At 38.0% G+C, this 138,682-nt stretch overlaps 2 protein-coding genes across 2 annotated transcripts in view; both read left to right on the top strand.

The window, feature by feature from the left end:
• The first annotated feature begins 17,450 nt into the window (after nt 1-17,450).
• Nucleotides 17,451-110,022, top strand: LOC102417625 (leucine-rich repeat-containing protein 9). The gene is made up of 33 exons (XM_023759926.1): nt 17,451-17,563; nt 24,699-24,779; nt 25,044-25,262; nt 26,427-26,567; nt 27,085-27,148; nt 27,715-27,785; nt 32,310-32,492; nt 35,629-35,784; nt 38,465-38,661; nt 39,824-39,955; nt 43,703-43,879; nt 44,201-44,318; nt 49,670-49,802; nt 51,797-51,919; nt 52,575-52,690; nt 56,514-56,726; nt 61,250-61,369; nt 65,018-65,209; nt 66,482-66,607; nt 70,216-70,350; nt 71,374-71,551; nt 74,162-74,382; nt 75,701-75,823; nt 79,751-79,881; nt 81,849-81,957; nt 82,614-82,753; nt 88,167-88,303; nt 91,754-91,971; nt 95,614-95,682; nt 101,149-101,289; nt 106,199-106,340; nt 108,930-109,098; nt 109,965-110,022. Exons 2-33 carry the CDS (start codon nt 24,732-24,734, stop codon nt 110,020-110,022), a joined length of 4,500 nt encoding a protein of 1,499 aa, XP_023615694.1. The 5' UTR covers nt 17,451-17,563; nt 24,699-24,731.
• A 25,580-nt stretch (nt 110,023-135,602) lies between these two features.
• The window catches only part of PCNX4 (pecanex homolog 4), a 27,460-nt gene continuing 24,380 nt past the window's right edge, over nt 135,603-138,682 (top strand). Inside the window, exon 1 of the mRNA XM_006096048.3 lies at nt 135,603-135,795. The gene's annotated coding sequence lies outside the window, so the exon portion shown is untranslated. The remainder of the gene's footprint in view (nt 135,796-138,682) is intronic.

Raw genomic sequence — 138,682 nt, 5'->3', positions numbered from 1 at the left:
ACACACACACTCTAGAGGCCCGGTACACAAAAATTTGTGCACTTGGTGGGGGGGGGGGTCCCTCAGCCCAGCCTGTGCCCTCTCGCAGTCTGGGACCCCTCCAGGGATGACCACCTGCTGGCTTAGGCTCGCTCCCTGGGCGATTGGGCCTAAGCTGGCAGTCAGACATCCCTCTGGCAGCCTGGGAGCCCTCGGGGGATGTCCACTTGCCAGCAGGAAGCAGGCCTAAGCTGAAGTTGGACATCCTTAGCGCTGCTGAGGAGGCAGGAGAGGCTCCCACCACCACCGCTGTACTGGCAGCCATCAGCCTGATGGCTGAGCAGAGCTCCCACTGTGGGAGTGCACTGACCACCAGGGGGCAGCTCCTGCATTGAGCGTCTGCCCCCTGGTGGTCAGTGTGTGTCATAGTGACCAGTCATTCCCAGTCGTTCTGCTGTTAGGGTCAATATGCATATTACCCTTTTAATATATAGGATAGAGGCCTGGTGCATGGGTGGGGGCCAGCTGGTTTGCCCTGAAGGATGTCCCGGATCAGGGTGGGGGTCCCCGCTGGGGTGCCTGGCCAGCCTGCGTGAGGGGCTGAGGGCCGTTTTCAGGCTGGCCAAGCCCTCCAGTGGGGACCCTCACCCCATGAGGGTGTGGCCAACCTGGGTGAGGGGCTGATGGCTGTTTGCAGGCTGGCCACAGCCCCTTCAGGGTGGGGGATCTTGCTGGGGTACCTGGCCAGTCTGGGTGAGGGGCTGATGGCTGTTTGCAGGCTGGCCAAGCCCCCCAGGCCCCCAAGCTCCCAGTGGAGACTGGCTGGAAGCAGATATCTGGGATTTATTTATCTTTTATAATTGAAACTTTGTTGCCTTGAGCGGAGGCCACAGGCAGCCAGGGCAGGCGGGAAGCTTGGCTTCCTCCATCGCCAGGGCAACCAAGCCTCCTGCTTGCTCCAGCTCCGTGGCCGCCATCTTGGTTGGGTTAATTTGCATATAGTTGCTCTTATTGGCTGGTGGGTGTGGCTTGGGGCATAGCAGAGGTGTGGCCAATTTGCATGTTTCTCTTTTATTATATTATATTATATATATATAAATTTTACCTCAACAAAGCTATAAAAAATGTATTCCCTCCAACGACAATCATCAAAAAATTCTTGATTATCATGAATCATCGTGATTTTTTAAATCTTCCTATAGGAAAATGAGCCTGTTTTAAGAATCCTTTAAGATGAAAAACTATTTCACTGACATCTTTCCATGGAGCTTAGTCCTGTCATGTGATCAGGGGGCACTTGTGAGACTTCTCACATCTATTTTTAGAATGCCCTAAAGTGTTAGAAATACCAGATGGAAATTTCTCATAGTTTCATTATTAATAACATGCCAAGAACCCAGAAAACTCTAATGATGTAATATTTAAGTGGTTATTGATGGTTCTGAAACTTGGAAAATTGGTATGATAAGGCAGTTAGTTACATACAAAATAATATGGAGAATGCTATTTCGTTTCTCTGAGAAACATTAATGAAAGTCATCATTTAAGAACTGGAATAACTATGAAAGCCTCTTAGTTGATAAAGAGTTTTGGGATATGCCTAAGTTGATAAGGAGTGTTGGGATATGATAATATGTATTTTCCATATTTCATCAGATAATAATCAATACTCTAATTGAGAATGTGTGGAAGAAATAGGCAGTTAAATAAATCTAGATTTTACTTGTTAAAGGAAACTAACATTTTCCATTTTAAAATAAAATTTCCATTTCCATTTCCAATTTAATTAAAATTCCATTTTGATGATGACTCCATTTTGCTCTGCTGAAAAAGGTGTGCACACTGTCTGGGTTTAAGCAATTTTCATAGCTATCTTTACTTAGCGGATTCCACTTCCAGATGTATACAAATAATTATCCATCTGGGAAAAGAAATTTTCAGGTTTATGCTATGGTTTGAAATTACCAATGTTTATTTGTAAGTGTTATTTATTTTACATTTGCACTCCTGTGAATTGACAAAGCTTGACTAACTTGAAAATGACTGGGCATAAGACACAGTTAACGATGGAATGCCAGGGCTTGCATAGTTACTCTAAGTCAGCGATTGTCAACTTTTTTCATCTCATGGCACACATGAACTAATTACTAAAATTCTGTGGCACACCAAAAAATATATTTTTAGCCAATAGGTATAAATTTGATTCATTCACACAGGGCAGCTGTTGTTACTTTTTTAAATTGACAATCTAAGAGTTCAGTGCCCCTGACTAAATAGTCAAGTATTGCATTTTTAAAAATTCTTACAGCACACCAGTATGCCACAGGAGTGCTTAAGAATCGCTGCTCTATGTTATGAATCGCTTTAAAATGTTTTTGAAACAAATAGGGTTGGCACTTGGGAAGGATAGCAAGAAGAGTTGAGATGAAAGAACTGTCAGGTTTTCTCTTATCTATTGCTTTTTTGAAAAGAAGTTATGTTCATTGTTTCAAAAGAAGGAATCTGGTATGGTATATTTATTTAACATTAGTGTCTTAACTTAGACCAAACCTTATATCATGGGGCCACGGATGTGGGGACATGCAGGAAGAGCACCACAAGCAACAAACTTCAACCAAGATGAAATCCTTCCTGGCCTCAATATTAAGGCTACCTAATAGCTCTGTGCCTCCGTTTCCTCAACTATAACCTGGATATTTTAATAGTCCCTTTGGCATTGGGTTTGGGAGCATTCTAAGTGTATTGACAAACGTAAAGAATATTATTAAGATACTAGAGGCCCGATGCATGAAATTCGTGCAAGAGGAGGCCTTCCTTTCCCCGGCTGCCAACACCAGCTTCCCTCTGGCACCTGGGAAGGACTCCCCTCACAGCCCTGGCTTGGTCCAGAAGGACATCCAGTCTAATTAGCATATTATGCTTTTATTATTATAGATAATAGCACATGCCAAATTATTTCCAGAAAATGGTTTATAATAGTAAAAGCTGTCTGGGTATTTATATTTGTGAAGATCGAAGAGTCAAGAGTAAACACTTCAGGCATTTAAAGCAAATTAGATAAGGAAGGATCCCCTTGTATTCAGTTACCATTGGTCTGTTCCTAGTAGTAGTTCCTATATTCTGAAAGACAAACCTTATTGATAGATAAACATACTTGAAAGGTTCTTCTAAGTAAGATAGTTGTTTGACTGAAGGTGTGACTCACTCTGAAGCAAGCAACAAATGAGGCATGCGGCCTGCCGGCCTTGAGTTTGACATGCTTGCTCTGAAGCCTCAAATTTCTCTGGTCATTGTGAGTGGGGTTGGTTCAGGGCTTAATTTGTCTATATGGCATGCAGCTCATTTTGCAACATGTTGTTCACTCTTCTACAGAGTATAGATGCTCTTGAATTTGATATGGAAAAGTTCTCCATTTCCTACTGCAGTGAAAGAATGTTTAAATTGAAACTAATTTATACAAGCTATAGGCCAGTGCACAAGACAGCTGTGTTTTCTCCAGGGGGCCACTGCAGCACTCACAGATGTCACAACACATTGGAACACACCAGACTCCTCCTGTCCCCGGGGAGTGGCTGCTGTTACTGCATCTGCCACCCGAGGAGATAAAGCCTCTAATGCCCTCTATAGGGGTTGGAAGAAGAGAATTGATTGCTTTTCATTGAACCCAGATTTGTTTTCTTAATTTGTACATTTGAGTAAAACTGCAAAGATTTTTTTAATTCTTTGGGCAAGTATATGAATTAGGAGGTCTGTAACTTAAATTCTCTGTGCTTTGAATTCACAAAGATATTCTGAGCTTGAGAAGCAAACCCAAATAGACATGATAGACATTGATTGCCTTTGAATAGTGCTTTGCAAGTTTACAAACAGATTTCATGTAATACACACACACACACACACACACACACACAATTTCCCAAATTTTGGTGAGATATGGTATCTCACAGTAATTCTAATATCTCACAGCAATTCTAATTTTTTATTTAGTTGAAGATCAGTGAACTAGGAATTTTTTCATGTGCTTCTTGGTAATTTGTATTTTGTTAAATAACAGCTGTAACTGAGATATAATTTGCATACAATTTAAAGTATACAATTCAATGGTTTTAAGTAGAGGTTGTGTAACCATCATCACAATTTTAAAACATTTTCATCACTCCAAATGGAAGCCTCATACCCCTTGTCAGTCACTCCCCACTCTCACAACCCCAAATCCAGTCCCAGGCAATCACTAATCTATAAAAGAAATTTGCCTATTCGGGACACTTCATATATATGGAGTCATACATTATGTGTCTTTTGTGTCTGGCTTCTTTCCCTTAGCATAATGTGTTCAAGGTTCATCCATGTCATAGAATTTATCAGCACTCTATGCTTTTTTACGTGTGAATAATACTCCATTGTATGGATATCACAATTTGTTTATCCATTTATCAGTTTATAGACATTTGGGTTGTTTCCACTTTTTGGCTATTATAAATAACTAGAGGCCTGGTGCACAAATTTGTGCACAGGTGGGGGCTGGGCTTACCAGGGGGAAGAGATGGTGGGAGGTTGGCTGGCCAGCCCCACCCCTGATCGGAGTAGGGGAGCTGATTGGGTCTGGGGCCAGCAGGGGGGATAGGGTCGTGGGAGGTTGGCTGGCTGGCCCCGCCCCCACAGTGCATGTCATAGCAACCGGTCATTCCAGTCATTCCAGTCGTTCCAGTTGTTCCAGTCGTTTAGGGTTTATATATATAGATGTTGGTATAGGTGTTTGTGTGTAAGTTTGTGTACATTTTTTCTTTCATCTTGGATTTATACCTAGGATTAGAATTGCTGGCTTATATGGAAACTCTGTGTTTAATTGTTTGAGGAATTGTCAGTCTGTTTTCCGAATTAACTGCCTCATTTTTTTTTTTTTTGCTAAAAGTATTACAAAGGGTATTACATAAGTGTCCTTTTTTTCCCCCCCGCCCTTGACAAACCCCTGCCCTCCCTTACCCCCCAGTGTCTTATGTCGCATTAGTTATGCTTATATGGATGCATACAAGTCCTTCGGTTGATCTCTTACTCCCTCCCTCCTGTCCCCAACCCTCCTGGCCTTCCACTGCAGTTTGACAATCAGTTTGAGGCAGCTCTGCCTCTGTATCTATTATTGTTCAAAAGTTTGTAATGGTCTTTATTATCCATGAATGAGTGAGATCATGTGGTATTTTTCCTTCATTGACTGGCTTGTTTCACTTAGCATAATGCTCTCCAGTTCCATCCATGCTGTTGCAAATGGTAAGAGTTCCTTCTTTTTTACAGCAGCATAGTATTCCATCGTGTAGATGTACCACAGTTTTCTAATCCATTCATCTACTGATGGGCACTTAGGCTGTTTCCAGATCTTAGCTATGGTGAATTGTGCTGCTATGAACATCTGGGTGCATATATCCTTTCTGATTGGTGTTTCTGGTTTCTTGGGATATATTCCTAGAAGTGGGATCACAGGGTCAAATGGGAGTTCCATTTCCAATTTTTTGAGGAACCTCCATACTGCCTTCCATAGTGGCTGCACCAGTCTGCATTCCCACCAGCAGTGCACAAGTGTTCCTTTTTCTCCACATCCTCTCCAGCACTTGTCGTTTGTTGATTTGTTGATGATGGCCATTCTGACAGGTGTGAGATGGTACCTCATTGTTGTTTTGATTTGCATCTCTCGGATGATTAGTGACTTTGAGCATGTTTTCATATGTCTCTTGGCTTTCTGAATGTCCTCTTTTGAAAGGTGTCTATTTAGATCCTTTGCCATTATTTATCTTCTTTTTGTTAAGTTGTATGAGTTCCCTATAAATTTTGGAGATTAGGCCCTTATCAGATATGACGTTGGCAAATATGTTTTCCCATGAAGTGGGTTTTCTTGTTGTTTTGTTGATGGTTTCTTTTGATGTGCAGAAGCTTTTTATTTTGATGTAGTCCCATTTGTTCATTTTCTCTTTAGTTTCAACTGCCCTAGGAGCTGTATCAGTGAAGAAATTGCTTTGGCATATGTCTGAGATTTTGTTGCCTTTGTATTCTTCTAGAATTTTTATGGTTTCCTGTCGTACATTTAAGTCCTTTATCCATTTTGAGTTTATTCTTGTGTATGGTGTAAGTTGGTGGTCTAGTTTCATTTTCTTGCATATATCTGTCCAGTTTTCCCAACACCATTTATTGAAGAGACTATCTTGGCTCCATTGTATGTTCATGCCTCCTTTGCCAAAAATTAATTGAGCATATTGGTTCGGGCTAATTTCTGGACTCTCTATTCTATTCCACTGATCTATATGTCTGTTCTTGTGCCAGTACCAGGCAGTTTTGAGAACAGTGGCTTTGTAATACAGCTTGATATCTGGCATTGAAATCCCACCTACTTTGTTCTTTCTCAGGATCGCTGCAGCTATTCGGGGTCTTTTTTTATCCCAGATGAATTTTTGGAGAGTTCGTTCTAGATCTTTGAAGAAGGCCATTGGTATTTTAATGGGAAGTGCGTTGAATTTATAGATTGCTTTGTGTAGTATGGACATTTTAATGATGTTGATTCTACCAATCCAAGAACATGGTATGTTCTTCCATCTCTTTATGTCTTCCTCTATCTCTTTTTTCAATGTCCTGTAGTTTTCTGAGTAGAGGTCTTTTACCTCTTTAGTTAAGTTTATTCCTAGGTATCTTAATTTTTTTGGTGCGATGGTAAATGGGATTGTTTTTATAATCTCTCTTTCTGAAAGTTCACTATTGGTGTATAGAAATGCCTCGGATTTCTTGGGGTTAATTTTGTATCCTGCTACATTGCCAAATTCATGTATTAAGTCTAGTAGTTTTTTGATGGAGTCTCTAGGGTTTTGTATGTATAATATCATGTCGTCTGCAAATAAGGACAGTTTTACTTCCTCTTTTCCAATTTGGATGCCTTTTATTTCTTCTTCTTGTCTAATTGCAATGGCTAATACTTCCAGGACTATGTTGAACAGGAGTGGTGAGAGTGGGCATCCCTGTCTTGTTCCTGTTCTTAGGGGAAATGGTGTTAGTTTTTGTCCATTGAGTATGATGTTGGCTGTGGGCCTGTCATATATGGCTTTTATTATGTTGAGGTATGATCCTTCCATTCCCACCTTGCTGAGAGTTTAATTGTTTGAGGAATTGTCAGTCTGTTTTCCGAATTAACTGCCTCATTTAAAAAGCCCACCAGTAGTGTATAATGGTTTCAATTTCTCCACATCCTTGCCAACAGTTGTTGTTATGTGTGTGTTTTTTTGTTACAGCCATGTTAGTGGGTGTGAAGTAGTATCACATTGTGGTTTTGATTTGTGTTTCCCTGATAGCTAATGATGTTGGGCATCTTTTCATGTGCTTATTGGCCGTGTGTGTGTGTGTGTGTGTGTGTGTGTGTGTGTGTGTCATCTTTGGAGAAAAGTCTATTGAGATCCTATGCCCATTTTAAAATTTGGGCTATTTTTTTTATTTAGTTGTAAAAGTTCTTTATATATTCTGGATACAAGCTCTTTATTAGACACACGATTTGCAAAATTTCCCCCATTCTGTGGATTGTCTTTTCACTTACTTAATGGTGTCCTTTGCTAGCACAGAAAGGTCCAATTCATCTATTTTATCTTTTGGTACTTGTGGTGTTGGTGTTGTATCTAAAAAATTATTGCCTAATCCAAGATCAAAAGATTTACAGCTGTGCTTTCTCTTAAGAGTTTTATGTCTTATATATAGGTCTTTGGTCAATTTTGAGTTAATTTGTATATATTCTGTAGGTAATTTGTCTTTATTATTTTGTGAATTGCCTTTTGTGTCCAGTTCTATACTTTTCCAGTCAAATCTTTTTTCTCAAACATTTTTAAATGCTCTTTGCATTGTATTTTTGTTATTTACGCTTCACATTTTATTTTTCAGAGATGAGTAACCAAGGCTCTTAAAAAATCTTCAAAGACTTCTTTAAAATCACATGGCTAATGCAACTGTTACTAAAGCCTAAGTCTGACTTTAAACCTCATGCTCTTCACCTTAAAAGTCCTGACACAGTGCAATCACATTCTCAGTTTGTGTTCAGTATGTCATTAACAAGAGCCCAGCTCAGCAGAGCTCAAGGTAAACTACAAAGGTAGTCAAGTTTAGTGCTCGTAGACTACACTCAAAATATTCAGAATTTAAAGCAAAACCCCAGCTTCAAGACCAAGGCCAGGAAAGGTACTGATACCCTGTGAAGTCAGAACCCTGGACAGCTCAGTAGGCGCTTCAGCAAAAAATAGTGTTTTCTTCCAACAGGACTGAAACCACTATTAGTGGCTGACTCATGCTTCTGGGGGTTAGTTCCAATTTAAAGGGCTCTGGCCTTATTCATATGACCCTAATGTCTCCTGGAGAAAAGTGTCATATCATCTTCCAAGAATCTGTCATCTTTATGAAGTGGCAAGGCCTAATCTTCAGGTCTGACAAATATGTGAGGAAAATTCTAGGTCCCGGAGTCTTTGGGGGGGCGATGTGTGTATGTCTGTGTGTAGGAGGTGGGGGTTTTGGGGGAGTGGCGGGTGTTAGGCTGGTCTAAAGAGAAACTGTTTTCTGTCTCTCCTTTTTTGGATTTCTTTATCCATAAATCTGCCTTTCCATCAAATTTGGGGACTAGGCAGGAACTCCACTGTAAGTGGGGATCTGAAACAGTACTTGGTAGAAGCTTAAGTCTACCTGAGAGTGCCTAGGAGAGTTGAGGGAAATACTCACATGAAAGGACTGAGAGGCAGGCCATATTTATAATTCCATGTACACCATAATATGAGTTTGGGCATTGGTGTCACAGGGCAGATAGAACCACACAAATTCTGTGGCTTGCATGCACTTATGAACTGTCCTGAGTCACTGGTCATCTATTCCATTGCAGCCCTATTTGGTCTAAGGCCATGATCAATAAGGATAAGACTATCACGACTGGGAAATAATCTAAGATAAAGTTGCAAACAAAAGTCTTTAGCATGAAGATAATCCAGGATACCTGCACAAAGTCAATAAAGAGAAAGAAACACTTTGGGTCCATTTCATTTCCCTTGAAAAATAATCAATTAAAAAAATCAATCTTTGTCTCCTTGAAATGGGCATAACACCCTAGAACATCAGTCAAAGGATGCTTTCTGTTTTAATGGCAAGAGGCCAACTATCTTATGTATAGAAACAATTGCTCTGCAGAATGTCTAGATGATCCTCTGGAAAAATGTTACTCTTCCACAGAATCATGGCTTCTTGTGCAGCTTAATTGTGAAGATGTTAGGAAGATCCTGTCAAATATTGTTTCTACTCTAGCCTGTCACTAGTATTAGAAGTTCAACATTTTGACTTTATAAATTTGGCAGGTCAGTACTTTTGTAAATGGCAGCATCTCCAAATAAAGAACTCGGCATTCATAGAAGTATCATACCTCATAGTGAATTATCAGACAGCTTTACTAAGCTGAGCTTACATTCTGGTAAGGGGAGAAGACCAGGGCCAGCACTCCACATTGGCCTGGGAGGACAGCCACTGGAATGCAATGATAGGCCCTTGACCTCAGAGGGAGATGCTCAACTTCCCCAAGGCTAAATACATTTCAGCAAACCATGAACAAGCTCAAGAACCTTGCAGATTGTATTATAATAGAAGTTATCCCTAAGATTGTAAAAATATTTCTTTTCTTTGAGCTTTTTTATCTTTTCGGAATTCTCTAGGGAAAAAAGAAGTTATATAAAAAGTCTCTAAGGTCATCAGCATCTTTTATTTAGTTAGTTTTCGCACCTTTTAGATACTAATAAGTTTTGCTTGTAAATTATACATGTAAGGTTATTTTAAGCATCAAGGATCAATTCATAACAGGAGCACTACAGGCTGCCAGTAAATGGGAGGAAGACAAGGATTATGGATTTGACTGCATCAAGAAAAGCTCATGTATACCTTTTAATGAGCAATGCCACTCTAATGCCTAACTTCAAATTCTGCTACCTGAAAAATAAAACAAAAAAACAAACAGCAGTGCTGGGCAGACCAGCTGGGCCCCCTGCCAGGAGCACTGCTGTGAGAGAGCGTTGTGAGGACTAATACGGGTTGACTAGGAGTTATTTTGATCCTGTAAAAATAAACTTCTTCCTTTTCACTAATTTACATGCACATTTTATGTAGCATATAGTAGATACTTAATATATAACAGCTAAATAAATGAATGAAGTGTGAGGATTTTCACTAGAAGAAGACACATTGAGGATCCTTTAAGCAAAGTCATCTCTTCTACACCAGCCCTGAGAGATCAAGCCAGAGTCTCCACCAGGCTCCTCCAGATCCTGTGATATCCTGGGTCCTGGATTTGACCCATATTTTCTTTCTGGAGATAGAGTGGCTTAGACTTCAGCTTTCAATCCCTTCTTGTCCTGGTTTCTCCCTCAGATGTGGCTTCACCTCTGGTGACTTGGCCTCCTGTAGTGTCACTTCAGCCCCTTTTCACCTTGCAATTCTCCACCCACTTCCCAGATAAACCTGAGCCACTAGCTCTCCTCCCCTTGGCGTCCTGCTCTCTACAGCTGTCACCCGTGGGATAGAGGCTTTTGTGCAGCTGTGGCACCTGCAGGCTCTGAAGTTAACCTCTTGCTCTTGTCAATCCCTGCCTACTATGCCCATTTAACCCCCAATATGCATAGAGGGGTACCACTTGGGAATACCAAGGCCATGTGGAAGGTCATAACATCCCTAAATATTGTAAAGCACAGATGCCTTGAAGTCTGAAATATTTCAGCACAGAGGCCATGAAGTTTGGACACCTCATAAACCACCTCTTCAGAGGGTTAGAGATTAAAATCTCCAATGATGATAAACACAGTCTCTTGCTCAGCTGCTATGGGGAATCCACAGCTTAACTGGGGTGAGTTTTGAGGGATGCTTAGAGGTAGTGGTTGGGTATGGAAGCTTCAGTGTCAATAACAGAGCTATAACTTAGTCTTGGCCCGGATTGCTCATTTAATTTAGCTAACTCAGTTTGGAATGGAATGAAGCCACTCTAGATAATGAGTTTAAGGGAGTTCTGAATAGTCAGTCTATTTGGGCCATCTAAGTGGAAAGAGCTGTGGTTCCCTGCAGATTATATGCCTAAAGATTTGAGCTGATTCAGTGCCCCTTAAGTACTAGCTCAGGTATTTGCATAATTATTCTCAAACTTGGTGGCTTCCTTGAGGACCATCTTAAACTGATATACTTAGGCTAACCTGACTCCAACTTTCTCTTGCACTTTGCATTTGGGCAGGGAGGCCACTATGCCATTTATAAGCCCCAAGTTGAGAGAGGGAGTGGGGGAAAAATCAGTTCCTGTGTAATGAGGCCCCTCCCAAAGGATTAATTGCATCACAGAGCAACCTCAGCACCTGCATCTATCCCCCTACAGTTTTCCAACAAGTCTGACCAACCTAAGAAGTTTCAGGAACTATAAAATTGGGCTGATAACTAGGGACCACATCTATGTCTGCCTAATATTGCCCCCCATGTTACCATATTGAAACTATTCCATAAAGCTCCATGCTCATTGCATTCTATGTGGCATCCCCAGGAGCCGAACATTGCAGCAGCCCTCATTGCCCCACTGGAATAGAAACCACTGGCGGTCAATGTTGAGAATTAGCTACTCATGAGAACTATTCAGTATCACTAAAGGTCTGTAACCCTGAGTGTATTATAAAAGCCACTTTTTACTACAGGTTTCACAAGTTGTGGTCTGCCTCAGAGCTGACATTTTGTTCTCCTAGCAGGGCCTGTTATTTTCCTGGATTCTGTCCAGAAACCAACAGACAAGAAAAGCATTCCTGAGATAAGCTAGAGGTATCAAAATTTCCAGTACACTTGTAGTACCACTGAAGCTACCCTCCTGGCTCTAGGAGCCCCAGTTGTGATGGTGTATGTTCACCCCTCCCAGAATACAATGATGCAAGCCCTCTGAGACTTTCTTCCAACCAGTCTGTTACAGTGCCCCAACTGAGGCAACCTATCTTTTGGAACATGTTGAATTGGAGTACAATCATATTCTGGCTGACTGTCACACAACTCCAGGTACCTGGTCTATTCACTCATAAAATCCTAAATTGTTGCTAGCAATATGAGCTCTCTGCTGAGCTGAATCAATCCAAATATGAGACAGTAAAGGTCAATTCTCTGGAATTATCTCCCCTCATTACATTCAATGATGTGCATGATTGGGGCAGGCCACCAAGCTCCAACAGTCTCTAGTATTTTGGGGGTTTGTGGAATACTGTGAGATGGATTGATAATATCTATATATTATTCCTTCCATATTTCTCCATCCTGACTGCCAAGCTTACCAAAATGCTTAAGGAAAATAAGCCAAGCGCCATAAAAGACCTAAAAGGCATTTAAGATCACAAAGATGATCCATCCTGCATCTATTCTAGTACACCCAGACTATTAGGGTCTTTCCTCCCCCAAGCGTATGTTCTAAACACACCACAGAGGAATTTTTTCTCAAAGTCTGGGCTAGAGACCAGCTACATCAGAATCACTTGGCATTCTAGCTTCACATGCTTGTTCCCGGGCCCTACCCCAGATCTAATGAGCCAGATCCACTGGAAATAGGCTCAGTCATATGTAATTTAAATAAGCACCTTAAGCTATTCTTACATCTGCTAAAATTTGAAAATTATAACAGTAGCAGCATCCTTCCTAACTCAGCCCTGACTCGGCATTTTTACAAATCTATTCCATAAGTTTACCATTCTCCGTCCCTTGCCCCTTCCAACAACCCAGCCAAAGTTATATGCTATAAGAGAGGAAGTTCTTGATCACCACTGAAGCAACATAAAGCTTGAGGGCATTATTTGGAAGAGGGCCATGTTTTCAATAATAACAAAAACCGGCTATTGCAAGATGAAGCCAAAGGTCCATTCTTTGGTTCTAAGTCCCTCCTGGTGCCAAGGTCAGAGTAGGCTAGGCCAAGTAGAGACAGCAATGAGCAGCTAGCCATAGGCAAGGTAGTAGGTAGGTTAGGGAGAAGTGTTTATACCTAAGAACCCAGAAAGAATGGTGGAGCTGGGAGCATTTAATACTAGAAGGTAGCTGGTTGGTTATTTGCAGCAAAGCATAATGCTAGAAGAGCTAAGACAGACGGGGTTCGGAGATACAGAAGACAGTTAGGGCAAAAAGAGGGCATTGACAGCACCCAGCCGAAGAATTCAAGGAACAGGCTAATCTAGTAAAGGCCGTATTAACAGACACATCAAGACAATGTACAAAGACACGTTCAAAGATAAATGAGTAAATCAAGGTTTAGAAGCTACATTAGATTTGTGGTTGGAGTGGGGGTAGAACTGGAGAAAAAATTGGAGATAAAAATAAAACAAGGACCTTAAATGGACAGATGATGATAATGTGTTGTGGCTGAGGAATACAATCACCTTTCTGAGCCTGCAGTATAAGTAAAAGACACAAAGAAAAGGAGAGAAAGAGGAAAGAATTCTCCACACAAAGAACTGGTCAGCTCTTTAGCAAAGTAAGACTATCACCTCCGCTTAAATTTAGGCCATGGCCAGGTAGCTCAGTTGGTTAGAGCGTCATCCTGACATGCCAAGGTTTCGGGTTCCATCCTCCGGTCAGGGCACATACAAGCATAAACCAATGAATGCATAAATAAGTGGAACACACAAAACGATGTTCCCTCTCACAAAAAACATTTTTTTTTAAATTCACTGTCCCTCAATTCTCTCCTTAGAGCTAAATGCAAATATAAATGGGCCAGAAAAATGAGGAGGTTTTATTGTCTGAGAGTTAGTGCCTCTTACAGTTCCATTCTGGCTGCCTTTTAAGAAAAGCTACTAATTATCTATCAACAAATCATGGACAAAGATTATTTAACTTTCTTAGATAGACCCTTCAGAAATAGCATTCTGTTGGTCTAATTAAAACTTTAACTAGGCCCATGTGGCTCAGTGGTTGGGTGTCGACCATGAACCAGGAGGACAACGGTTCGATGTCCGGGTTTCAGGCTCCATCCCCAGCAGGGGGTGCGCAGGAGGGAGCTGATCAATGATTCTCTATCATCATTGATGTTTCTATCCCTTCCTCTCCTTTCCTCTCTCTAAAATCAATAAAAACATTTTTAAAAACTTTACTTCAGAACAATTCCTAACTTTAATTGAATGATATATATTCAGTGCCAGACAATAATAAGAGGCCCTCTGCTGATGACTTTAGAAGTGCCACATAATTATCTCTTCCGCTGTCAAAGTAAACCCTAGGTTGTGCTGCATTCATTCTTTGTGTGATGTATCAAATTCAAATGTGTGACATAGAATTTTCACAGATAATTAATAAAATCATTAACTGGAAAGTATTCATTTGCATAAGGATCTAATGTTAACAGTAATAGAAAAATTAAATTAGCATTTGAAGTCTCCAGACTTTCGGTTCTCTGGAATTAAATTTAAAGGCGTTCCAAAGCCAAATTGTAATCTGAAAGTCTCCAGAGTTCTCTAGCAATAAGCATAGAGCTTCGGGGGAAATAAACTTAACTATCAATTTAAAAGGTTTTAATTAACAAATTATTATGCAACTCAAGATTTTCTTATTTAGGTTTGTAAAGTCACCTCTATTTTGTTTAAACAATCCTCTTTAAATCAGGCGGCGACCATTAATTTGTTACATTCAGTGGAAATAGACCTTCCCAATTGTTTTCAGATTCGAGCTACCTTTACCCATAAATAAAGAAATTACATTTATATGTTTGTCCTTTGTCTAGGAGTACAAAGCAAGAGATGAGTGAAACAAAGTCTTATTTCACTTACAATGTTTATTTAGTTTGATTTTTAGTGGTTTCAACTTCCATTGTTTCTTGAACAGACACATAAAACTATATCATAAACTTTAAAGTGAGAAAAGGAGACTCTTTTTGTATTCCTCCTATGGCTTTTAACTGTAATCAGCTTTTGCTCCAAATACTATCTGGAATATGTTAATGACATTCTTCCTTTAAGAATTACTCAGGACAAAGGCTTTAGTTTGGCAAATCAATAGTGGTTACAGAAACTCTAACTTAATTGTTGGCTGGTCAAATCCTGAGCTTAACCTAGAAATAACATTCTTAAAGTTGTTTATATAATACTAGAGGCCCAGTGCAGTGCGGTCCCTTGGACTGGCCTGCGGGGCTCCAGCCAAAACTGGCTCTTCGACATCCCCTGAGGGGTGCCTGATTGCGAGAGACCCAACCGGTGCACAATCAGGGCCGGGGAGGGACCCAAGGAGGGCTCCAGGGTGTGTCCAGCCTGTCTCACCCAGTCCCAGCCCTCCAACAAGCTAACCTACCAGTTGGAGCATCTTCCCCCTGGTGGTCAGTGCATGTCATAGCGACCGGTCAAACAGTTGGAGGGACAATTAGCATTATATATATATTTATATATTTATATATTTATATTGCTGTGTGTTAGCTCTCTCCCAGTCTTGTACTGGGTAGGAAAGTCACAACAGATTTCTAATACTATACTATGACAATCACTATACTTTTATCCAAAAGACCTGCATCCCCTCCCAAAGAAAAGCTCAATGCACATAATTCAACTACTTGATTTCTGAGCCAACTTTTTAATCTAAAAGGTTAGTGCTCTAAACTGTTATTATCTAGTCTTTATATGCTAAAGTAAAAATTTGTCCAGATAGGTCATCTTGTTCAACTAGATTTTCAGAGAAGATAATATTAAAAGTACAGTTATGTATCAAATTTCTTTGGTATTTGTTTTAAGCCCATAAAAAAACAACAAGTATTTTAATTAATTTGTTTTTAATTAATCAATTAATAACATGAAAACTAAAAGTTCTGTGAAATAAAAAATATAGAGGAGCCAGTGTTGTTCAGTGGTTAGAGTGTCGACCTATGCACTTAGGGTGAAGGGTTCAATTCCCTGTCAAGGTAATGTACCTTGAGTTGCAGGTTCAACCCCCACCTCGGGGCATATGTGGGAGGCAACTGGTGTGTCTTTCTCACATCACTGTTGCTCTCTCTCTCCTCACTGTCTCCCTTCCACTCTCTAAAAATCCCATGTAAACAATATTTTTGGTGAGGATTAACAAACAAACAAAAATGTAGAGGAAAAACTTACCTTTTTCTATATGTTTATGTATGTTTACAACAGTCAATATTAATTGAACCATGACAAATATATTGAATCATTGGTAGTTGTTAGATTAATGGAAATATTTTTAAAATCTTCACGCCTATGTTTTTCTTGAGAATACAGTTTAAAACTATAATCTATTGAATGAGGTGGCCACCTGGTGATGGAAACGAGCACTACAGGCACTGTTTTGTACGAACTTAATGTCACATTCTACACAAACCTACTGAACCACAAAAAATATGGTAGCGCTGTCCAACAGAAACATAATGTAAGTCACACATGTAATTTAAAATTTTCTAATCACCGCTTTTAAAAAGTAGAGAGAAATAGGAATTTTCATAATACATTTTTATTTAACCCAATATAGAAAAATATTATTTCTACATGTAAACAATACAAAAAATAGTTTATTTTTTTCATAGTAGGTCTTCAAAATGGGATGTGCATTTGACAGCACATCTCAATTCGGACCAGCCACATTTCAGGTATTCAAAAGTCACACGTGGCGATGGCTAGTGGCTACCTCGCTGGACAGAGCAGATCTGGAGAAGGAAAGGAGAGCTGCCATTTGCTTTTAACGAAGTTCATTCATTCCTCAGCCCCTCTCCTCTGCCCACTCTTTTAAAAGTTCCTCCTTTTCCCTCTTTCAATTTTACTTTATTTTGTAAATATTTTTTGCCTCCTGAACATTTTAGAATACTTAAACGACCCTCGAAAGCATGTCCGAAAACAAGAATTCAGGAAGACACTTGGAGGGCCCATTTCTCAGGGTACGAAACGGGGCTGGGAGGCGTCTGCCCGCGCTGCCCTTCCATTGGGCTGCAGGGCGCTCGGCGGCTTTGTGCAGCGCTCAGCTGCTTTCAGGGAAGGCAGCGGTCGCGGGCTGCAAAAGGGAGGCCACGCCGCTGGGGATCAGGGACTGTCACGTCGGGCATCCTTGTGACATCACAGCGCCGTGTTTTAGGGATTCCAGCCCACCGAGCCTGCGGGTTTCCAGGCCCCGAGGTTCAAGGATTTTCAATGAGAACGAGCAGGGACTCGAGGAGGCAACGACTAGGTCTTCGCAGCGATGCTCACAACCCACGGCTTCCAGTCCCGCCCTCTGACCCAGCGACAGCAAGTGAACAGACCCGCGGGCCGCAAGCACCCCGCCAGTTTCCAAGCAGCACCAGCCCGGTCTTCCGGGTGGACCCCGACTTCTGCTGATTGGTTGGAGGGTGCCGCCACGTGATCCAGAAACGGTCCGCCACTGCTTTCCCCACCCTCCCACGCCCTCCCCACCCAGTCGCCGCCCCGAGGCTGAGCGCGTTTCCTGGGCAACCGCTAGGGTTGAGTGACCACAGCAGGCCAGGGCCTGGAGAGGGTGCCGTGCCTGCTGCTGCAAGACAAGGATTGAGAGGTTGGAGGGGACTCGTCTGTCTCGATTGCCTCGGAATCCATCTTCTCTCTGGGATTTGGTGAGTGTCTGTCACCTGGTGGCCTTTGGGCGCACGTTACCGTAGTCTGACCCTTGGAGTTTCGGCTCCCCTCTTGTCTGTCTCCAGCCACATTCGGAGTAAGACAGGGGAGAAGCGACATTGAAGTCAAAGGATCTGGGAATGGTGCGATAGAGATAATAATGAGACAGTGTCGTGGCTTCATCCGAGGCCATCAGTGACCAGAGCAAAGTTTACTGGAAAGATGAGAAGGAAAGGGCGGGTGGCCCAGAGCCACCTGTACAGCCCTTACTGCGCCGGTGGAGGTGCTGGGCAGGAGAAACCAACTTGATACGGCTCCCCTCCAGCCACAAGGGCCTTTGGCCCATCAGTGATAATGGATGGATTTTGACCACTTTATACCCAAGGGAGGAAACAATATGATCACACAGGGTTTCTAGTTTGTAGAAAAGGAATTTGATCCTCTCAGAATGACACTCTACCCGACTCTCACGGCAGACAGATACATGGTCCTTTACATTCTGATTGGTCATGTACAGCAAGTATTTAATTTATACCATAAAGGACCCTGTGGTATGACAATTAATTCAAACCATTCAACAAACTTTTAGCAAACACCATGTGTGTGCCCGGCACTGTGATAAGTTCATGGTCTCTGCCTTCAATGAACATGTAACCTTGTAGGGAGGAAAGACCTGCAAGCATCACAATACAGTGAGGCAGGTTCCATATATGGGGCATATATGCATGCAGGCCTTAAATGGAGTCACAAGGAAGAGAGTGATTACAATACCACCAGACCGAAAGTCTTCACAGAGAAAATTCTCAATTTAAACCTTTAAGGATGTATAGAGTATACCATGAAGTCAAGGGAAAAGACATTTTAGGTTAGGAAAACAGCATATGCCAAAGTATAAAAATATCCCAGCCTGTTCAGAGAAATATAGTTATGGCCAAAGCCTGAGGTGGTCTAGGGCAGTGGTCGGCAAACTCATTAGTCAACAGAGCCAAATATCAACAGTACAACGATTGAAATTTCTTTTGAGAGCCAAATTTTTTAAACTTAAACTATATAGGTAGGTACATTCAACTTTAAATTCATGGTTTTCGTCTTCCGTTTTTCTTTGCTTCTTCTTTGTAGCCATCTCAAACAGGGCACCTAAAAAAATGTTTCATTTTATAATAATAAAGCCACCAACACAAAAGAATTACAATTCTTAAATTGATAACAATACCTGTAGGATTTGCAGCTGGTTGGAAAAATACAGGTAACTTTATGCTTCGAGTAGGTACTTTTGTCACCCGCGCGATTTGCGGACACGGCTAGCACTAACCACTGCACAATGAGACTGCTGACTGACTGGCTCACTCAACTTGTGCATGAATGGCACGCAGCCCACCTGCGCTGCGTCTCCCCTCGCCTGACCGACCGACCGACACCCCCCACTTCTTCTAACTCCACTTCTTTAAAATAGACTCGCCCAGGCTGAAAACCGACTTCTGTGCATGGGCCACAAAGTTTCAATCACATTGTACGTGCGCGCCCGCATGTGGTATTTTGTGGAAGAGCCACATTCAAGGGGCCAAAGAGCCACATGTGGCTCGCGAGCCGCGGTTTGCCTACCACTGGTCTAGGGAGTTTGTGACTGATGAGCTTGAGAGGTAGGCAGGAGTCGGAGCACAGAGACCATGAATACCTTCCAAGGGGACTAGTCACTAGTGTGAACAAATTTACCTTTCAGGAAGCTGGCTGTCACAGTAGAGGATGGATTGGAGGGAAGTGGGATGATAGGGAGGGCATCCAATTAAGGTGAAACGATGAGGGCCTGAACTAAGGAAGAGGCAATTGGAATGGAGAGGAGAAAAAAACCCGATAGACAATTTAAGAGGTATATGCAGAAGGATTTTCATGTGTGAGTGAATGTGGGGAAAATGGAAAAGGGTGGTTGAGGGTAAGTCCCAGGTTTCTGGCTTGGATGAGTAGAAGGATGGTGTTATTTACTAAGAGAAGGCACACATTGGGAGAAGCAGGCTGGCTGGAAAAGATAGTGAGCTCAGTTTGAGCATACTGAATTCGAGATGTGTGTGACACATTCAGTTGGCCTTTTCCGCGTGGGTAGTTGGATTTGTTGCACAGGGAAGAGGGAGATACAGATTAGTAATTTTTCACCAAGAAGGAAACAATTGCTCAGAAAAGTAGGTTTGAAGTAACAAGTAGAGAGAAGTCGAGGAGAAAAAGTCACACCAAAGAGGACGACTTAAAGAAGAGAGTCATCAGAATTGTCAAATGCCATGTCAAAGTCAAGTTGAAAGCTGAAACATGCCCAATGTCTTTGGCAATTAGATTATTGTTGTTCTTGGTAAAAGAAACTATAAGGCCTAAGGTGTCCCCAATCAGATTGCATTGAGCTAAGACAGGGGTGGGCAAACTTTTTGACTCGAGGGCCACAATGGGTTCTTAAACTGGACCGGAGGGCCGGAACAAAAGCATGGATGGAGTGTTTGTATGAACTAATATAAATTCAAAGTAAACATCATTACATAAAAGGGTACGGTCTTTTTTTTTTTTTTTTAGTTTTATTCATTTCAAATGGCCGGACCCGTCCCGCGGGCCGTAGTTTGCCCACGGCTGAGCTAAGAACTAACAGAGATAATGGAGTATTGCCAATGACTAGAAGTTTTTCTGTGAAGGTATCTAAAACCAGCTAGTCTTAGAATACAGGCAGGAGGATTTTTTAAAAGTTAGTAACCACCTAACATTCATATATTGAAGAGAAAAGAGACGCTAGAAAAGAAAAGATGAGAACACATGAGTAAGAGGAAATGCTGACAGAGCAATATTCTGAAAGAGACGTAAGAGGATGGGATCAGTACACAAGAAGAGAGATTAATTTTGGACAAAAAAAGGAATACTTTTACTAAGACAGGAATCAGAAAGAGAAAGAAATACATGTTTAGGAGGAGATGGAATTTAGAATGCGTGTTATGATGGCATCGCTGTTCCCTGGGACAAGATTATCTCCTGGAAAAGAGAATTTGAGAAGAGTGGTGGAAGTTTAGAATAGTCCCTAAGTCATGAGTCCCAGATCTGTAGCTCTAGTCCTTCTCTCCTTAGGAAAGGAAGCTGAAGAGGAAAATATAAAATATCTATTGCTGAAGTCAGAGGCATGCATTTGTAGTAACTTAAACTCCACACTGCTTATGTAAAATCTTCCGGCAGCATTCCTGAGCAGAAGAGAGAGGTGATGGAATAAGTCAGAGATTTGAGATTTGAAGGGTGACAGCTGTAGAAGCTCCTAGTGGTTCCAGATTCCCTGGAGGGGCTAGAGAAGACCTGTGGGCCCTTAGATCAGCAGGTCCTGAAAAGCGCTTTCCCAAAGTGCAGGAGAGTGAGTACAAGCTGGCCAACAGGACACATGTCTTGATGGAATCAGAAGCTTTAGCTGGAAGCCTTGAGCCTCCTTGTGACTAGAAAAAGTACACAAAACTTATAAGTACCAGAAAGCTCCAGGGTTCTCATAACTCATGTTTAATTATGAAAATTATAGAATTTGGCATTTTAAAATTATTATTTTTTGCCAATTAACTATGATTTACAATATTTTTTCCTAAATGAGAGCATTGATGAAGGGAAAACAAGGTGAATGCCAGGTTAAGTTAGTATCCCAAATATGTATATTTTTCTCTATCAAGAAAACATAGTCTTCTTAAATGGAGAGCTATACCTTGTTCTCAAGAAAGACTAAATATTGTAAAGATGGAAGTTCTTCCTAAATTTAATTTTTACAATGGAGTCTCAAAACCCCACATGACTTTTTAAAAACTAAATACAAAATAATCATAAATTTATTTGGAAAAGTAAATATTAAAGAATAGCCAGGATTTTTTCAAAACAGAATATGATATGGGAATTCACAATATAAACCATAGTGCTTAAAACAGGATAATACGATAGAAATAGAGCTGAAAGAGAGCGCAGATTTAGACTCAAGTACATGTGATAATTTAGTGAATAACAAAGGGAACAGTTAATGTCTTCAGTTAATGTCTTCTGAAAAAGCTCTCTTGGACACAGACTAGATAACTTGTATCACCATTTGGTGACTGTGGGGTCCTGAGGGCGGGCTTTGTCCCTTGTGTGGTGGTGGAAAGGCAGGCTTTCTTTTGGTGTTCACAGACATTAAACCAAAATGTAGGGGTTTCTCTTCTGATGAGAAGAGGTGCTACAAGGCCTCCCTTACTTGGTGTGCCATCTGAATAAGCCTATGGAGGGAAGACTATAGCCTGCATCTATGGCTTGGACTCTGATGGAATATCTAAATTATTTCAGGTTGTTCCTTGCTAAGCGCTCCCTTGCCTGGCCACTCCTGCAGCCTATGCTGTAATAACTTGGAATTGTCCAAGAAGTGTGTGATTCCATTATTGAAAGGATGCCAAGAATGGGGTATGAGACAATTGCCAATGGAAAGCAGGGAAAGAAAGATCAGTATAATTAACACCATTCTTCCATCACTCTTCTCAAGTTCTCTATGATTCAATATAGATCCATCATCTATTTATCATCCCAACTACTACCACCCTACTCCAACCACCATCCTCTCTGAACTATCCCTTAACAGGTCTCCTTGCTTCTGCCCTTGACCCCTACAAGTCTGTTTTTAACAGAGTAGCTAGAGTGATCTTTTTCAAAACATAAGACAGCTCATGTTACTCTTTTACTCAAAATCCTCATATAGTTTTCCATCTCATAATAAAATCCAAAATTCTTACAAGATAGCACATGACCTGGCCCTGCAATACCTTTCTGACCTGGCCTCCTACCATCTCCATTTCCCTGGCTGTGCTCCAGCCACATCATTTTCCTTGCTATTTGGCAAACATGCCAAGTACACTCTCACTCCTTTTTTTTTTTTTTGCATTTGCTCTTCCCTCTGCATGGATGCATTTCCCAAGGGTTTTCTCAGAGCTCACACTCTCTGATTTCCTTGAGCTCTTTGCCCAGATACTAACTCACCAGAGAAGTGTTCTCTTCCCTCCCACCCCATCATTCTCTGACTAGGTAGGTGTTAGGCCCTCAGTACATCAGTTAATGGGTGAGTGAATGAACGAGCAGAAAATCTAGTGTATTAGGATTTTTTTCTTTGGGATGTTAGCTGGGTTCCCTCCCCTCCTTGACTCAGCATGGTGGAACTATGTCTCCAGTTTACAAAGCCAGAGTACAAATACAGATTGTGTGCAGGACTGTGATACAGATACCAAAATCCTTTGCTTTGGTCCCTTTGGGTGGCCACAGCCATCCTTTTCCCAATCACTGCTGCTGAGTTTGGTGAGTTTTTTTAGGTTAGTTTTGTGAAGCTTTCTTTAGTACCTCAAATTTTGGGCTGGTTTGTGCTGATGAGCTTTTCTCTCAATTTGATGCCATTTGCTTCATTTTCATTGAAAAGTCCTTTTCCAACATTTTTGGCAATCAATGCACTTTCCTAGCACTACTGCACATTTCTTTCTTATTTTCATATTTCCCTAATTATTCCAGTGGGATTTGGGGGCGAGAAGTTAGGTAACTAAATGGATGCTAGCAACCTTTTTTTTTGCCTTAGATTTTTAATTTATGTATATGCCTGTAGCTTCTACCATTGTCCTCTTTGTTTACTCCATTCCAGCCACTCTGGTCTCCTCACTGTTTCTTGACTGTACCTCGCACACACTCACTTTAGGTCCTTGGGTCTTCCCTCATGTATCTTCATGGCTCACTTCCTACATTACTTTGTGTAAATGAATAAAAATGAGCATATAAATGCTTTTTAAATAAACATTTAAGTAAAATTTCATTGATGTATAACATCTATCTTAGGAATCTAATTTTATTTTTCTCAAAGTGAACATATATCCCTTTAACCAGCACCCAGATCAAGAAACATATCTTCATTCGCACTACAGAGCCCTTTTATGCTGCCTCCTAGTCAGTCACCCCTGAAAGGTAACTATCATCCGGACTTCTGATACCAGAGATTAGTTGTTTTCAAATATTATTGAATGGAATCATGCAGTATATATTCATTGTGTAACTTCCTTTGCTCAGCATTGTGTTTGTGAGAGTCATCTACATTGGAAGAAACAATCGTTTCTTCCTCATTCCACTTGTAGGTATACACCCAGTAGAAATGTGTACCTGTATGACAGAAATGTTCAGAGAAGCACTATTTAGCTCCAACTGGAAACAGTTCAAATGTCTACCAACAGTAGGGTGAATAAATAAATGGTCATATATTCATGTTACACATTACTAAACATGCTATTTAAAAAGTGGATTTTTTTATTTTCTATTTTTTAGATCTAACCCCATCCAATCTGGCATGCCTATTATAACTACATCAGCTTTCACCTGCATCAAAGATAACTCATGTTAATAACTTAGTATGTATCTTTCCATATGTTCTCCTTACATAATCATACATACACATGCCTACACATAAATATACACACATACACATGTATGTGTTGGGGAGTTATTCTAAAAAGATGGGATCACAATATACACCATTTCTGCATCTTGTTTTATCATGTCATAATATTAAAACCAAACTATTTTTTAAATAGTTTATATCTGGAATAACATAATGAAAATATTAAAAATAATGAAAAACTGGTTTAAATTGTATTAAATCTATTTAGTTATTAATTAATTCATACCATCTAAAATGAAGAAGTTGGCTAATTCATTTTAATCAACGTTTATTAACATGCCAGATATGTCGCTATACCCATGGATTCTTTTCTTTGCTCTGTAAGTACACTTAGGAAACTAAAAGACAGGGTAAGGGTGTAGATTTTCTTCAAGTATTTTCTTCAAGTGGTAAATTAGGCTCATACTATAGAAGAAAATTATACTTGTTTTATATGAATCCAGAAGGTAAAATGGCAACAAATAGCAAGAAGTTATGAAGAGACAGTTAAATTCAAAATAAAAAATAACTTTCTAACAGAAACTTTATAGATGCAATGGACTGTGTTGGGGCCCAGGCAGATGCTTGGTAATGTACTGTGTGAAGATTTGAAGCCACAGGTAGGCAGTTGCAACTAAGTAGGTTTAAGAGCCCTTTTAATGTGGAATGACATCACTCTAGTGTTTATTTTAATTTTTTATTTTCCTTAACAGATAATATATTGTCACCATTATTTTTAATGGAAGATGATTGAATGTGAAAATCTAAACCAAGAAGAAATAATTAAAGAACTGGTGAGTGAGGGTCAAATTTATTTCCAACCACATCTGCAAGAATATCAAATAGAATACTTTACACTACTTCCTGGAGTTTACCTAGAGATTTCTTCTACAGCGTGACCTTTGGAATCAGAGAGAAATTATACATATGGTACAACATTCCTTCTTGTGAGAATAAAACATGGCATCAGTGCAATGGACAGTTTATAATTTTTAATGACAAAAACACATTTTTATTATTTTAAATAGGTAATAACCCAGTTTCTTTTTTGAAAACAGTGTTTATGCAATGGTTTATCTTATGAGATGGTTGTACAAGAAGGATCAGATACTTCAAAACTGGAGATGTTTTTCTCAGGGTATCCCTGTATAGTCGGATTATCATTATTTCCTAATTTAACAAGTCTCACAATCGTTGCTCAAGATATAAAAGAAATTTCAGGATTAGAGACTTGTTTACAACTCAAAGAACTTTGGATTGCTGAATGCTATCTAGAGGTAAGTCTAAACATATCACTTTACATGAAATATTTTATACTGAATTCTGCGGCTTTGGAAAAATAATTCATTGAAATATGTACTTGAGACATGGATCAAAACAGATGAGTGAGGGGGAAAAAGAGACCATACATGATGAATTGCAATAATACCCTTTATCCAGTAAAAGAAAACAAAACACAAAACAGATAAATGGGCAAAAGATAGAAATAGATTTATACATGGGAAAAACTAGAAATAAAGAATTAAAACATAGACATATCTACTTTTTAGTAACCAAATCAGACCAAATAATACCCAGTATTGCTTAGGAATTAAATCAGTTCACTTAGATACTATTGGTAGTGTGAAAATTATAACATTTATATCGAAAAGCAATATTGCGAAATGTGTGAAGAGCCAAACAAAGGTACATATTATTTGACTCAGAAATCCCTATTCTAAGATTTTGTCCAAGAGAAGTAATTCAGCAGCAGAAAACAACTGTATTCATGAAGTTATTTATTGCAGTATTATTTATAATAGCTAAAATTTTAAAATATAAATATGCCACATATAGGGTTACTTTAAAGAAAATGATTAGAAACTTCCTGAAATATTTTGTAATTATTAAATATTTTCATATTTGAAAATTATTAAATATTTGACAATTATGGAAACATTTTAGATAGTCTTAAGTTTAACAAAACACTAATCTGTAGAGATATTATTATTATAACCATATAAAATTAGGTGCAGAGTTGATTTAAATAAAAAGAGAATATAAAATTGAAAATAGTTGTACATGGATGCAGAAGTTATATGTTTTTCCTTTAAAAAACTTAGTTAGCCCTGGCCGGTATGGCTCAGTTGGTTGGAGCATTGTCCTGTACACCAAAATGTCATGGGTTCAATTCCCAGTCAGGGCACATACCTAGGTTGTGGGTTCAATCGGGGTGTGTTGGGGAGGCAACCAATTTATGTTTTTCTCTCCCTCCCTCTAAAAAAAATCAATGAACAAGTCCTTGGGTGAGGATTTAAAAAATTTAGTTAATTTTGCTGGATATTTATTTTACAATAAAATTTGACTTTTAAAAGAAAATGTACTTGATATCTACTTTATTATAAGGATTATGGCAAAATATAAGCTAACACTACTCAGTCTGCTCTTTTTTTTTTAAACAGAAAATTGAAGGTCTTCGAGAATGTAAAAATTTAGAAAAACTGTATTTATATTATAATAAAATTTCTAAAATAGAAAGTTTAGAGAAATTATTGAAACTGGAGGTTCTTTGGCTGAACCACAATACAATTAAGAATATTGAGGTAAGATAATTTCACTGTATATGTAAAGTTAATTACTACTATAGAGTTTAAACCAGAATGTCCAAGATCTTATTATGCTTAAGAGCCAAAATACTTATGATTAGTTTAATTATTGTTGTTAAGAAGAACTAACAAAGAGAACTTCATCTACATTATTTTCTTTACTCCTCCCACAAAGCCTGAGAGGTAAAGTGTTATTTCCTCTTTGGAGGTTTTTTTAAAAAAAGAGATTTAAAGAAGTTTTATATATTACTTGCCTAAGATTATAAGCACACTTTGTATGATGTGCTCTTTTTCCCTATTCCCCTTTCTCTTCCTCATTTCCTCTCCATTTCCCTGTTCCCTCCTCCAATAACTCTCTCCAGGTGCCAGAGAAACAAAGATGGCTTCATTGAGGCTCCCACTTACTTCTGTGCTCAATGCTCAGAACACCCGGAGAACTACCAGATTGATCAGATGGTTTATAAGTATAGATTTTAATGATTTCTCCTAAATTATATACTGTCTAAATTTTTAGGGCTTGCAAACTTTGAAGAACTTAAATGATCTCAACCTTGCTGGAAATCTAATAAGCAGTATTGGTATGTACTGTTTCATTTGGAATGTAAGGTAATCTATATATATAAAAGCCTAACCGGTAGCTATGATGAGCACTGACCACCAGGGGGCAGATGCTCAACGCAGGAGCTGCCGAGCCGCGATGACTTGGCAGCTGCGGTTCTCGGGTGATGCACCCGGAACCAGAGAGGAGGGAGCCCGATTCCAGGGTGCGTCACCCAAGAACCACCCTCTCGCAATCCAGGACCCCTCAGGGGATGTCAGAGAGCCGGTTTCGGCCCGATCCCTGCAGGCCAAGCCGAGGGATCCCACTGGTGCATGAATCCATGCACCAGGCCTCTAGTGCTACAATAATATTTTATCAGTATAAAAAGTACATTTCTTTCTTTTAGAACTTTTTGCATGATATCTTTACAAAGCATTTCTGAATCTATGATTCTAAATCAGAGGTTAATAATTATAGTGTTGTTTATCTTATTGACCTGCAAGAAATGATGCCCATATACAATTCAGAAATATGACAGGATATGAATAGGAGGTAAAACAAGAAATTTAATTTTTCTTTCATCTTGTTTTTTTTAAATTAAAGGTCGATGTCTTGATCCCAATGAACAACTGGAAAAATTAAACCTTTCTGGTAATCAAATATGTTCTTTCAAGGTATGTTTCAGTGGAATGAATTTTTATTTACCAACCTGGGTCATGAACCATCTTATTGCAGAAAATGGACTAAATAGCCATCCCCCTTTTAAGAAATAACTTGATCATGTTGGACTATCCAGTGCTCCTGAGAATTTTAGAGTTAGTTGACTAAATTGACCATAATGATCTGACACTATTAAAACCAAACAAATAACTACTTGGCTTTTAAGGTACTAATTTCTCTTAGTTTCCCCCTGGTCTTTCTAGCTATAGCTCTTCTGGTTACTCATCCTTTCATAACATCTAAAAAATGAACTGCCCCAGGTCAGTCCCAGGGTCTTTTCTTATTTCTGTCTGCATTCACTCTGTAAATAATCTCATCATGTCTAAGACTTTAAATACCTTTTATCCACTAATGCCTCCTAGTTTGGCATCTCTACTTTCCCTAACAACTCCCCAAACTACAGATATCACCTGTGCTGACTCAAACTGATTTCCCCTCCACCGAACCTTCTTCTTCTGCAGCTTTCTCTGCCTCTCTAAAGAGATCTTCATTCTTCTAGTAACATAAGCCAAAAACTAGTACTTACCGTCCTTTTGACCCCCCTATTCCTTCAACTCCATTCAATCCATCAGCAAATTCTGTTCGCTCCACCTTCAGAATATGTCCAGAGTCTGACCATTTTTTTTTTACCACCTGCATCACTACTGACCTAGTTTAAGACACCATCATCCCTAACATTCATTATTGGGAAGGAAAAAAAAGCCTCCAACAGGTCTCCCTGTGTTAACCCTTTTGCTATGATGTCTGTTCTCCACACAGCAGTCCATTCCTTTAAAAACATGTCAGATCAAATCACTCTTCTGCTCAAAACCCTCCCCTGACTTCTCTCATCTCTTTCAGAGTAAAAGCCATTAATCAGTGGTTACACTGGCCCACAAGACACTAAATAACCTAGTCCCCCAACTGTCTCTCTGACCACTCTCCCCTTTGCTTACTCCTCTCCAGCCATTCTGATCTCCTCACTGTTCCTTGCACATACTCACCTTAGGGCCTTAGCACTTGCTGGGATAGTCTTCCCCATATATTTTCATTGCTCATTTCCTCATTTCTTCCAGGACTTTGGTCAAACATCATATTCTTCATGATGTCTTTCCTGCACAATTTAGATAAAATAGCAACAGCCCCTACTCTACTGCCCTGCCCATCCTGAAGCACTCCCATATCTCTTTCCCTGTTTTATTTTTTTGTCTTGGCGCTGATCCACATCCCTTACTAGAATACAAGCTTCATGAATGCAGAAACTTCACCTGTTTTGTTCACTGCTATCTTCGCAAGCCTAAAACAGTACTTGACATGTAATATATCTTAACAAACATTTGTCAAGCACTCAAATGAAAGAGAAAAAAAAACATAAAAAGATTTCATGCTTATGGCACATAATGTGGGTGGGAACATGACATTCATAATTTTGACAGTGTCAGATTGAAGGTGCATATTCCAACACTTCCCCTATACAATACTGAAGAAAGATGAGCAAATTTACTATAGAAATAGTTTTGAATTGATCAGTATTGAAATGGACATTTTTTTACTCAGAGAAGAATATAAGACACCAAAAAGCTATGGACTGAGGCAGAATGTTATAAGCACCTTAAAAAGAAATTTAAGCACAATTTTATTTTCTTGGTCAAAATCAAGAGGGAATATTTGATGTGGTCACACCTTGAAGGGTTGACAGGATTTTGACAGGCGTTGTGGTCAGATCTTCCAGGCAGTGGCAGGTAGGCATTCTAAGATGGGAGAACAATATGCACAAAGGCATGGAGGTCAGCAATCAAAGGGTATATTTGATCAGAGGAAGCTATGAAAGAGAAATCCAGAATGCCGTGGGAGGTAATGTTTAAGCTATCAAAACTAGGAGTTACCTAAGGAATGCGCATTCTGTACAAATTTGTGAAAATGGCCTAAGTGGTGGAAAGAGATATAGCAAATTCAAAAAACTAAAAATGCTGTGTGGCTGGAACAGAGTGAGGGAGAGAATCATGAGTTGAGGCTGAAGAAGATGAGGCAGAATGCTGGGAGGATAAGGGATTGCCCTGCCGAGAAGCCAGATGGAGGGTTACCTTACACTGGCTAGCCGTGGAGGCCTCATGTGGCCAAAAGCATGGGCTTCCCAGGTGGAAAGATCTGTCAGTTCTGGCCCTGCCACAAACCAGACGCAGTGGTAACATGAAGTTTAAGTGAAATGATAATGTAAAGATCTCAATAGTAAACACTCAATAGATATGCTATTTTATTATTACTATCACTTTATGTTAACCTATTCTCTTTCAATCTGGGGAGAAAATAGGGTTATCGTGAAAATTTGTTGTATGGCATAATATTAAAAAGGCTCCCTATAATAATGATGGCTATTTATTATAAAAGCATTGAACATGATTCACAGCAACTTTTGCTAGTCTCAGCTTAAGAATATTCTTGAAACACTGTTATCTTGAGTTTTTATCTCTAATCTTTCCGTTCACCCTAAAAAGATACTATCCTGGTAATGATGGAATAACTTCTGTGCCACTTTCCATCCACACCAGGTGGCGCAACACTGATTTTCAGTGATGAAATGACTTCAATGTCATCTGCCTTTTGAGTGTGGTGGGGTGGGGGGGGGGGGGGGGGGATTCCTGTGTAAGACTTCAGAGTTCACAGTCTCCTAGCCCAGACTGATGGTCAAATGCAATATAGCCACCCATAAATTAAAGAGGGTCTTTACTTACAAGAACGCTCTGAGATTTGCCTCCCTTGTTCCTGCAGAATTACACCAAATAACTATTTGCACAGCTCTGACCAGAAAGTGCCCTTTCAGAGCAGCTCTGCTTAGCGCCACTCCTGTCATGGACCCAGCTCCTGCCTGTAGAGTCAAATTCTCACTTGTCCAGAGAGAGTTTGGAGACACATTGGCTCCCTAACCCTGTTACTTTCTCCTCTCACAGCCTGACTTCCCTGCTTGCTTCCCTGTTCCATTTGTGCTTTATCTTCAGAACTAATGTATCCTGGTTCTTGCTTTAGATGTCCCTTAACTCTGATTCTGACGCTCCTATGTAGCATTGCATCCCTTTAAGTCCAATCCCACCATAGCACCCTCCTACCCCAGGAACCACCCTAGTAATGCTATTGTTGAGGAAACTATGAGGATATCTTGGAGGGTGGAAGAAAGTAATAATCATTCAATTCAATTCACATGTTTATTTAGTGCCTACTGTGTTCGAAATGCTGAGTGCTGGGGGTGTAAAGTTAAACAGGTCACAAACCCTGCCCTCAAACAGTTTATCTCAGGAATTGCCAGACTTTTTCTATAAAAGGCCAGGTAGGACATATTTTAGGCTTTGTAGGTCATATGGCCTCTGTAACGTGTTCTTTTTAATTATTTTTCCACAACACTTTAAAAATGTAATCACCGTTCTTAGGGCCAAAGTCCATATAGACCCTTGGCTTATAGAGTTATGGATGAACAAGCAATTGGCAGTAGGGCGTGATAAATTCTATAACAAAGGTAAGCCAGTGGCTAAGAGTTCATAGGAGGAGCATCTACCCCAAGCTTGGGGTGATGAAACAGGGATCCTAGAGAAGAGGAATTTTAGGTTGAGTCTTGACAGATTAAGAGGTTAAATTGGGGCGAAGTCCAATCCACTCAAAAGCAACAGTTTGAGTGAGAGTCTAAAGATAAGGTAGGGTCTGGTACATTATGAAATTTCTAGTTTTTCAGTACGTGGCTAAAGCATAAAATGTCAGGGTTTAAATTGAAAGAAAGAAGACTGAAGGGTGAAGCAAGGGCCAGATGCCAAATAAAGGCAGGTGGAAAGATGGCTGAAACTTTAGGATAAAAGATGTTAAGGAGAAACAGTCTGGAAGTGCATTATCAACCCCTCTGCCTCCATACGTTGTGAGAAAAATGAGGCCTCAGGAGAAAGCTAGGTTTCAGATGTCCTTAATAGGTAGAAAAGGCATTTACAGAAAAAAAAAATTAACAACTAAAAATCAGGAATTTAATGGTGACTGTAATAGAGCCAGGTCCCCTAGCCTTTGATGAGAAGAGCAGATCTGCAGGCCAAGGAAATGGCGAGCTGTGTGCCGAGGTGGTAAGTGTGGGGAATGCTGGTGGAGGGAGTAGGAGGCCTACAGCCACAAGGGGGCGGTGTTACAAAGGAGCTGCGCACAGAGGAACCGTCTTACTGAATAAATGTGCTGAAGTGACTGGCTCCGGGTGAAATACACGATTTAGTAAATATTCTTTGGCCTTTTTTAGAAAGTACAATTTACACGCATAGTTACATGGAGTCTGCTATTTAATTATCGATGATCTACATATATTTAGCGTGGTTTTCATTAGACAAGAACATTTTATCCATCTAAATCACTTTAGCATATTTAAGCAGATAATTAGAATGCATTACATTACAGTGTAGTGACCTTGAGTGTTCAGAAGCCTCCTTTAGAAATGGACAGTTGCAATTAATTAAACATTATTACCGCTGCTGTTTTAGGACCTTACCAACTTAACCAGGCTTCGTCGCTTAAAGGATTTATGTCTGAATGATCCTCAATATAAAACCAACCCGGTTTGTCTGCTGTGTAATTATTCCACACATGTACTGTACCACTTGCCTTGCCTTCAAAGACTTGACACATATGATGTGTCAGCAAAGCCGATCAAGGAACTGGCAGATGTAAGTGCATCCCTAATGGGGTATCTGTGACTTAAGTTGAATTAACTGCTTCTTTCTGGCTGTGTCCACATATGGCGGGTAGTATTATCTTGTCAGTTCTTGTCACCAATTCTACTTTTGCCCCGGTGAGCTGGCTTTTTCACACAAATATAGACCATTAATAAAATCAGTGTTAAGATCTCAATTTTGATGACAGTACTGAAAGGTGAAATAATAATAAACATTTTAATTTATACAAAAATAAAAGGTAATCTGAAAAATTATCATCACTGTTAAGAATAATTGCACGAGTGCTATATATACACAAACATTAATAAAGCCTAAATAAAGTAGAAATGAATCAAGTAACTTCCTCTCATTTGAAATTTTATGTATAAAAATGAGAAAGTATCCATGGTGGATGGTAGTATGCTAGGATAGGTCAATTTTAATCTAATTAAAGATGATTTGGGGAACCACCTACACTGCCAAAATCTTGACGATCTCTGAAATCTTGAAGAGAAACTATTCCAGGGCTGCCGCTGATGGTGAACCTCCCAGTAGAGGGTCTACTTTGATGTGCTTCTAAAGCAGTGGTTCTCAACTTTCTGGCCCTTTAAATACAGTTCCTCATGTTGTGACCCAACCATAAAATTATTTTCGTTGCTACTTCATAACTGTAATGTTGCTACTGTTATGAATCGTAATGTAAATATCTGATATGCAGGATGGTCTTAGGCGACCCCTGTGAAAGGGTCGTTCGACCACCAAAGGGGTCGCGACCCAAGGTTGAGAACCACTGTTCTCAAGGGTCTGTAATTTCAGAATAGAGTGATTAGGGAGTCACCATGTTTATTAATAGTCTTTCCACATTATATTTCTACCTCTCCCTGCCACATTTGTTCATCCAATTAACCATCCAATACATAGTTTTGGGGTATGTAGAATGTGCCAACCATGTGGATGCCCTCACAGATGCCCCTCCCATTATTTCCTGTGGCTCATCCATCATCTCAAATAGATAATGTTTTTATTCTTTTATCGTAACTTCTTTCTCTTCTCTTGCTAGTCTGTGAATTTATTCTAAAATTTCATTCTTTTTTCCCCCCCAAACTGGGATTACCATCCTTCCCATCCCCATCCGAGAAATAAATTGTCTTACAATATTAAGCAAAGGGCTAGAGTTCTTGTCTATTAGCAGATGTTTGGAATCATTGAAGGGCCAAGGAGGAATGCCTTCTCTAACAATGTTAAGTCTAAAATAACAGCAAAACTTTGCAGTGAAAACCATGTTTTGACATCAGGCTATAGTTTGACATCAGGCTGTTACTACAAAGGTGAGCAGGGTGAATATTATTGATGATATTACTTGGCTGGTTCATTCATCTAACAAATTGCATTCCAGGCACAATTTAAGGCACTAGAGACATACAGTGACCTAAGCAGGCAAAATCCCTGCTTTCTTGGAGCTCTACTGAGAGCAAACGGATAATAAGCAACTAAATAAGGAAACAAGTAGTATATCAGATGGTGACAAACGCTATGGAGAAAATAAACAAGGGTGAAGAAAACAGGACTGTTGGTAGGGGCAGCGGACAGGGTGTTGACTATCTTATATAGAATTGTTGGGGAAGGATGTGCAGCTAAGGTGACATTTGAGCAGAGATTGGAAGGAAGGAAGAAAGCAAGCTGTTCAGGGATCAGCAAATGTAAAGACCTTGATGCAGAAGCATGCCTCATATTTAAAGAACAACAGAGGCTAGTGTGGCTGGAGAAAGTGAGGATGAGAGAAGTAAGAGATAAAGACAGGAGTGGTGGGGAGCAGATCACAGGAGGCTAGAATGTTGTAAGGACTTTGGCTTTTACAATGAGTGAGGTGGGGGCCACTGGAAAATTTTAAGCAGAGGGATGACGAGATGACATGTTTTAAAGGGACCCTTTTGGATAATGGATTAACAATACAGAATTAGAGGGGAAAATGTGAAAGCAGAGAGACCAGTGAAATTCCAACAACGTGGATGAGAGATGTTGATGGTTTGACACAGGGTTTTAGTAGAGGTGGTGGTGAAAAGTAGTCAGATTTTGGTAGTAGTTAAAAGGTAGAACTCATCTGGATTTGCTGATAGATTGGATGTGAAGTTCAGAGGAAAGTAGTACAGAATAAGTCCAAGTTATTGGCCCAAACAACTGAGAGAGGGGAGGAAATTGCTATTTCATGAAACAAGGAAGAGTATGGGAGGAGTAGGTTTAGAAGGAAGAATTATGGTTTAATTTTAAGCTTATAAATTTTGAATAACCATTTGTACATCCAAGGAGTATATCCAATAAATAGCTGGATATATGAGTCTTCTCTTTTATAGAATTGCCTGCATTGGATTAGATTGATAATTTAGTAATTTTCTCACTCTAAATAAAATGAGTTCACTTCAGCGGTTCTCAACCTGTGGGTCGCGACCCCTTTGGGGGTTGAACGACCCTTTCACAGGGGTCGCCTAAGACCATCGGAAAACACTTATATAATTACATATTGTTTTTGTGATTAATCACTATGCTTTAATTATGTTCAATTTGTAACAATGAAATTGGGGGTCACCACAACATGAGGAACTGTATTAAAGGGTCACGGCATTAGGAAGGTTGAGAACCACTGACTTAGAGCATCCTTTTATAGATTTGGAAAAAAAAAAAACACAACCCTACATGAAATTCTATTCTTAGCCATGCTTTTAAAAATGAATTAATATTACATTTGCTTTTAATTATTTTTAATTTCCTTACTTTCTCCATAAGTTAATCAGATAGGAAAAATGTAGTTATATATTTGCTTTAGTAAATGATACTATCTTTAGATAAATGATACTATTTTATAAATTAAATTCTATCTCTTTATGTTGTTATCTTGGAAGTAAATGTGAATATGCCTCACATTTAAAATATCATCCACAAGGAAAATCTTTGGAATTTTATATTTTGCTTATCAAGTTTAAATATAGGGCTCTGTGTAGTCATTATCATTTCAACATCATCATTATTAGTAACTGAACATGCAGATCTTTCAAATTGTTATTTAGAACATATTGCACTCATAATATACTGCTAATAATTACCTATAATGTGTTTTATTTCAGTTAATCTTTTCCTTTTTTCTCACTTTTAGACCACAGCTATGAAAAAGATAATGTATTACAATATGCGCATAAAAACTGTTCAGAGGCATCTTCACGAAGACCTTGAAAAACTGACTGATCGAAAATGTAAATTACAGAAGTTGCCAGAAGAACGAATAAAACTATTCAGCTTTGTGAAAAAAAATGTAAGATATACTGCTGTAAAATTTCAGTGGCCACATCTGAAAGGAAACTGGTGGATAAGATAGCATTATATTTTCATTTTATGTATATATACACATATAATGTTATTTTAATTAATATTGAACTTCAAGTCAAGCTTATTCCCCAAAATGTATTCATTCCAGGTGTTTTATTAAGCTTCATTCTGTGCTTATAAATATATAGTTCAAAAAAGGTATAGGCTTAATATATAAAAATTTAAAAATTTTAGTATATAAGAATTTTAAAGTAATGAATTCAATATGATTCAGAGTTATAGAGATATGTTAGACTTATTTTAGCCTCAGTTTTATTAAATACCAGTAGTTTACACTCAAAATTCATTTTCTTGTCTAAAAGGATGAAATATCCCTTTACTAATATTCAAGCCATACTTTAGTAGTTATATTGTGTGTACCTTTTTTATTTAGAATAAATTAGGTTTCCTTTACTAAAAGTAGATCTTGAAAAATTAAGGATTATTTCCTCAAAACAGAACTTTGCATATAAAAGAACTATATATTCTTTAAGTATGAGAAAATAATGGGTTATTCAACAAATGGTGTTACAAAACTAGTTGAACTACTTGGAGTGGGGAAGTTGGACCCTTAATTCACATTTTACCAAAGTAAATAACAATGGGAAAAATATTTAAATGTTACTATGAAAAAATTTAAGAATATATAGATGTAACTATCTCAGCCTACCAAATAAAAGAAACACTAGAAATCTCAAAGGAACAGAATATAGATTTGTTTGAAAAAGAAGGTAAAATACCTTTGTACTAAAAAGCATAATTAATGAAAATAAACAACAAATGACAATCTGAAAAAATTGTTTTCAATAAACATGTTAGACAACATGATATCCTTAGTATAAATGTACCCATAAATAAAATAAGAAAAAAGTAAATAGAAAAATTGATCAAAGTACATCAATCTATATATATAAAAGGCTAATATGCTAAGTGTCCAACCGTCTGACCGGTCACTATGACGCGCACTGACCACCAGGGGGCAGACGCTCAACGCAGAAGCTGCCGAGCTGCAGTGACTTGGCAGTGGTGGTTCTTGGGTGATGCACCTGAAACCAGACAGGAGGGAGCCCAATTTCTCGCAGGGCCATGCAATTCCACCTTCATCCATGGGTTATGTTGTTGCTGGGGCACTGTCAGCCCTGAATCTGGTTTACTGCACACTTGCATTTGCATTCCACACTCTGTAAGACAGCAACTTTGCAGAGTGCACCCTTGCACTCTGGGACCCCTCAGGGGATATTGGAGAGCCGGTTTTGGCCCAATCCCCATAGGCCAGGCCAAGGGACCCACCTGCCGGAGGGACCCCAGCTCACTCCACAGACAGCGGGGAGGGACCGTGGGAGATTGGCTCCAGAGTGTGTCCTGCCCATCTTGCCCAGTCCCACCCCACCGGCCACCTTCTAACTAATTTCTTTTGAATGTGCATGAATCCGTGCACTGGGTCACTAGTTATCTAATAATATGATAATATGCCATCATGTAATGACCAATTAGGAGGGACCTGAGGCTGCTTGGCGCCTAACTGGGGAGGGGTAGCTCAGGTTGCGCCCCCCTGCCCCAGTGCTGGCCCAGGAGACCTCAGGCTGCACCCCCCGCCCCAGCGCCGGGCCGGAGAACCTTATGCCTGGTTCTGGGTCTTGCCCAATAGGGGTGGGGCTGGCCAGGTCTGGGTCTCCTGCAATTTTGAAGCCTGTGTGGGAGGGCGGGGACTGGGTCTTGCCCAATAGGGGTGGGGCTGGCCAGGTCTGGGTCTCCTGCAATTTTGAAGCCTGTGTGGGAGGGCGGGGACTTGACTCTGGGTCCCGCGGCGCACCCCAGACTCTGACAGGAGGGAGATTTTCATATACATTTTACTAATTTTCTTTGATCTCTGACACTTTTATTATAGAGAAAGGGCAAATAGCAATATTAAAATATTTTCTCTAATTAATTCCCTTTTAATGTGCACAATTTTGTGCACCAGGCCAGTAGTCATTTTATAAAAGAAGAAATTAAAAATGACTAATAAACATTTGAAAGAACCTCAGCCAATTATTAATCTCTGAATGTGAATTAAGATAATGAGCAACCATTTTCACCTGTAAAATAGTCAAAGTATAACACGTGATAGTACTCAGCCTGGTGAAGATGGGTGTGAGACTATTACACCACTGATGGAAGTATAATTGGGTCAGATATATTAACAGCCTAAAAATGCTCAGAGCCTTTGACCCAGTAAATCTACTTTTAACACTCTATTCTGAAGATTTGGATATAGATCTTTATATAAAGCTATTCATTGCTGCACCATTAACAACAACAACAATAACAACAAAAATCCTGGAAATCACTTAAATGTTTAACAAGAGAGTAAGTGTTGAAAATGGACAATATTTTCAAACCAATTTCTTTGATTTCCTAAACCTAACCCTAACCCTAACCTTAATCCTAATATTTAAGGTTGTCTTTCACTTAGCTGAAAGAAATTGGCTGACTGAATTTATACCAAAGTTATAATCACATGCTGGCCATGTTTTATGAAGTTTGGTCTATTTATTATCTAGATTTCTACTTTGTTCATTTAAATTAACTACATATTTAATAGAGTCCACTAAAAAATTTGCTATCTGGTACATTGATTTCAACAGTTGGAACGGGAACTGGCTGAACTCAAGGGATCTGGCAAAGGGCAAATTGAAAGACCTAATAACAATCAAGTAACTGAGCTTGAAATATTAAAGAACTCTGAAACTGTCTCAGAAGAGCCAAGCCTTCAGCAGAAGATAGAGACCAAACTAAATGCCTTGAATGAAAGAGTAAAATTCTGGAACAAAAAACTAGATGAGTATGTTTAATAAATTATCTAGTTGTTCAAATTTAAAACATGAGAGAATATAATGTTCTGGGCCATCAGTTGAACTCAGTGTCCCCTTCAGGAGTGGAAAGAATAATAGTATTAAGTAAAACATGGAATGTGTTTCCTAGTAGAGATTGGCATCATTGGTTCAAAGCTGACATATAGTTGTTGTTTTTTAAAATATGTTTTTATTGATTTTAGAGAGAGGAAGGAAGGGGGTGGGAGGGAAAGATCAATGTGAGAGAGAATTATCAATCAGTTGCCTCCCATTCATGCCCCAACTGGGGATTGAACCCACAACCTGGGTTTGTGCCCTGACCAGGAGTCGAACCAGCAACCTTTTGGTACATGGGATGATGCTCAACCAACTCAGCCACACTGGCCAGGGCAAGCTGGCATATAGGTTTTTACAGAGGCAATATTTAATTAGGAACAGTGAACGTCCACTGAGTGGCATTCTGTCACATCACTACTCTAGTGTCTGCAAACTAAAAACATTTGTGTGTTTCTTTCAAACTAACTGCTACCAGTGCAAAAGCTCATGGCATGGAGGAGACTGAGCAAAGCACATACACAGTTGTGTGGAATAATGTAGAAACAAATACAGGTTGAATGTTAACTAGAAATATAAAGCAAGAAGACTCAGTAAGTATTGTGATTTTTTTTTAATTTACTAGGGCACCAAGTGTGTAAGTTAGTATGCCCTGTAATAATGCTAACAAAATAATAACTAACATTTATTGAATTCTTATTGTTACTCAGTGCCAAATTCTTTGCCAAGAGCTTCACATGCATTTTGCATATAATCCTCAAAAAAGCCTATTCAGGTATCGGTACCATTAATATTGCCATTTTACTGAGAAACTGCAGCATAACAATGTTGTGACTTGTCTAAGATATGAGAGCAAGTGGTAGAGCCAGGAGAGTCTTTGAACCTTCACTTGTTCTGAGATTAACAAATATTAAGGTGATTTTAGTTGTCAAAAATATAATGTATTTTACATGGTTTAACTATTAACACCACATTGTCTTTATCCATTGACAAAAAGTCTTGTATTTTAACATCAGCTTCTTAAAAAATCAATCATGAATTTCAATGTTGTGACTTGTAGATCATTTTAATAGCTTGATACATTTTTTTCTTAAATAGAATTGAAACAATTTATCGTACTGAAACAAAGCGAAAGAAGAAAAGTAGTGGGTTATTGATCCCATTTTTGTCAATTGAGTTGGAGACTGTAGGAAATATCCACTTTGAAGAAGGCACTCGATCTGATGAATGGTAAATCTGTTTGAAATTTAGTTATAGCTTTAAAAATAATTCTAAGTGCTTTGGTCCATCAACCAAAAATATCAACTTATAAAAATGTTAAAATACCCTATTTTCAAAACTGTTCTTATATAGAATATTCATTCATTGAGAATTGACAGTTACCTATTTTACCATCTATACATCTTTCTGTTTATATCATTGCCATGAACTAACCTTGAAAACATCCTAATGGTATTTCGTTGGTATTTACCCAATTTACCTTACCCCAAAAGAAGAATATAATTTAAAAGTTCACGGTCAAGTATTAATTTTATGTATGTTTATACTGATTATTTCTGGACAGATTGTAGTGCTGGATTCTGAATATTGGATGAGAAGTTAGAACAGAAAAGGAATGGCAAAGCAGGCTTGGCAACCACAGACTACAAACACCAGAGAAGGCTGCCTAAGAAATTTCCTGGAGGTTCCATGATCAAAGTCAAACCAAGCTGTCTAGAGCTAGCTAGAGTCCGGGTGCACATAGACTATACAAGTTAAAGTAAGGCATACACTTGAAAACCAGGAATCCAGATGGCCAGTGTATTTAGACAAAAATAGAGAGAGCTGCCAGAAACAGAAGCAGAATCCAGCATCCACAGTTCAGAAACAAGGCCTCCTGGTACACACAAGGAGGTGATTAGGTGATTGTGTTGCCTCAACTGGAGGGTACAACCAAAAAAATAATGATCTTTTTTTTAAAAAAAAGCCTTTACAGAAAAGTATCACTAATTATTACTTTCACATTTCTGTAATCAATTTCTCAAAATTGGGAAACCCATGAAATAGCCAAAGATTGCCCTAGAACTCTAGGGGCAGACTGCACACTTGGGTGTGTGGACAGAGACCAAGAAACACATAGAGCTATCGAATGGATTTGGTACTTCACCCCAGGGGATGCCTTTACTCGCAGTCAGTGTTGAAATAATCTGTGATTCTTTGTGAAATCAAATGCAAAATTTGCACTAATCTTTTAGGGGGAAAAAAGTGTGATTGTTATGGGTTACTTTCAACCAAGCCCCCTGGTTTCTATTCGATGTGGTTCTCAAGAACCTTGTGGGTACCTTGGTGGAAAAGTGTGAGAAGCTCTGCCTCAGGAAGAAAGAGACCTTTTAAAATCTTTCTTTTCTATCAATACATCCATTTTCCCAGCAGTTACCAATGGTTGCTTAACCACCATACTTTATTTTTATGTGCAAAATATAGGTGTTCATCCCAGTTCCCATGCAAAGTAGAGGCCTTAATTTTTCAAGTGCAAAACCTGAATTGTGTGCCTTTGCAAGATGCATGAATAATTTTTCAGCCTGTCACTTATATGCACTCAATCTAAACATAATTTTATATCTGTTTATTTTTAACTTATTATAAAGTGAGCTCTTTATAAAACAGGTAGATTAGTGGAAAAAATATGTAAAAGAAATGGCCCATACACACTGTCTGTGTCCATGGGCTGTGCATAAAGCCATTTAGGTTAATATGTCAGCCTGATAGTAAATTAGATACCTTGATGGATTGTGATAAGTGTTAACAATTGTTTACTTGGTTTTAATAAAAATAACCTTGATCCATTTTAAGGAGAAAATCAAGTATACGTTGGCAGAATTCCAAGGACTGTTTTTCACTTATAGCACACTACAAACTTGGCCACCTTAGTCCTGATCTTTTATGTATGTTGAGAAATATTGACTAAAGTGCTTTAAATTGCACTGACTTCTCTTTTATTAATATTTTCAAAGGCAGTGATTTAGCCCATGAACTGGAATAGAGCTAGAGCTCACATATAGGTTTCTCCACTATTTCAAAGAAGAGCATTTCTATGAAACCTTTCATAAACCAAAATGGTGTAAAGTGAAGCAATTACCATTACCTTATTTGGGAAAATTTTTGTGCATTCCCAAAGCCCCAAAACAATCCACCAAATCATATCATTTAATACACAAAACCTAAGATAATACTAACATAGTAAAAACAGGAATGATATGATACACAGCCTATATAAAGTAGAAATAATGTCCAGTACTATGTGGAATAAGAGTGGTGAAAGCAGACATCCCTATCCTATTCCTGATCTTAAGGGAAAAGCTTTTAGTTGGTGCCCATTGAGTATGATGTTGGCTGTGAGTTGGTCATATATGATCTTTATTCCAACTTTCCTGAGAGATTTTATCTCAAATGGTTGCTGGATTTTATCCAATGCTCTCTCTGCATTTATTGATATGATCATGTGGTTTTTACCCTTCAGATATTAGTCTTAGGGAGAGACCATCCATCAGGAACCTCTGTGATCTTAGTCCACACCCATGCTCAGGTCCTGTGCTAGTGAGAACAGACATCTCATAATCAAAGGCAAATATATACCATATAGGATCACTTAATTTCCTTTCAAATTGATCCATTTTTAAATCTCTTAATCTAAATTCTGTTTAAGACAGGACCAGAACTATTGTGAGTATGGCCAGATGAGGGCAGCAGAGAGCAGCTTCAGTACATTTTCTTAAGCTCTTCACATGGCCCGCCCCTCCTCCTTCTCTCTCAATTCTTAATTCAAAACCCTTCTTAAGTAGCCCCCACTCCATTCCTTACCCCATGCCTCTGTTTCTTCAAAGCACTTATCCGTTTAGAAATGATTTTATTTATGGCTTATTTATTTCTTTGTCCAACCCCCTTGTAATATAGGTTCCATGAGAGCAGGGATCCTGCCTCTTTCACTTCTATATCCCTAGTTAGGAAATTATTGCAAGAGTCCCACCGAGAGATGGCAGTGACTTAATCTCAGTGGCAGTGATAAAATAGGGTCACATTGAGAATGTATTTTAGATGTAGGGCCAAACAGACTTGCTGAGGAGTTGGATACTGATGAGAATGAGAGGAGGCAATGTTTATTCCTGATTTTTTTAACCTAAGCTAATAGTGGTACCATATACTGAGATGGAAAACACTCAGGAGGAACAGGTTTAGGGGCTGGCATTGGTCAAGTTACGTTTGAGAGGCCTATTACATATGCAAGTGAACATATTAAGTGGGTAGTTGCATATATCTGGTCTGGGTATATGCAATAAGTTGAGTAGAGATAAAGTCTCGAAATAAAACATTGGAATATATATATATTCCCCCAAATGTATGCACACTTTAACAGCTGATAGCTCAATTTTGAAAATGGAATGTATTTTCATAAACACCATTTTATAATTATTCAAAGTATGCATATACATTTTGGGATATATATATAGTGTTATATATTGCCAAAGAAACAGATGAAATTATCTAGGCATAGTGTTCATGGAAACAAGAGGAGAGCCAAAGACTTAGTCCTAGGTCGATCCAACATTCAAGACTGTCAGAGGAAAAAGAAGGAGCAAAGAAAACCATGAAGGAGCAGCCAAGAAGAAGCAAACAAGAAACATGTAGTTTCCCTGAAGCCAAAAGAAAAAGTGTTTCAGAAATGCAGGATTGCTCTACTAATATATCTTTTAGTCAGAATAAATACATAAGGATTAAGAAGAGAACTATTATTTTTATGTTTCAAAGTTTAGCATCTCTTTTATCGATTGAATAAGTGTGCTCATTTTCAACCAACATATACTATATGACGATGTATATTTGTGGGGGAAGGGGACATAAAATATGGGCTATAACTATTATCATATGCAACTTTGTGTTCTTCAACATTTTGAAGAAAATCTATTATTTTCTTTGTATATATTCTGTATCCCCACCTAGGTTTAATTCCTGCTATGAATTAATTCTAGCACGTTTTTGTTCATGGGACTTCAGAACATATGGTATTACAGGAGTGAAAGTAAAACGTGTCATCAAAGTTAACAACCGTATTCTGAGACTAAAATTTGAAGATAAATTCCAAACATTTTTGGACAATGAAGATATACATGATTCAGAGTAAGAAGTTAAATTCCATAAGGAACATTTTTTAAAGTCTGGTTTTATTTTGTAAAAATGTCTTTCTGTTTTAAAAGTTTACAATATTGAAAATATAACTTCTTAGTAAATATTTCCTTTCCATGCATCTCCCTTGACTAAGATGACCTAGTTTATCCACATTTGGGCTCTTTTTGAGACTGAGGGTAAATGGAAGTTTAATAATGACACTGGAACAACTAATATAATTAGGATAATCCTGGGCAGGACATACAATTGTCTTATCTACAGCTAAGCTTTTTTAATATCAGATTTCAATTTTTCCCCCTCTCTATTGTTAAGGAGCCATCGAAAGATGCTGGAATGCCTTTTTTATGTTTTTGATCCTGAAGTTGCATTAAAGAAAAAACATCTGCTACAAATACTTGAAAAAGGATTCAAAGACAATGAAACAAGCAAGGTAAGGAAAAAATGTCATTCAGAACAATGCTCTCTACCTCATGAACAAAGTTTTGGTTAAGCATGTACTTTTTCCTAAATCCTTTTTTTAAAAATGTTTTTATTGATTTTGGAGAGGAAGGAAGAAAGAGAGATATAGAAACATCAATAATGAGAGAGAATCATTGATCGGCTGCCTCCTGCACACCCCACACCGGGGATCAAGCCTGCAACCCAGGCATGTACCCTGACCAGGAATTGAACCATGACCTCCTAGTTCATAGGTTGATGCTCAATCACCAAGCTGAGCCATGCCGGCGAGGCAATCATATATATATTAGAGGCCCGGTGCACACGAAATTCGTGCACTTGGTGGGGGGTCCCTCAGCCCGGCCTGCACACTCTCACAGTCCGGGAGCCCTTGAGGAATGTCCAACTGATGGCTTGCGGGCCTAAGCCTTCAGTCAGACATCCTTAGCGCTACCACAGAGGCAGGAGGGGCTCCCACCACCGCCATTGCACTCACCAGCCGTGAGCCCAGCTTCTGGCTGAGCAGCGCTACCCCTGTGGGCGCGTACTGACCACTTGGGGCAGCTCCTGCATTGAGCATCTGCCCCCTGGTGGTTAGTGTGCCATTCAGTCGATTTGCATATTAGCCTTTTATTATATAGGACTAGAGACCCGGTGCACAAAAATTTGTGCACTCCGGGGGTGGTCCCTCAGCCCAGCCTGTGCCCTCTCGCAGTCTGGGACCCCTCGGGGGATAACCACCTGCTGGCTTAGGCCTGCTCCCTGGGGGATTGGGCCTAAGCTGGCAGTCAGACATCCCTCTGGCAGCCTGGGAGCCCTTGGGGGATGTCCACTTGCCAGCGGGGAGCAGGCCTAAGCTGCAGTCGGACATCCTTAGCACTGCTGAGGAGGCGGGAGAGGATCCCGCCACCACCGTTGTGCTGGCAGCCATCAGCCTGGCTTGTGGCTGAGCAGAGCTCCCCCTGTGGGAGCGCACTGACCACCAGGGGGCAGCTCCTGCACTGAGCGTCTGCCCCATGGTGGTCAGTGTGTGTCTAGTGACCAGTCATTCCCAGTCGTTCTGCTGTTAGGGTCAATTTGCATATTACCCTTTCATTATATAGGATAGAGCCCTGGTGCATGGGTGGGGGCCGGCTGATTTGCCCTGAACAATGTCCTGGATCATGGTGGGGGTCCTGCTGGGGTTCCCGGCCAGACTGGGTGAGGGGCTGAGGGCCATTTTCAGACTGGCCACACCCCCTTCAGGGGGGGGTCCTGCTGGGGTGCCTGGCCAGCCTGGGTGAATGGCTGGTGGCTCTTTGCAGGATGGCCACAGCCCGTTCAGGGTAGGGGTCCCCACTGGGGTGCCTGGCCAGCCTGGATGAGGGGCTGATGGCTGTTTGCAGGCTGGCCAAGCCCCCAGCCACCCTAGCTCCCAGTGGAGGCTGGCTGGAAGCAGGTATCTGGGATTTATTTATCTTTATAATTGAAACTTTGTTGCCTTGAGCAGAGGCTGCAGCCAGCCAGGGCTGACGGGAAGCTTGGCTTTCTCCATTGCCGGGGCAACCAAGCCTCCTGCTTGCTCCAGCTCCCTGGCTGCCGGCCGCCATCTTGGTTGAGTTAATTTGCATATAGCTCCTCTGATTGGCTTGTGGGCATGGCTTGTGGGCATGGCTTGTGACTGTAACAGAGGTACAGTCAATTTGCAGGTTTCTATTTTATTAGATAAGATAGGAAACTTCTGTTTCACAAAAGGCTTAGTGCTATCATAGAAAGTACAGCATCCTCATTCTTTGGATTGCACAAGAATAAGTCCATTAATTTATCTGCATGACTATTTAATCTTTCTAGCTATCTTACTTTTTATGTTGTGATCCTTTTGTTGATGACCTTGAAGTCTACTTTCATCTGTTTTCAACTTTCCAAGGTCCATCCCATCTTGGAAAAAAAAAATACATTCACTTAACACTGCTGTGCTTTTTGTCATCCCATTTTTCTCTTTCTTTTTACTGCCACCATTTATTTATTCTCTACTTCACTGTCCCCACCTTGATGCTCACATTGCTCTATTCCTGGTCACTCCTGAGCTCCAAAATGTCATCAACCCTTCTCAGTCCTCTACCTTCTTGTTGAGGCAACTGTAGCACACTGGTATAGAGCAGTGTTTCCTAACCCTTTTCACATATGGCACACATAAAACAAAAACATTGCTGCATTTGAATCCTGCTTCCCTACTCGCCGGCTGTGGGACTTCCCCTCTCTGTGCCTGTTTCTTCCTATCTGTAAATGAAGATGATAATAGTATCTACTTCACAGAGTTGTGGTCAGGATTTAGTGACATATGCATTAAAAAAGTTCTTGCATATCAGTGTCCACAACATCATTTTTGACAAGAGCCAAAAAGGAGAAACAACCCAATGAATGGGTAAACAAACAAATAATATTATATATATATATATATATATATATATATATATATATATATATATATATATGGTATTATTCAGCCATACAAAGTAATGAAATTCTAATACATGCTATGACATGGATGAACCTTGAAAATATATATTAAGTGAAATAAGCCAGACACAAATGGTTAAATACTATATGACTCCACTTATATAAGGTACCTGGAATAGGCAAATTGGTAGAGATAGAAAGTAGAATAGGGGTGAACAAGTGGGTGGGGAGGATAGAGGAATAAGGAGTTATTGCTTAATGAGTACAGAGCTTCTATTTGGAATGTTGAAAAGTTCTGGAAATGGATAGTGGTGATAGTTGCACAATATTATGACTGTACTTAATGCCAATGAATTGTATGCTTAAAATGTTCAAAATGGTAGCTTTTACCATATTTTTACCAACATTTTAAAACAAAACAACAACCTTCCAGCTGCTCTGTGGAGAATGGATTGAAGGGAGTCGGAGCAAATAACAAGGGCACTCTATGCAGGAGGTGGTACGCAGCTTAGGCCAGAGGTGATGGTGGCTTCAGCAGGTGGTGTGGTGAGGGTGCCCCCCACCCCCGTACTTTCTGGAAGAGAAGTATGAAGGAGGTGAGGAATTGAGAGTTTTAGAAGGTAAAGTGCTCAGGGTCATTTCAGAGAACTATGAACCATCATGGGCACAGAGGGTAGGGGAAGGATGGGGCTAACATTTCTGCTTGCCAGGCATTGTGCTAGTGCTTCAACTCCTGCATTTCCTAAAGGAGATGCGCTATCTCTAATCCTCTGCCCTGCTCTGTCCAGTACAGTAGCCACTACCCACATGTGACTGCTGACCATTTGAAGGGCTACCAGCCAGAACTGAGATGGACTCTAAGTTTAAAATATATACCAGTTTTTGAAGACATGGTACAGAAAACAGGACTGTAATTTCTTATATTCTGATTACTTATTAAAATGATAATATTTTGGAAATATTTGATTAACTAAAATGTATTATTAAAATTTATCAAAAGGGTTCTTGGACCAGTTCCTGGCACATAAGAAATTTTTTATAATATTTACTACTATTGTCTGAAACATTTGATACTATTGACTGATCTTTCCTTTCTGAAACTCTCCTTTGGCATCCATGATATTGCACTATTTTTATCCTCTTATTTTTCTGATTGCCCTATCTTTGTTTCCTTTTTGTTCCTTGTCTTGCTTCAAAACATGAGAATACCCAAAGATTAAATTTTACTAACATGCCCTTCTTTCTACACCCATCATCAATTACTCTCATTGTTAAGATCTTAGAATGGGGGGACATATTGGCTGGAAAATATCTCATATTTAATTGCTTTATGTAATGTACATAATTTTAATAATAAATAAAACCAGTATAAACAAGTTTAGGAATAAAATTAACTGACTTTTGATAAGCATACAACATGACTGGATGGAATTAGAAGTACATCTAATTAGAAGTAATTATTAAAGTACCCTCTTATACTGACTGTCACCATACTGTGGGTTATAGAGAAAATGGAAAATATTGGTTAATGCTGTGAATTGGTTAAGTGGAAATTGATTAAGTGGCAAGCAATTGGAGCACATTTGTTATATTGAAATGTAATCATTTCTATGCATTTCTCCAAAAGTCCTTAAGGATAGGGGCTGTTTATAGATTCTTAGTTGAAGTCTGAGGAATAAAAGATGGATAGTTGGGCAGATGGATGAATGGCAATCACACCTGTTTCTGTGCCTTCATATGGTTTCTTCCTCTTAAAAATACTTTCCTCTATAAAGTTTCTGATTATTGGAATTATGTCTAATCTTAACCACTTCAATTAAAAAGGGATATCTTATTTGATGCATCTAGTGATGCCTTGTATTTTTTTAAAATATATTTTATTGATTTTTTACAGAGAGGAGGGGAGAGGGATAGAGTTAGAAACATCAATGAGAGAGAAACATCAATCAGCTGCCTCCTGCACGCCCTCCACTGGGGATGTGCCTGCAACCAAGGTACATGCCCCTGACTGGAATCGAACCTGGGACCCCTGTGTCCGCAGGCCAACACTCTATCCACTGAGCCAAACCGGTCAGGGCCCTTGTATTTTTTATTATTGGGTATAGTTTCCAGCCCCTCTCTTATTTGATGGCCAAGACCATGCGATAGCCTCACAATGCCATACAAATAGCTTGCATCTAATAAATATTTAGTGATGTTCCCTAGAAATCTAAGAAGGTTGTACTTACTGGAGTGTGGAAATTGTGGTCATATGAGCCACATTTCAGCATTTATTTTATAAAATTTCTTTGGACAACAGATTTCAATACAAAAAAAAGATATAGGCAATTCAGCTTTTATAAAAAAGATATATTTCTAGATAATTTGGCTACTAACATTAAACTAATAATAATTTCAAAACTGTGATAGTGACATGGAGAAGTAGAACTGAGTTTAGATCATGGCTTTGCCAACTTCTACTTCTGTCTTTGGATAGATTATACAATTTCTCTTAGCTCTAGTTTTTTTGACTGCTAAAACTAGAGATTGATTGCTCTTTAGAGTTGCTTTCACAACAAGTAACATAAATATTTCTGATAAAACACTTTGAAGAAAGAAATCAAGTCACAATGCAAACTAAAATTTTCATGCACTAGCACAGTGAGATGTATCTGAAAAACGAGGTAGATTATTAGACTAGATATATTATTAGAAAAAATATACATACATAAGAACCTTCACTAATGTAATATCTCATTCCCATAGGATTTTCTTTTTGAAATATGCACGATTATTAGTGGGGTATCATTGAATATGTGTAAAACTGTAGATCCTACACCACATAAACATAAAATAATAAACCCACTATGTTGAAGTTGACATATTACCAATTTTATAAAAAACTGACTTTGTTTTTCATTACAGCTGCCTCTCAGAAAGGAAGCTGTCACTCTTGCTAACAGCCTAAGCATGTGTGAATGTCCCAGAATTGAATTTCTACAGCAAAAGCACAAGGATGATAAGAAAAACTCCTTTGACCATGAACTCTATAGACATGGTAATACAAATATACTCTATTCCTGAACCTTTAAGTTCTAAGTCTTCAAATTCATTAGTTTCATATCATTTTTGATACTTGGTTTATCAACTCAGGAGATTTTCTGAACCCATTTTCTTTAGTATTTATCAGTGTAGTAATACATGAATTTCTGATCTATTACTTTAATCAGGTTGTCAACAAATATTACTGAGTGATTTTTATGTGTCAACATTAATAGGATGAGACTCATTTGTTACTCATATTTAATCCATGTTATCTAATATAAAGTCTGCTTTTGTTCATTGTGTCCTAAAATAAACTTTAAATATACATATATTCATACATATAAATGTATATATATTATTTACACTTACACATACCCCAAATGGATTGCTTTATAAGTTACCTTTTTAAAGATAAACTTTTGTTATTTCATTTATTCAATCATCAGAACTTTATTTGCATCTTGAGTAGATATAAATAAAAGTACATGACCCATTTGTAGGACACTTCTAGAAGAGGTTCCCTGGTACCTACAGATTAGGGGAAAAGACCAGCTCATCATGTCCTTTCTTGCCTCGCCCTCTTACACAGTTCATTTTTCATTCCACCCGTATTTACTGACTGCTTACACACAATGAGGCACTTGGTAGGTGATAGGGATAGTCAATGCAAACTAGACAGTCTTGTCTTTTATGGTGCTCACAAGCATTAATTATTATTCAAATTAATGTAGAATTATAATTATCATAAGAGCCACAAAGATGAAGTATTAGTGCATAGTATCAATCATAATGAGAATTGATCAAGTCAGGGAGTAAGGGACACCTATTCTTTGGTCTTAACTATCCAACCTACTGAAGATTGAGTAGTCAGAAATTTGGTTAACTCATTTATATGAGTGATATTCTCGGTTCGAGGAAATTAAGCAGATTATTGAACCTAGAAAGAACTATTTATTTGAAAAAAAATAATTAAATCTTTTTTCTCATCCTTCTACATTCCTATCCTAAGGATGGTGTTTTCCATCTTTCTAGCATATGCTTTCCAAAGCAATTAGTTTCTACCGATTAACATTTTATAGCTTACTAGAGGCCTGTTGCACAAAAATTCGTGCACTTGGGGGGGTCCCTCAGCCTGGTCTGTGCCCTCTTGCAGTCTGGGTCCCCTCCGGGGATGTCTACCTGCCAGCTTAGGCCCGCTTCCTGGGGGAGCGGGCCTAAGCCATCAGTCGGACATCCTTAGTGCTGCTAAGGAGGCAGGAGAGGCTCCCACCACCACCACTGTGCTCACAGCCGTCAGGCTTGTGGCTGAGCAGAGCTCCCCCTGTGGGAGCGCACTGACCACCAGGCACAGCTCCTGCATTGAGTGTCTGTCCCCTGGTGGTCAGTGCGCATCATAGTAACCAGTTGTTCTGCCATTAGGCTTAATTTGCATAGTACCCTTTTATTATATAGGATATGTAGTTCTTTAAAAAGTCATCTGAATGTTTTATGCATTATAATTAGAAGTTACTCTATATGATTCAGTGACTCCTGGAAATCCTTAGGATTTAGTGAATCTCAAGGTTCCCTAAAATCTAAAGGGAAAAGAAATGTTCAGCCATCAGTAGACATTTATTGATTGCCTCCTATGCTCCAAGCCACATGCTAAATACTAATGATGCAGAGATGAATTTTTACAACAGTTAACATTAAGGACAACAGATTTCTTATTTTAAATTACTTAATAAAAATATTGCTAAATTTTTGGGTCCTTTTCTTCCTTTTCTGTAAAGCTTTGCTTGATATAATTATAGGAATCTCCTTTTATAACCATTGCATTTATTCAACAAGTATTTCTTGAGCTACTATTTTAGATCAAGCAATGTGCTATGTGCTATCCAGTGGCAACAAGTTAGGCAGGATCTCTGCCTTTACAGAGCATACAGTCAGGTCTGAGGCCAATAAGAAATGCGATATTGGAAAATTACTAAAATGAATTGTTAAAAATTATTTGCTTTTTCAACTTAGGCATCCTCCTCATTACAAAGGTTTTCCTTGGCCAGAGTGTTCAGGCTCGTGAACAGGACTCCATCAGTCAGGCCAACTATCCAATGGTTAATTCAGTGTTCGTCCCTCGAAAATGTGCACTAAGTATGTCTACCATAAAGAGAAATGTGCTTTCATCTTTCTGAATACAAAACGTTTGCATTTAATACAGATGCTTACAATTTAACCTCTATTTCAAGTAGTTTGTAAACTTTTTCTACAAAAAAAATGTTCCTAGCTACTAATGAACTTCCATTTTTCTAACCCCTATTTCAATGTCATTTATGTGTGCAAATATATTATTTGTAACATTTTATATTTTACACACATATAATCTCATATATGTGTATATATATATAAATACATATATATATATATATATATATATATATATATATATGACATGATAAAAGATAAAAACCCTTTTAACAACAAAGGTTTTAGAGAAATACATTTGTCAAAACTATATGAATCACATATTGAATAGAAAAGTGAAAAAGTATGAAAAGGGAAATAATATGAAAAAAGTAAATCCTACTAGTCTATGTTGTGACAGAGTGAATAGTGAGTATTTATAGAATTAACAAACAGTCTAGGTATTGTGGGAAGATATAAGAAGAAAACTCTCCACACACTAAAATAATAGTTGGAACTTGCTGAATTTGTTGTTCATGAATCTATGTAAGAATGAAAAAAGTATATCATGTGTCATGTTGAAGAGTGTTTATTTTGCCTGTTTTTGTTTCTGATTTTACTCTAGATTCTATAGTGGGACAAAGAAACTGTGATTGCAGCTTTCGGCAGTGCAAGTGGTTTGTCTTTGATCATGACCTTGTTTTGCCAGAATACATCGTTGAATTTGAGTTTGTTACAGTGGTATGGATGTATTTTTAATACTAGAGTTTCTTAAATGAGAACATAACATTAATTTGAAGTCTAGTAATGTTATGTCATATACATATGTATATGTATATATACTTAAATTTTAAAAACAAATCACTATGACACCTAAATACTTTAATTATGCAAATATGTTACATGAGTAACATATGGCTGGAGTCCCACTGGAAAAGATTCAAACTATATTGAAAAATATGGAATAAACATGAAAATCTTCTTTCACTTCAACCCCACTCTCTTTCAGGAGGCATCCATTATTAACAGCCTTTGTAGGTTTGTTTTCAGACTTATTCTATGCATTTACAAATATAACAACACATACCATTTTACATTGTAAAATCAAATTCTAAGTATTGTGCGATGATTTTTGCCTTTAACAATATGTTTTGGACATATTTTCACTTCAGTACATATAGGTCTATACATCAGTCTTTTGGTAGGTGCATACTATTCAAAAATAATCTTATTTATTTGACTACCCTATTGATGAAACATAGGTTTCTTTCAGTATTATTACTATTTAAAACAATATTTCAGTGAACATCATTGTAGACATTTCTCTGCAGCATAGGTTTAAAGAAGAATTTGGATAGTAAAAGGGAATATGCATTTTAAATTTTGATAATTTGAGCATTCTCTTCAAAGTTTTTACCATTTTATAAATTTCCAACAGTATAATAGTGATTGTTTTTTGCATCTTTACCAACACAAAATATTACCAATCTTTTTTCCCTCGCTCTGATGGGGGAAAAAAAGAGGATATTTTATTATTTCATATGTTATGGGTTATTTATAATTTTTTGAATCACCTATAATATCCTTTAAACATTTTCTATTGGGCTCTATTGTTTTCATACTGATTGGAAAAATTCTTATATGCATTCTGGATATTAATCCTTTATCATGTCTATATGTTGCAAATATTTTCTGTCACTTGTATTTTTTTATTTGTAGCAAAAGACTTACCTTTCATTTTAATTTGTAATTTACACATTAATTTTTAAGAAGTCAGATATTTCTTTTCCAGTATGAACTCTAAATTTTATGTCTCATTTCAGAAGGCTTATATAAATACTAGAGGCCTGGTGCATGAAATTTGTGAATTGGGGGGGAAGGTGTCCCTCAGCCCAGCCTGCACCCTCTCCAATCTGGGACCCCTTGGGGGATGTCTGACTGCCAATTTAGGCCCGATCAGACATCCCTCTCACAATTCGGGATTGCTGGCACCCAACTGCTCGCTTGCCTGCCTGCCTGATTGCCCCTAACCACTTCTGCCTGCAAGCCTGATCACCCCCTAACCACTCTCCTGCCAGCCCAATCGATGCTTAACTGATCCCCTGCCAGCCCAATCGCCCCCAACTGCCCTCCCCTGCCAGCCCAGTCGCCCCCAACTGCCATCCCCTGCTGGCCTGGTCGCCCCCAACTACCCTCCCCTGCCGGCCTGGCTGCCCCTAACTGCCCTCCCCTGCTGGCCATCATGTGGCTGTGGGTGCCATCATTTTTGAGGGTGGGGCAGTCAATTAGCATATCCCTCCTTATTGGCTGTGGGTACCACCATCTTTGCGATGGTGTGAGGGTCAATTAGCATATTCTCTCTTTATTAGACAGGATTCTTATTTTCTTCCAAATCTTATATAGATTATTCTAAAACTTTTAGATATTACTTCCATCTAGGTATTTTTCTATATTGTGTGAGGGAGGTATGGTGATCAAATAAATTGTCTCTTAAAAATGAACAGCTACTTGACAAACATCATCTTTTTTCCTCTACTTTAAGATACCATCTTTGTTTTTAAAATTATTTTCATATATAAGGGGCCGATTTATAGATCTTTCTATTCTGTTCTATTCATTTTCTTATCTAATCTTGGACCCCTATTACATTGTTTTGGTTATTACAACCTGATGATATGTTTTGATAAATGATAGGGCAAATTCCCTTCCCCTGCCCCTAACTCATTGGAAAAAAAAAAATTCTCAGCCAACTCTTGAGCATTTTCTTTACTAAATAAAATTTAGAATCAGCTTGCTAAATTCTATTTAAAATCCTATTCGGATTACATTGAGATTGTATTGAATTTAAAACTTCATTTAGGGTAAAATGAATACTTTGCAGTATTGGGCCTCTCATCCAGGAACATGATAAGTTATTTCATTTACTCAAGTCCTCTCTGACAGTTTTCTTTATATAGGCCTTAATTCTTGTTAAGTATAGTTCTGGGCATGTATATTTTATTTTGTTATTATGAATGGGATTGTATTAGTCAAGTATGCTTTCAGCAAAAGACACAGAAATCCAGACAAATAGTAAGTAGAAAAAAAACTCAAATTATAAATAGTTGAGAGGTGGGCAGTTCCTGACTATTCAGGGATGTCAGCAAAGACAGTAACTCCATCATTCTTCTGTTTGCCACTTCATGAACTATTTTGACCTGAAGATTCAGTTTTTTCTTTAGTTTAGGGAAGTTTTCTTATAATTCCTTGATTATTTCCTCTCTTCTATTTTCTGTCAAGCTCCCTGAAACTAAACATTGGACATTCTAAATTACCCTCCACATCTTATAAATTTTTTATTTCATATTTTATATCTTCATTTTTAAAATTTTGTGTTCTGGATGAGTTCCACAATATCAGCTTCCACATTGCTAATTTTATCTGTTGCCATATCCATTTGGTTTGTCAAAGCATTTATTAGTTCCACTTATTGTTTTTATTTCAAAGTTTTGTATCCTATATTTCCTATAGTTGATGCTTTATTCTAATATAGATGCTTTTTTCTCCCAGGTTTTTGAAAATTCTCTTATAGACTGTTTTGTTTTTTTCTAGAGTCATTTCTATTTGTTCATGTTGTTCTTGCTTATCAATACATAATTCTTACCATAATTATATAATTATCTGATTACCAATTACCTGGAGCATTCTCCTGCTGTTTTACTTGTCCACTCAGAACACCAAGTTTCTCTGGACCTGCTCTGCAGTGGTTATCTCCTGCATGTGTTTTGACTAGAGGTTACCTTTCTGATCCTATTTCTCTGTCAATTCAGTCCCCTCTGATTTATGTCTCACAATTTCTAGTCTTTTGTTGTACCCTATCCATTGTTATATAAATTTTTGCTAATTTTAAGGAATATTTAGTGGGAGGGGATGAATACATCACTTATTCTTAGCCCACAATTTTAATCTACTCTCATACATTGCCTAATGTGATTCTTATCATCATAGGTATCTATACTAATAAAAGAGTAATATGCTTATTAGACTGGACATCTTCCAGATGACCTTCCGGACAAAGCCATGGTGGTGGGGCCGAGGCAGAGGTAGTTAGGGGCGACCAGGTGGGCAGGAGAGAGCAGTTATCGGCATCAGGCCATCAGGCAGAGGCAGTTAGGGGCGATGAGACAGGTAGGCAGGCAGGCGGTTATGAGCCAGCGGTCCCGAATTGTGAGAGGCATGTTTGACTGCCAGCAATCAGACATCCCCCAAGGGGTCCCAGATTGGAGAGGGTGCAGGCTGGGCTGAGGGACCCCCACCTCCATGCATGAATTTTGTGCCTCTAGTCTATAATAATAAAAGCATAATATGCTAATTAGACTGGATGTCCTTCTGGACAAAGCCAGAGCTGAGAGGGCTGAGGCAAAGGTGGCTGCTGCAGCGGGCAGGGGCCAAGCCCCTTGCACAAATTTCGTGCATTGGGCCTCTAGTTACTATATAACTAAAAACCTTTTCTAAATAGCCTATTTCTTTTTCAAAAACGATAAACTCAGCAACCAAATTTTCAATATTTTAAATAAATTTTTAGGTCAAGACTTATTCTTTATTTTCTTCAGTCAACAATGCTATTCTAGAAGAAAGCAAAAAAAGTTCAGAAGGATCAGTATTGTCCCAGGAATTGAAATTTGATGATGAAGTTATAAAAATGGACCCCAGGATCAAGCCAAGACCAAAACTTATTAGCTTGGATGATAAAACAATACTTTCCCTTGCCAAGACTAACGTATACAGTCATATTGTAGTAAGTATTATGATGAATAACATTTTTGGACAAGAACCTTGAATTTGGAATCAGAACCTGTCATATGAAATCTAAAGGTATTAAACCACCTATCTGATCATGCCAGGCATCATGTGATCAAATTCCAAAGTACCCAACCCTTTCCTTCTATGTGGACTACATTTGTGCTGTCTGGGAGTAATGTAATATTAGCTATACATGTAATTTAAAATTTTCTATTCACATTTACAACGTATTTTAAAAATTGGCCCTGGTCAAGTAGATTACTTGGTTGGAGCATTGCCCAATACACCAAAGTTGCGGGTTCAATCCCTAGTCAGGGTACATACAAGAATCAACCAATGAATTCATAAATTCATAAATAAGTAGAACAACAAATTAATGTCTCTCTCTGTCTCTCTCTCTCTCTCTCTCTCTCTCTCTCTCTCCTCTCTATATCAATCAATGAATAGATAATAAAATTTAAATGGCAGGATTAATTTTAGTAATATATTTTAGTTAATCTAACATACCCAATATATTATCATTTCAAAATACAATGGATATTAAGATTCATTAATCAAATTATTTCATAATAAGTATTTGAATTCTGGAATATGTTTTACAGCACATTCCAATTCATTTTTTCTTTTTTCTTTTTTTTCTTTATTGATTAAGATATTACATATGTGTCCTTATGCCCCCATTGCCCCCTCATCCCCCCACTCATGCCCTCACCCCCCTGGTGTCTGCAATTCATTGTTTCTGCACTATAATATCAAGATGTCATATTTGAGTAATAATTTTTTATAATAAAGCTTTAGTAATGCAAGGTATAATATATGAGTGTGTTTTGACTGGATTAAAACTCTATAACATGTATTCCTGTAGACTTAAAGGGATTGAATAAAAAAAAATACAACAGAAGATAGGTCTTTTTGTTATCTGTGATTTGCAAGATAAAAAACAGAGAGGAGGAAAAAAACAAACAAAACAGAGAGGAGGAGAATACAGTTTCAGAATGCCTTAGCCTGATACGACCTCAGCCTGGATGCATTAATTTGATCAACACCCATAACATAAGAATGGAGAGGCTTTTTCATCTTAAATTTGTTTATACTGCTTAAAAGCCAGCAAACTTTCTAGAGCTTCTAGTAAGAATACTAGATGTCACAAGAACGTTTAGAGAGCACATCCTTTGTTTCCTTCCTTTGTGTCATTACTATAAGTTCAGGTACATACCTCTTATTTTCTTTTCAGTCTTCCCCACTGGATTGAGTTTTATGAAAACATACATGAAAATAAATAAATTATTTAGAAATAAAAACCCCAGATTTGTAACATAATTTTATATTCTCTAACAGCACAATTACGTACCAAAAAATTAGGGTTGTCAGTTATAGTCTGTTTTTTGCACTGATTTATTCATCTAGCATTTACTGAGAATGTGCTATGTTTGGGGCAATGAGGTAAGTATTGGGGGTTCAGAATGAAGAAATTATTTTTCCTGCATCAAGGACATCATTTTTGTGGAGGAGACAGATATGTAAAAAACATAGGAAGCTTGGAGTTACTGCGAGAGTTCCACAGAAAGAGGTGAGTTTTGTGCAGATTTTTGAAGGTTAAGCGAAATTTAGTTGTTTACATATTCCAGGCAGAGGAAATACTCTACCCATAGGCACATAGTTTTGAAAGAGCATGGTGTCTTCAGGGAACACAGAGAAACTCAGTGTGACTAGAACATAGGATGTGTGATGGTAGAAGGTAGAGGTGTCAGTTGGAATACAGGAAGCAACATGAAACAATAGGTGGAAGAGTAGGAGATTATAGCCATACTAGGGGCCCAGTGCACAAATTCGTGCACCTTGAAAGGAACTGTGGGCGGCGAGGCTGCAGTAGGCACAGGGGAGGGTCTCGGCCCTTCCTCTGTGACCCTGCCTGGCCCCTCCCGCCGCAGCCCCAGTCCCCTGTCTGCCAGCAGCCCCGCTCCCGCTGCTCCCATGCACTGATGGTACTGGCCCTGCTTGCACCCACTGATGGCGCAGAACAATTGGGGCCGGTGCTGTCAGCGAGTGTGAGTGGTGGCTGCTGCCCCAATCGCCCCTCACGAGCAGAAGGAGTTGGAGAAGCCCTCAGGAATAATCAGGTCCAAGTCACTGCTCACACCCACTGATGGCGCTGAGTGATCGGGACTGGCACCGGGCATCGGCAGCAGGTACAAGTGGGGCCAGTGCTGGCAGCAGGTGTGAGTGCCACACAGGAGCAAAGAATTTTCAGTAATCACCAGAGTCTTGCTCCAATGACAGCGTCTGGAGCTCCGCCTTGGTCTGGTTCCCTGTTCACTTGTTCCACTATCCTGTTGCAGCCAACGCCCACCATGTTCTTCACACACTCCCTGGTGGTCAGCGCACATCATAGTGAATATTAGGTTCTGCTGTTCAGTCTATTTGCACATTAGCCTTTTATTATATAGGATTTTTAAAGGCAAATTTAAAATTTTAGATTCTTTAAGAAACTGACTCTCTGTAAAGACTCTAATTTTGGCAGCTTGTGTTTAGATTTCACTGAAGTCAGACTGGTGGTATGGAAATCCAGTAAAAGCTATTGTAGTAATCCAAATGACAGATAATAGTTTGAACTAAGGCACTGATAGTAGTGATAGTATGGAGTGATTGGTTTGAGAAACATTTCTAGAATCAAATGAATGTGGAAAAGAGGGGAAGGGGGTGATCAACAATATCTGTTAGATAGTGAAACTCTTAATCAGGATTGACAACATAAACTATCAAGCAAATATATAGAGAAGTTGATGAATTCAGTTGTGGACATGTTTGGTGTAAGGTATCTGTAGATTTTATCATGGTTGATACCTACATATGACCTGTGGAATAAACTAGTATGCATAAACTGGCCCTTCTTAATTTTAGCTAAGTTTTGACAACTATTTGACATTTGCTTGTTTCTCCCTACCAGGAATTTAGTTATGTCCATAGTATATATAATAAGGTATTAGATGGTAGAGGTAAGTGAAGAAGATTGGGAGGTAGACACCTAATTTTATCATAATACCAATTTATTGTGACTACTGCAGTAAGTTGTATTAATACATTTCTTATGCCACTGATTATTTTGTAGACTATACATAAACATAATCTTCGCTTGATACCATTCACAATGCTGTAGCTTAAAGACAAAAAGATATGTAGATATCAGGGTCTCCCCCAAATATAAAACTATATAATAATAATCATTTTTATATAGCCCAGGAAAATGGACAGGGGAAGTCTGGGCCAAATCCTGACATAGAAATTGTCTTATCCACTCTTCCACCTCCTTCTTTGATGTTCTGTCCTCCTACTTCAGCACCTCATTCAGCCTTTCTTCCTCAGTCCAGTGCTCTCACAGGGTTTCTTGCAGTCAAGGTATATCCTTGCCATCCACTCTCTCTTGTGAGTTACCCAGCTAATATCCAAAATCTTTAGGGCCTATATTGTTCACTGGCTAGCCTAAGCAATATATCTGTCCTAATAAATATCTCAACAATATCTATATATATAGCCTAAGTGACTGGCCGACCAGCCAACTGGCCAACCATATGGTAGCTACGATGTGCACTGACCACCAGGGGACAGACGCTCAACACAGGAGCTGCTGAGCTGCGGTGACTTGGCAGCTGGGGTTCTTGGGTAACGCACCTGGAACAAGAGAGGAGGGAGCTCGATTTTGGGGTGCACCACCCAAGAACTTCCCTCTCGCAATCCAGAACCCCTTGGGAGATGTTGGTGAGCCGGTTTCAGCCTGATCCCCGCAGGCCAGGCTGAGGGATCCCATTGGTGCACAAATCCGTGCACTGGGCCTCTAGTATTAAACTATTTTTGTAAAATAATTTCATGCCAATTATAGACAAACTTGGACCAAGTGGAAAGTCAAATTAATCAAGAACCATATCTAATGATGCTATAATAAACTATACCTTCCAAAAACCATACATTAGATTTTTAAAATATATTTTATTGATTTCAGAGAGGAAGGGAGAGGGAGAGAGAGATAGAAACATCAATAATGCCCTAACCAGTTTGGCTCAATGGATAGAGCGTTGGCCTGTGGACTGAAGTGTCCCAGGTTTGATTCCCGTCAAGGGTATGTACCTTGGTTGCGGGCACATCCCCAGTAGGGGGTGTGCAGGAGGCAGCTGATCGATGTCTCTCTCTCATCGATGTTTCTGACTCTCTATTCCTCTCCCTTCCTCTCTGTAAAAAATCAATAAAATATATTTTTAAAAAAAGAAACATCAATAATGAGAGAGAATCATTGATCGGCTGCCTCCTGCACACCGCACATTGGGGATCAAGCCTGCAACCCAGGCATGTGCCCTGACCAGGAATTGAACCATGACCTCCTGATTCATAGGTCATCACTTAACCACCGAGCCACTGGCTGGGCAGATTTCTTTTTCTTATGGGCTCAATCTTAATGTCATTTAAGTAACTATGGTGTAGAGTATAATCTGTCTTATTTTTAATTTATGTTTTATTTTACTTCAGAATCTGAATCTACATGGAAACAGCTTGAGTAGACTGAGAGATCTCTCCAAGTTAACAGGACTTCGAAAACTTAATATCAGTTTTAACGAATTTACTTGTTTAGATGATGTATACCACTTGGTAAGAACTGTTCTTTCAAAATTATTTAAGTAAAACAGAATTATTAATTTGATGGATAAATTGTGTTTGTAATTATGACCTCATATATACCATATTCAAGATTATACAGCCCATATCAGGAACAAAACCTACATACTCTGTACTATCTTACTTTCTCTAAAATATAGATTCCATTTGAAAACCAAATATACAACTGTGGTCATATCAGATTTCTAGCTACTTTAAAAAAATTTATTAAAACAATTCCAGATTGTTTTTAAAATATCCTTTGGAAAGTGTTGTTTTCATTTTGTTCTGCTCTTACTACTTTAGATCTAATATTGTCAGTTCCTCCCATCTGTTCATTATCCATGTTATTTCTTTTTCTCTCTGCCTTGTCCTTTCTACCTGAATGTCACATGCATGGCTCTTGTTTGACTCATGTTTGTCATCTCATAGTTCATAGGACAAATATACTAATGCTCATATACACATTAGTTTGGATCTTGTCTGGCTTTTGCTTTCCTTGTCATATATTATATAGCAAAATTAATTACATATGTGATTTCATAACTCCAATCCATCATTCCAAGTTTCCGTGGGTCCCAGCTCATTGACATTCCTTTTCAGGATATCATTCTCAGCTCTTATTCATTCTCTACCTCCTAGCAACCATATCAAAGTCCTTGCGCTGCTGCTTCCACCACTGATGTGGGAGCAGTTACTTTGTTTATTGGCCTTTGGTTTCAGTGTTAATTAAGCTCCCTTCCTTGTTTTTTATGGTAAGCCAAAGTCCCATTTATTTATTTATTCATTCATTTATAAATTGAATTTATTGAGGTGACATTGGTTCACAAAGCCATATAGTTCTCAAGTGTAGAACTCAACAAAACATCATCTGCATACTGCATCGTGCACCCATTGCCCAAAACAAAGTCTCTTTCAGTCCCCATTTTCCTCCTTTTGCCCATTTCTGTTTGCTCTGCCCTGGTGATTCCCTGAGACCCCACTCCACCCAATTTACAACCCCACCCAAGCTGTGGGCAGCAGCTTTTGCATATGAATGGCCTGTCCTTTCTCAGGCTAAAAACCTGTCAAACAAGCTGCAGCTCAATCAGGGAGTCCCAAACCTATCAATAAAAGGCCCAAGACCCAGCACCAGCACTATCCTGCCTTGCTTCACAGCTGGGCCTCATCTGGGCACTTTCAAACCTGATACAAAGAGGAGGAATCTACAGATCTCTCTGTAGCTCCTACTGGGTGGCCCTAGGCAGTGTCTGACTTTGCACCTCCCTGGAGAACCAAGAGCCAGTGTACCCAGTGGTCAGTGTCAGACCATACCAGATTACAACTCTACACATCCATTAGTGACACACTCAAGGGGCTGTGAACACCAAAGCCACACTGAAGCAAGTCCTGCTCTATAAGGGTGTCTCCTACACAGCAGCTCCCCCACTGTAGTCTCAGCTGGTCCTCACAGCCAATTGGCCTGGAGGTCAATTCCTCCCAGTGACACTAACAGCAATCAAGTCTCAACTACAACAAGACTGTGCTCACAGACCACAAAGGGGTGCACCTAGAATTCCAAGCTCAGGTGACTGGGAAGGCTGAGCCACTGGGCCCTATAGGACAACTACTACACAAGGCCACTCTATCAACTCAAGGAGACATAGCAGCCCTACCCAATATATAGAAACAAACACAGGGAAGCAGCCAAAAAGTGGAGACAAAGAAACATGTCACAAATGAAAGAAATGGAAGAAAGCAAACTACTGGCTATAGAGTTCAAAACCACAGTTATAAGGTTATTCAAGAATCTTCTACAAACCTCTAAGGGACTTAGTGAGGCTTTCAAGGATCTTACTGAGAATGCCAAAAAAAAGAAGAAAAAAAGAAAAAGGACCAGTCAGAAATTAAGCATACACTGACTGAAATAAAGAATAATATATAGGAATTCAATAGTAGACTAGAGGATCCAGAGAGTCAAATCAATGATTTGAGATAAGAGGAAGCAAAAAACACCCAACCAGAAGAGCAAAAAGAAAAAAGAATCCAAAAATATGAAGATAGTATAGGAGCCTCTGGGACAACTTCAAGTGTACCAACATCTGAATTATGGGGTGCCAAAAGGAGAGAGAGAGCAAGATATTGAAAACCTATTTGAAGAAATAATGACAGAAAAATTCTCCTACCTGGTGAAAGAAATAGACTTACAAATTCAGGAAGCACAGAGAACCCCAAACAAGAGGAACTCAAAGAGAACCACACCAATTAAAATGCCAAGGGCAAAAAACAAAGAGAAAAACTTAAAAGCAGCGGGAGAAAAACAGTTAGTTACCTACAAGGGAGTACCCATACAACTGTCAGCTGATTTCTCAACAGAAACTATGTAGGCCAGAAGGGAGTGGCAAGAAATATTCGAAGTGATGAATAGCAAGAACCTACAACCAAGATTATTCTACCCAGCAAAGCTATCATTTAGAATTGAAGTTCAGATAAAGAGCTTTCCAGACAAGAAAAAGCTAAAGGAGTTCATCACCACCAAATCAGTATTATATGAAATGCTGAAGGGTATTCTTTAAGATGAGGAAGAAGAAAAAGGTAAAGATAAAAAATATAAACAACAAAGTGGCAACATATCTATCAACCATTGAATCTAAAAGTCGAATGAATAAAAAAATCTGATGAACAGAATAAACTGGTGAATAGAATAGAATGAGGGCATGGAAATGGAACAGACTGATGATTCTCAGAGGAAAGGGAGTGTGTGGGGGGTGTGGGAAGAGATTAGACAAAGATCTTATGTGCATGTATGCATTACCTATGGACACAGACAATAGGGTGGCGAGGGCCTGGGGTGGGGTGGGAACTGGGTGGAGGGGAGCTATTGGGGGGGGGGGATAGAGAAACCTCTGTAGTAATCTCAACAATAAAGATTAATTAAAAAACATAAAAAAATAAAAATAAAACTATCCTAATAATACACATATTAGATATTATGCTATCATTAAAAATAATTTTGAAGAACATTTAATGATATGTGAGCATGTTAAAGGATACAAAATTCTATACAATATAATCTGTTTTATACAAAAATATGTATGTTCATATAATAAAAAAATTTCAATTATACTTTCTGAGCAATAGAATTATATGTTTTCTATATTTTCTTTGTATCTGTTTATTGTAGTTCCCAAATTTCTAACACAGAATATGTTACTTTAATGATTTTTCAAAATTATTAAAATTCATGCACTTTTGAATAAGAAAAATCATAAACTAGGTTTGGTTTGTACCTCTGAAGATCAACCTTTTAACCATGTTCAATAGTTTAAAGCAAAAGCCTAAATTTTAAGAAGTGTAATTCCTTGTTTTGGGGGACAAATTATCTTCCCAGTTCCTCTTTGCCTTCTTTTCTCTGAAAGCAAGCAATGCCACTCTATGTTAACAAGGGCAAAGTGTGAATTAAGAGAGAATGACTAAAATAAAATACCTGTAGCTCTATAGTGAATGTATACATTGATACCATGATTGCAGTATAACTAATGGTTAGGTTTCTGTGAGGATTACCAAAAAGCATGTAGAATACTTAGAGGATCATAGAGAAAGGAACTATGTAAATACAAACCACGATCCCTTCAGCATCGCTTCTATTTGCATCTATTGCAGTACAACCTTGAATATTTGGATGCAAGCCATAACCATGTGATAACCCTTGAGGGATTCAGAGGTCTGATGAAACTGAAGCAGTTAGACTTGAGCTGGAATCAACTGAAAAAATCTGGTGATGAAATAAATATATTATGCAAACACACCACAAGCCTTCTCATTCTTGATATTCGACATAATCCATGGCAAAAGGTATGCAACAGATGTGATAAGAAAGCAATTATTTCAGAGCCATTTTCTCACTACTATTCAATGATAGCCAAAAATAGGCAAATTGTCTTCATTGTATTAGAATTTCTTCTTTAAAAAATATTTTTAATTGATTTCAGAAAGGAAGGGAAAGGAGAGAGAGAGAGAGAGAGAGAGAGAGAGAGAGAGAGAGAGAGACCAATAATGAGAAAGAATCATTGATTGGCTGCCTCCTGCCCGCTCCCCACTGGGGATTGAGCCCGCAACCCAGGAATATGCCCTGACCAGGAATTGAATCGTGACCTCCTAGTTTACAGGTCGATGCTCAACCATTGAGCCATACCAGTTGAGCTAGAATTTCTTTAAGTATTTCATAAGTTAAATTTAGTATAGTTATCAAATGAATCAAATGTTACTATAAGAAATAACATTATAGCCTATAAAAGGCTATAATTTCATGCCAGACATTTTTGTAATCTAATAGTTTGATAGTATTATGGTTTTAAGAATGTTAGATGTCATTGCCATTTATAAAACTTCAGAGAGTTTATGTAGCTCAGTGTGCTAGAACTTTATTGTAATGAAGCAAAGGAACCAAGAATAATAGAGTATAGTAAAAGAAACATACTACAAAGGGGGGAACAAATTTATCATCTCCCTTACTACTAGCTGACTGCTGATCTAGATTAAAAGGAGGCATGGCCATTGTTCTTTGAACACTTTCACCACAGTTGCTTTTCAACAGCATATGGGATTTACCCCTTCATAAGAATAGAACCATCCACCTCCAAACAGGACAGATTAACTCATAAATATAATTTAATTTCAACTATTATGTAAAGAACTAGAGGCCTGGTGCACGAAATTCATGCAAGGGGGGGGTGGGGGGGGGGTCCCTTAGCCCGGCCTGCACCCTCTCGCAATTCAGGACTGTTGACTCCTAACTGCTCACCTCCCTGCCTGACCGCCCCTAACCACTCTGCCTGCCTGATCGCCCCTAACCACCTCTGCCTGCCTGCCTGATTGCCCCTAACCACTCTGCCTGCCTGCCTGATTGCCCCTAACTGCTCGCCTGCCTGCCTGATTGCCCCTAACCGTTTCTTCCTCGGCCCCTTTATTATTATTATAGATAAGTTAAGCCTTTATTTTAGATATATAATAAAATAAAAGATGCATAATTTTGAGTTATATGGGAAGGAATAAATAAGCACCCCATTCCATGCCATAACAGGTGTAGTATTTTGTAAAAATTAACTTTCTGTTATTTTTCCCCAGCCAGCCACACTAAGGTTGAGTGTTCTTGGCAGACTGAAGACCCTGACTCACTTAGATGGGGTTCTAGTTTCAGAGGCAGAAGCTACAGCAGCTATGAAATTCATCAGTGGCACAAAGATTACTCAGGTTAGATATAACTATTTATACTTATTGTGATATTTTGAATATACAAATAACATTTCCCATTTTCTTATTTTGTTATTAAGATTTTATATTGTCTTAGCATGCTAATAAAAAAGCAATTAATATATAACAATCATATCCCTTGAATTTTTTTCTGTTTAAATGTATCCCATTTAACTTTCTATAAAATAAGATAAGCTGAGAGGGCATGAGAAATCATTTAGTGAATTAGCTACATAGTATTGGTATTATATGTTTGTGTTTGAAAAAAAACCAAAATCTATTAACTTGAAGGAGGAGAGAGGTCTATGATTCCCAGATTAATAATGCTAATATTTTGGACAAAGTCACTTCAACAGTCTAAATATCTCCAATCTAGTTTTCTATCTATTTACTTTTTGTAAGGCACTTAAATATTAGTTAATTTTTGATCTATCAAAATGAAGGCAAGATACTTTTTTGTTGATTAAAAATACAATTAACTCCTGAAGAAGAGTTGGGGATTTACCCTACCAGAAATCAAAACTTATTAAAATCCTTTAAGACAGGGGTGGTGAATATCTGGCCTGAGGGCTGTATAAGGCCAGTGAAATCATTGGTCTGGCCCTGCCAACACATTAGGGGTGAGTTAATTAAATGTTTGACCAAATATAGCAGACTAATTTTTATATGGCCCAAGAATAATGTTATAAATATCCAAATGGCCCTTAGCAGAAAAAAGGTTCCCATCCCTGCTTTAAGACAATGTGGAATTCGTGCAGAGTTAGACAAATAGACCAAAAAGAATTTATATATATAAAAAGCCAGTGTCCATGATGACCAAATGACCAGTCACCATGAGGTGAATTGAGCACCTCTCGGTCCACAAGCAGGGTGGGGCAGGACTAGGGACTGGCAAGCGGGCTGAACGGCTGACCTCTTGGTCCCTGCCCCCTGCCCACAGGCTCCGATAGATCAGCGATGGTGAACAGGGGAATAGGAGTAGGTGGCGAGAGGACCAGGTTAGCTGTCAGGCCGTTGGGATCACCAGCTAAATCCTCAGCTGCTCGGGGGCTCAGGCCTGTGGGAACGCAGGTGCCGGAGACTTCACCTTCATGCATGTGCACCGGGCCGGCCGCTGATGGAACATGATGCCCACTTGGGGCTGCTCACGCGGGTGCCGCCCCCACCGCCGCTGCCACTGCTGCTGGGGCTTGAGGTACTGATGGAAGCTGTGGGGCATGCTCATGCCTACCTGCCCCGGCGTGAGCAGCCCCAAGCGGGCAGCGTGTTCCATCAGCGGCTGGCCTGGCACATGCTCATGAAGTCGCCAGCACCTGCTTTCCTGCAGGCCTGAGCCCCTAAGCAGCCGGGGATGAGCTGGTGATCCCAACAATCTGACAGCCAGCGGCAGAGGCGGCGTTTGGCCTGGGGACTGGCAAACGGGCAGAACATGGCCCTGATCGCAGGAGGGTAGGCCCTAGGGACCCTACATGCACAATTTTGTGCGCTGGGCCTCTAGTAGAATGTAAAGACTCAATATTGACCCACACATGCATGGAAACTTGGCAAATAACAGAGCTGCCTTGCAGATTAGGGAGGCTAGTCAATAAAAGGCACAGAGACAGCCCTAGCTGGTTTGGCTCAGCGGATAGAGCATTGGCCTGCGGACTGAAGGGTCCCAGGTTCAATTCCGGTGAAGGGCATGTACCTTGGTTGTGGGCACATCCCCAGCAGGGGGTGTGCAGGAGGCAGCTGGTCAATGTTTCTCTTTCATTGATGTTTCTAACTCTCTATCCCTCTCCCTTCCTCTCTGTAAAAAATCAATAAAATATATTTTTTAAAAAGGCACAGAGACAAATGCATTAAGAACTTCACTACAAAAAGAAAAACCAATATGTTTTAGAGAAAAATATCAATGATTCTCATTATGACCTTGAATTCGAAAAGAATTTATTACACAAGAAACAGAGAGCATAAAACTGTAAAAGATTGGATTTGTTTACAGTAAAATTAATACATCTGTTCCTCAAAGGGGATACCATGAAAAGACATACTAGAAAAAGAAATTTGCAACACATCTAACTAACAACAGATATTTTTTTATATAACTAGACTATATCATGAAAATAACAACCCATCAAACAAATAAATGGTCCAAAGATTTAAACAGATACTTCACTGGAGAGGAAATCAGAACAGCCAAATAACTTAGGAAAAGATGCTCCACCACATTTGTATTCAAGAAAAATGAACATTAAAACTGCAGTGACTGCCCTAGTGGACAGAGTGTCAGCCTGTGGACCGAGGGGTCCTGGGTTCGATTCTGGTCAAGGGCATGTATCTCAGTTGCAGGCTTCTCCCCGGCCGGGGCCCTGGTTGGGGCATGTGCAGGGGACAACCAACCAATGTGTTTCTCCCACATAGAGATTTCTCTCTGTCTTTCCCTCTCTCTTCCACTCTCTCTAAAAAATCAATGAAAAGATACCCTCGGGTGAGGATTTAAAAAAACAAAAAAAACAAAACTGCAGTGATTTACCAATTTATAGCCACCACTTGGCAACAATTTTAAAGCCTGACAATATTAAGTTTTAGCAAAGATCTGAATTAATGTTACAAGTGGTACAATTACTTTGGAAAACCAATTTGGCATTATCTAGTAAAGCTGAATATAAATATACCTTACAACCCAGCATATATACTGGGTACATATTTGTATATACTCTAAATAAACTCTTACTGTATACACCAGGAGTCATGCACAATAATATTCATGACAGAAATGTCTATAAGAGCAAAAAACTGAAATCAGCTCCAATGTTCATTAACAGAAGAGTTAATAGGAAATGCTATACAGCAATGACATCTGAATAATCTACAGCTACATGCAACAGCATAGCTGAGTCTCTTGAATATAATGTTGACAAAAAAGCCAGTCATAGAAAACTTCATATATATTATTCAATTTACATAAAGTTCAAATATGTGCAGACTAAATGATATACAAACAGGACAATAAAGTAAGTAAATGGTAGATATAAAATTTGAGATCATTTGATCACTTCTTAGGGGATCAATTGATACACTTGAGTGATGGCCTGTGAGGAAAAAGGGGAAAGGATTAGGATGGGTAATAGGAATATTCTAGCTCTTATGCTGGTTTCAGGATGGATTATATGGTGTTTGTATTACAGTATTCCTTTCACAATTTTATAAATATGATTTGTATGGTTAAATATCTGCTAAAACAAAAATAAAGTACATAATTTAAGGTTTATACATTGAAAACATTTTAAGGCAACAGAAATGTCATATTTTAAAATTATCCATTGGGCCACCCCTCTAGGAAACTGTACTTTTTTAAATATATATTTTATTAATTTCTTACAGAGAGGAAGGGAGAGTCAGAAACATCGATCAGCTGCCTCCTGCACACCCCCTACTGGGGATGTGCCCGCAACCAAGGTACATGCCCTTGACCGGAATCCAGCCTGGGACCTTTCAGTCCGCAGGCCGACGCTCTATCCACTGAGCCAAACCAGTCAGGGCTAGGAAACTGTACTTTTAACTAGATATAAATAAACTTCTACATGTCATTTCCTTTACTCATCATGTGTTTTTTATTGTATTAGTTATCTCTCTTACGGCATTCTAGCAGTAAAGAGGAAAGACCGCGGATACTTAGTATATGGCCTTCTGCCAAAATTCTGACACAGATTTCGAAGTTAGGACCGCATGCACATCTGAATGTAAACTGGTACTTAAAGGTAAAGGCTAATTCTATTAAACTCCATTTTTAGAAAAAGCTTAATTTCAATAGATTTTTAGTTAGCTTTGGTCTGTATATCATAAAGAGGACACAGATGGGTGTCAGAAAAGTGGAAGAGCTGAATTAAAATTAAATAAGGAGATCAAGTTGTTTATAATTATGTTATGGGGGCTAGGCCTTGACAGTAGTCACCACAGAATTGGAGATTTTTGCATAAAGGTAGACTACAAAATCAAAGAGCAGGTTCTGATAATATGTCAAAATAAGCAAGCAAACTTTAAAGCTCAGAGCCAAAGATCAAATCAAAAGTTTGGGTGGCAAGGTAAAAGGGATGGAAAATCCTGTCGTGGGCATAGGGGAACCTCATTAGAATTCAGCTGCGGTTAAAGGAAAAGGTTCTGGAGCCGCAGCAGCTTCTTGCTGCATGGAGCACCCTTATATATCTTACCAAAGATAGAAACTGGGTTAAGAAAAGCTGAGCCTTGAAAATGGAAGATATTAGTGGCATTATTTTTATGACGGAATATACACAGATAATTTAGCTTTGATGCAGACCCAGTGACAGCCTTGGGACACAGGGAGTTCTGGAATTAGAATGGCCCTTTAAATTGTTCCAAGTTGGGCTGAGTTGGCCAGGCCTTTATATCCCTCTGTCATTGGATGTGGGCCAACCTGGGCTGGAGCATGACCTTGGGCAAGGCAGCTCCCTGCAGCCGAGGCTGTCCCTGAAGGCGCTGAAAGCTGAAAGCTTTCTGCCAACAGCATTCCCAGCAGCTGGGACAAGTCTTTCATTGCAGTGGGCATCTGACTGGCACAGCACAATGACCAAATTCCATATAAGTCCCTCTTGGAGTTAACATGTTGTCAGATTTTTCTTTTTTGTAACCTAAGGGCTTCATAATATTGTGAAGGAATTCCTTGGATGCTAGCACATTTGAATCATTTCACTAATCATTTCCTTTTATAACACTGGATTTATTGATGAGATTCAAAGTAAGAGAAACTGCTCATTGTTCTACAGATAACTGCCTTAAATTTAGATGGGCAACATCTCTTTGAAATCACAAATTTAGAAAAATTGGAAAATTTGAAATGGGCATCATTCAACAACAACAATCTCACTAAAATGGAAGGCTTGGAATCCTGTGTTAACTTAGAAGAGCTCACATTAGATGGAAACTGCATCTCAAAGATAGAAGGTAAAGTATTTGAGAAATTGAGAGTCAGAATATGAATATCTAATTGACAAGAGCAAAAAATGAATGACACTGAGGGTACCATTCCTGAAAAGGAAAAGCTCTAGAGAAGTGCCAAGAAGGTTAGGAGCAGAGTATTCTAAACACCTATTAGTGCAGTGGTTCTCAACCTGTGGGTCGCGACCCCTTTGAGGGTCAAACGACCCTTTCACAGGGGTCACCTAAGACCATGGAAAACACATATATAATTACATATTGTTTGTGTGATTAATCACTATGCTTTAATTATGTTCAATTTGTAACAATGAAATTGGGGGTCACCACAACATGAGGAACTGTATTAAAGGGTCGCGGCATTAGGAAGGTTGAGAACCACTGTATTAGTGGGATCAGTGACCACCTGCTGAATATCATGAGCCCAGGTAGATGACTTTCACCTCCTCCCCTTCCCTCTCCTCTCCTCTATGCCAGTATTTACCAACTCTTACCAAACCTAACACATTACAAACGAGGCAGTAATTAATATTTATTGAGTTGAAAAAATGAATGAATGAGGTGCTTTAAAAAAGATAAAACAGACCTGTTTGTTTTTCAAAATATGGAATTAAGGTTACAGTGGAAATTGAAGACTTTAACAAAAATGAAAATATTCATAAGAGATTGAAAATCAAATGTACTATGTAACCTTTTATATGGATCCACATGCAAGCACAATTAGGCAGCTTCACTAATGTCTGGGTATGCACACACACACATACTTATCTGGGCATCAAACATTTCTGGATGTGCATTTTAGTAACAGAGAGGCCCTTGGCAAGGACTGAAGGTAAAAATTGGAAATCATGGCTGGAAAAAAGACTTAATTTATACTTTATTCACTTTTGAATTCTTGGATTATTTTTAGCACATGTGTGTGTACTACCTTTTACATAAAATAGAACATTTTATTTCAAAAAATCCTATATGCAAAAGCAAATATTAAATATCTTTTAAAACAGCATAAATATCATTGGTTATACTTTATGTTAATGGCTGTTAACAATGTATTTCTAAACCTTGCTTGAGCATAAGAATCACTTGAACTACTTATTGAATATACAGATTCACAGGTCTCTCTGTAGATTTCAGTTAGTACGCCTGAGGGTAGCGCAGGCATTTGTGTTGAAAACCATCACTAGTCTTTCATTCCCATACAATAGGGTGTTAGTTTAGCTTTGTACATTTAATTGAGAACCCCATTTCCTTTTTATTCCCTTCCATAAGCCCACTAAAGGGAAGAATCCTCCAACCTACACTCACTTTCCCTATACCTACTTCTCAGAGAAGATAGCTACCCCACTAAACTTTAACAGATATTTCTCTTCATTTTTCCAGACACAGATAGGTGTAATATCCATTTAAGAATTTCTGCTTGGATGGTTTTATTTTAACAGACCCTGGATCGATTTACTTTCAGCATTGCATAGTCCTGTGATAGAAGCTGGTGGGAAAGGGGAGTGGGTAAAATTTACTGAGGACCAATTATTTGCCAAAAGCTATAACTGATGTTCTTCAAATGCCATGCCACTTAATCCCATAGCCCTTTAGAAGTAGATTTTAGTATGTCCATTTTGTGGATGAGGAAAATGAGGCTCAGAGGTCACATCATTTTACAAATCTAGTAGTGATACATTTGGAACCAACTCTGACTCCAAAGCTCCTATCTTTCAACTGTACCTTCCTATCTACAGTTATAAAGTGCTTACACTATGTAACGTACACAGGAGTTAGATTGTGGTGAGGGGTGGCATTTTTTAAAAGTTCTGTCTAGAGTACTTTTAATCATACAAAGGTAGAATTACCCTAATTGACTCTTTTTAATGCAAATAATACCACAGTGATCAATATGCTCCAGAGTATTGTATTCCAGTTCCTTACCCTCTTTTTAAATGGGGTAATTATTTTTACCTTTGTGTAGAGCTTTGTGTTACTGAAGGGTTCTCAACCTTCCTAATGCCGCGACCTTTTAATACAGTTCCTCATGTTGTGGTGACCCCCAACCATAAAATTATTTTCGTTGCTACTTCATAACTGTAAATTTGCTACTGTTATGAATCATAATGTAAATATCTGATATGCAGGATGTATTTTCATTGTTACAAATTGAACATAATTAAAGCATAGTGATTAATCACAAAAACAATATATAATTATATATGTGTTTTCCGATGGTCTTAGGCGACCCCTGTGAAAGGGTCGTTGGACCCCCAAAGGGGTCACGACCCACAGGTTGAGAACCGCTGTGTTACTGTGATGGTGAAAAATCTTAATTATATCACTTGAAGTTTATTTGAAAGCAAAATTTATTATTTCCTACTATGTAATACCTTCCTTTAACAGCTAAGAAGAATGAGTCTACTTTGAATTCTCAAACTGGAATTTAATACATTAGCTAGGACTTCATACACACTATATCCTGAAATAAAAGGAAAAACGATGATGGTTAATATTACAGAATCAGAAAAGCCACTTGAATTTAGAAAAAGAGAAACAGAAAAATGACCAGATGGTTATTTTTTAAATTAACCTTTCAGTGCTGTCTGAATGTTTTCTTGAATTTGCTTATTTTTCTAGGCATTTCCAAGCTGACTAAATTAACCCGCCTCAGCATAAACAATAATCTCCTCACTGGTTTGGAAAAGCATACTTTTAATAACATGCTTCATCTTCACTCCCTTTCTCTTGAGAACAACAGAATCACTTCATTGAGTGGTTTACAAAAAGCTTTTACTCTAATTGAACTATACATAAGCAATAACTATGTTGCTCTCAATCAGGAGATCTACAATTTAAAGGTGACTATCTGGGGTAATGTTTTTGTCTTTAAAAATATTGTTTCTTTGTACTCTGAAAGTAATGCATGTTCCCTGTACAGGATTTGGGAAATACAGAAAAATGTAAAAAGAAAATAATAATCAAGGATAACACGGTTTATTCCATTTATATATATACATACAAACAAATGTATGTGAACCATAATGTCCCCAGGTTGATAACCTCCATGGGTAAATTTTTTTAGTACTCAAATAAAATAACCCAAACCCCATTCCTCCTAACTCAGTACTTCTAAGGATTTCCCAACCTGGATAGAGAGTAAGATTCTTTAACATTTCCTGTTCTCAGAGCAATTCTTAATTATCTCTCACTTCCTTACTGGTTCCTACTGGTGGATCTGTCTTTCTGGTCAACTTTGCCTAGCTTTGCTCTCTGTAGTTCTCCCAAAGAAACCTCTCATTCAAGCTACTGTATAATAGGCTTTACTGAAAGTTTGAATAAAATGGGAGTTTACCACAACGCAGAATAGGAATTCATTTCAAGTGTAATGTGTGGTTTAACTGTTTATAAAGTTCAATGGCCATTTCCTACCACTGGAACTCTCACCTTGGCCCCTTTTCTTTTGCTTATACCATATTTCTAGGACTTTATCTCCTAATAAAATGTAGGTCCATTTCCCATCTTCCCTCAAGTTCAGATTTCTCCCCATCTTATTCCCCAATATAAATAGTTCTTCTAAAGCTTGCAGAGGCAACCTAATCAACAATAGCAGCAACAAAATAAACCATTTTAGATTATGATACAAAATAGTTTCACTCCCTCTAACCTTAACCTCTCCCAGCCATATCCACTCAGGACCCTTTCTTCACGACAAGGGCACATTAAAATGTCTTCTCTAATAAGAAGGCACATTTTCCTTAAAATGAATTCTGCCACACTCTCAGAAGGTGAGAGCACTTCAGTTTTATCCCTCATCAGAAGGCAGTGTTCTCCATCCCAGTTATATCTCTATGCACATATACGTACTATTTGATAGGCCATCATTCCATAAACAAAGTATACTCTTTTAAGCTTACTTAACTCCCTCCAAATTATTACCACCGATAGATCATACATTTAGCACCAGCATCCAAAAACGGATTCTGATCATATTGTACAAAATTGGACTCTAATGGTCTGAATGGGTAACACTTGTACTAAAATGTATACTTAAAATCACTCAAATCACTATAAAATGATAGAGTAATTCAAATATTAAAATTCAAGGATAAACTCTTAAGGGGAAAAAATCTGAGATATATATATATAACTTTAAATGTATGTATTTTTATTACCCAGAGTTTATGCAACTTGGTCATTCTAAATGTGTATGGAAACATTATTGTATGGAATCAAGAAAATTACCGGTTGTTTGTAATATTTCATCTTCCAGAACTGAAAGCTTTGGATGGAATCTCAATTGTAAGTTGTTTTATGACTCAGTTTTTGGTCCATATGGAATATATGAATATTCACATATCCATAGGCCATAATTATATTTAACACTCTTTATCTCTAGTATGATACCCAAACTTACTATGCTTATTAACATCTAGGTTTCCAAAACACATTATGGACCTGGGTTTTCAAATTTTTTCCTCTGGCCAATTCTTTTTTCCCCTTTTTATTAAATGTATTGGGGTGACGCTGGTTAACAAAACTATACAGGTTTCAGGTGCACAATTATACAGTGCATCATATGTACACTGTATTGTGTGTTCATCCTCCTCCTCTGGCCCATTCTAATCATCTGAATTGAGGTGGCAGGGAAGAAAAATGCTGGCTATATTTGCACCCACTAATTCAATGCCTAAAAAATAAAGAGCACAATTTTATAGAAAAGGATAGAAAAAAACTGCTCTGGAACCCTACCAAAAAACTGCTCTGGAGTCCTACCATCCCCTTGGATTCCAAAATAGCTTCCTATTTCCTGGAAAATACAGTTATTATATTTAAGAAAAATATATTTAAACCAACAAATGATATGTCAACACTACCAGTAAGTGAACCAACAAATTATATGTCAACACTACCAGTAAATGAACCAACAAATGATATGTCAACATTACCAGTAAACTGTAAAGAAAAATAATACAGGACTAAATATGAAAGCAATATTTAGAAACTTGAATTCTGTAACAACTAAGTTAATACAGGGCTCCTGTGTAACACTGCCTAGCTCCTGCCAAACAATAAAATTCATTAATCTAGAAAATTGAGAGATAGTTCATGACTGTTTGGGACTCTGAGGTGCTCTGAGAAGATTGCTAATTCTAATCTGCTGCTCTCTGTGGTCACAAAACTAGAAAAGGGGAAGCCAATTAATCAGAAAACTTTTGGACAAGAATAGGTTTACTCCCTCCAAACACCACAAAATAAATCATGGCCCCAAACAGAATGGGAGCAAGGAGAAAGGCCTTGAAGCCCTCGCCGGTTTGGCACAGTGGACAGATCATCTATTCCTCAAAATAGAAAATCAAAAACATTCTCCCCAACACAAACAAATTCTCTAAAATCTTGTACTGGGTTTTATTTAGGTATTGGCTTTCACTGAGGGATGTTTTAAAAGTAGACTTAGGAAACGCGTGTGCTCAAATGATTGTGGCAAAGATCTTATCCTTCCTATCTCTCTGTGCCCTCATTGAAGGATCACGTGAGAAAGTGCTTTTAGAAATAAGTGTGGGAAAACTTTTTCCCCAAGGAAAAGTTATGCTCTGCTCACTGACGATGAGTGCTGTTTAACTATTGTTCCTTTCACTTTGACTACCTAAAAGTTCAGGGACAAATTATGGTTCAATAACAGAAAACCCTGCAGGATTTATGGTTTATCTGTCCCTACCCTGTTTTTATCTATTTTCACTTAGATCATTCTTGGACCCCATCTCCACTATTTATTATTTTCATTTTACTGTTGAATTATATGTGCTTCCTGTAAGCTGCCACACATTCTCTGTGGGATGAGATAGAGTATAAGTATATGAATTAATAATGGAACATGAAGACCAGACTGAATAATTTAGACTTTAATTGAGGCATAATGGGAAGGCAAAAGATTGAGTAGGGGGGTAACATATTCAAAACTATATATTAGGAACTTTAATCTAACAGAAGTGTTTACAGGAATAGATGAAAGACCAATAAGACTATTAGAATAGTCTACATGTGAGGTACGGAGAACCTGAATCAAGGGGAGTTGACTTTATTTTTTTTAATATAGTTTATTGATTTTTTACAGGGAGGAAGGGAGAGAGATAGAGAGTCAGAAACATCGATGAGAACATTGATCAGCCGCCTCCTGCACACCCCCCACTGGGGATGTGTCCGCAACCAAGGTACATGCCCTTGACCGGAATCAAACCTGGGACCCTTCAGTCCGCAGGCCGACGCTCTATCCACCAAGCCAAACTGGCTAGGGCATGGGGAGTTGACTTTAAAATGGAGAGCTGAAAGGTATGAGAAATACTGGGGAGAACTAACAGAATTTAGTAATCAATTGGATTTAAAGGACAAAGAAAGGGAAGAGTAAAAGATGTCTACAAGGTTTGAGTCTATACTAGTATAAGATATTATAACAGGAATATGAATATAAGAAGAAAAGCACTTCCCAGAAATAAGATTATTAATGCTGAACCCACTAAGTTTTATATGATAGTGGATCATCTGACTAGAAAGGCCAAGCAAGCAGTTGAATACACAGGACTAATTTTAATTATGGAAATTTAATTTACATTTGTTTAGATTTGGAAGTAATTTGAAGAAAGTTGATAGTTAAAACCAAAAGCATATGTAAGATTGTCTAAATTAAAAGAGTAGAGAAAGTAAATAAATCCAAGTGAGGCTTTAAAACTTCCATTTAGGAAATTTACAGAGGAAAAGAAGCCATAAGAAGTATGTGCCCAGGGAGATAGAAGAGCAATATAATTCTAGAGTTGTTTTTGTTAATCCTCACCCAAGGATATTTTCCCATTGACTCATTTTTTTAGGGAGTGTGGAAGGGAGAGGGAGAGACAGAGACAGAGAGAAACACATAAATTGGTTGCTTCCTATAAATGTGCCAGGATCGAGCTGCAACCGAGGTATATGCTCATGACCAGAATCGAACCCTGACCCCTTCTGTCCACTGAACCAAACCAGGTAGGGCTTCAAGTTCTTTTTCCTTGCTCCCATTCTGTTTGGGGCCATAATTTATTTTGTAGTATTTGAAGGGAATAAACCCATTATTGTCTAAAAGTTTTCTGATTAATTGGCTTCCCCTTTCTTAGTCTTGTGACCACAGAGAGCAGGCTTTTTGTGGACTTTTTGTTTTCTCTTATTGGCATTTCTGGATTTCTGGCTTCTCCAACACCTAGTTCAGCATACATGAGGAAAAAAGAAAACCCATGTCTAAAGGAAAAATTCACTTCTGTGTATTTCCTTTACTCTTACATCACTGTCCCACTCACAACACTTACCAGCTATGTTCAGGGCCTTCCCCCAGGGAATCTACAACTTGTCCATCTGTAGTCTCTCTTTTGCTGGCAGACAGAACAGTATCATTGGCATTCTTTGTCAGATTAGGTCCATCTCTGCATTGCTATAGACCTCCCAATTTTCACCTATTTCGTAGGCCCATATGGCCACCTTAACTAAGCATAGGGTGATATCTGCTTGTCAATTCCAATTACTTTCCAAACCTAGAAGGAAGTTCTAATGGGTATTAACATGACCTACTTTAATGTATCCCTCAAATTTCCATAGGGCCATGCCCCATATGGGCATCCCTTTAATAGGCCAGGCTTCCATTGCCCTCCTGCCTGATCATATGGTTTGGCCAGGAACAATGGATGAAGACCTCACACATATATTTTTATTATAAATAAAATGCACCAGGGAACTCACCACAATGTCATTCCTCAAGTCCCAAGGTCCCTAGCTGGTCTGTCTTCTTCACTGTACCTTTCAGTCTCCTTCTTTATTTTATACTAGAGGCCCAGTGCATGAAATTCATGCACAGGTAGGGTCCCTAGGCCTGGCTGACAATCAGGGCCAATCTGGTTCCTCCTGGCCTCCCTGCCTCCTCCTTCCCTCGCTCCCTCAGCGCCCCACCATCGCCTCTGGTCCCCCGCCATGTTCCACACCACCCCCTAGTGGTCAGCACACATCATAGCGAGTGATCGAACTCCCTAGGGGACAATTTGCATATTAGCCTTTTATTATATAGGAGGATACCATGTGTAGGGGTTTTAGTTGTACTTAATAGGAGGAATAGAGAGAAATGAGTCCACTCCATTTTGACCTGGAACCAAAGAATGAATGTCATTTAGTCATCTGTATGGGAAGACATCCTTTTCTAAATGTTTTCATATCTAGGACCTACCAGAGACTGAGTGTGCAAAAGATTTGTTTGGTGGCAGACTAACTTCTGACATGATCGCAGAACGACAAGGACATTCAAACTTCACCCAAATGCAAGAATTAAATTGGACCTCATCATCCATCAGGTAAAAACACTTTTTATATGTTGTTTTTTATTATAATTAAACATGTAATTATTATCAGTTTTTAAGGTTTATAATTTATACATCTACCCAAATATAACTTATAATTCAGAAAATTTTCTACCTTACTTCAAAATCTCATGCTAACTTTGCCACCCTTTGAAATACTCTTATAATTTTTATCATCACACGCTATGGTTAAAAATGTCATTAATCTCTTTCTAAGACCTTGTATTTCTCTTTTCTTTTACAACCAAACTTTTAAAAGTTAGAATATACTAAGTTTACTCCTCACATCATATCACCCTAATTAATGCAATCTAGCTTCATTCCTCTGACACTATTCTTATGAATGTCATCACTGTCCTCCTGGTTAATAAATCCTTTTATCACCTATCTTTTTCCTTATTCTGTACTAGTCACACACAGAATAAGGAAAAAAAAGAGGCAATAAAAAGATTTAATTAATGTAATGACCCCCAAATTTTGCCCAAACCTAGGCTCCACACTTGAATATTCCATTGCTTTCTAGATAGCATCTAGAAAATAATATCAACGTATTGTTGCCCATGCCAAAAATCTAAGAGTTACTTCTCTCTCTCCTTTGTCCTTCGTTTTTAATTAATCACCATGTTCTACAGAGTCTCATAATTACCCTCTTCTTTCCATAGTCACTATCATTAGCCTAGGTTGGGAAAGAAAAAATTTTAGAAACTTTCTTGACCTTTTATTGTTATATATAACCTTTCCTGCAAGTCCATCTACAATCCATACCACCTTTTAAGATGGAAGGTTTATCAGAACATGTCCCTTGCTAACATTGTTCAGTGGCTTTCCATTGTCTACATAATAAAATTTAAAGTCCCATTGTACAACACAGAAAACGTTGTAATTACCTGTTTATTTTTATCTCTTGTAATCCTTACCTCTAGTGCCCTATAACTCTTTGTGCTCCAGAAATCCTAAAATATTATAGTTCTTCAATCTCAACCATAAGATGATGTGTCATGTTTCTGCTTTTGCTTATGCCTCTTCCACTGCCTAGAACTCATTCTTTTCTAATTTGCCTAACAAATGCCTATAAATTCTCCAAGTCTCATTTTAAGATCCTTCTCCCCTGCAAAGTAATTCCTGACTTTGCCAAATACACTTTTCTTTTCCTAAAATGCCATTACACCTAACTCTATTATAGCAATTTTTCTTCTTTATTTCAGTTTTCTGGATCCCACTCCTTGAGGGCAGAGACAGTGTCTTTTCATATTTGCTGTAACCTTTCCTAGCATATTGTCTGCACTTATGAAATAGTAATAAAAATATGTTGAATGAATAAAAGTATGTCATAATTATAATTTCAGAGTTTCAAATTTGTTTAAAGAAGTGGGTAGCAAGGTTATTTAGCTTTATGCTCTTTCTCATAACTCAAAGGAGGTGGAAGAGTAAAGCATTCTGTTTAATTACTGAAACATTCTTACAAAGTGGAATACAATAAAAGTTTTCATATCTCACAAAAAAGCCTGCTGTCAAAGATTTCACTTGCTTTCACCTTTTCTTTTCCATTCCTAACCTCTTCCTGGCATTTCAGAAATAACCTATTTCACTCATAGCCTCTCCAGTTTACAATCTGAAAATCTTATGATTTACCATATCAACTTCACTATGATTTCATGAACATGTGAATTTATAAAGAAATTGAAGATGTTAATTGTTTAAAGTTTCTTTTATGATAGTGTTATGTTGTAATAGACATTTTTTAAAACAATTAAATTCTATGTCATATTTTTTACATATGTGCTCCTCCAAAAAATGTATTTATCTCATCACTTGTCCCATACATTTTACATGAAGGCAATTCTTTTTATAGCATTTGTCAGATGAGATTTTTAAAAATGCTTTTGGTGTTGTACATGAGGGATTCACCTAAATAATTTTTCTACTAAAATTGTAACTGTATTTACTTTGTCTAAATTCAGAACCGTGGATTTGATTCCAATTGACCAATTTAGAAATGTGTGTAATGTGAACCTACAGAACAATAATCTTACCTCATTCAGTGGATTAATCTATCTGCCTAATGTGAAGGTAAATCACAAATTTTCTTTCAAAGTTTTCAGTGAAAGCTGTAATCTTCCTTACTTTGGATTAAAATGTATTTTCATATTATTAAAGAAAAACAATTCCTAAAGTTTTTTTTTTCACCAAACAAGAAAAAGTATTACCTTCCAAAGTTGTTTTGGTTGACCTCAGTTTTATGTGATTGTCCTATAAGCAGTAAATCTTACTCAGTGTAGGAGATGGGGATGGAAGGCTGCCTCTATAGTGAGTGGGTATGGTATGAAGTCAGAGGACACTGCAGTTCTCAAAGCAGCCTCATGGCCTCCTGTCCTATAGCTTGACTGAGCCATTTTATGGTCTTTTAAACATAAGGAAATAGCAATCTCTCCAACTAAAGAGTTATTTCCTCTAAATCAGGCTTGGAGAAATCAGTGCAGATTGAGAAAGTTAAACAGCTTTCTTTTGTCTCCATTATTTTGTTTAAAATGTCATTTCCCAGCATGTCAAATAATTTTTTTAAAAATTACAAGCCAAATCCAGACAATTTGCAATATAAAAATTTGTAATTTTAACACTGATATTATTAAATTATGTTGTACAGTCCATCCATTCTAATAGCTTTTGAGATGCTAATTCAAACCATATATATATATTGCCTGATTAATAAGGTATTCTTTTGCTAGGTCTTATGCCTCAACTATAATCATATTGAATCAATCATACCCAGACTAAGGACTCAGAATCACTTGACCAACAGACAAGTGCTCTACCAGAAAGTGTCTTCAAGTGGGTATGGACAGCAAGGAAACTCAAAAATAAACAGGTACTTTCCTTTTATTTTTACAATTATAAATAAACTAAGGGCCCAGTGCACGAAATTCATGCACTGGCGGGGGGGGTGGTGTCCCTCAGCCCAGCCTGCCCCCTCTCACATACTGGGAGCCCTCAGGGGATGTCCTAGTGACAGCTTAGGCCCGCTCCCTGCTCCCCTTGGGGAGCGGGCCTAAGCCGCAGTCTGGCCTCCCTTTGTGGGAGATGACCGGGCTGATCAGGGGAAGGCACCAGCCCCATCACCCCGCTGCTGCAGCCACTGCCAGTCACCACAGCCAGCAAGGTTTTTTCATCAACACGGACTCCAGTCTCTTCACCATGAAAAAATGACAACTTTCTTTAGGCATTTTCAAGATGTGTCTTTCATATAATAATAATTTCCTTATTATTTTTTTTTATCCTCACCTGAGGATATGTTTCCATTGATTTTTAGAGAATGTGGAAGAGAAAGGGAAAGACAGAGAGAAACGTCAAAGTGAGAGGAACACTTTGATTGGTTGCCTCCTGCATGAGCCCTGACCTGGGCCCCGGCCAGGGAGGAGCCTGCAACCTAGGTACATGCCCTTGGTCAGAATTGAACCCAGACCCTGCCATCAGCAAGCCAAGGCATTATCCACTGAGCCAAACCGGCTAGGGCAGGATATGACATTTCTTAGCCCTCCAGCAGCGGACCTTCGTTTTTTTCGCCAGGAGTGTGGTGAAAAACCCTAGATCACCTTTTGGGATTCTTATTACCCAAGTTACTAAGAATATTACCAGTGGCATACAGGGAGCTTAGCCAATGAGCGGTCAGAAAAGGTGTTTCCTCTGTAGTTCACACCAATCGCCGGCTTGGCCCCCCTGGCCCAGGCCTGACGCCTCTGGCCCAGGCTTCAGGCCTGGGCAGGGGACCCCCTCTCTCTCCCATCGCCGGCTCCACCCTCGCCCAGGCCTGACACCTCGGCCAGAGGCATCGACCCCCATCACCCTTCGATCACTGGATCGGCCCCTTGCCCAGGCCTGATGCCTTGGCCAGAGACGTCAGGCCTGGGCAGGGGACCCCCAGACCCCTCGATTGCCAGCTCCACTCCCCGCGCAGGCCTGACGCCTCGGCCAGAGGCATCAACCCCCCATCACCCTCCAATTGCCAGATCGGCCTCTTGCCAGGCCTGAAGCCTCCCCCAGAGGCATCAGGCCTGGGCAGGGGACCCCCATCTCCGCCCCATCACCAGCTCTGCCCCCTGCCCAGACCTGATGCCTCTGGGCCAGGCGTCAGGCCTGGGCAGGGGACCCCCAAACCCCTCCGATTGCCCGCTCTGCCCCCCGCCCAGACATGATGCCTCGGCCAGAGGCTTCGACCCCCATCACCCTCCGATCGCCGGATCGGCCCCTTGCCCAGGCCTTTCGCCTCCACCAGAGGTGTCAGGCCTGGGAAGGGGACCCTCATCTCCCCCAATCACTGGCTTCTGGGCGGCTTCTGAAGCTTCTGGGGCCGGCCTGCGGCCCGGGATAGCGGCTCGCACTGGCAGCTGCGCTGTCCTGCCCTGCCTACAGTATGCAAATTAGCTGCTATCTTTGTTGGTGGTTAATTTGCATATCACGCTGATTAGCCAATGGGAGGCATAGCGAAGGTACAGTCAATTACCATGTTTGTCTCTTATTAGATAGGATTTTCTTGGGAATTTAAAAAGCAATTAAGTCACATTAATGATAGCAGTAACATACATTTAGCTTATTTTAATACTTATTTAATAGCTACATGCCAAAGATGAACTTCACAAATAAAAAGATACTCAAAATACTTACCATTAATTTTTCCTTGCTTCCTCCATTTCACACTCATATTGTAAAAAAAAAAAAAAATGAAAAAACCTTGTATGTTTAATTGCCTTGTGTGTGTGTTTTTAAATTTAGATATAATTCACATATAACATTCACCCTCTATGTATAAATAATTCAATGATTATTTTAGTATATTCACAAAGTTACAACCATATAATTCCAGAACATTTTCATCTCCCCATAAAAGAAACCCTAACCTAAAAGCATAGGTTTAGGTTTCTTTTGCTTTGTTTTTGTTTCTAAATTATTTATCTGGTTACTTAATGCCCCAGCATCAACGGAAATGATACATTATGAAGATGCAAACATACCTCTCATTTTCCTACACATTTTTGGTAGAACATAAATATAAATATATATTAAATATAAATTTTACCTTTTTCTAGAACTTCATATGACTACAATCATATAGTAAGTAGTCTTTTGTGTCTGACTTATTTTACTTAGCATAATTCTTTTGAGGTTTATCTTTTGTTGCAAGTGTCAGTGATTCATTTTTATTGCTGTGTAATATTTCATTATACAGATTATAAGACAAGTTGTTTCTTCATTTATCATTGGTGAACATTTGTTTCCAGTTTGAGGCTATTTTGATTAAAGCTTCTATAAATATTTCACTTATATGCATCCTTTATATTTGTGACTATTTATAGTAGTTTTTACAGCTTTATTGAAGTATAGTTTACATACTATATTTACTCATTTAAGTGTATAAGTTTTACTAAATTTATAGAGTTGTGCAACTATTACCACAATACAGTTTTAGAACATTTCCATCACATTTCAAAAGGTTCCTTCTGGTCCATTTGCAGTCAATTCCTTGTTCCACCTCTAGCTTCAGGAAACCACTAATTTATTTTCTAGACATTCTAAATAGAGGTCTGTTTTCTAGACATTTCATATAAATGGAATCACATACTATATGGACCTTTACATTTGATGTCTTACATTTAGCTTAATGTTTTTGAGATTAATCCATGTTATAGTGTGTATTAGTAAGTGAACTTTTTATTGCTGAGTATGTTGGGTATTCCATTGTATAGACATGTCACACTATATTTATCCATTCACAAGCTGATGGACATTTGGGTTGTCCCCACTTTGGGGGTAGTATGAATAATGCTGATATAAACATTTGTGTAGAAATATTTGTGTGCACTTATATTTCATTTCTCTTGGGTAGACACCTAGGAGTGAAGTTGATGCATTGTATAGTAATTTAATGTTTAACTTTTTAAGAAACTGCCGAACTATTTTCAAAATAGGTTGCACCATTTTGCATTAACAACAATACTTTATACGGATTCTAATTTCTCCATATCCTCACCAACAATTGCTATTGTCTGTATTTTTTATTACAGCCACTCTAGTGGTTTTGAAGTGCAATTTCAGTATAGTTTTAATTTGCATCTCCCTCATGACTAATGCTAATGATCAGCTTTTCATGTGCTTATTAGCCATTATTATATCTTCTTTTGGTGAACTGTTTAAAACTTTTGCTTATATTTTAATTAGTTTGTTTGACTTTCTATTATTGAATTCTTTATATATTCTGGATATAAGCCCATAATTAAATAAATGATTTACAAGTATTTTCTCTCAATGTGTGACTTTTTATTTTCTTAAATGGTGTCTTTAAATTTTTTTTTTTAAAAAGTCCAATTTATCAACTTTTTCTCTGACCCACAGGGATTTGTGAATTGTTCCTAGAAACTCTTTGCCTAACCTAAGGTCGCAAACATTTTTCTCATTTTCTTCAAAGTTTTATGTTTCTTTTTTTAAATATGAAATTATTGATGTTAGAGAGAGAGGAGGGGAGAGGAAGAGAGAGATAGAAACATCGATGAGAGAGAAACATCAACATTAATCATCTGTCTCCTGCACATGACCAGGAATCGAACTGGTGACCTCTTGGTGCATAGGTTGACACTCAATCACTGGGCCAAAGTCTAATGTTTGATCTCTTACATTTAGGACTAAGAACCATTTAATTTCTGTGCATATTGTGAGGTAAATGTGCGGTCTAAATTCATCTTTTTGTATGTGGTTATCTATTTGTTCCAGCGCTATTTAAAATACGATCCTTTCCCCCATTGACTTGCCTTGGTACCTTTGTTGAAAAGCAGTTGATGATAAATGTAGAAGTTTATGTCTGGACTCTTAGCTCTATTACATTGATCTATGTATCTATCCTTTTACCAATACCAGACTGGTTTGGTTACTGCAGCTTATAATAAACTAGAGGCCCAGTGCACAAATTTATGTATGGGAGGAGTCTAGGGGGGGGGGGGAGCAGGAACGCGATCGGCCCTCCAGGTGGGCAGTGGGATGCCCTTGCTGGCCGGGATCCCGATCCGTCCCATTGACATTCGTGCTGGTTGTCAGGAGCCACCTGGCGGCCGCTTTTATATTGTTTCTTCCTTGCGGAATATCTAGGGAGGGGAAGTGGCTGCGATGCCTGAGGCCGATTTCCAGAAGGCCGGTGGCGCTGTTGGGATCCAGCTGGTGGTGCTGGTCCATCAGTGCCTGACCCATTCTCCGGAGATTGGACCTGCAGAACTACTGAGGGAGTATGTGGCTACCACCGGGCTGGAGGGCTGCTGGGATGGGTTGGTCAGCTGCTCCCTGGTGGTCAGTGTGTGTCATAGTGACTGGTCGACCGGTTGTTCCAATTATTCTGGTCATTCTGGTTGTTCAATTGTAATGGTCGCTTAGGCTTTTATATATATAGATTTTGAAATCAGGAATTGTAAACCCTTCAACTTTGCTCTTTTTAAAGACTGTTTTGGATATTCTGGGCTCGTTGAATTTCCTTACAATTGTTAGACTAAGATGGTTATTTTCAGAGGGAGGGGGCGCTGCTGGGCTTTTGATAGAGATTGCATTGAATCTATTGGTCAATCTGTGGAGAACTGCCATTTTAGTAGTACTAAACTTCTAATCCATGAACATGAAATATTTCTCCATTTAGAGCTTCTTTAATTTATCACAGCAATGTTTTGTAGTTTTCTGTGTATACATTTTGCACTTATTTTGTTAAATTTTTCTGAAGTATTGTATTATTTTTATGCTATTGTAGATAGAATTCTTAATTTCATTCTGTTTTTTGCTTATCTATAGAAATTCAAATGATTTTTGTATATTAAGTTTTTAACCTGTGATTTGCTGAACCCATTTATTAGTGCAGTAATGTGGGGGGACGTTAGGGGATTGGGTTTTTTTGTTTGTTTGTTTTTTGGTGAATTCCTTAGGATTTTGTAAATATAAGATCATATTACCTTAGAATAAAAACAATTTTATTTGTTTCTAATCTGGATGCATTTTTTTCTCTTTCTTGGCTAATTGAACTTTTTTTGCTTTTTATTTTAAGTAACTCTATACTTTACCATATGAAAATATTTTAAAGATTACAAAATTATTATATAAAATATAGAGACAACTTATTACAGTTTAATTCAGATACATTAAGAAATTCATCCTTTTAAAAAATCTTCAATTTATGATAAGTACATACAGGCTGTCTTTTTATAATATAACTGGTTTGAAATTAAGCTTATGGAATCAAACTTACATGTGTGTTTCAGAGATATAATGAGCAATGAAAATTTGCCTCCAATAATGCACAATTTAGAAGTTCTTCATTTGGGCTACAATGGAATTTGTAATTTAAATCAGCTGCAACTAAACAGACTAAGAAATTTAAAATTCCTCTTTCTACAGGGTGAGTAGCAACACTGTTAATACATAAGTCTTTGTTATTAAAAACTGACTTGATAGCCCTAGCAGGTTTGGCTCAATGGATAGAACGTTGGCCTGTGGACTAAAGGGTCCTGGGTTCAATTTCCGGTCAGGGCACATGGCATGTGGAAGGTAGCTTGTCAATGATTCTCTCTCATCATTAATGTTTCTATCTCTCCCTCTCCTTTCCTCTCTGAAATTAATAAAAATATATTTGTAAAAAACTGACTTGATTATCATCCTTTTTGATAAGCAAATACAAGCCTCAACATTTACTTAAAACAGATTCACTGATGAAAATATTTTAGTGATCACAAATGGGTTTCTCTTGGGTTATTTACATAAATAATGTCAATGCAACATTCTAGGATTATTGAATATTGCCCTAGAAAATGCAACATTTTATAGCCCTAGAAAATGCAATATCCTAGGACTATGTACAGTATAGTATTACAACATAATTTACTTTTATATCATACTAGAGGCCCAGTGCACGGATTCATGCACTGGTGGGGTCCCTTGGCCTGGCCTGCACCCTCTTGCAATCTGGGATCCCACCAGTGCACGATCGGGGTGGGGAGGGACTGAAGGAGGGCTCCAGGGCGTGTCTGGCCAGTCTCGCCCAGTCCCGATCAGCCAGACCCCAGAAGCAAGCTATACTACTGGTAGGAGCGTCTGCCCCCTGATAGTCAGTGCATGTCATAGCTACCAGTTGAACAGTCAAATGTTCGAACGGTCGCTTAGGCATATATATATATTTTCCTATTTTTAAAACAATAAAAAGTAACCAATGAGTAATTCACAAGAACTTACTAAACCCAGAATTGTGCTAAGTACTGGAAAGGATACAGAAATACTAAATTATTCCTATTATATATAATTTAGATCTTTGCTCTAAAGTAATTTAAGATCCACCTGTAGAAATATACTGAAACAAAAATAAAGTTCTGAATATGTGTCATTAACTTAAGTGCAACAGAAGTTTAGAGAAATTGAAACATTGACCCCTCTATGTATCTAGGAGTCTGAAAAAGTGAAAGAATTTAGAGTGAAAGTGAGCATGACCAAGAGTTTTTCAAGTGAGGGTGTGGGGGAAGGAGAGAGTCATAAGGTCAAGATCGTGGTGTCTATGGGCCAGCACTTAGAAAGGCACTAACCTGATTAAAACAGAACATACAGTTCTCTGGGTGACTTATAAAGTTTCTAAATATTATCAATCTCATGGATAATGCTCATTTTGTAGTTGAAAATAGGTAGGAATTGTAAATTTTTAGAAAAGTGGCATAAAAAAAACAGGGTTTGGAACATTAGTCTAACAATAAAGGGGGTCAAATATTTGGTGATGATAGGAGATTCAACTTTGGGTGGTAAACACACAATGCAATATACAGCATAGTATTGTACACTTGAAATCTATATAATTTTATTAACCAATGTCACCCCAATAAATTTAATTTAAAAACAAAATATAATTATTAAATGACATAGAAGAAAGGTTGGGAGATACATCAGTTAGACATATAGGAAGATAACTGCATAGTTTATCTGAGTATAATAATTTTTCTCTGAAAGACGGACTTTTCTAGACCATTTTTAAGTTTTTAATGCATATTTTTGCCTATCAAAGGTCCTTGCCAGTTGGGTCAAGAACATGGAGAATTAGCCTTAAAAGAACAAAAAACTGAACATAACAATGTCAGATCTTTTAAAAGATACATTGACATAAAAAAAAAGACAACCTACCCCTGGAAGGTCTATTTAATCTAACAATGTATAGGACCAGTGTGTTGTCTAGCATGACAAATTACACTGAGGCAGCCTTATGCTGGAAGTGAAGCAGTTTACTCTGACAGTAATAGCTGTCACTTATTGAGTCATTGGTTAAGGTATTTGTCTACATAGATTATCTAATTCAACCTTCACAGCATAGTAATTTTATAAGCATTTTACAAGAAAAGAAATTGAATCTCAGTGGGGTTAAATAATTAAATTTTTGCCAGTAAATGGTATGGTATAGGATAAAACACAGGTCTGGATCCAAGCATATGCTCTTTCTGGTTCCAAAGTACATGAATGACAATAAGGGCCCGGCTATAGTAGTGTCAGAGAGAACAATAAGTAAGAGGTAAGTCCAAACTGCAGTTTAAAAGAAGTAAATACTAGGATTTAATGACTAACTAGATATATTAGGGGAGAAAAATATAGTCTGATATGTTTTTCATGATTTCATTAGGAAATTGGGCAGAAGGCGGTATTAAAGCAGAATAAAGTCATTGGGAAAGGTTGCTCATTTGCAGTATGGAAAGATCAGTTCTAGACCTGGTGTTGCCATTTTTATGTCTTTGAGGAAATCACTTAACTTCTCTGACCCTTAGTATTATGATCATTAAAAAACAATATTTACCCTGTCCTATTTGGGGACTCTAATAGGAAACACATATAAAAGTATTTTGTCAACTCAAGAGTCATCTTCTCATATAAATGATCATTAATATTTATAAACTATTGATTGCGACAGTAGAGAGAACTCACAGGTTATAAAGAAAGGACTGAGCCCTAGCTGGTTTGGCTCAGTGAATAGAGTGTTGGCCTGCAGACTGAAGGGTCCCGGGTTCGATTCTGATCATGGGCACATGCCCAGGTTGTGGGCTCAATCCCGAGTAAGGGATGTGCAGGAGGCAGCCGATAATGACTCTATCTCATCATTGATGTATCTATCTCTCTCTCTCTCTCCCTCTTCCTTCCTCTCTGAAGTCAATAAAAATATATTTTTAAAAAAGAGAGGACTGAGTTTTTAACATAATGTAATGAATTCTTAATTTTTAATGTGGTTATAGTATAAAATATGTTTTTATGAGAAAGTGTATTAAGGTGTATTTTTTCAACTTAACACAACAAATTCATTTACTTTAATAAATAATTATATGAACCTATTTGAATGCCTATTAGAATAATCAGATATACTCAGGAGCATATCTTTTGTGGCACTTTTATATATCTACTTTTGTCAAAACCAGTAATTAAGACTATTCTAGTACTTAATTACTGAACAGATATTGTGTATGTCACATCTTAATCTTTCAAACATAAAGAGAAAATTTTACAAAATATTGTTTGATGATGTCTTCCTTCTTAAAAATCACATTTCTATTTCTCCTTGGAAATATATTCTTTTAAATACTTTTTCAAAGAGTATTACATATGTCTCCTTTTTTCCCCCGCCCTTGACAGTCCCCTGGCCTCCCCTACCCTACAGTGTCTTATGTCCATTGGTTATGCTTAAGCAATAAAACAATTAAATAAATAAATAAATAAATAAATAAATAAATACTTTTTCAAAAATAAATGTATGAAAATATTTAAATGAAGATAGATAACCCTTCATTCAGGAAGTTTGGGCTCACCTGATATATCATGACTTATCTTTTCTCAGGGAATGAAATCAGTCAAGTTGAAGGGCTTGACAACTTACTAGTTCTTCAGGAATTGGTAGTGGACCATAACCGCATCAGAGCATTTAATGACAGTGCCTTTGCCAAACCAAGCTCCCTGTTGGCACTTCACCTGGAAGAAAACAGACTACGAGAGCTGAACAACTTACAACCTTTGGTAAAACTAGAAAAACTTTTCCTAGGATATAATAAAATCCAGGTAACATTATTTTGTTTTTGTTAAGAGACTTACAAGACTTAACTCCTCTGAACATAAAGCTTCCAAATACACCAATGAAAACTTTGCTAGTGTGTTACTTATCATTTATACGCCAGATACTTTGTGATCAGAGGCATATAAATAGCCTGTGATGCAAAGATGTCCACTCTGCTTCTAGACATAAATCCAACCAACCCACATGCATCCACCTGAAAACAAACAAAAGAAAGGTTAGCTCTAAATGTTCTAAGGCTCACCCAGCTGGCGTGGCTCAATGGTTGAGCTTCGGAGTTTGAGCCAGGAGGTCACAGTTTGATTCCTGGTCAGGGCACATGCCCAGATTGTGGGCTTGATCCCCAGTGTGGAGCGTGCAGGAGGCAGCCAATCAATGATTCTCTCTCATATTGATGTTTCTATCTCTCTCTTCCTCTCTGAAATTTTATATATATACATATATATATATAATGTCCTACGGCTCTTCTGAGCAGTCCTCTCTAAGAGATGGCCTTTGTTCTTGACTACTTTACTCTTGGTCCATGCTATTTCTGCATCTCAATTCCAGACTTCCTCTGGTCCTTTAAACTTCACATATGGACTTGTTCTACCTGACATTTCTGTCATTCCTAATTATGGTTTAATATTCCATCTCCCCCTACTCAAGGCTTCCTTAGGATCCTGCCTTAGTTTTCGCTGCTCAAAATTCAACCTAGACCATTGCCTCAACTGAGCCTGCCCCGACTTTTTCCTGAGATAGTATGCAGATGAGAGGGTTAAAAGTATACATAACTTTATACAGCCCTAACATTTCTCTCAGTGCTTTGGTGATGATCTGTTAGTCCTCCTTTTATCAATTGTACTACTCTGCCCATATCTCTAAAACAAACTCCAAGACAAAATGAACTGTGGGCTGCCCCAAAGGGCAGGGACTGAGTCTGTCCTGCCCACATTTGTGTCCGTATATATAGTGCCTGCTACATAATAGGTACACAATCAATATTTGTCCGTGGCTGTACTTACTCCAGTTCAGAAAGCCTTTGCTTGGGTGATCTAAGGCTAGAAGGTGTCTGAGGCTAGAAGGAAATCATAAGCAGTGCCCTTTTCTACATAGCAATTGGAAAATATACATTCAGAGAAGAAAACATCATGCAATTAATTTATCAAGGTTCAACAAAATTCATCTGAGATAAGACTGCAAAACCCAATGATTCTTACAAAGTTTTATCCACAAAGAAATATAAATTAGGAAAATTGCTATCCTATAAACAATCTTTCCAATGATAGCAACTGAGTTAACACAAAGGATTGTCAAGTTAGACCTACATGAATCAAAGATCTTACCCAGTATCACACTTTACAAATAATTTCAAGAATATACAAGACCTGGGACATTCCCATGGCTTCTCAGGTCCTTTCTTTCCATATCACACACGCACACTGTCCAGCTTAGAATAAAATAAGAGCTCTCCGAACAATATGATCCCATACAACAAGGGAGTGTTTTATTTACAGTTTATATGACATTTTATAGGGAGCCATGCCTGATAATTCTTTACATCCTAGGTTTATTTATTATAAACAGTCCTTAACCAGAGAGATCCACTAAGAGCATCTAATAAACAAGGACCTTCTAGTAAATAACATTGGTCTATTTGACAGAACATCTAGTTATCAGTATACTTATAAGGAGTTTAGACCAGGTAACCTGCTTTTCCCTAGAAGTGTCTCTAACCCCCCTCCCCACCCTACTAACCCACTAAAGAAAGTGAATGAAAGGCAGATCAACTGATATAGCAACTTCCTCCCCAGTAACTTAAACAGGATAATCCTTAGTCAAGCTTATTTATTATCAAAATTTAAGATAGCTAAAGGACAACCACTAGGATAAATCATGGAAGATTATACATTGAATGAAGGGGTATTGATTATTATTTAATTATCAGCCCTTATTTGTTTATTGTGTCCTTGGAATGGTATTTTTCATTGAATTTAAATTGATCATTTTACCATTAAACTTCTTCTAACCATTCAAATTATAGTACCTTAATATGACCATACATTTAGCTGGGGGGAAATGAACTGAGAAGAATAAGGTTAAGTTGGAGATTCTGTTTAATTCTACTGAAAATATTATGTTCTTCAAAATTCTTAACTCTCGGTTCAATTTTTCTTTTTGGGAGTGATCTTCTCTCTAGATTCCTACCAACATGGATAGACTAACACCAGCATTAATTTCCACAACTGGCCAATCAGATTATAATCCCTGAATTAACAAGGATTTATAGCCTAGAAGGGAAAAAGCACTGAAAAATTAGCAAAATAATACTTCCAAAAAAGGTATATGCAGTCCTTTATTAATCTACTTTAAAGTCTTTCATACACTGCATATTCTTGATAACATATTCCAGTTGGTGCTTTTGACTTAGCTATCATGTTTTGGAAAATTGTTGCCAATAGTCTTGCTTCTGCAAGAAGAATCACAGGATCACAGTTGAAAGATGTTATTTAATTCATTCTTATAGTCCTGCTTGGTCCTTGTGTCTAAATGATTCCCCTATCTGGCATCCAACAATTGCATCTACTTTTAAGCATCTCATTTAACCTGTGTAGTAGCTTTTTAAATGTCTGATTTGCTGTATTTATTGAATATTTGGCTTTGTGAGGTTCTCCCTTTCTCAAATTTTCTTATTTCTGGTTATGGCTTTTCCTTTTCTACTTAGAGAAGACCCTTTAACATTTCTTATAAAGCTGGTTTAATGGTGATAAAGTCCTTTCTTTTTTTGCTTGTCAAGAAACCTCTATCTCTCATTCAATTCTGAGTGATAACCTTACTGGGTAAATTCTTCTAGGTTGTAGGTTCCTTTCTTTCAGCACTTTAAAGATGTCCTGCCACTTCCTTCTGGCCTATAAAGTTGCTAAATGAGAAATCAGCTGATAGCTATATAGGGTTTCCTTTTATGTGACTCATTTTTCTCTTGCTTTCTTCAGATTGTCTCTTTAACTTTTGTCATTTAACTACAATATGTCTTGGTGTGGGTCTCTTTGGATTTATCTTGTTTGGGACTCTCTGTGCAAAAAACTAAAATGTACAGTATTTGCAAACTTTCACCAATGTTAAATAAATAAGAAATAATCCAATCCTAGGGAAGACAAGTAATTCAACTAGAGAAATAGTTTTTCAACTACATATATTCCCAGCAAATATATCAGGATGCGTCCACTCAATAGCATATGTTCCTTTATGGTTAAGGTTGTATTGCATATATACATTTGAAATTTGTTTAGACTGATTCACCTTCTTTTCCACACTTCTGAGTCAATTCTCTAGGAAAGTAATCAATTATAATCTGAGTCCTAGAATAGATCATAACTTTTCTGAGAAAAAAAAAATTGTCTTTTCTTGTAACTGCTGCTATATGTCCTCTTTCCCATGTTAGAATGTCATCTCTGCCAATCATGTATTTGGAATCAATATTACACAGACTTGTCTTTAATCAACAATACAGAATATTGTCACTCAAGCTCACTTCACAGGATTCAATCGTGAGCTAGCTGCAATCCAACACATATATAATTAGCTTCAAATCAGTATATATTTGAAGATGTTGGATCTAACCAAATAATAACTTATTGACTTTTAAATAGGATATAGCAGAACTGGAAAAACTTGATGGTATCTCTTCTCTCAGAGAGCTTACAATTTATGGCAATCCAGTGAGTATGTTACTTTTCTAACTTACTAGTTAATTTACTTACAGTTATACATAATTTATTTTTATATAAAGTGAGAAAGGATTAATTTTATTTGTTTTATGTATTCACAGACAGTTTTCCAAGCACAATTTATTGACTAGTGTCTTCTTTCATCTGGTTCCAATATAAACTTCCATTGTCATATACATGAGGCTCAGTTTTAGGGTTCTACATTATATTCATTGGCCTATTTGCCAATTCCTGTATACCAATATTATCCTGTGTTAATTACTAAAGTTTTATATTAAGTCTTGATATCTGATAGAGTAAGCACCTCTCCTTCTATTCTACCTTCTGTTTTTCTTTCTTCACTGTCTTGGCTATTCTTGGCCCTCTACTCTTTCTATGAGTTTCAGCAAACAGCTTCTCAAGTTATATGAGAATCTTGATATTTTAATTAGAATTGCATTGAATTTAAATTAATTTAGGAAGAAATTTGCCACCTTTCCTGTTGGAGTCACTGAAGGCATCTAATAAGTAGCACCATTATTCACCTAATAACAAACTGAGAAATATGATAGTGGCAGATGAGAAGTGAAAATATTTTGCTTAGCTTAGTGAGAAAGCCAAGTGGGCCTGCTAAGTGGGCCTGCTAACAGATTCCAGAAATAAGCAATCATGATTACCCATTAGCAGAAAATACTTGACTGAGGAGCTCTTTCCAACAGTGAGCTCTTTCCAAAATGAAAGATGGGAACTAAACAAGCCCAATTTATTATTTCCAGATTTATTAAATCACCCTACTTCCCCAGTGGAAAAGTGAAATGATTGAGAGAGCCCAGTAGTGTTACATCAGAGAGCTATTTCCACACAAAAAAAACAAAACACAAAAAAACAAAAAACAACAACAACAATAAGCAGTCTCCCCTAATATTTATAGCATTAATCCTTCCCATTCATAAACACAAATATCCCTACATTTTTTATGTCCTTTAATTTTCTCCTAAAGATTTTAATCATCTTTGATTAGATTTATTGTTGTTTTAATGGCTGTTTTAAACAATGTCTTTTTACACTTTTCTAATTGTTTATTGCTGGAGTATAGAACTTCTGATTTTTGCATATTCTTCTTTATCCAGGAACCTTGCTAAACTCTCTATTTTAGTTCTAATGGATTGTAAACTTTGTTGCATTTTCTCTGTAGACTATCATATTATCTATAAACTAGAGGCCCAGTGCACGAATTCGTGCACCAGTGGTGTCACTCAGCCTGGCCTGTGAGATTGGGCCAAAACTTGCTCTCCGACATCCCCCGAGGGGTCCTGGATTGTGAGAGGGCACAGGCCAGGCCAAGGGAACCCACCAGTGCACTATCAGGGCTGAGAAGGGATGCGGGAGGTTGGCCAGCTGGGGAGGGACTGCAGGAGGACTCCAGGGCATGTCTGGCCCATCTGTTGGAGTGTCTTCCCCCTGGTGGTCAGTGCACGTCATAGCAATTGGTCAACCGGACGACTATCTGCCCCCTGGTGGTCAGTGCACATCATAGCGACTGGTCGACTGTCTGCCCCCTGGTGGTCAGTGCACATCATAGAGAGCGGTTGAGCAGCCTTAGCATTCATTAGCATATTACGCTTTGATTGGTTGAACAGCCAACCAGATGACTAGACACTTAGCATATTAGGCTTGTATTATATAGGATGACTCAATTATTTCTTTCCAATCCTTATGTTTTTTTATTTCCTTTACTTCACTTGATGTGCTGACTAGGACCTCTGGTACAGTGTTGAATAGAAGCAATTATAGTAGGTTACTAACTTCAAAAGAATGTGTCTAAGTTGTCACTGTTAAATATGATGTTTGCTCTAGGTTATGGGTAGATAACCTTCAACATTTTAAGGAAATTCCTTTCTTTCCGGTTTATTATGAATGGATATTGGGTTTTGACTGGTTGGTAACACAGTTTTTCTCTTTAATTTGTCAATATGTAAATTAGATTAATAGACTCTAGTGTTGCCCTAGCCAGTATGGCTCAGTGGATAAGAGTCGGCTTGCGGACTGAAGAGTCCTTGGTTCAATTCCAGTCAAGGGCACATGCCTGGGTTACAGGCTTGATTCCCAGTGAGGGGCTTGCAGGAGGTAGCCAATCAATGATTCTCTCACATCATTGATGTTTCTAGCTCTCTCTCCCTTTCTGAAATCAATAAAAATATATTACATTTTTAAAAAATAGACTCTAGTGCTTAACCACCCTAAAATTCTTGGGATGAATACTATTTAGTCATGTTTTTACTTTTCTGGATTTAATTTGCTAAGATTTCATGTAGCATACATAGCTGTACCTATAGAAATAAGTAAATTTATAATATAATTCTATCTTTTTATACTATTCAAGTTCATCAAACTTTTTTATTTGCCTCATGAAATTAACTGTGGAATTCTCCCTCTTTTTCTAGTCTATGAGTTAGCTTATCTAGGAGAAGACACGTATTCCTTAAAGGATAATTAAATATTATCTCTAAAACCATCTGGGCTTAATAAGTAGATTTAAACTACTTATTCAAATTCTTCAGTGACTACAAATCTAGTCATGTTTTCTATTTCTTCAAAAGCCAGTGTTAAGCAGTCTTATTTTTCTATAAAATTATCCTTTTCATCTGAATTTTAAATGTATTGTTATCATTGTATTCTCATGAATTTAAAAAATTTCCATTCTATTTGTTATCTTTTTATACGTAAGTTTCTTGATTTTTGCTTTTTTCTTCTTTTATTATTGACAAGGCTTACTAAAAGTTTGTCTATTGTATTACTCTTTTCAAATAACCATATTTTGGTTTTATCAAATGTATTATTTCTCTTTTTTTATTTCATTAATTTCCATCCTTTATTATTTCTTTCTTTTAGTTTCTTAGAATTTGCTTTTAAAAAGACGCTTAAGTGGATTCCTCACTCATTAATTTTTTATGTTTCTTGTAACTGAATAAGTTTTAGGTTACAAAATATTGCATTAGCAGCATTCTAAAAGTTTTGCTATGTAGTGTTTTTCCTGTTCCTTTTTTGAAAATGTATTTTTATTGATTTCAGAGAGGAAAGGAGAGGGAGAGATAGAAACATCAATGATGAGAGAGAACCGTTGATCAGATGCCTCCCATACACCCCAAATGGGGATTGAGCCCACAACCCAGCATGTGCCCTGACCAGGAATTGAACTGTGACCTCCTGGTTCATAGGTCAATGCTCAACCACTAAGTCATGCTGTCTGGGCAAGCAAGCGGATTTATTAAGGAGGCAAAGCAAGTAAATTTATTAAGAATACTCTTGCCATAAAGCACAAGCGAGCAACTCAGCTTGTCTGAGTGCCCTGCCTGGTGGGGGATTAAGGGTTTTATACCTTTACCCTCTATAGCAGTGGTTCTCAACCTTCCTAATGTCAAGACCCTTTAATACAGTTCCTCATGTTGTGGTGACCCCCAATTTCATTGTTACAAATTGAACATAATTAAAGCATAGTGATTAATCACAAAAACAGTATGTAATTATATATGTGTTTTCCGATGGTCTTAGGCGACCCCTGTGAAAGGGTCGTTCGACCCCCAAAGGGGTCGCGACCCACAGGTTGAGAACCGCTGATCTATAGGTTTCAAGGTTCCCTTGCCAGATAGAATAGATTTCAAGGTCCCCCTTTTACATTGTTGTGGCTTTTCCAAGAAGTTAGAAAACACCTGGAGATTTTATCTTGGCAAGTAACAAGACTACTGACTTCTTCCCTTTCTTCCCCTTTCTTCCCCCTTCCTCACCTTCTGCCCTAGCAGCTAATCTGTCCTGCCTAACATTCCCCCCTTAAGTGATACCAACCCAGTGCTTTTAGGGCTTTTGTTATTTGTCTTCCAGAGTTTATGTGTCCTTGGGTTTAGCTGGAAAAAATGACATTAATTTGGCCTTTGCTCTCTATTTTCCCAGGCCAGGGTGATTTAGGCTATGTATTCTCTGGTTAGAAGGAGAGATATAAACCACTTACTCTCAAGTGTCTTGCTTGGGTAAGATAAGGTCTTGTGATTCACAAGATAGCTGAAAGCTGCCCAAACTGTTTGTCCATGCTTAATTTTCTTATCTCAGTTTCCCTGTTCTACTTGCCCAGGGATTTTCCTAGCTTCTTACTACCCTGCCACATTATTACATTTTAGTTAGAGGAACCTATTTATTATAATCTTTGGTATTTACTAAGCTTGCTTCATGGCCAAAAATGTGGTCAAATTTTTCCTTTCACTCAATTATTTGTCTTAGAGACCTCTCTCCATTAATGTATATGTATCTGCTACATTTTTAATAAATAGTTTATTCATTCCTTTTGATGACTGTTTTGTTATCACAAATAGCACAACACATGATTGTGTTGTCAGTCCCATGTTCAAGGATTTGCTAGAAGGACTGGCTTGTGGGACTTAGCATATAGTTGTACTTATGGCTAAGATTTATTACAGTGGTATAGTGAGGATACACAGCCAGGTGATGAGTGAAAAAGACATAGGCAGAGTCTGGAGAAATCCATGTGCAGCCTTCCTTATGCTCTTTCTCTCCCATGAGAAGTCACACAATACATACTCTTCACTCAGCAACAAAAATGCAGCAACATGTGTGCTATGTTTCTGCCTAGGGAATCCCAATAGACTTAGCACTCAAGAATTTTGTTGGGGGCTAGTCACATAGGTACCCTATGCCTATCACATACCAAAATTCCAGGATCTCAGAAGGAAAGCAGGTTGAGCATAAATCATATTATTGTATAAGTAGTCTATGTACAGTGAAAGTTTAGGATGGTGGAAACACTTCCAAAATCTAAGTACCAAACATTAGTCAAGAACTATCCTTGTAAGCAGACCCTTCTAAAAATAACAACCTCAGGCCTACTATGTTAACTCTTTCTCCACACCTTCTTATGCACATATGCAAATATTTTTAAGAGTAGTTTGGTACTATGAAGTGATAGATTATACAGTTCAATAGATGTGTATTGAATTAAACTGGATAGTGCCTGTTGGAAAATATGCTTCAAACTAATTACTTACAAGTGAACTTTTATAATACAAGCCTATTCCTGAGGTAGGATTGCCTGGAATTAATGAACAATATTATATACTAGAGGCCTGATGCACGAAATTCGTGCAAGGGGTTCGGCCCTCGCAACCCTGGCTTCGTCCAGAAGGACATCTGGATGGTCATTCAGCTGTCTAGTCTAATTAGCATATTACGCTTTTATTATTATAGATGTACTCTAAAAAAGAGACTAAACCTCCAAATGGTAGCCTTAGTTAGAAAAAAGAAAAGTTCTTACTTTCATTTAGCGTAACAGGGAATTGAGAAATCTTTCAGAAAGGGAGCTCATATTTGTATCATCTACCTCTTTGTTGCCCATGGTAAACTTCCTTTTCTATAAAAGTTAACATTTGAAATAAAAGATTTTCTTAATAAATTATTTTTATCTTTAATCAGATTTCTAGGAAAATGGTACATCGCCATATGCTCATATTTCGACTGCCTAACTTACAGATGTTAGATGGAATTCCTGTGAATTCAGATGATAGGGCAAAAGCTGAATTTCACTTCTCTGAACTACAAGCAAGGAAAAATTCGGTAATAATTATATTATTTATACCTTTTCTTTTAAAATATATATATTATTAGTAAATGAACATTCTATGTTGTGCATTTTTACTTAAATATTTAAACCCAGGCTATGATGTTTTTGTAGATTATTTAGTATCTTTTTAGTTATTACTATCAAAGACTTGATCTGGTGAATAGAGCACTCAACACACACACACACACACACACACACACACACACACACACTCACAAGCCAGGGGAGCTCCTTTTTCTAATAACATACTTTGATATAAAGCTAATTATTTAAAATGTGTGCCTCTTGCTCAATATGTATGATAATGCTCTAAGGTAAGAGACTACAACATATCCTATATAATAAAACCCTAATATGCAAATCGACCGAATGGCGGAATGACTGGTGGAACGGTCAGTCACTATGACATGCACTGACCACCAGGGGCAGACACTCACTGCAGGAGGTGTCCCCTGGTGGTCAGTGCGCTCCCACAAGAGGAGCACTGCTCAGCCAAAAGCCAGGCTCACAGATGGCGAGGGCAGCAGCAGTGGTGGGAGCCTCTCCTGCCTCCACTACAGGCAGGCGGTAAGGAGCAAGGAGTCCCGGACTTCGAGAGGGATGTCTGACTTCCAGCAGGTGGACATCCCCTGAAGAGTCCCAGACTGCAAGAGGGCACAGGCCGGGCTGAGGGACGCCCCCCCTCCAGTGCACAAATTTCATGCACTAGGCCTCTAGTCACTTTTATAAACAGAAACTAGCAAAACTCTTTCCACTTAGATAGGAAGGGAAGGAAGGAATTCTAACCACAACTCTCTGGACTGTGTAGTTCATCTAACAAGAGAGATGTGTATCTCTTTTTCTGTATATTGGTAGAATAATTGGGCCTTTACCCATGAACCCTAAAAAGGTATTCTTTCCTAAAAATGGTAGGAAAGAAATTAGAGAGAGAAGCCACCAAAGCATATCATAAGGAAATTCTATCATTGACCATCCTCCAAAGACTAAATTTAGCACAGAAAAGCTATGATATATTTTTTTTAAAGAAGCAGCATGATTAGAGCAATGCCTTTGCAAGGGTTTAGGAAGAAGAGGCTAAAGACAGGAAAACCAGTTAAAAAGCTTTTAAAATAATCCAAGAAGGAGATTATGAAGACCTGGACTGGTTGGTATTGTTGGTGGGAGAAGGGCAGTGAGAAGGTAAGTGAACCTTTAATGTAAATGAAAGCCAGAGAGCATAGACCTTAGCAAATGAAGATTATTTCTAAAAGTTATGTTGAGGAAAGAGATATGACTTACTATATGACTTTACTATAGTTGCTTTCACTTAGATTACCCGACTCTCTCCATTCCCTCTGTAAAACAAACTAAATCTCAGAGCACACTGAATATGCTATATTCCTCTCCAGTCCATTTTAACTTTCAGTAATATATTCACATATTTTTCAAGAGTTGGCTGTGTGTGTTCTCAAGATTTAATGTTCTCTTATTTTAAATAAGCATACACTAAAATGCAAATTTTAAATTACTATTTCTCTGTTTCTATGCACACACACACACACACACACACACACACACAATGTCAAATTAGGTTAGGAGGGGAAAATGGCAAAATATGGGAGAAAATGGCAAAATATGGGAGAAAATTACAAAGATTCAGACAAAATATGTGGGAAAATTCTTTCAAATTTTCTCCAGATGTCTTTAAATTCTTGCTACTTTAAAGAAACCAAAACTAGACATTTTAAAGAAACCAAAACTAGACATTGTAGGCAAAACCTTAGGTGTGATTTATCCAAGAAGACCTTGGCCCTTCATCAAAACATTGTTGAATGCATGTATTTTATGCTTTAAAATTTTTAGAGAGAAATATGAATTATATATATATATATATATATATAATATATATATATAATATATATATATATATATAATTTTTAATTATTCCCTGACATTTTTATTAACCTTGACTTTTTTTTAATTAACCAAAAAGATTCTATTATAGGTCAAAGGAGCTATGGAGGCCTGTGAGACTTAAGGTGTACAATGTTAATAAAGATTACCTAGATTAGGCCAAGGAAACTGGTTTATTTGTGGGTTATATCTCAAAAAAATTTTTCTAAAAACTATGTTTTGTGAAAAAAAATCTTAGTTACTAATCTGTATGATATATCTAAGAAAGAGAATGATCTAATATCATCTACTGAAATTATTGTCACAAGTTCCAGTCTTTCAAAGCTCAACAAATAATCAAATAAAATTTAATTCAGTGATTTAAGCCTCCTTTCCCTTTCTCTATTTCATATTTCTGGAGCAAGTCACTACTTGCTTCCAGGAGTGGAAAACTTTGGTTTCCTATTCCTGCTATAACAAATTACCTTAGGTTTAGTGACTTGAAACAACACAATTTTTTATCTTACAGTTCTGAAGGTCAAAAGTCCAAAAAATCAGTCTTACTGAGCTAAAATCAAAAGTATTGGCAGGGCAGCATTCCTTCTAGAAGCTCTAGAAGAGAATTTATTCTTTTCTTTTCAAACTTCTAGAGGCTTGTGGCCCTCTTCCAGCAATGGCATTATTTTGACCTCTGATTCCATCACTAAATTACATCTTCTTTCACTCTGACCCTCCTGCCTTCTTCTTCTAAGGACTAAATACAATCTTATAATTGTGTTGGACTTACCTAGATAAACCAGGATAATCTACCCATTTCAAAACCCTTAATTTAATTATGACTGAAAAGTTCCTTTACCATGTAATGTAGTAGTCACAGGTTTTGGAGATTAGGGTGTGGACATTTTTTCGAGGGATGGATTTTCTGCCTACCACACCATATATGTGAGGGCTCCAGTGAGAGACCTATAAAAATCGTCACATTAAAATTTATAAATTCACCCTAACTGGTTTGGCTCAGTGGATAGAGCGTCAGCCTGCGGACTGAAGGGTCCCAGGTTCGATTCCAGTCAAGGGCATATACCTTGGTTGCAGGCACATCCCCAGTAGGGAGTGTGCAGGAGGCAGCTAAATTGATGTTTCTCTCTCATCAATGTTTCTAACTCTCATCCCTCTCCCTTTCTCTCTGTAAAAATATCAATAAAGTATATTTTTAAAATTTATAAATTCTATTTCAAGGTAATGTTGACTGAATTTGAAAAATTACATATAATTACATATAAATTCACTAAATTACATATAAGGATATCACTTGGCATAACTTTAAAGATCATTAATTTTCATATATATTATTAATTGAATTAGATAGCAGAAAAATTACATAAAGTCAAATTTTAGTCAATGATGAGTATTTCACTAGAGGGTTTGCTTGATGCCTATTCTTTTCTGTTTCTCATATAGTGAACTCATTTTCCCATTACTTTGCTATGATGTTGTCTTGAATGATTCTAGATACCTATTCTTGCCATTTGAATCAGAGCCATATATAAAAATTAAGTTCTTATATATGTCAACTTATTCTATATGTAAACATTTAATTTTTTAAAATTTATCAATACATGATTAATAATATAAATGGGATATTTGACGTCTTTATTCTAGAGCAGTGATGGCGAACCTTTTGAGCTCGCTGTGTCAGCATTTTGAAAAACCCTAACTTAACTCTGGTGCCATGTCACATATAGAAATTTTTTGATATTTGCAACCATAGTAAAACAAAGACTTATATTTTTGATATTTATTTCATATATTTAAATGCCATTTAACAAAGAAAAATCAACCAAAAAAATGAGTTCGCGTGTCACCTCTGACACACGTGTCATAGGTTCGCCATCACTGTTCTAGAGAAACCTATTTTAAAATTCAATAATACTTTTTTTATTTTCATGCCTAGAACAAAATTGAGCCATTATTTCTTTTAGCTGTTTAGGAGACAGAATACTTTTGAAGTTTATCAGTTATCTTTGTATTTTTCTTTGTTGAAGTTGCTGCTGTTCTTTCTTTTTAAACAGCAAATAAAGAAGGAATAAATGAAACCTAAAATTGTCCTTTAAACCAACACATTTTTGGTGCTTTGGTTTCAGAAGAAAATTTGACAACATTCTAGATTAGTAATGGGAGAGAGCCCCAGAAAGGAATTGGTTTAGGGAATTTGGGATTTGCCAGCTTTAGTAAAATCCCTGATGTCTTAATGTTCATTACAAAGCTGCATTCTTGACAACACTCACTGAAATATGAAGAAAATCAGTTATTTTATACAAATGCAAAAGCCTATGTCTCTAAAGAAATTGTCATATATTCAGAATTTACATTTTTTAAAGTATAAACAGGATCAGTCTTAATGAAGACACAGAAAGCACTAATTTCTAGGGAAACCAAGAGTCTCCCTCCTCTATTTACTGATTCTGAAATTCTTTAAAAAGCCTCTTAATCCTCAACTAACTTAAAAGGTAAACACTATTTAGAGAGTGAGCACAATCATTACAAGTGATTGTTATAAGATGCTTTTCTTAGTCCTCATTTTATTTGTTTGTTTTGAAAAACTAATTTACTGCAAGGCTCCTGATGAGATACTGTGAGGATATGAAAATGTAGAAGATAGAACTTCTACCGTCCAGAAGTTTCTGTTCAGAAAAGAAGAACAAACATTACAAAGGGGAAAGGCTTAATTTTTATTTTCTTAATTCTACATTTTTATTGTGAAGATCTTTTGGAAAGGGGTTGGTGCCATCACATTGGATTCTAGTGATGAATACAATGCATCTGAAAAGACAGAACATAGTGTTCTGTGGGAGGTTAAAGACCCAAAGACTGTTTAACAGATTTTGCCTCTAACTAACTCTGAGTTTAGACAAATATGTAAGTCATAACCTAAAAAATTTTTATTATCAAATGGGGCTTATGGTAGAACTAAACCTATTGACTTGAGTTTTGGAGGTGAGGGTTCTTAATTGTTTTTATTTTATTACATAGTTTATTCCTGTTACCAACGCTCCTATGGATGGTGGACCATTTGGCCAAGTGAAATCTCCCATAAAGATAACAAATATAATTCTGCCTGGTGGATTTAGCCATTACTTGGGATCTGACTTCACTTTAACTCCTGAAGTTGAAGGTATTTTGACAGAGTTTCAAAGTGAATATTCAACAAACAAAAAAATAACAAAACCCACTTCATTTGAAACAAAACTCTGTTTAATTTCTATGACTACTTAAAATTGCATGTTTTAAATTTACACTTTAAAATTGCATGTTTCATCTGGCCATTCTGATTTCAAAGAAGTCTGTAGTATTTTTTGGTTCTGCTCAGCTATTAATACGCTGTAACTAAACATGTGTTTGCAATTCAAACATTGTGATACTTGCACAATTCTTTCCTGACATTTTTTTTAAAGTTTTTATTTCATTTTGTATATTTTATAGCAAATGACAACTAATACCAGTTCATTAGTACATCCTGCTGAAAGTAGAAAATAGAGGCTTAAAAATATTGATAATAAGACTTGTGTGGTTTAAAAGATATCTTAGAAAGAAAAGATCAGACTTTATCCTTGAAACCATAAATATTCATGGAGACAACACTAGTGTAGAATTTTAGAGGTAGAGCTCTAAAGGAGAAAGTATGCTACAAGGACAGGGCATGGAAATGGTTCATTCTATTATGTACATTTTAATTCAGGCTTGGATCATATCTTTCCCCTAATTTCAGATCTTCACTGATGACCATTTGGTGAAAGTGGGATTAGCTGCTCCTTCTCTGAGGGGCTCATCTCTTCCATTGCTTTTAATATCCCACATTGCTCAGGCCACTGTTGGACAATAAAACTGAACATCACAATAACTGTAAAAAGATCTAAGAGCCTGCTAAGAATAACAGATTGTTCTATGTGATTATTTTTCAGGAAAACTCAGTTAAAAGAAACCCACCATAATTTACTCTGTTAAGATATTATTTTTAATTTATTTTTCATACTTCTACATACTTATGGTTTCAAGGTTTTAATCATAATCAGAATGTTTATGATTTTATCTAGTAAATAGAGCTATCTGTAAAACTGGATGTACCAAATTATTAGGCTCCTTAACAAGATAATACCATCTTCAGGAAAGTCATCCTATATAATAAAAGGCTAATATGCAAATCGACCGAATGGCAGAATGACCCATCACTATGATCGCACTGACTACCAGGGGGCAGATACTCAATACAGGAGCTTCCCCCTGATGATCAGTGTGCTCCCACAGGGAGAGCGCCGCTCAGCCAGAAGCTGGGCTCATGGCTGGTAAGCACAGCAGCGGTGGCAGGAGTCTCTCTCGCCTCCGCGGCAGTGCTAAGGATGTCTGACTGCGAGAGGGTGCAGGCTGGGCTGGGGGACCCCCTCCCCGCTGAGTGCATGGATTTTGTGCACTGAGCCTCTAGTCAATGTATGTGGCATTAGTTCAACCCTGGATTCATCTCCATAACTTCCTTCTCAGATATCTTTCTTCAAGATTCATTGTGCAACTATTTTTTAGGATTTTCTGGAAAGATCCTGTGATTTCTTATAGTCTACTAGGGGTCCAGTGCACCTTGAAAGGAACTGTGGGCTGCGAGGCTGTGGTGGGCACAGGGGTGGGTCTCAGCCGATCCTCCATGTCCCTGCCTGGCCCCTCCTGCCACGGCCCCCAGTCCCCTCTCTGCCGGCAGTCCCGCTCCCACTGCTGCCACTCCCACGTGCTGACAGCACCAGCCCCGCTCACACCTGCTGATGGTGCAGAGTGATTTGGACCAGCACCAGCAGTGGGTGCGAGCAGGTGCCCACCTTGGTATGGTGTCCCCGCTGCTACCCCGATTGCCCCTTAGGGGCAGGGGGAGGTGGAGAGGTGGAGGTGGAGAGGTCCTCAGGGGCAATCAAGGCTGGCAGCCCCAGCTCACACCTGCTGGGATTGGCACCAGGTGCCGGCAGCGGGTGCAAGTGGCAGCTCCAGCACCAGCTGTGGGTGCCAGCGGGACCAGCACCGGCAGCAGGTGCAAGCAAAGAATTTTCAGTAACCACCAGTGGCTCGTCCCGATGACAGCAACCGGTGCCCGTCTTGGTATGGTGTCCCCACTCACCTGCTCCACCATCCTGCTGTGGCCAACACCTGCCATGTTCTGCGTACGCCCCCTGGTGGTCAGTGCATGTCATAGCGACCAGTTGTTCGGTTGTCCGGTTGTTCCACCATTTGGTCTATTTGCATATTAGCCTTTTATTATATAGAATGTTTTGTCAGCTTTTATTTTGAGAATTATGGTCATTTTATCTATACATCTATTATAGTACACCGCTCTGGATATTTATATTCTTAAAAATTACCTAGAGAGGGAAGATTGAAGAGGATAAGCGGGATGAATGGTGATGGAAGGAGACTAGACTTGGGATGGTGAACACATAATGCAATGTGCGGATGATGTACTGTAGAACTGTACATTTGTAACCTATATATTTTATTGAACAATGTAACCCCAATAAATTCAACTTAAAAAAAGCTAGAAAGGATCAAATTGATTCACTAGCTCAGAGAGTTAAGCATTAAGTGCTAAAAATATATTACAATTCTATATTTATTAAACATTTTAATTCATATTATGAAATATGTGTAGCATACATTCAGCTGAAGGACAAATTTTTATCATTTATTTTATTGATTAATGTATCTATTGTTTCATAACTACTAATTTCAGAAAAAAAAACCAAGAATGCAGGAATTCTGACAAATAATCCTCGGAGCATCCATGCAGAAATAGCTTTTCGGCAACTCAGAGGAATAACTCTCTCTCCGTCTCTTTTATCACATCAGAATATGGCATCTCCAACGGCACAAATGTACCAAAGCAACCAAGATGAGGGAAGGTAAAGCTATTCTGTGCTTTAATATAATTTCTCATCATTAAAAAACTTTCTTAAATCTGCTAGTCATTTATAAAAATAGGAAATATTGTTATATACTATTGCATATTCATTCTGAGAACTGAGAAAAACTATCACATAGCATGGACTTCTTATCCCACATTCACCAAATCTTTCCTGAAGTCCAGTATTTTTGCATCATAATCCAAAAAGGCTTAGTTAGAATGGCTATCAAGGTAGAAGAGTGCTCACCTAGTACTTGTGTGAGGGAAAATTTAATTACATGGAAACTACTTTTAATTGTATTCTCTCCCAAGTCACTTCTACTCACTGAATATGCAAAGCAGATCACTTATGTTTTAAACAATAATTTCAACTCTCTGAAATCACAAAGACTGAGAATTTTGTAAATTCTTCAAATCTCTCCTTATAGCTCCTATTTGCCCTTCCCCCTTCTGGACTCTAGCCCTAGAGGCCAGCTCAATGCCTAAGAGCCTGCTACTTCTCATTAAGAACTCACTCTGCTGCTCAAAACCTGTTTGCCTTGATTTCCAATTGTTACCTGTCTACCAGCCTCTTGGTGGCCAAGCTCTAGGTCATCTATTAGAGGGACCTACTCAGCAGCAGATCTAGCTTAGGCCTGGCTCTTGCTGTACTGACTTCCCTGCTGTAATCAGTCATGTCCCATTGAGTCCTCAGGATAACCCAATTTTTAGATAGCCAAAAATTAGGATCATTTTCTCTTTTGTATCTTTTTGAACTTTACACATATAAAATACAGAAATTATTTACTGCAGAATTATCTTAAGTTAGCTGATCCATTAAGAACTTGTCACAATTATTTGACTCAAATATTTTATTTCTGACAGAATTCCTGGCAGACACTTCCCAAGATCAAATAGAATGGCACTACCTAAAGAGAAATGAACATACACCAAGAAACCTCTTTCTGTTTAGTAGTTGTGCAAAAACTAGCAGATAATGTCGGGGGGCGGGGGGCGGGAAAGATAATCATGTTACGTATGTTACTAAAGCACTTCAGTTTCATGTGAAGGTAATCTTTGTCACCCTTAGTGAATTTCATTTACTAACTTTTTAAAAATATTTTTTTATTGATTTCAGAGAGGAAGGGAGAGGGAGAGAGAAATAGAAACATCAATGAGAGAGAATCAAGGCTCAGCAGCCTCCTGCACGCCCCCTTACTGGGGATCCAGCCCACACCCTGAGCATGTGCCCTGGCAGGGAATCAAACCATCACCTTCTAGTTCATGGGTTGATGTACAACCACTGAGCAACACTGGCTCTCTCTTAAATTTTCTTTATGGTTATCTTAATTATTCGATTAGATTTCTATATTAGAAAAATTATTAACTATTATATATACAACAATTTAAAAAGATACGAGTGACATAAAAGTCCAAAGGCTCAAATATTTAGTCCTGGTATTGGAAACCTTTGGTTATAAAATCTCGTTGTGGCCTATCATATGAACACTTGGAGTGCGGGAAACGAGTTAAGTCGGCTCGCGTGAATTGCGCGTACTCCGCGGGAGCCGTCTTTAACTCGGTTCATATAGATTTGCGGTGGAGTGCGGGAAACGTGTAAACTCGGGCCGATTGTAACTGCGTATTACCAAATATTTGTTTGTAATCCACCCTTTTGGTGGATGGAACAAAACCAAAAGACAGAGCCATCTTATATTTTGGCGGGAAATTCACCCGCACTCCAAGTGTGAAGATACTAAGAAACGTAATTTTAGGAAAATAAGCATGCTTTCATTTGTAAAATATGTTCATTTAGAGTTACCTTAAATTAAAGCATACAGTTCTTACCAAACAATTGTTACTAAAGCAAGTTGAGTTTAACCAGTTGAATCACAGATCAGTTTTTTTAGGACTATACTTGGAAAAAAAATCCTCAAACTGGGTTTGCTCTAAGAATTGTTTAGAGGCAAACCTGGACATCAATAGCTAGCTCTTCCTAAAGGTGGCTAATTGTGAGTTCAACAAGTCATTCATGCTCTAAGAATAACTGAGTGCTATTTCATATACAAAATTTGTTAATTGTCTATAGTGTTATAATTTTACAAACAGTTTTAGGCTAAAAAGAACATATGTTCAAACTGAATAGACATTTAAAATTTGGACCCTTAATAATTATATTTCACTGGAAATAATTTTTCTAAAATATCACATTGCATAGTACTAGCACATATCACAAATCAAATATGATGTTCAATGTGCTTGTTTGTTAAATACAGTTCTTCAAATTAATTAATGACTAAATTGCCAGTCAGATTTTAATATAAATGAGCTTCATGATTCATGACCTATTCTCTTTAAATTTTTCAAGTATTGGTTCAAAATTGCATATAGTTTTCATACTATTTTATGTTCTTTACATGAAAATAAATTAATTTTACTAAAATATTTGTATTTCTTAATTTATCTGGAAATAGTTTTAAAGATATTTTGGAAACGAATTTCAATGTGTATGCAACAACTTTGTATCTTTTCTTCTTTAAAGGCTGTATGTTTGTAATTAAATCATGTAATATTTAAAATTTCAAACCTAATACAAATTGATTTTACACTTTTTAATGTGTGGTTTTTAAAAAACTATTATTCTTAGGTAGAAATAAGATCCTTTGTTTAAAAAACAACTGTGCAGTTCTTAAGATGTCCAGAAGATGTCTTTGTTGCCCATTAGTTTTGACAACTGCTTACATTACTGTGTAGTGATAAGGGTCTGCTGTTCACTATTTGTTACTAACTGGGCATCATCTGCCTTTTTTTACTTTTATGATAATGTATAAATGAAATACCAAATACATTCTACTGTTATAATAAAATGTGTTTTTTAAAATAAAAATCTGGGTAAGACAAATAAATGTAAAAGGTTTTCACTGGAGAAAATTTTACAAGAATAGAAAAGTATAAAGCAGGAAAAAAATAACTCATTATTCAGCATCCACTTAACATTTGCCAATTTTTTTAGCTATTTTTCCTATTAATTTATATTTCAGATATATAACTTCATTCTTATGTACACATTATTAAATTTTGAGATATCTTATTTCATAAATTTTAAAACACATCTGAATTTCTCCTTGAAGATAAATTTGCATATATAATTTGATAATCATACTAAGAATAATAATAAACATGTATTTAAGCATTGCTAGGTACAGAAAACAGACACAAACCCAACCTTAGAAATATTTTAATATAAATATACAATAAATAATTTATGTGGAATAATTTAATATAAATATTTATATAAAATAATCTACACTAATAAAAGAGAAACATGCAAATTGGTGTCACTCTGCTATGCTCACTAGCCAATCAGAGCGACTATGCAAATTAACCCAACAAAGATAGCGGTTAATTTGCATACACAGGCGCGGAGTGAAGACTGAAGGCTCCAGCCAGAGTGAAGACTGAAGACTGAAGAGGTTTGGCTTCTCTGCTGCAGCCCCAGCGGAGAAGCCAAGCCTCGCTGCGGCCGGACCGAAGGCCTGGGTCCCGAGTGCCAGAGGAAAACCGGTGCCGGCAGCCAGGGGAAGGAAGGCCTATTACTCGAATCTTCGTGCAACGGGCTTCTAGTTTATTTATAAGGGGTGATTACTAACATGATTTAGCACAGTCATTCTGATGGCAGATGATACTGACATAATATACAACATACTCCCCTGGGAATGCCTATATAGGTTTAGCCATTGGTTATGTGTACCTCATAAAACAACAGCTATAACTTCACCCTTTCTTATTCAATAAAACAAATAAAAATGTACTTGAATATGAGGGATGCTTTTGTAGGAGTGACTTTAGATTTGCTCTAAATTGTCTAAGTAAGTCACAGACTAAAATTTTAAGTTATAGTTATAAATTATTTGTAACACACTTCACAACTCATTGCAACAAAACAGACAGGTAGTGCTTTAAATCTACAAACCACTAGTCCATGTTTTAACATGGTTCATCCCAATAACAACCATATGAAGTAGATATGAAATGTCTTTTTTATAAACTAGGGGCCCAGTGCACGAACGTATGCACCTTGAATGGAACTTGGCCCATCCTCCGCACCCCCACTCAGCACCTCCTGCTGTGGCCCCTGGTCCTCTCTCTGCCAGCAGCCCCGCTCCTGCTGCTCCCACACACTGACAGCGCTGGCCCCGCTCGCACCCTCTGATGGTGCAGAGCTATTAGGACTGGCGCCATCAGCGGGTGCGAGAGGCAGCTGCTGGTCCCGATCACCCCTTAGGAGCAGGGGGAGGTGGAGAAGCCCTGAGGGGCAATCAGGGCCGGCAGCCGCCACTTGCACCCGCTGATGGCACCTAGAGAGTGATTGGGGCTGGCGCCGGGCACCGGCAGTGGGTGGGAGCACCAGCTCCAGCACCAGCAACGGGTGCTAGCACCTGGCGGGACCATGGTGCGCGGGAGCGAAGAATTTTCAGTAACCAACAGAGGCTCACCCCGATGACAGTGACTGGCGCCCCACCTTGGTCTGGCGCCCCCACTCAACTGCTCCACCATCCGCCACAGCCGATGACCACCATGTTCCACACTGCCACCTGCTGCCGATGCCTGCCATGTTCCACGCACGCCCCCTGGTAGTCATCGCATGTCATAGCGACTGGTTGTTCGGTTGTTCTGCTGTTCGGTCCATTGGCATATTAGGGTTTTATATATAGAGACTAGAGGCCCACTGCATGAATTCGTGCACAGGTGGGGTCCAGCCAGCCCCACCCCCGATCGGGCCGTGGGTGGTTGGCTGGCCAACCCCGCCCCCTGGTCAAACTCCCGAACTCCTGGTCAAGGGGACAATTTGCATATTAGCCTTTTATTATATAGGATTGGCTTTAAAAGTAAAAAAGCAGATATCACACCAAATCCTAGATTTTTTTCAACTCTAAATTCATTGGCTTTCAGTTACTACAAGTAAGTTGACATTTGATTCTTACTAATGTGCCATTAAGCAGCTGTTGTAGAGTCCTAGTGTATGTAAAAACTGTAAACTATTCACTTTCTTCTGGTGTATTTAGGGAAATTTTCTACAGTAAAATTAGTATTTTATTCCCAGCAAATGTTTTGAAAGATTTGTTTTGCATGATTATATACATGATTATATGACTTGTTCTAAATTCAAGGACAATTCCATAAACAACATGGAAAGCTAAAAAATTAGGGCACTTTACAGATTAGGAGTTTACTATGCTGAATTGAATATAGCTGATGCCAGAGTAATCTTTTGATTTTAATATATGAAGATGGACTATAATTAATTGTTCAATAAGAACTATACTTACTTCTATTTTTATAGTTCTGGATTTTCTGACGATACAAAATCAACTGTGGTTGTGAACAGATTTTTCTGTGTGCTTGCAGGCACTCATGACTAGTTTTAAAAGAATCCTTATATTTAATTAACATGGCATTTCACTGCTTATTCATAAGTATCATACATTATGAGAAGTGTTTAATGTTTTAAAACATTAGATTTTACTGTTACTCATGCTGTAGTGCTTAATTACTTTCCCTGTTCCTCTCTGCACTTTTCTCCATTATTGAAATATTTTTAAAGAAAACTTATACCGAATTGCAAATTTAGTTTGCTGACAGCCAGAAGCACACAGTTATTTTATTAGTAATATTTTATTTCTACACTTTTTTATCTTATAAATATATGAATTATACTATTCTATTCTTACTCCTTTTTTCATTTGTGAATAAAATTGTTTTGTAGACTACTGCAAAGACATTTCTCAGATCTAATTTGTGCATTTTTATTTTAAAATTTTATTTTGATAATTATTTTTCCTTCTAATTAAAATAAAATGAATGACTTTTTGGCAAAAACATGAAATGCTGTAACCTGAAAATGCTACATTCAAAGGAACTTAGAAAGAAGTAGCTTTGAAATTTTAATTACCTGAAATAAAATTATTTATCATTTATGTCCTATTTATTAGGCCTTACCTTAACTATATGCTCTTTTAGGTAAAACAAAAAGCCAATTCATTAACATCATTATTTTCCATATAAAATACCTGTGATTCTGAAATGCTAATTTAAAAATTAGAATAGATTTTTCCTTATACTGTATAATTAAAAATAAACGTATTTCTATATGCCCTGAATAAAAGTCCATTGGGATAATATAGTTTGGTAACTTATTTAAATTAATGACATTTTGATCAAACATTAAAATAAAAATTAATGTGCAATACTTTTACAAATAATATTCTACATTTACATCTGATTTTTAATATAATTCTAATTAACTTCCAATTTGCTTAAAAATCTTTTATACCAGCAGAGTTCCATTATGAAACATTACAAATAAGAGCAAAGGTTAGTGATGACCTAACTATTTTTGTAAACCAATTATGGTTTATGGTTATATAAACCATTTATGGTTATATTTTTAAATAACAGTATCTATATCTTAAATAGAAAAAAAATAAGGTCATGTGGTTTAAAAGGTATAGATCTGTATATCATGCTTATAGTAAAACATTATATTTTTTAGAAAATGTTTCAGTTAATTTTAGTAGTTTGGCTCTATTTGTTCCATCTTTAATTATAACACAATGCCGCTCCTCAACCCACCCTTCCCCCGAATTTTTTACAAGTATGTTTCTCAAGAACAACAAAAAAAGACTAATCTGTAAAAAATATATCAATAACATTTTAAAGTTTCCAATTATTTCTTATTACTATCAATTTGGCTGAAAACAGGTATTTACAAACAATGGTAGCCTACTTTCTTATGGCCTTTCATTTTTTATGAAGTGCTTTAAAAGAGTTCAATCAACCTTAATGGTGCATTTTTAGTTAAGGAAATAGAATGGGGAGAAGTCAATTTGAGCTCCCAGACAAACAAGTGTCTCAGAAAGAATAGGCATAAATGGATTTAGAAAACAGAGAGAGTACAAGTAAAATGCAGTGAGCAGAGCACTCAAGGAAGCCAGATACAATGAAAAGAGTAAAATACTGCAGAGCTTTTTAAGCTACATACAATTGGAACAATGGACTTGTTCCAGCCATCTCTGTTAAACTGTTAAAAGATAGGTGAAAAGCAAGCTGTAATTCTATATAGAGTGTTGAGGAACCGTAGAATGAAGAGCTTTAAATTTAAAGAGAATGAATGCAGCCATTCAATAGGATGGAAATGAAGTCAAAATTGGCATATTTCCCTGGTTAATTTATCTTGTGAAGGACTCTGTTCGGTTTTAGGTATTAAGCCCTTATTAATAATAAAATAGTCTTTAAAGTGCCACCATTGGAGTTTTTAAGCAACAACATAGTGTACATCTGTGAATTTCATATATACATACTATCTATACAAACACAATACATGGAAGTAAAAATACAATATATAGGTCGCATATATAACTATGATAATTTAATATTGTAGTCTATCTCAGTCAGTGCACTGTGTATGTCAAACTTCCTGTCCTCCAATAGCAAAAAAAGGGTAATTTAGAGTTAGCGGCAAAGTTGCAGGTGTACAATTACAAAAACTTGAAAATTAACCTGGATAACACATATAACTCACAGAATAGGATACCTTGAGATGACTGATTGGCTTAATGTTTTTAATTACCTGGAAGTCAATCAGAAGACTTGTTTTCTAGATTTTGGGAAAACTTTTATTAAATGCATTGATATACTTTCCTGTTTTAGAAGTAGAATAAATTAAATTTTATTTTCAATTATTTATATAGTGCCTCAGGCTGATAGTTGTACATGATTTACAATTTTAGAAAAAAAATGTAGCTAAAGAAAAGAATGTAGAATGTGTCCTGAATTGAGGATATATCATTGGAAGTTGATTATGGCCAAGATCCCTGATTTGTGCTTTTGTCTTCTGGCTTATCTTGTGTGTGTATGTTCTTTCAACTACTGAGATACTGAAATAATTTTTCAAGTTAGATGAAAGTTCTAATATTTTCATGTACAGTGAATGGAACCATCATTATATTGTTATGCTTTGAATAGAGGTATAAATATATGTATAGAAATATATCTAAAACCTCTATACATAGAAACTAAATAAACTAAAACCCAAGCATGTGTTAATGTTAACAGGCTGTGCCACTGTTAACTCTCAAAAAGAATAACTATGACAATGTCAGCCACATAATTGTCATCCTTTAGTAATTGTTATTAAATGTTGTAAATACCTATTTAATATTTTTAAGAGTTAGCTCAACTGACTAATTAACTGACTTTATCAAGAATTTAAACACCTACAATAGACTTTAGGAACAGTGAAGATTGCCTAGTACCATGGAATTGTTTTAATATGGTGCTGTTTTCATATTTTAATGCATTATAATAAGAGTAGAAATACATACAGCATGAGTATTTCAGAAATCATCAAAAACAGGTATTAAAAATAATAAAAGCAAAACTTATTTTTTTAAAAAGCATTATTTTTGTGGAGAAAATAAAAATGAAAAAAAAGTTTTTGATTGGGAACCATTTTCCTCTTATAACTCAAAAACAACTTTTAAAAATTAGAATTTGTTTCTAATATTTGATCCTGCATAGATTTTGATTACTTTTTCAGTTATAATCAAAAGATCAATAAAAATAATTTTATTCATAATATTTATGTGTCTTTTCAGGATATTGAGGGGAAGAATATTGGGGCTTCAGTATATTGAGGGCATATAATGTGGTTTATTTCTGGTCTCTCTATTCTGTTCCATTGATCTATATGTCTGTTTTTATACCAGTACCATGCTGTTTTAATTACTATGGCATTATAGTACAGTTTGATACCAGGTAGTGTGATGAATCCAACTTTGTTTTTCTTTCTCAAGATCACTGATGCTATTCGGGGTCTTATTTTTGAAATATTCGTTTTAGTTCTGTGAAATATACCATTGGTATCTTGATAGGCATTGCATTGGATGTATAGATTGCTTTGGGTAGTATGAACATTTTAATGATGTTAATTCTTCCTACCCATGAACATGGTAGATGCTTCCACTTATTTGAATCTTCTTCAATTTCTTTCTGCTGTGTCTTATAATTTTCCAAGAACAGGTCTTTTACATCCTTGGTTAAATTTATTCCTAGGTATTTTATTCTTTTTGAAGCAATTGTGAATGGGACCGTTTTCTAAGTTTCCATTTCTGATAATACATTATCTAATCTAATAAAAGAGAAACATGCAAATTGACCGCACCTCTGCTATGCCCAAGCCATGCCCACCAGCCAATCAGCATGACTATATGCAAATTAACCCAACCAAGATGGCGGCCGGCAGCTACGAAGCTGGAGCAAGCAGGAGGCTTGGTTGCCCCGGCAATGAAGGAAGCCAAGCTTACCGCCTACCCTGGCTGGCTGTGGCTTCCACTCAAGGCAACAGTTTCAATTATAGAAGATAAACAAATCCCAGATACCTGCTTCCAGCCAGCCTCCACTGGGAGCTTGGGTGGCTGGGGGCTTGGCCAGCCTGCAAACAGCCATCAGCCCCTCACCCAGACTGGCCAGACACCCCAGCAGGACCCCCCACCCTGAAGGGGGTGTGGCCAACCTGAAAACGGCCCTCAGCCCCTCACCCAGGCTGGCCAGGCACCCCAGTGGGGAACCCACCCTGAAGGGGCTGTGGTCAGCCTGCAAACAGCCATCAGCCCCTCACCTAGGCTGGCCAGGCACCTCTTCAGCAGCGCTAAGGATGTCTGACTGCAGCTTAGGCCTGCTCCTCGATGGCAAGTGCACATCCCCCGAGGGCTCCTGGGCTGCCAGAGGGATGTCTGACTGCCATCTTAGGCCCAATCCCCCAGGGAGTGGGCCTAAGCCAGCAGGTGGTCATCCCCCGAGGGGTCCCAGACTGCGAGAGGGCACAGGCCGGGCTGAGGGACCCCCTGAGTGCACAAATTTTTGTGCACCAGGCCTCTAGTTGGTGTATAAAAATGCAACTAACTTCTGGATATTTATTTCGTATCTTGCGACTTTACTGAATTCATTTATCAGATCTAGTAGATTTTTGGTTGAATCTTGAGGGTTCTTTATATACAGTATCATGTCATCTGCAAATAATGACAGTTTTACTTCTTCCTTTCCAATTTGGATGCCTTTTATTTCTCCTTCTTTAATTGCTGTGGCTAGGACTTTCAGTACTATGTTGAATAAGAATGATGAAAATGAACATCCCCGTCTTGTTCCTGATTTTAAGGGAAACACTTGTAGTTTTTGCCCATTGAGTATAATATTGTCTGTGAGTTTGTCATATATGGCTCTTATTAGGTTAAGGTATGTTCCCTCTGTTACCACTTTTCTGAGGGTATTTATCATAAATGGGTGCTGGATTTTATCAAGTGCTTTTCCTGCATCTATTGATAAGATCATGAGGTTTTGATCCTTCATTCTGTTTATGTGGTGTATCAAGTTTATTAGTTTGCAGATATTGCACCAATGTTGCATCCCTGGAATAAATCCCACTTAATCATAATGTATGATCTTTTTAATGTATTACTGGATCCAGTTTGCTAATGTTTTGTTAAGGATTTTAGCATCTATGTTCAACAGGGATATTGGCCCATAATTTTCTTTCTTTGTAGTATCTTTATCTAGTTTTGGAATTAGAATAATGTTGACTTGGAAATGAGCTCGGGAGCCTTCCCTCCTCTTGGAGTTTTTGGGATAGTTTGAGAAGTATAGGTATTAGATCTTTTTTCCTGTGTTTGGTAAAATTTGCCTGTGAAGTAGTCCAGTTCAAAAATTTTGTTAGGAGTTTTTAAATTAATGATTCAATTTCACTAGTTGTGATCTGTCTATTCAGATTCTCTGATTCTTCCTGATTCAGCTGTGGAAGATTGTATGTTTCTAGGAACTTATCCATTTTGTTCAGATTGTCCAATTTGTTGGCATATAGTTGTTCATAATATTTTCTTACAACCCTTAGCATCTCTTTAGTATCAGTTGGTACTTCTCCTCATTCCTGATTTTATTTATCTGGGTGCTATTTTTTTCTTGATGAGTTTCATTAAAAGTCTGTCAATCTTGCTTATCTTTTCAAAAAACCAGATCTTGGTTTCATTGATCTTTGTTATTGGTTTGTTTGGACTCAATTTTACTTATTTATGCTCTGATCTTTATTATTTCCTTCCTGCTACTCACTTTGGGCTTTGTTTGTTATTCTTTTTCTAGATCCTTTAAGTGTAAAGTCAGATTGTTTACTTGAGACTTTTCTTGTTTCCTGAGGTAGATCTGTAATTCTATGAATTTCCCTCTTAGGACTGCTTTCATTGTATCCCACCGATTTAGGATTGTTGTATTATCATTATCATTCCTTTCAAGGTGTTTTCTGATTTCTTCCTTGATCTCACTGTTAACTCATTCATTGTTGAGTAACATGTTATTTAGCCTCCATGACTTTGTATGTTTCCTCAGTGTTTTTCCTATGATTGATTTCAAGATTCATATCATTATGGTTAGAGAGATGCTTGATATGATTTCAATCATCTTGAGACTAGTTTTGTGTCCTAACATGTGATCTATCCTAGAAAATATTCCATGTGCACTTGAAAAGAATATATATTCTGCTGCTCTGAATATATCGCTTAAATCCATCTGATTTAAGGCAACTATTTCCTTGGTGATTTTCTGCCTGGAAGATCCATCCATTGATGTCAGTGGGGTGTTAAAATCCCCTACTACAACTGTATTACTGTCCATCTCTCCTTTTATGTCCATCAAGATTTGCTTTACATATTCAGGTGCTCCTTTGGGTGCATAAATGTTTACAAGGGTTATATGCTCTTGTTTGATTGCTCCCTTTATGATTATGTAGCGTCTTTCTTTGTCTCTTACTATATGGCTTTTGTTTTAAAGTCTATTTTATATATATATATATATATATATATATATATATATATATATATATAATCTACCCCATCTTTTTTTCCCTTTCCATTTGCATGAAATATTTTTTCCACCCCTCTACTTTAGTCTGTGTGTATCTTTCATTCTGAGGTGAGTCTCTTGTAGACAGCATATATACAGGTCTTGTTTTCTTATCCATCCAGCTACCCTATGTCATTTGATTGGAGAATGTAAACCATTTACATTTAAAGTGATTATTGATAGGTATGCATTTATTCTTTTAATTTGGTTCCTCTATTTTTCTCCTTCTATCTTCCTCCTCCTTCTTCAAGCAGGCCCTTTAACATTTCTTGTAATACTGCTTTGATGATAACTAACTAACTCCTTTAGCTTTTCCTTGTTGGGAAGCTCTTTTTTTCTCCTTCAATTTTAAATGAAAGCCTTGCTGGTAAATTCATCTTGGTTTCAGGTCCTTGCTTTTCATCATTTTGAATATTTCATTCCAATTCCTTCTAGCCTAAAGTGTTTTTGCTGAAAGATCAGCTGACAGATAATTGTCTTTCTCTTGCAACTTTTAAGATTCTCTTTGTCTTCAACATTTGCCATTTTAAGTATGATTTGTCTTAGTGTAGGCCTCTTTGGGTTCACCTTGTTTGGGACTCTCTCCACTTCCTGGACATGTGTGTCTTTTTCCTTCACCAGATTAGGGAAGTTTTTGATCATTATTTTTAAAATAGGTTTTGATCCCTTGCTCTCTCTCTTCTCCTTCTGGTACCCCTATGATATAGATTCTGTTACACTTCATGTTGTCCCAAAGGTCCCTTAAACTATCCTCATTTTTTAGAATTCTTTTTTCTTTTTGCTGCTCTGATTGGGTATTTTTTTCTATCTTGTCTTCCAAATCACTGATTTAATCCTCTGCTTTTTATTCCTTGCCATATATTCTCATTTCAGAATTCTATTCTTCATCTCTGATTGATCCTTTTTTATAGTTTCGACTAGAGGCCCGGTACATGAAATTCATGCATGGGTAGGGTCCTTAGGCCTGGCCAGCAATCAGGGCTGATTGGGGTCTTCTGGCTGCCGGCCAGGGCCTTCCTTCACTCGACTGCCAGCTGCCGACTGGGGTCTTCCTTTGTTTTTTACCACCCCCTGGTGGTCAGCACACATCATAGTGAGCTATCGAACTCCCAAGGGGACAATTTGCATATTAGTCTTTTATTATATAGGATGTCCTTTTTTATACTGTTGAGCATGCTTATAACCATTATTTTTAACTCTATAACTGATCAATTGCTTGCCTCCATTTCATTTAGCTCTTTTTCTGGAGGTTTACCCTATTCTTTCATTTGGGGCCTATTTCTTTGTCTCCCCATTTTGCTACCTTTGTGTTTATTTCTATGTATGAGATAGATCTGCTGTGATGCCCCATCTTTGTGGGGTGTCCTTATGTAGGTCTCCTCAGTTTTATCCTCTAATGTCACCAACTTATCCAGTTTCTGACAGGTTGGAGGAAAATACCGTCTCCAGAGGGACAATAGTTCCTCACTGAGACAGACAATAGTGCAGTGAGGCCTGGGGAGGGTGCAGGAGCAGGATGGAGGGGATCAATGGGAGGAAAAGGGGGACATCTGTAATACTTTGAACAATGAAGATAAATATAAAAGGAAAAGAAATAATTGAATGTTTCATAAGATTAATTTTTCAAATTATTAGAATCTGGCTGAGTGATGTGGTATAGAGCTTAAATAACATGCTAATAAAAGTCAAGGGACCATTCTGGCCAGATCTGTCATTACCTATTTGTATAATCCTAACTTCTCTGGATCTCTGTTTTGTTTTGTTTTACCTCTAACACAAACAAGCATCACTTTCAAATCTAAAATTGTGAATGAACATTAAAGGTTCATTTCAGTCTGACAATAACATTTTTTGCTAATATGAACATACATGTGCTTAAAAAGCAAAGCATGAAAAATAAGTAGAACAGATTTCAAGCCATAAATTTTAGAATAACACAGAATAGAATTTGGTGATATTCATTAACAAAATTATTTTTTCCAATTGCTTTATGCATTGCATTTTTTCATTGTACTGCACTCTTAAATCTAAAGAGAATTTTTATATTTTTTTATTGATTTCAGAGAGGAAGGGAGAGGTAGAGAGAGATAGAAACATCAATGATTAGAGATAATCATTGATCAGCTGCCTCCTGCACACCTCATACTGGGTACTGAGCCCGCAACCCAGGTATGTGCCCTGACCCGGAATCAAACCATGACTTCCTAGTTCAGTGATGGAGAACCTTTTGAGCTCAGCGTGTCAGCATTTTGAAAAACCCTAACTTAACTCTGGTGCCGTGTCATATATAGAAATTTTTTGATATTTGCAACCATAGTAAAACAAAGATTTATATTTTTGATATTTATTTTATATATTTAAATGCCATTTAAGAAAGAAAAATCAACCAAAAAAATTAGTTCACGTGTCACCTCTGACACATGTGTCATAGGTTCGCCATCACTGTCCTAGTTCATAGGTCAATGCTTAACCGCTGAGCCATGCCAGCCAGGCTGTCCTCTTAAGTCTATTAACTAGCCCTCTTTTCAATTTCTGATACATATCTAGAAATCCATCCACAGCTTCAAGAACACTTAAAAATTATTTTTACTAAGATATACAGAACACAAAATTTATCATTTTAACCATTTTTATTTAATTGTGGAATACATATAAAATTTAGCATCTGAACCATTTTTAATCATACAGTTCATTGGTATTAAGTACATTCACATTGTGCAATCATCACCACACCATTTATCTCTAGATATCTTTTCACCTTGCAAAACTGGTACTCTGTACCCATTAAACAATAACTCTCCACCTCCCCTCCTCCAAGCCTTTGGCAACCACCATTTTACTTTCTGTCTATGAATTTGACTACTGTAGTTACCTCATATAAATGAAATCACACAGTACTCATCTTTTTGTGACTGGTTTATTTCACTTAGCATTATGTCTTCAAGGTTCATCCATGTTGTGCACATATCAGAATTTCTAAGGCTGGAGAATATTCTAATGTATGTATATACCACATTTTGCTTATCTACTTACTCATCCACTGATGGACACTTGGTTTGCTTTCACCAATTGGCTATTGTGAATAATGCTGCTCTGAACATTGGTGTACAAAAATCTGTCTGAGTCCCTGCTTTCAATTTCTGGGGTACATACCCAGAAGCAGAATTTGTAAATCATATGGTAATTCTATGTTTACTTTTTTCAGGAACCATCATACCATTTCCACAGCAGCTGCACCATTTTCTATTCCCACCAGCAATGTCTAAGGGTTCCAAATTGGGGATACTTTTACACATTAAAATGTTTTATAAAATTTTTAAATAATATACGTTTCAAAAACAAACATTGTAATGATCATCTAAAATACCACCATGCTAATACAACTATAATTTTCTAAAAACCAAAAGTTTTCTCGCTTGTGTATTTTTACAGAATTCTAATAATTTATCCAAATTTTGTTTTTTCATCTAAGCATTTCCCATATTACAAAGCCAATGTAATCATGTTAATGTATTACATTCAACCAAGGGGAAATACTATTATTTTCCTAATCATCAAAACTTTGGAAATTTAAGTTACTTCCAATTTTATATGTTAGAAATATGCAATAAACACACATGAATAAATCTTTTTTCTTCTATTGAATAGTTTCTATAGGAAGGCATTAATTAGTTAAAAGGTATGCATATTTTTAGAGTTGCTAATAAATATCACTAAATTCTTTCCAAAGGGATCATATAGATTATTATTACCCCAGCACTCTCACTAGAGGGACCCATGATGGAAGTACTATTATCCTTCTATGCATCACTAATTTCTAACAAATTGCCTATCATCTAGTAAACACACAATACATGTTTACTAATTGAATTCATTAATGAATAAATGAGAATGCCATTTAATGGAATCCACATAATCACTGAATCTTATTTTGCTCAAATTAGATTTTAAAAAATATTACCAGCTTGAAGGTCTTTTTTATGGATTTTTTCTCTCTCTTTATTGATAAAGGTATTACATATGTGTCCTTATCCCCCAATTGCCCCCCCCCCGCTCCCCCCCCTCACACACACACACACACACACTCATGCCCTCACCCCCCTGGTGTCTGTGTCCATTAGTTAGGCTTATATGCATGCATACAAGTCCTTTGGTTGATCTCTCCCCTTTACCCCCACCCTCCCCTACCTTCCCTCTGAGATTTGATGGTCTGATCGATGCTTCTCTGTCTCTGGATCTGTTTTTGTTCATCAGTTTGCTGTTCATTATATTTCACAAATGAGTGAGATCATGTGATATTTATTTTTCTCCGACTGGCTTATTTCACTTAGCATAATGCTCTCCAGTTCCATCCATGCTGTTGCAAATGGAAGAATTCGTTCTTTTTTACCACAGCGTAGTATTCCATTGTGTAGATGTACCACAGTTTTTTAATCCACTCATCTGCTGATGGGCACTTAGGCTGTTTCCAAATCATAGCTATTGTAAATTGTGCTGCTATGAACATAGGGGTGCATATATTCTTTCTGATTGGTGTTTCTCAATTCTTGGGATATATTCCTAGAAGTGGGATCACAGGGTCAAATGGGAGTTCCATTTTTAGTTTTTTGAGGAAACTCCATACTCTTCTCCACAGTGGCTGCACCAGTCTGTATTCCCACCAGCAGTGCACGAGGGTTCCTTTTTCTCCACATCCTCGCCAGCACTTGTCCTTTGTTGGTTTGTTGATGATAGCCATCCTGACAGGTGTGAGATGATACCTCGTTGTCATTTTGATTTCCATCTCTCGGATGATTAGTGACTGAGCATGTTTTGAGCTTGATATTTAAACATTTTCCTATACATTGCCAAGTGTAATGTAATTTCCCTCAGGTATAACCTTTCTTCTTAACAAAAAATATTACTGTGGGATCACTTTCCTAACTTGCCACATTCTGTGGTATCAGAAATATAGGTTCTATTTAGCATTTATGTATAAGCAAATTAAATAGTACCAGTCATACTCAACTCATCATAACTAAAGTGTAATTAGTTATGTTATCCTTATTTTATTTTTTTCTTGTGAATCTTCTTCATTCAACTGCTAGTTCTTTGGTGTTAAAAGATGTTTATTTTTTCATCTTTGTATCTGCCAAACTGACTAGCACAACATATTTTGCACATGTAGGCATCAATAAATACTTTGGTATATTTATCATGCTATATATTAATTTTCTGTTTGACCTAATTGAGAATAATTTTCAAGAATCATTATAAAATACATTATATATTCATTTAAAAATATACATTACAAGGATCCCTTCTTTATGTTAAAGTAGTAGGATAAAATTATCAGATAAAAAGGAAGCTTTAACTACCCTGATGCGATTCTTCTTCACAGGCTGTAAATTATGGGAATGTTACCAGAACTGTCAAATTCTCCCCAAAGCAATCTTCAAGTTAATCAACATAGATAATCAGTCTTTCCATTTCTATAGCAATAAGAAAATTTTAAGTAGTACCTTTTGATTGGAGCTGTCTTGAAAAATGCTTACTTAGTTGGAGGCCTTATTTTAAAATTGTACTAGCCTGAAATATTAAATGTAATTTGTCATGCAGCCTAGAGAAAGAATGAAGCATTTGGTACATTTTCCTAATTGTTTCTGATTGCTGACTGGGTAGCCCCAGCACTTCTACATCTTCAAAATCACCTTCAAGAGCTTCAACATCTTTGACCACTGCTTTTAATCAAAGAGGCTAAACATAAAATAATTTGACTATTATGTAGCAGAAATCTTAACAATGCTGGCTTTAACATTTTTGTTAGTTGACCTTAAAAAGAGAGGCCTCAGAAAGCAAATAGTTGGTACTTAATGAATTCTGATTAAGATGACACATTACATAATGTTAATACTTAATCACTGTCCCAGGTAAAGTGGTCAATACAGAAGTTGGTAGAGTTTAGTTTTCCAATAATAATCATGTTTTGTTTAGGTCTACTTAATAAATAAAGCTCACTGTTATTTTTAAAGTATGGTTAGAAAACTTATTATAATAGTACACCTTTAAAAAAACTACATGAAAATGTTATATCCTGTCTTTATTTCCATCCATACGTGATAAATTTAACACAAAAATAATACAACAGCAGAAATATTTTATAATTAAATGTAAATTTAGTGATATAGCTCAATCTCTTCATTTAACTAAGGAAACTGAAATCTGAAGAATTTAAGAGTCTTGCCCAATGTCAAATTATCAAGTTCCTTGCTGACAGTGAATTATAACCCAGGTCTTAATATTTCTGATGAAATGTGCTTTCTATAGCACCAAAAAAATCATTAGCTTTTTCCTTCACAATATTACATTTCCACTATTTTCATCTGGAATAAAGTTCCCATGTCCATTTATCCAACAAAGAAGAAATCAGTTATTGGATTCATGCTTTGATAGGAGTGAGGAAAATGTTGGTCTAGTAAATGGAGATTATGAAAAGAGGACAAGTATTTCAGAGTGTTTTCAGGTAGGGCTGCTTTTGTTTCTGAACAGAATGAAACGTTCTCTTTGGGAGGAGGCAGTAATGGATGGGATATTGGAGCTATAATCAAAAGGAGGGGGAAATCTGCTCAGGACTCCCTTGTTCTTAAAGATTGTACACTGTCTCATAAACACTTCACTACATGCATCAGGAGAAAAAGAAATAAAAATTCTTTCTGGGAGAATCCATATCACATTCAGGTTAGTATTTTTAAGATGTACTATATTTTTAATGAAAATGTATGCTGCGTAAAGGAGACATACATAAACAAAGGAAGTCTTTTTTATAGAGTAAATGTAACTTTTATGCTTTCATAGGCCAGTGTGCTAGCCCAGAGTACTCTGGGGTATACCAATGATACAGAAACAAGTTGTCCAGGGATACTGAATTGTGGAATTTAGAGTGTATGCCACTCTGCACTAATTAGGTCATTGAAAATAAAATATTCTATTTGATTTTTTCAGTAGATAGTATGCATATTTGTTTGTTTTTATTACATGTGGTAGGAAGGGAATTTATACCCTTAAAGAAAGCTTGTTTTTAAAATTTTATTCAATATTATCGCCAGGAGAAAAAGCTATAAAAAAAATTCACAGGGAAAAAAATCCATAGGCTAGTTTTTTATAAAACTTCAATTAAAAATATCCATAATTTGTTTCTTAATATATGGTTACCTCTATAAGTAAATGTATCTTTATTGCTGCTACTATTTACTGGTAAATACATTTTCTAATAATTACAAAGTCTTTTAGGAGGAAAATTTCCATTTAAAACCTTAACCTGATATTTGGCTTGAAATTCATAAATAACAGAATCTTTTAAATTCAGTAGGATTAATAATTATTTTAATATCAATCTCTATACATTGGTTTTCATTTAAACTAAGAGCCTATAAAGTGTCTACAGTAAAATAGAAATTTTTAATTACTTGCATAAATTTTATTAAAATTTGTTGTACTTTAATGGGGGGATGAGGACACATTTGTAATACCTTAACCAATAAAGAAATTTAAAAAAAAATTATGTTGCTAAAGATAAGACACTTATGAAGATTTCTTCTATTAATACTTAGTCATTGCTGGTTCAATAAAATAAGACTGCCATGTATTTTATTTTGTATATTATTTATAACATACTTTCTAAAAATACAATTATTTTACATGTAAAAAATATATCTGTAGAAATATATTAATACATCTATACTTTACATATACTATACTAAAAATTAGGATTTTATATGCAACATTTGAAATCTTGAGAATACATAAATTCAGTAAATGCTCTCATTTAATATAAAATAAATGAAGAATTCCTATTGATGAAGCATTGAAGTGGTCCAGATTCTAAACAGTCTCTGAGTATCAAAGCTCAAAATTTACTGGTATAGCAATACTTACTATAATTCTCAACTCTAATATAACACTAAATATACCATTTTCCTATTAAGGCATCAACAGTATTAATCATTAATTCACAGAAACTAGCAACTATATTTTCTAAGTGATTTTCTGGATAAAGGTACTATTATAAAAATAAAAATTCACTATGCCACTTTTCTGGTTATAAGCAGCTTGATGTGGTTTTGGGGGGTAGAAAGAATATTTTTAATTGTCAATTTAATTGTTTCTTATTTTATGATTTAAAGATTATAAAAGCAAAACTATATTAACACAAAAATAAAGGTAAAACTTTCTCTTTCCCATCAAACCCTCATTAAACTATTGAGAGTTAACGTCTTTCATAGCATCATATGTATCCTTCCAAAATAAGCATATATAAAGCATGGTTGTTCATGCACACATCTAGTTTTTATATAAGATCATACTATACAAACTTTAATTTTTAGACTTTTTATTTAATATAAGGTGGACATGCTTTTATAACAGTACATGCAAATGTACCTCCTTTACTTTTTAACTAATTTATTTAACCTGTTTCTTATTGAAAAATATTTTGTGTTTTGCTACTACAAATGGTGTATGTACATCTTTGTACAAATACAGTTTTGCTGCATACTTAGGTGAGATATCTGTCAAGATGAAATATCTATAAAGTAGATTCCTAGAGATAGCATTTCTCTGTCAAAGGGAACTGCATTTTAAATTTTGTTACAACCAAGCCAAGTTTTAAAATGTACCTCTAATATACCATCCTGCCAACAATAGATATTGTTGATGTTGTTATTTATATTTTATGTATAAATTTTATTTACCAAATGTGGTTTCATTTTCCCTAAATATTTATCAGTGAGTAACCTCCAGTTCTCATATTTTTAAATACATTAACCTGAATAGGGTATCACAATATAAGCTGTAGAAAGTAATTCTAACCAGAGTGGACTTTTCCATTTAGCAGCAATCTTTGCAGACTCATGATACTACTAGAGGCTTGGTGCACAAATTAGTGCATGGGTGGGGGCCGGCCGGCCCATCCCTCGGTCCAATCAAGCAGGCCAGCGGGAGGAGGGGGCCGTGGGTGGTTGGCTGGCTGGCCCTGCCCCCTGGTTGAACTCCCAGTTTAGCTCCCTGTTGAACTCCCGTTCAAGGGGACAATTTGCATATTAGCCTTTTATTATATAGGATTCCTCTATCCTTAGGCAAATTACACCTAACTCTCCTCCCATCCCCACATTCTTTTTTAATTACAGATTCAAACAAATTTTATCAGGTAACTTGTTCACTGCATTTCCTTATACTAGTACATTCATTCTACAGGAAAGCAAAGATAATATTCACAAAATTCTAAACAGATGGTACATTTATAAACAAAAGTATTAGTAGGCAAATGCCAGGAAAAGGACATCTATTTCAGGTTACTACCTTCAATTCTAGCTTTAGAAATTCATCTATATTTATAATAGGGTAATATGCAAATTAGTCGGGACACTGTCACATAATGACCAATCAGCAGGAGGGCAGAGCAGCGAGCTACGAGTGGCAGAAAGCTATAGGAGGGCGGAGCAGCAGGCGGAGAGCTACAGGAGGGCGGGGCAGCGAGCTATGAGTTTCGGAGAGCTACAAGCTGTGGTGGGTGGGTGGTCAGCTGAGGCAAGCGGCAGCAAGCTACTCACGCATGGATTCGTGCACAGGGCCACTAGTATTACTAATAAGAAAACATAACATCCTTGATAACACTGTCAATAGAAGAGGTTAATTAATGTTCAAAGCTTAGTATAGGAACTGGGGATAAAGACTATCAAATCTGCATAGTCAACTCTTAATTATGTGTGCTAAATAAAGGGGAATTATTATTATTTTTTAATCTTTATTGTTTAGATTATTACAGATGTTCCTCTCCCCCCCCCACCCCAAGGGGAATTATTGTAATTAATTCAGATATGTGTGTAACTTAATTTTTATAAAGAGTCAAATGGTAAATATTCCTGTGGGTATTTACAGAGTTCAGTTATTCTTAAAATTTGATCTTCCACTGAAGTTATATTCACAAACTTTTACAAAATTTAACATAATTTATAAAATGAAATTCTAGCCTTTAAAATATCCCAAATTAGTAATTTTCAGTCTACCAATAATTCTATAGTCTTTTAAAATAATTATCTAAAATAAGTTTCTATCAGTGACAGATGGGAACTAGACTTACACCTTGATCACACTGTAAGGTACATAATCATCAAATCGCTAAGTTGAACACACCCGAAAATAACAATAGTATATGACAACATAGTTTAATAAATTTTTTAAAATAAAAAATGTTTCCAGTGGTGATAATTTTCAAAAATAACATTTAATTGAAGCACTTCTAAGTTAAAAATCTGTGAAGTTATTGATGTGAAATAATAAAACCTAAGAGCTACACAAGAAAATTCAAAGTCTTTAATCAAAACGAAAATCTCAGAAACACTATCATTTCACCCTGTCATCAGGAATTACTCTAAGATTTTCAAAACTGTAATTGAAAAATATACTGTATTTCACAACAAAGCTTAAAACCAATTAATGGCAAAGCTATGCTTACATTATACATGGTTTAATGTTTCTATTTATGAATATTTATGTGGTATGGTATGGAATTTTTCTATATTAAAGGAAGTTTTGATATGAAACTTTGTAATTAATAATTGGTCACTCCCTGCTTTGTTTTGTTTTTTTATTCTAACTCAATGTCACCCAACCCATGCACCTGTGAACATGCGGGGGCACACAAATTTCTCCCCACCACATTCCCACTCGTGGTTTTTGTATGCATTTATATCATGATCTGTAATATAAAGCAATGAGATGAATTTCAACAAACCATGTAAGAAATGGACCATTTTATTTTTAATCCTTGCTCTCCTTATGATTTTCTTTTTTTTTTTTTTAATCCTCACCCAAGGATATTTTTCCATTGCTTTTTAGAGAGAATAGAAGACAGAGGGAAAGACAGAGAAATATCGATGTGAGAGAAGCACATCGATTGGTTGCCTCCTCCATGAGCCCTGACCAAGGCCTGGGCCTGAGAGGAGCCTACAACCAAGATAAGTGCCCTTGACCAGAATCTAACCTGGAACCCTTTAGTCAGCAAGCCAACGCTCTATCCACTGAGCCAAACGGGCCAGGGCCTTATGATTTTCTTCATGTCCACTAATATCCAAACATTGGCATTGCCTTCTAATCTTATGATTTCAACCTTTTTTAAAAATATATTTTATTGATTTTTACAGAGAGAAAGGGAGAGGGATAGAAACATCATTGAGAGAGAAACATCGATCAGCTGCCTCCTGCACACTCCCTACTGGGGATGTGCCCACAACCAAGGTACATGCCCTTGACCAGAATCGAACCCGGGACCCTTCAGTCCGAAGGCCGATGCTTTAGCCACTGAGCCAAACCAGCCAGGGCTCAACTTTTTAAAAATGTAAAATACTCCCAAGTCTATCTTGACTTCTCCCACAACATCCAATCTAATTATTTCTAACCAGACATATCCCATAGGCCCCTTAAACACATGTCTCAGAGTTATTCTTCTTTCTGTGCTTATTTATTTTAGGGTACCTCAAACATTGTGGTCACCCAGCTTGAAGGTTTGGCTCATCTTTTTTCTTTGGTCTCCTTACCACCACAACTCATTCCCACCCCCAATCCAATCTTTTACCAAAGTTTAGCGAATCTACTGCCTTGCCCTGGAAATTCAGCTTCCTAATCCCATGAGGCCATTTCACCTCCTCATTAATCCATCCTACCCTGTGGTTATTTTCAGAACCCTCTGGTAAATGGTCTATGAGCAATGGGCAGAGAGAGGATTTTATGGTTTGTTTGCTTTTTGTACAAAGGAGCAACTTCAGTTATGAACTGAAAATGGATATTACCATTACACAATAACATGTATGCCATTATAATGCCTGAGTAAACATTTTCTCTGGCTGAAAAAGCAGCTCTACATTTTTTATGAAGTTTCATCCTGGAGACATACAGATATGCTCAATTCCAGATCTTATCATTCATTTTACTTTTCTGATGCTCTGATTCCTTATATTTGAAATGAGAATAATAAGCTACCTCATAAGTTTAAGACTTAATAAGGTATATGTGTACCTGACTTTATATATGCTCTAGATATTTGTTGAATGAATGTACCCCTACTTGGAACACCTCCTCTCCCACATCTTCAGTCAGCTAATTTATACTTGTCTTTTAAAACTCGATTGCAGCCACCTGAGTTTCCCAACAATGATTTCTGTGTCCCACTTCCGTGTTTCTATAGCTCCCGTGCATATTTATCACACACTGTAATTACTAATGTCCTTGTCAGTCTCCCAAGTCATATCTTGGTGAATTCCCTAGGATATGGATCGTGTTTTAATTGACTTTGCATCTGCAGCAATTACTGTGGTTCCTGGCAAATAGCATCCACCATTTCAATCAATGTTGAGTGATTACTTTGTACACAATTAACCAAATGCCTGTACCATAAGCTTTACTAATTTTATTCTAAGGTAAAGCAAAGTACAAACATTGAGGAAAAAGAAGAAGTTAACCACCAAATATCAACTGCAGGTATTTTAACAAAAATGTTCATTCTGGTGGGGTCATGTGTAAGTCAAGATGGTGAAAACGGGCATTATAAATACAGCCTCTCTAGATGGAGATAACAGTTAAGCACTTAAGCTGTGCCAGTTAATTTCCTTATTAAGCGCTTTAGTTATTTGATTTAATCCACACAACCCCCTCTGGGGTAAGTTCTATTTCTATTATTAGCCCAATTTTATGAGATCAGGGAACGGAGGGCCGGAGAGATTCTGTCACTGAAAGATCACACAAGTTGTGCAGTTATGGGCGGTATCTGGGTTCCCACGCGGGCTTCCTAACTCCTGAGCCTCTCCCTTAACTACAATGTGCTGACTTCTTACTGGTGGAAGTAGCTGATTTTTCTTTTTTACTTTTTAATGTTTTTACTGATTTTTTTTTTGAGAGAGGTAGGGGGGGGGGGGGGACATCGACGTGAGACACAGATCCTCACGCACCCCCACCCAACCCAAACCGCAACGTGGGCAAGTGCCCTGACCCAGAATCGAACCAGCGTCCTTTCAGGAAGACGCTTAACCAACTAAGCCACACCGGCCCGGGCGGAAGTAGCTGATTTTTCAAAGATGCCTAATGTGGCGCCCTGACCCAACAGTGCTGGGGCTATGTCGTCCCCAAAAGAGTGTAAATAAGACATTCTGGATGACCAGGGGCACATCTCACCTTCACAACTAACGACGGAAGGTTCGACCTGCACATTGTGTCCTTGAATATAAGGCTACGCACACCACGGATGCTGCCCAGTTTTCTTCCACATGCCTCCAATAAGCTACACTTCCCGCCTGGTTAGTCGCATCCTTTTTTAAAAACAAGCCTTGGATTTCTTTTAACACACACACATAATTTTCCCCTTTATGGCCTAAAAACCTAAATGCTTAAGAACTAAGCCATCATTTCCAGTAAAGCCAGAAAAAAATAAAAATAGGTCGTGTATAGAATTTTGAGACTAGGAGATCCAAATGAGGCAGTCGTAAGGCCACTCAGAAGCCCAGCTCTGCAGAACTGATATGTCCGGTACCGTCACAAGGCGGACACGCGGGCAAACTGAGACCCACGAACTGGCCCTAAAGTTCCCTTGACGGGGCGGCCGAATCACTAATTTCGAGTTCTCCGGGGCTGCCTTGCAGACTTTCCACGGGCAAGGTGTGCAGAACATGGGAAAGAAACTGGAACATGGGAAATGGAGGCAAGGGCACAGGGCTCAAGGGTGACTCTTACACCAGAGCAACTAGGGACCTGGGGCCCCGTCAATGATTCCCGGATCTGAAATTAACGCTAAGTAATAAGTGCCCACCACAATTCTTTTTTCCGGTTGGAACACGGGGCCTTGACCTTATTTTATTAAAAAACAGATAGATACCTCAGTAACGTGTTTCAAGGATGGGCGTTTTGGTTCCTGCCATTTAAATATGCCGTCAAATCCACTCAGGAGGGGGAAATGCAATCAAGGGCCGACAGCGAGCACTGTGTGCAGGGAACATCAGCCGAATAGGATGGATGAAGTATCACTTAGAAGCCGTTTATTACCGTGGGCGTGTTGGGTGGTGACGGCCAAAGTGCGGATGTGATTAACAGAAGTCGCAGAACCCTGAGCCGCAGGAGCCGCACTACACTCCACAGGTGGCTGTCAGACCACGAGTGACGGGACGCTGGCAAAATGGCGGCCGCGTCTCTATCCGCGCGAGAGCACGACCCCGCGAAGGAACGTACGTCACCAGGGCAACGACGCTCTTGCGTCAGCAAGACGCTCTTGGTCCGGGTGAAAGTTCAGGGCTGGCTTAGCGTCCCCCTCGCCGCTTTACCGCGTCGGGGTCCAAGGCAAGGCCAGATCGCGGGCGACTACCCCGACCCCGGGCCAAGCGAGCTTTGGCTCAAGTCGGGAGCGAACAAAGCGCGCTTACTGCCCGGCTCCACCTCGCCTAGCCGGCCGGAAGGGAGCCGTCCGAGTGAGCGCCGGCCTGGGGGCGTGGCGAGCCGAGCGCCTGCCCCGCCCCGCGCGCGCGCGCTCACTTCCGCGCCGGGTGGCGCCAGCGGGAGTTGACGTTAACCATGGAAACGCGGAGCGGGCTACGGCGCGACCGAGAGGAGCTGGCTGTCAGGTCCCCGCGGCTTATCTGTCTCCCCGTCGGGGTCGCAGACTTTCTCCCGGCAGGAGCGCCCAGTCTGTTCATCTGCAGAAATGCAGCCCTCTGGATGCCTTTGCATCGCCTCTTCCCTCGGGTGACTCGAGGTACGTTCGATCCCAACACCCTGGAGACTTCTTTGTCGCCTCAGTTTCCAAGCCAGCGCACAGCCACGTTGTTCTTGCAGTTTTAAGTTGCGACAGATTTCTCGTTCTTCGTTATAAAGCCTACAGGTGCCACTATTGAACTTTCTTAAGACGTAAGATGAACTTAGTCGCTAGAGAGAGCAATCTGGTGTGATTTTAATTTTCTTTTGAAAGACTATATTTTAGCCTGGTGACTTAACAGCATTTTGTTTCTAAGAGACACTTGTGAAATGGAAAATGGCCTTTTAAGTCTTGATGTGCGGATGGCCTTGTTACCCCACTAACACTTACAAATTATTCTCCTTAGATGGTAATGGACTTTTTCTCTTCTTATCTCCAACTAAACCACTTTTGCCCCAAATTGGTCAACTTCTGGCCCCCTGACCATGAATATCTCTTTACCCACTGATCTACTGCCTCTCTCCACAGCTCTCTGTCAAGGACCAGCGGTTACTTCTATGAAGTCTACTTCATCAGAAGTTATTTATCAGGCTTTTGAATTCATTATCTGCCTTATTTCTTTCTTACTCGGCTGTATATTAGGTGTTTTGTTTTTGGTTAACTCATTCCTGCAGTTAGGGCAAAGACCATCCTGTATATTATAGGATATCCTCCCAACTTCCCTTTTAAACAGCAATATTTAATGTTTTTCTACTTTAATCAGCATATTTAAGCTTTCCATGCCAAGGTGTTTTACTAAATATTAGGGAGAGTCAAAAGTATCTCAAGATTTAGCCCCTCACAAATAACTTAATAGAGAAGAAAAAAAGATGAAAAGGTAACGTGAAGAGTGAACAGTACAAGAAATGCCTTATGTTGGTACATGTTACAAGATGAGTAGTATAAACAAGCAATGCTTTTAATATACAGAGAGAAGAGTCACAGTTTGGCCTACATACTCTGCAAAATTTTCGGAAAGGAATAGGCTGAATCTTGAAAGTTGACTAAGATTACTAATTAGGGAAAGGAGTACAGGTATCAGAGGCAAAGGAGAGGCTTTGAGCAGAGGCACGATGAAAAGCACAAAATGTGTTTGCTGGGCATGGGGTTGAGAGTTCTAGAGAATGTTTGGTAAACTTAAGAGGTGTGAAAATGTCATACATAAAATACACGCACAAACACAGCATAGTGTGTGTGCCTTCTGAAACTTTTTATACCTATACAAATTGTACAGCCATTAAACATGCAAGTGTATGTACTCTTGTTTTAAAATGCAAATGGGTCTTCGTATGTTTGTTTTACTTTGCAATATCTCATGGGAATCTTTCCATGTTTTCACATTAACAATAGATCTTCGGAATATTTCCCTGCTTGGAATATAATCACAGGGTATCCTATCAAAGTTAAACGAACATGAGTAGTAACGTGCATGCAGCTAGGTAATCTGGTTGATAAGTATCCTCAGTTTTTGGCTTCCTTTCCCAGCAAGCCATTTCACCTTGTTCCCGGCTTGCCTCGGTGGAGCAAGAGAGGGCAACTTTTCCTAACTTCCTGGGCACATCCAGACTCTTAAAAAAGCCCAGGCCAGCCATCCAAGTTTATTTTCCTATCTGATGTCATTTTTCATAGATAATTGAAATCAAAATGTTTACCCCTGCTTACAAGAGTGTGCCTTTACTTACCCTATGGCTTCTACAGAACAATCATATCAGAATACAGTACACTTAGTGTACAGAATACTAAGCCTGACATCAGTACAGGAGATAAACTCATTCAGAGGGTAGGGAGGCAATCTTCTCATTCCCTGAGATTGAACCATCAACCACATAAGTTCTGCTGTTTTGTGAGTACTTGCAGGGCTGCCATGTGAGTAAAAGCTATGACTTGTTCTGTGCAGAATGAAGACTAATGGCTTGAAGATATAAGACAACTAGGGGCCCAGTGCACGAATTCGTGCACCTTGAAAGAAACTGTGGGCCACAAGGCTGTTTTAGGCACAGGGGCGGGTCTCAGCCCATCCTCCGTGCCCCTGCCCGGCCCCTCCTGCCGTGGCCCCCGGTCCCCTGTCTGCCAGCAGCCCTGCTCCTGCTGCCGCCTCTCCCACGCACTGACGGCACCAGCCCCGCTTGAACCCGCTGACAGCATGGAGCAATTGGGGCTGGTGCCAGCAGTGGGTGCGAGCAGGGCTGGCGCAGTCAGCAGGTGCGAGCAACAGCTGCTGTCCCGATCGCCCCTCTGGAACAGGGGAAGGTGGAGAAGCCTTCAGGGGCAATCAGGGCCGGCAGCTGCCACTCGTACCCGATGATGGCGCCAAGCAATTGGGAACGGTGCCGGGTACCAGCAGTGGGTGCAAGCAGTGGCTCAGCGCTGCCTGCAGGTGCGAGTGGGGCCGGCACTGGTAGTGGGTGTGAGTGGCAGCTCTGGCGCTGGCAGTGGGTGCAGCGGGGCTGGCGCTGGCAGTGGGTGCAAGCGGCAGCTACTGGCCCCAATCTCCCCTCAGGAGCAGGGGGAGGTAGAGAAGCCCTAAGGGGCGATCGGGGCTGGCAGCCGCTGCTTACACCCTCTGATGGCACTGAGCAATCGGTGCCAGCACCAGGCGCCGGCAGTGGGTGTGAGCGGGGCCGGCGCTGGCAGCAGGTGCAAGCGCCAGGCAGGACCGCAGCGCGCTTGAGCAAAGAATTTTCAGTAACCACCAGAGGCTCGCCCCTATGACAGCGACCGGCGCCCCACCTTGGTCTAGCCCCCCCACTCACCTGCTCCACCATCCTGCTGTGGCCGATGCCTGCCATGTTATGCGTACGCCCCCTGGTGGTCAGTGCATGTCATAACAACCGGTTGTTCGGTTGTTCCGCTGTTCCGTCTATTTGCAGATTAGCCTTTTATTATCTACTAGAGGCCTAGTGCACGA

Source organism: Myotis lucifugus, unplaced genomic scaffold (genome assembly GCF_000147115.1).
Source record: "Myotis lucifugus unplaced genomic scaffold, Myoluc2.0 scaffold_166, whole genome shotgun sequence".
NCBI classification, from domain to species: domain Eukaryota; kingdom Metazoa; phylum Chordata; class Mammalia; order Chiroptera; family Vespertilionidae; genus Myotis; species Myotis lucifugus.
This window is presented reverse-complemented; position numbering and strand designations above follow the sequence as displayed.

Bases quoted from the DNA above. Each gene is read 5' to 3' on its own strand.
- LOC102417625 (XM_023759926.1), top strand. From the start codon at position 24,732: ATGATTGAATGTGAAAATCTAAACCAAGAAGAAATAATTAAAGAACTG. The intron at 39,956-43,702 runs GTAAATCTGTTT...ATCCCCACCTAG, and splicing joins GGCACTCGATCTGATGAATG to GTTTAATTCCTGCTATGAAT. The intron at 65,210-66,481 runs GTATGCAACAGA...ATTTTTCCCCAG, and splicing joins GACATAATCCATGGCAAAAG to CCAGCCACACTAAGGTTGAG.